This window comes from Fundulus heteroclitus, unplaced genomic scaffold (assembly GCF_011125445.2).
Source record: "Fundulus heteroclitus isolate FHET01 unplaced genomic scaffold, MU-UCD_Fhet_4.1 scaffold_173, whole genome shotgun sequence".
Classification (NCBI taxonomy): domain Eukaryota; kingdom Metazoa; phylum Chordata; class Actinopteri; order Cyprinodontiformes; family Fundulidae; genus Fundulus; species Fundulus heteroclitus.
This window is the reverse complement of record NW_023396585.1, coordinates 124,239-268,417: the sequence shown is the minus strand read 5'-3', so window position 1 is coordinate 268,417 and position 144,179 is coordinate 124,239. Positions and strand designations below refer to the sequence as shown.

The window sequence follows — 144,179 nt, the reverse complement described above, 5'->3', positions numbered from 1 at the left end:
CCATTGTAAAGCAATGGAACCAGTTCCGGACAGCCTCCCTCCTTCTGTACACCTTCCATTGTAAAGCAATGGAACCAGTTCTGTACAGCCTCCCTCCTTATGTACGCCTTGGCCCCTAAAAAACACGCATAATTAATTAAGCCACGGTCTCGGCCAATAGCAGAAGCTTCCCCACTTTTCCCTTCCCGCCCGTAGTTGGTTGGTGCAGTGCTCTTTCCGACACGTTGGTGGCGCTATGCTGGGTGGGCTAATAAGCCATTGTAAAGCAATGGGACCAGTTCCGGACAGCCTCCCTCCTTCTGTACACCTTCCATTGTAAAGCAATGGAAATAGTTCTGTACAGCCTCCCTCCTTATGTACGCCTTGGCCCCTAAAAAACGCCCCTAATTAAATAAGCCACGGTCTCGGCCAATAGCAGAAGCTTCCCCACCCCTCCGTAGTTGTGTTCGTGCAGTGCACTTTCCGACACGTTGGTGGCGCTATCCTGGGCGGTCTAATCCGTTGTAACGTACAGCTATCCTTCCTTTCGTACGCGCCCCCCCCTCCGACACCCCCCGATACGCTAAATCTAGAAGAGAGCGCCATCACATGGTGCACGGAAGGCGGCACGCCCGTACGAAACGCCGACTTGGACCAAGCGGGCGAAATGCTGGAGCTTTTATTGCGCGCGTACGTACACTACCTCGTAACGAACACATACATACAGATTGTATGTGTAAATCCGTACGTACGGTATTCAAAATCATTGCGGCTGTACGGCCGAAGGCGTCGTTTCGTACGATTTTCCCTTGACGAACATTATAAATATATCATGCATAAGTTTCACTATACATGTAATCAAAATGCATATACCTGCAAACGTTTTGCTTAAAAGTTGTTTGTTGTGGACCAGAATCTCGCAGTAACTTGTGATGTAGGTAAGACTAGTCTCTTCCTCTCGTCTTTCTGAAACAGAACACATTAAATACTTTGGCTAAACTAATGAATGAAAGATTGTGTATCTTTCCTGACCAAAGATTACAAAGACCATGGCTGGGAGCATATGTGGTCTCCTCCGAATCCCCTCTACCACTTTTTCACAATCTGCTATATTGGCTGACCAGAGCAGAAGTAATACAATATCTCAAACCCAAACATTTACAGTCAGACACAGAAAATATGCAAGAGCTGACCTTGATTTAACCAATGAATGAGTGAGTAAGATCTTATATACCCCTGAGAGGAATAGGCTTTAGATAAGCTCATCGGAAAGACTGGGTGTGGATTCTAGCAAAAATAACACTACTGTAGGACAGTATGTCTCACCCCATGTTTGAAGTTTCTGTTTAAATAGATTACAATCTTTGCATGGAAAGCGATGAATGCAAGTTTTAGGACCCATATTTTGCATATGCAAGGTTTTTTACACCCACACACACCCACACACACACACCTACACACACACACACACACACACACACACACACACACACAATTGCACTAAAATACACAGACACACGCACCGTCACTACTGTGCTTTATTCCCTTACTGTGCTGCTTTCTGTTTTAACTGAAGTATCAGAAAGTTCACATCAGAGACGTCAAACTTTAGCTTTCTTTGTTTTTAGTGATTATTCTCATTCTTTCTGTATGTTTGTTAATGCATGAAGAATTCTAGTCAAGGATTTATTTAGCTTATTCCTTTGTTTTTCCTATATGTGTAATGTTTTTTTCTGTTCATGTCATAAATAGCACTTTCAATGTCTTGTTACTGAAAAGTGCTATATAAATAAACCTACCTTACCTTACTTAACTTACCTTTGTTACTCCTGCTTCATGTCAGCTATTCGTGTGGCTGTGTTTTTCAGATCTCCTTATCTGAGACCTTAAGTGCCGTTTTTCCACCACTTTGCGCATTGGCGCTTTATAAATTTGGTTAGTTTCTGACCACTGCACTTGCTGTTTGTTTCTGCAGCGCTTTTGCTCCGCTGGCATTATCAGCTGCAGTTGGAGTCCATTGCAGTGCACAACTTCTGCTGGTTTCTGACCAGCATTACTGTTCTATGAAGATATCATCAAAATGTGTAGAACTATGATGTTTTTTTTAAATATTGGTCTTTTTTATGAATGTGGAAGTCGGTGTACGCTGGTAACATATATGGCTGTGTTGTTGGCAATGGCAACGAAGATAACACCAGAGCTGTCTCACGTCCTTGTGAGAACGTATTGAAAATCCTCGGCGAAACTAATAAAGGAAAGGATGTCTTCCTTCCCTTAACGAACATTATAAATATATCATGCATAAGTTTCACTATACATGTAATCAAAATGCATATACCTGCAAACGTTTTGCTTAAAAGTTGTTTGTTGTGGACCAGAATCTCGCAGTAACTTGTGATGTAGGTAAGACTAGTCTCTTCCTCTCGTCTTTCTGAAACAGAACACATTAAATACTTTGGCTAAACTAATGAATGAAAGATTGTGTATCTTTCCTGACCAAAGATTACAAAGACCATGGCTGGGAGCATATGTGGTCTCCTCCGAATCCCCTCTACCACTTTTTCACAATCTGCTATATTGGCTGACCAGAGCAGAAGTAATACAATATCTCAAACCCAAACATTTACAGTCAGACACGGAAAATATGCAAGAGCTGACCTTGATTTAACCAATGAATGAGTGAGTAAGATCTTATATACCCCTGAGAGGAATAGGCTTTAGATAAGCACATCGGAAAGACTGGGTGTGGATTCTAGCAAAAATAACACTACTGTAGGACAGTATGTCTCACCCCATGTTTGAAGTCTCTGTTTAAATAGATTACAATCTTTGCATGGAAAGCGATGAATGCAAGTTTTAGGACCCATATTTTGCATATGCAAGGTTTTTTACACCCACACACACACCCACACACACACACCTACACACACACTCACACACTGAGACTGTGAGAATCAGGTTGTGAAAATGCAAATGTCCACAGATAACTCCATTACAAAGACAGTCCTATTTGGTAAGTTCCTCTAAGGTAACAGAGAAAACTGTCTGTTAAAACGGTTCTATGTTCCCTGTTATCAGAAAGAGGGTTTGTTCTTTGATTTCCCCAGTGCTTTTAATAAAATCCACCTAAGACTTAAGAGGGAGAAGCTGGAGCTGTCAGGAGTGGACCACAAACTCTCCCAGTGGATACTGATCTGTCTCACTGGCCGTTTGTAGCATGAGAAGACATAGGGCTGTGTCTCTTAAAGGTTTGTTTGCAGTATGGGGGCCCTGCAAGGAATTGTACTGGTACATTTCCTGTTCACAATATTCATGCTCTGAGACTGAGATCTTATCAAGATCTGAGAGGAAGAGGCGTTAGATTAGCTTATCTGGAAATCTGGGTCTGTCCAAGGATGCACACTGTGCAGGCAGTAGCACACAGAAGGACTCTATTAAAAATAACACTACTGTTGGTGCAACGAACAGAGGCAGGAGACCCAGAATTCAGTCAGACCAGCAGAGATTAAGAACAGGCTCTTTATTAACAAAAATCTCAACCAGCAAAAAAAATCAAAATGACCGTTGAACCAAAAAGACGCCAAAAAAACAAACAGTCCAACAGGGCAGGAAAACAGTCCGAAGAAAAAACAATCTAAGTAAACAAAAAAACAGACCCTAAAAGTCCCAAGAAACAGACACCCAAATAGTCATGATTTCCGGCGGACGTCCCGAATGATGGCCCAGGCGCGGCAGGCAGTCCGGCAGGTGTCACGGAAGAGGCCGGCAACATAGCAGAGCTTCGGTGGGGCGGTGACGGAGCAGAGCTTCAGGAGGCCGGCGACAGAGCAGGACCCTCGGAGGCCGGCGGCTGAAGACGACCCTCACCGGGCCACTGACTAAGCCTGGCTATAGGCCACTGACGGCCCCTGGCTAAGCTGCCCCAGACTACAAACCCCAAAGGACGCCAGACCACAGGCAATAGAGGGCACCGGACTGCAGGCTACAGGTGGCGCCGGGCTACAGGCTACGGGTGGCGCCAGGCTACAGGCTACTGAGGGTGCGGGGCTACAGACTACAGTCTTTCCCAGACCCTTGGAGAACAGAAGCCTCAAAACCCGCCTCTGGAGTGTGTCGGGTAGTGACAGCCAGTGTTACCACTCCGAGAGCTGGCTGTCACGCAGGGTGAGTGGGGACAGAGGCTTAGGTTGTGACCTCAGAGACCTTAAAGTCTCCATGGGCCTCTGCTGCTTGGCCCCTCGACGAGGCCCCACAACCCTGATGTCTTGACGAGAAAGCTGCCTCTTCTTGTCCCGACGAGGCACTTGGCTTCCAGGGTCCCAACCAGAAACTGAGTTGCAGGTTGGAGAGAGGGTCAACTGAATCCCTACCTCACAGGAGGAGAAGAAGTCATTTGAGGACAAGTCCAACTCGACCCCAGCCTCACAGACCGGCAGCAGTCCACTCTGGGTTCCCATGTCGCAGCCTGGAGGCAAAGCATTTCAAGCAAAGTATTTCCATGCATATATGGACTCCAAAAAATACAAAAAGAAGGGGTGCCTCTCAGAACCATCAGCAGCATCAACTCGGTCACATACAATATTGCAAAACATCTTGCAACAGTACTGGCTCAGCTGGTTGGAAACAGTCCACACCACATACAAAACTCCTCACCCGAGACTGGCACCAAAGGAAAGGGTTAGGCAAAGAATTGTTTCCTTTGATGTCACCTCTCTTTTCATTTGCATTCCAAGGCAGTGAACACTGTCAAGACTCAGCTGGAACACAACGCATCACTAAAAGAGAGAACTAATTTAACACCAAACCAGATTTGTAACTTGCTGGACTTTTGTCTCTCAACCACATATTTCAAGTACAGTAACAGCTTTATACAGAGAGAAACAAGTATGTGCCATGGGCTCTCCAGGTTCACCCATTGTGGCCAATTTGTACTTGAAGTAAGTGGAGAGCAGAGCACTCAGTACTTACAAGGGAACACCACCAACTCACTGGTATAGATATGTGGATGATACTTGGGTCAAAATCCAAACGAAAAAAGTTAAGGCACTGGCCAACGACATCAACTTGATGGACAGCAACATAAGATTTAATTTAAATTTAAATCTTATGAAATAAATTTACCAAAGAGGATGCCAAGAAAAAAAGTTGCCTTTTCGAGACTGGACAATGTGGATGATGAGAGTCTCAGAAGTGAAGTTTACCGGAAACCCCCACACACACACATAACCTGATCCTAGCCAGATTGATATCGCTCCGCCTAGCTTCACATACATCCACCTGGGACATCTCCCATAGAGACTGAATTCTCCAACTAATTTTATTGTCCAGCCAATCAGGACACAGGGCTGGAGTTTCATAGATGTGACGTAGTGGAGAAGCGACCGTGAAAAAAAACAATTGCGGCTCGCATCGAGGAAGCAAGCATTAACATTGATGCTGCTATTTCTTCCGTGTTCTCCAATCTACCTAATATTGTTTCATTAAAAGAACAACCAGCCGTGATTAACAACCATACTGTGCCAACGTGCTCTTCAGCTGTGCATACATTTAATTTATCACCGTGTTCTGTTCTATTCTCTTTTAACAAGAGTCATATGCTTTAAATTCACCGGCTGTGCAGCTAATAAAGCCACGGAGTGATCTTCTAATCCCTGAACAGCTGAACATTAATATAAATATTTTCTACAGCCACTGTAACTCCTACACCCTCAGCAATGTATTTCTTCCTGATTGGGAATTAAATTCGCTTTCGATCCAGACCTGCTCTTTTTGTTTGTAATGCTCGAATTTAGCTACAATCAGTCTAGGACGGGTTATATCAGGCTTCTTACCTCCGAGCCGGTGAACGTGGTAGAAGGTGATGTTTTTTACCTGATCCACCGGGATTTTCAGCTTCTGCTGGAGGAACTCATGGATTGTCACCTCGGGATCCTCCTCCTGCAGATTTCCTGTGAAGGCCCCTCTCGGGCGCACTGCTTTGGGGGCCCCTTTGGGAGTCCGGGGTTACGGGTCCCCTGACTCCTGCCTCTGTGCTCGGGGAAGGTGGGTCTTCGGTTCTCCACAATCACTATCAAGCTATTCCTTCTGGATAATTTTCACTTAAACTAGTGCACTCTCACAAACTCCCACAGGTGCTGGGTCCCAGGTATTAAATGTTCACTTATATACAGAAAGGCTATAATTTATTTATTTACTTTCTTTTACTTTGTTTTTTAGGTATCACATTACACATGTCAGCTTAAATAATAATACATATGATTTAGCAATGGTATCAAGGTGTTACACGATTGTATCTGTTGCTTTATGTCTGTTGGTTGTGCTGTTCTTTTTGTGTCTCTTTCCAGGTGATGGAGCAGACAGAGGACGTTTTATCATTCTCTTCCTTTTATCTCTTCTTTCTTTCACCTCTTCTTTCTCTTTTTTTCTCTTCTTGTTTTTCTTTTACTCTCCTACTTTCCCATTGTAGTGTCCATATAATTTGAAATTCTCCACGCAGGAATCACAATAAAGCTATTTACACGCACAAATCAAGCGGAGCATTATGGCAAAGCTGTTTGCTCCACTTGTGAAAGTAAAATCTGTCGAGCTCTATTTGGCATTAAGATATCAATTTTTATTGCCACATTGCTAGACAGGACATTGGGGGAAAAAAAAAAAGAAAAAAAAAGAATGGGAGCGTTTTGTTGATGGTGAATCCGTGGATGTGGTACTTTTCGGCTTCCCTATTATGATGCTGTCGAAACACTTGTCCAGGTAGCTCTCAAGGCTGGTCAAGGTCTCCTCGTCCAGTTTATTTTATCGTTTAAATAAGACAAGTGTTAATGTTTAAACTTTACTTTGTTTAATTTTTAATTATGGGCTTGTTCTTACTTGGACTGATGAGATTACAACTACATGTATATTGCCATTTTTCTTACACACAGCTCTGATGAGATCTCAGCCGCTTATTGCCGCCTCCTTTCCATCTCAAGAACATTGTCTCTCTGTATGCATTCCAATACATATAGAATGACAGGACTCAGGAGGGCCAACAGCTCGGGGAAAAGATTCAGCAGTTCACTTGCACCTCAACAATAAAGGACACTCTTTTGATGACAATGATGTCCACATTTTGGACAGGGAGAACACTGGTTTGAAAGAAGGGTGAAAAAAGCCATCTTGGTCAAAGAAAACAGCCATCACTAAACAGAGGGGGATGATTGGGCTTCCAACTCCCGATTGTTTATAGCTCAGTCCTCCAACACATTCCAGTGAGATTACATAAGATAAGATGAGATAAGATAAGATAAGATAAGATAGTCTTTATTGATCTCACAATGGAGAAATTCACTCGTCACATCGGCTCATACAAGAAGGTGCAGAGTAGGGAAGGTGCATTCAGTTATATACAGTGAATCTTGATATATACAATGGATCAAAAAGAATACCAAAAAATACAAAAAGAAATAGGAATGGACATATGATGTCTTATTTACATTCATAGTGGTCTATATATATATATAAACATATATATATACTTATATATATACATATACCTATACACCTACATACATACGTACCTATACGTATATATGTGCATATACATACGTATAGGTATGTTATATAAAGTTATATATGTACATTGTACATATATAACTACATGTGTACTGACATATGTTCAGGTGTTGATAGCAGCAGAAGTCAGTTCTTTCAGGATTATTGCACGGGTTGTAGTACAGTGTATTAAATAGATTATTGCACATTAGTTGTTACAGTTGTGGTTACAGTTACAGTGCAGCATTGTATAATCTGCTAGCAGCAGGAATGAATGACCTGCGGTAGCGCTCCTTTTTACAGACAGAATGTCTAAGTCTGGCACTAAAGGAGCTGCTCAGCTCCTCTACAGTCTGGTGCAGGGGGTGGAAAGTGTTGTCCATGATGGATGTGAACTTGGACAACACCCTCCTCTCAGCCACTTCCTCCACAGAGTCCAGAGCGCAGCCCAGGACAGAAGTGGCCTTCCTCACCAGCTTATTCAGCCTCTTTCTGTCCCGCTCTACGTTGCCAGGGGCCCAGCAGACGACAGCCTAGAGGAGGGCTGAGGCCACCACAGAGTCATAAAAAGTTTTTAGCAGAGGTCTACTTACGCCAAAAGACCTCAGCCTCCTCAGGAGGTGGAGCCGGCTCTGGCCCTTCTTATACAGGGCGTCGGTGTTGTGAGTCCAGTCCAGTTTACAGGTGAGTGAGGTGGGGGTCTTCTCCTGAAGTCGATCACCATCTCCTTGGTCTTACTGGTGTTTAAGCACAGATGGTTCTTCTCGCACCAGTCCACAAAGTCCATGATGACCGACCGGTACTCCCGCTCGTTCCCCTCAGACACACAGCCCACAATGGCCGAGTCATCAGAGAACTTCTGAAGGTGGCAGCTGTCCGTGTTGTAGGTGAAGTCCGAGGTGTAAAGGGTGAAAAGAAACGGAGACAGGACGGTGCCCTGGGGGGCCCCGGTGCTGCAGAGTGCCACCTCTGACTGACAGCCGTTCAGCCGCACGTGCTGAGGGCGGTCAGTGAGGTAGTCAATGGTCCAGTCAGCTAGATGTTTGTCCACCCCAGCGTCCTCCAGCTTCCCCCTCAGCAGCACTGGTCTGATGGTGTTGAAAGCGCTGGAGAAGTCAAAGAACATGACTCTCACAGCGAAACAATCCCTCAGCTTCTCAGTGGCCTCATCTGACCAAACTTTCACTGACTTCTTCTGTGCCTTTTGTCTCCTCACCAGTGGAATGTAGTGGGGGAGCAGGTAGACGAGGTTGTGGTCTGAGCGTCCCAGAGGGAGGAGGGGGGCGGAGGTGTAGGCGTCTTTAACATTGGCATAAAAAAGGTCCAGCGTTTTATTGTCCCTTGTTTTACACGTGACGTACTGGGGGAGCGTGGGGAGGGTGGAACGGAGGGAGCCATGATTGAAGTCCCCTGTGATCAGCAGTAGAGAGCGGGAGTGCTGTGTTTGCAGATTGTTTACTGTGGCGTGGATCCGCTCACACGTGGTGTGATCACGTGGCCGAACTCTCTCGGCAAGTAATAAGGTCTCAAACTCACTGCGAGAAGTTCAACATCCGAGCAGCATATCTGCTGCTTCACGTGAACATGCATTCACAAACACCGCCAGCCCCCCTCCTCTCTTTTTTCCGCTCCCCGCAAAAGTTCTGTCCGCGCGGATAAGTCTAAAGCCATCCTGTGAGATCACTGAGTCCGGGACAGATCCATCTAACCACATCTCCGTGAAGCACATAATACTAGCGTCTCTGTACCTACTTTGGAAACGGGTTAGTGCTGTGAGTTCCTCGGTCTTGTTCCGTAGAGATCTAACGTTTCCGGTGACAACCGATGGTAAATAACCTTTTCTCCGCTTCGTCCTCCCGCCCCGACATCCTCTCTGCCTCCTCCGTATTTCTGCGGGGATGTATAGTTTCTCAGCGTGGCGATGAGCAGGGCCGCAGCACGAGGAGTCACATAGTCCGAGAAGCTGGTTCCTCGTGTAGACAATGGGACGCTCTGAGTCGCGGACAAAGGGGTCTCCACTCGCGGCATCAAAAGGTGCCGAAAGTAACAAAAAAAAATCTGCATCAACATCAGCATCTCATCATCATCCACTCACACCAAGCAATAGCTTGGAGTGAATACCCAGGACAGTGGCGGGAGGGTCATAGATTTGCATCTGACTTAGCATGCACCTAGACGAATGGGGCTCCATGTCCTTTAAAAACAGCAGTGCAACTGCAGGTTGCTCCAGAAGACTCCTGGATAGGTGTCAAAATATTTTTAAAAGAACTGAGCAAAAGTCTGGTTTCCTCTGATTTAAGCTTGTTTGCTGTTGCAATGACTCAGATAACTGAGAATTTGCCTTCACTTAGTTAATTCACTTAAACCTCCTCTTCATTTCAAATTGTTCTGAATAAATAACAAAATTCACCCATTCTATTTAGACTTATTCAGATTTTCTGATGACAGTTTTTTGTTCCTTTCCTATTGCAGTTGTGTATGCTTGTGCCATTCATTAGGTTCTGACACAACAGATCCAACAAACTGATGTACTTTATGTTTTCAGAGAGAAACAAAGGAATCTTCAGTATGTGCAAGAGTACAAACCTGTGAAAGAGGGCATCAGGTACCTTCGAGTCTTGCTGTGTGGACCTGTTGGAGCCGGAAAGTCCAGTTTCATTAACTCTGTCAGCAATGTCCTTCGAGAGCGAATTACGATTCCTGCTGTGGCAAGTGCAGCCATATCCGACAAAAGCTTTACCACTCAAGTAAGAAAACTAAGTGCTTCTGTTCAGCTCACCAAACAAAGTGACTACAACTAGAAAAATAATTTAAAAAAGAGACAGGCATACTTGGTTGTATTGAGCATATGGAACTGAATACTTTTATGTTTTGTTGCAACACTGAACCCTTACCATCTTCAAAAGTCTCTGTGTTTTCTTACAGTTTGAAGGATTATTACCATTGTTTTCCCAGTGACTAATAGACATGATTTCCCTGTCAAAGCTATGCATACATTTGTTTAGACATTAATTGATAATATTCGCAGCCATGATTTTGACCTATGTACTGTGCATATATAGGTTTTGACCAAGCAAACTGTCTGGTTTAAAGTTTGTCAAAGTATAGACTTATAGGTATAGTGAACAATCTTTTTTCAGTTTTTAGTTCCGGAGGGATCATCTTGTCTATTGGTTGTTCGACATGTCACAAGAAGCAAACTCTCTTACTAGTTTATGCAAAGAATAACGAAAAACAAAACAAGAGAGTATTTGGGACATTCTTTCACTCAATCTCCTTAAGGAGCAGAAGAACACATAAAATGGTCTTGCGCATGTACAGTAATTCAAAAAGAGAGTTGGACATTTCTGTCCAATATTATTGGACAAATCATCCACTATACCTTTAAATCTGAAAATGTGCAAGGCCTACAATAAAGCCTATAAAAATGCAAACATGCCAGAAAGTTTAAGCCAAAACTCAAAGATGTCAGGATGCAGCTTGTAGGCTGCATGCTGAGCCTCCCTTCCTCTCTCTCTTCCCTGCGCAGCCTGATTGGTTCCACCTGTCAGGCTGCAATTATCCCTGATTTGTTTCCACCTGTTGTCACCTCTATATATATATGTTCTCATTGCCGGTCCGTAGTGTTCAACTCCTGCTCAGTCTCAGTCAGTCAGCCTGTGTCCGCTCTATTTTTGTTCAGTCAACCAGAAGACCTTGCTTCACCTCTATTTTTGTTCAGTCAGCCAGAAGACTTTGCTTTAGTTCTATTTTTTCAGTTACTGCCAGAGACTCTGCTTCAGCTCTGTTCCAGCTCACCCTCAGCCAGAGACTCGTTTCCAGCTAAGTCACAGCCAGAGACTCCGCTCCAGCACAGCCCGCAGTCCAGGGTTCGCTGGCTCCGGTGTTCCTCTGTGGTCTCCGTCCTCGGCTGCTGGGTTCCGTCCTGGTCTCAAGTTCTCTACTCCTGGTGTTCTGTCCTGGTCTCAAGTTCTCTACTCCTGGTGAGCTGTCCTGGTCTCAAGCTCTCGACTCCTGGGTTCTGTCCTGGTCTCAAGTTCTTGGCTCTGGTGTTCCGTCCTGGTCTCAAGGTCTCGACTCCTGGGTTCTGTCCTGGTCTCAATTCTCGGCTCTGGTGTTCCGTCCTGGTCTCAAGTTCTCAACTCCTGGTGAGCCGTCCTGGTCTCAAGCTCTCGACTCCTGGGTTCTGTCCTGGTCTCAAGTTCTCGGCTCTGGTGTTCCGTCCTGGTCTCAAGTTCTCAACTCCTGGTGAGCCGTCCTGGTCTCAAGCTCTCGACTCCTGGGTTCTGTCCTTGTCTCAAATTCTCGGCTCTGGTGTTCTTCTTGAGCACGCCCCACAAGCACACACTGCAACAATAGCACACGTGCAGAATCAGCCACACACTCAAAAATGACAAAAAACGAATCTGGATCAAGTTCATTAAATTTAGGCAATAAACGTAAATTACCCATAACATCAAACTCCATATCAGCACCATCCAAAGGAACTGAAGGAGAACGAGAGACTCCAGACGCGACACCCTGTTTAGCCAAATCTAACCGTGTCCTTTCGATCTCCAACCTAGTATGCTCTGCCTACAGTTGTGCTTTCATTTTGAATTTATCATGCTCAAACTGTAACAACAGTAATTCCCTATGCTGCTCAAATGTCAAACCAGGGGGTAAAACAGCAGGATTAGATGAAGTAGTTTTACCAACTGATTTGTGCAAAACGTCCTTTTCAACTAAATTTGCAACCAAAATGGACTTCACGTTCTCTTTAGACCGTCGGCCATCAATTTCCACACCGTAGTGTTTTCCAATCTCAAATAACAGCTCTTTTGAGCAATCTTCCAAAATCTCCTCTGAGGGAGACTCAAAAAATCCAGAGAGAGAAGTCATGATCACTTATAATAACAGAACTCAAACAATAATCAGGGAAAAGCGCTAAATCATGTACACAATAGACAGACTGAGGAACCCCACTACCCTTGTCTATATGCAAAACTTACCTAACCAACAACTGATCCCTAGTCTTCATGCTTTTTGGCAGCGGGTTGCTATGCACCTTAAACCAGCGGGCTAGAAAGGAAATCTATACAGATCCCCTGACTAGAATCCCACGGTTGTGCTCCCGAGATAACTGTAAACGGTTAACACTAACCACCTAGAAGCGACACTATAACGACAACGACCAGATGAAGCCCAAAGGAGCCACACCTCTATCGCCTATCAGGGGACCAAAGCTGCAAACAGGTGCACACGATCAACACTCAACACACTGATTACAGAGGAAAAAAATAAATAAATTACGCCATCCAAAAACCACAAAATAATTCCCAGCCGTGTCTCGAATCAACGGTGTACATTTAAACAGAGAAAAAAAAATCCAGAAACCAAAATCGAACCAAAAACAACAAACTATTCAAACGCAACTGGGTTCAACTAATGACGAGCCCCCATTTTTGTTACGACCTGGCTCGTGAGCCGTAACAAAATCCAGGGAGACACGGCCTTCAATAAAAGAATACACTCTTTATTGACAACCCAACCAAATAAACAGAGCCAAACAGCGACAAGCAGGTATCCCCTAACCCTAACCCTAACCCCCCCGTGGTTGATGGCATCACTGAAACCAGTGATGACCGGAAAAGTCCTGCAAAAGAAAGGAAAGGTCAAACAAACAAAACCTAACAAAGACAGGGTGGCCAGCCGGGTAAGGGAAGAGCCACCTCTGCAGGGCAGAGCTGGGTGAAGAAGCCGACTCCCTCCAACCAGCTTCAACTCCACTCTCTCCACGCTCCACGTAAAGTGGAGGGATCCGTCAGTCTCAAGTTCTCGGCTCTGGTGTTCCCTCCTGGTCTCACGTTCTCAACTCCTGGTGAACCATCCTGGTCTCAAGTTCTCGGCTCTGGTGTTCCGTCCTGGTCTCAAGTTCTCGGCTCTGGTGTTCCGTCCTGGTCTCAAGTTCTCGGCTCCTGTGTTCGTCCTGGTCTCAAGTGTACCGTCCTGGTCTCAAGCCATCGGCTCCAGTGTTCCTTCCCGGTCAGTCTCTGCATTACTGGGGGGGGGGGAGGATATCATCTTTTTTGATTTTTAATGCTGACCACTTTAGGATGGCGAAGTGGGCAGCTGCTGATGCCTGGGAGCTCTGGCTTTTTTGTTGGTTGTCTTCATGTTCTCATTTTTATCACCTCTCTAAACTCCAATCCAACATGAAAGAGATGAGCTGTTGGAATTGATATTCTGCCCTGGATTGCACGGACCGTACCAACTGCCATAATTGGACCACGACAGGGGGATGGTTCCTGGGGGCTTTCCAGGGGCGTGATCCAGGAACGATACGGGGATTCCGCCCCGCAGCAAAAAGCAGGAGTCCGTCAGCAGTACACAAAGGGCAATCCAACTCAGGTCCAGGTCTGATTAAAAAAACGGATGCTGACCGGCCAGAGGCTTACAGGGGTTAGACAAGTTCCAGTACTCACGCACAGGCAGGTTCAGAGACACAGGCAGGCAATCCAGGGTTGGCCGATCCAAGACCCAAGGTCTTGAATCTGGAAAGTTCCCACTGGCTAGCTTGAGATGATCTGGCACTGGGGGCTGGTCTGAACAGTTTATATGGCGGTGGAAAGAGATGGAACCGGTAAAAGATGATTGCAGATGGAGAGGAGCTGAACAGGTGTGCTGAGTGGGCAATCAGACAACCACCGGTGCAGAGATCGTCACAAGCACGTTTTATTGCCCAGTTTCATTGTGCAGCTCTGTTTATGAAGGTTTCAAAATATTGCACAAGATTCACTACAGGCGTTATACATTATAGTATCACTACTGTGAATGCATTTTTTGAACTCTTGACTATCATAAATGTTTCATTGCACAGTTCTGTATATAAAGGTTTAAGAACATTGCACAAGATTTACCCCACACTTAAATGTATCAACAAAGAATCTTTGAGTGACTGGTTCATACAACACAGTGGATTAGGCTTAGGTAGGTCTGATATTCAGAACTTAGTGTGAGTAATAGCAGACCCCAAAGACCGTCTTGTATGATTTAATCTCTATAAAAATTAAAAAAACTTTACACATTGTTTACTATGTATTTACTGGTACCCATTGTTTATTGCTTGTTGTTTGTTGTGTGTATATCCTCATAGTTTTTTGCCACAATAACGCTCAGTGACAATTAAAGCTTCTTGATTTTTGATTAATGGTACTACTTAGCAGAAAATTCTCTGGTAGTAACTCGCAGTGTTGTTGGCAAAAAAAAATTTTAAAGGCATCATTTAAAAATTTTGCAACAATGTTTACATTAATTCACCCTTTAATTGAACACTGTGGAAAATCTTTTGTGATGTTTAAGAAGTCTGTCGACAGACCACTATGATACACACATTATCTATGATGTGACAGATAATTATATTTGATAGACCAATATCAGACAGCTTTTGACAAAGGGTTGTCTGATACATAGTGTTAAATATCCTAGAAAAGTGATTAGAAAGGGCAGTACAGTAATTAGAATCAGAAATACTTAAATTATCCCAGAGGGGAATTATTCAAATTAGTTGATACCTGTAATTTACTTTTTGTTTTTCCTGGTTTTTGCCTATGCTGTTAAAAATAATTATTTCTCTATCGATCCATCATGTCTTTCTCTTTGTCTGTCAGTATGAAACTCATAAATTCAGCAAGGGACGAGGAAAGTCAGCGGAATTTTACCCCGTGGTATTCAATGACATCATGGGCCTGGAAGATGGGAACGAAACTGGAGTTCATCCTGATGACATCAAACTGGCTTTGGAGGGTCATGTGAAGGAGGGCCACAAGGTAAACTATTCCCTACTGTTGGGGCTTGTTATGAGCTATAGGATATTTGTTCAAACATCCCTTTTGGATTAGCATTTATATATCTTTGAATCCAAATCAATTTTATTCGGCAAGATTGTAGGTGCAAATAAGAAAATTGATTTAGGATTCCGATGCTTGCATTCTGCCAAAAATGGAGGGCACAATAAGCGGGTCCTCGAGTCATTGGTATACAGAAATAAAAGGAGAGGTGAGAGAATACACCCCTGGGGAGCACTGGTGTTAATTGTTCTTGGGGAGGAGAAGATCCTCCCCACCCTTACCTGCTACTGGTAGTTGGTCAGTAAACTGATTATCCACTGACAGGTGGAAGGCGGCGCTGTGAGCTTCTGGTAGAGGATGTTATTGTTGATTGCTCAATAGGCAAACTACAGGGGATACAGCAGGAGGACCCTGATGTTTTTCAGATGCGTCAGCACCAGGTGCTAATAGGATTTCAAGGAATAGGGAAGTGCTGGGACAGGTAAGGTGGGGCAAAGTAATAAGTAGTTTAAATTGGATTTTGGATCTAATTGGGGAGCCAGTGTAGCTGTTGTAATATGGGAGTGATATGGTTTAAACAAGGGGTTTCCCTGATGATAGGGGCAGCAGTGTTCCAAACCATTTATGGAGTGACTTTTAGACTTAGTTTTTGTAAGTTCTATAAGTTGTATGCAATTAAATTTCGTTGCATGCAGCTTATGACTGATGACTTGAAATTTCCTTGGACTGGATTCTAGAGCTATCCTTACTGCGTATTGTCACCCAGCCGGCCTGGTTATCCAGTTGCTACGGTGCTGCTGGAGGACCGCTACAAGAAACTAATCTCTGTGGCATTGCGCAAACTAAGGGGCGGCTATCAGCTCCTTTTTCAACAGCATGGAGCCGGGTCTCCAATTCTGACAACCTCTCCTCCAAGACTACAAAAACTTTACATTTATTATACCAATATCACTAAAGGAGGCAGAGGAAAAACTAAATATTAGACACAAATAGCAGGAAAAAGGGGGAGACTTAGACAGAGACGGAGAAGCGGATGGAAGAGTAGGGGAGAAAGCCACTGTGAGCTAAAGCTGGGCTAACGGCTAAAGCTAGGCTAACGGCCTCTTACCACACCAAGAAAAGCAGACAGTGTGAAACACGAGGAGTTCCCAAATATGAAGTTCGGCAAGAGAGAATGTGTTTTACATGTGCTTATGTGTTAGGAACAGATGTCACAGTAAAGAGATTAAAGATAAAAAAGAGAGAGTCTGGAACACCAAACAATCCACACCGCAGCAAAGGAAACAGGAAGTGACACTCAGTTCATCTCAGCCAATCCTGAAATGAACTATGCACACAGATCCATTGAACTAGCCTTGAGACTCTGGACCAATCACATCTGCTAATCAACCACCAAATCTGTTATAAGACTAGATCCTTTTTTCCACTGTGAAACATGGATGTGGCAGCAGCATGATGCTGTGGGGATCTTTTTCTTTAGGATGAACAAGAAAGCTGATCAGAGTAGATGGATCAAGCTAAATACTGTGCAATCCTCAAGAGAAGTGGCTAACGGCTCCATCACAGCTCAAAACATGACTATACGTTTAAAACGTCCTAGTCAAAGTCCAGACCTAATTTTATGTAATATTTGTAGTGGGAAAATGTGCATAATACCTTTCACAAATGACATCAAAAGCAATCTGTTTCCAGGCATTCAAGTCAACATGTGTACACTTACTGGCCACTTTACTTTTTCAGTTTCTTGTTAATGCAAACCTGCAAATTAAACAGCAGCTACTGAATCTATTCACTCTATTTACCTCAAACCTAGCATCAGAATGGGGAGGTGATTTTATAAGTGGATTGTTATTGGTGCCAAAAGGAATGGTCTCAGTATTTTAGAAACAGCTAATCTATTGAGATTTTCACAAATCCAAATTTTATTTCAATACTTTATGATAGTTTGCCAAATTCTAACAGCCTACTCGGGAACACGCTGATTTGAACTCCAGTGTCTGATTGGAGACCTGTGCTCTACGGTGGGGTGCCCTGTAATCTTTTTAAAGCTGTTCAATTCTAATATAACTATCCAGAGCTGAAATCCAATAACATGGTCTGTCTTTCCTCAAATCATCAACATCTCCAATGTGTGTTGGTGCGACAATTGATTATGGTTACTAGATGTGTTCCTTTTTAAGGTGTGAGTGTAATGATCAGGATCTAAGGACCCAGAATTCAAACCAGCCAAATAGTGAATGATTTTGAACAGTTTATTAAAAGGTAAACTGCTGCAGGTTGTGTCAGCGTCTATGGCAGGAACCTCTGGAAACAGAGACAGCTGGTTAGTGACCACGCTAACTTTAGGGGATGAGTGATTAACAAACCGTAGTCTGGTGGGAACCACAAATGTTAGTTCAGGCAGACTGACTGGAGCGCTAACGCTGTTTACTCTTATCAGCGAAACCCTGAGAAGGGCACAGGCTGGTGTATGGTGGTCAAGCAACAGGCAGAGGGGTCAGAATCGTGAAGACAGCGCAAGGCAGGGGGAACAGGGGGGCAATCCAGAATCTGTAATCCAGGACGAGGTCCGGAGTCAGAGCCGGGTGATCAGAGGTCCGATGAGAATCCAGAGGGAGGCAGGCAAGTAATCAGCAAAGGAACGCTAGATTAATCTCACCGGTGGCTCTAAATAATCTGGTACTAGTGTCTTCTTCTTCTTCTTTAGATTATAACGGCAGCTTGCATGCGTTATTGTTGCACTACTGCCATCTATTGGATCCTAATATCTATTCCTCAAATTCTCATAATGATCCTAGTATTAGGCACTAGTATATTGTCTGAAGGCTTGTTATGTAGTAGGTGGAGCAGGTGGATCTGATGAGTGGTAATGAGAACAGGGCGGTGCTGCATAGCTGTCGTGTGATGGATCAGACCAGCACTAGCGCCGAGATCATGACACCGAATAAGCCTTGGGATGGCGAAATCTTTAAATCTGGTGAAAACATACCATATGTATTTATGAAGATCATTTCTCAGCAGATTTAAGTTAACAAACTATTCAATCAACAGAGGATGTGTAGAGCAGAGTTTGTAGAAAGAAAACATTTCAAACATTATGTATATTTAATTTTCTCTGTTTTCCAGTTCAACCCCTTTTCTCAGCTAACTAAAGATGATCCAGGCTATAACCAGAACCCCTCTGCTGATGACAGAGTTCATGTCTTGGTCTCTGTGATCTCTGCCAATGCTCCACGGATTAACCCATCATTTCTTGAGAAGATGAGAAGCATCAGAAAAACTGCCAGTGACCTGAGTAAGTCTATAAAAGATTATGACCCGCTTTCCAAGGGTCAGAGTTTGTAAAGAAAAATTTGTGGATGAAGTGCAATTGTTAAGGGGGAATTATTGCCTCAGTGTTATGGCCCTTTCTCTGACATGCAGTGGTGGAGTCTTCACAATGCAGATTAAAATGTGTCAGCTCACCTTTGATATTGGCTGTTCAGACTGTGGGCCCACCTCCCTCTTGCATATTACCCATGAGACTGGCCTTGAGACACTGGACCAATCTCATCTGCCCAAAATGAGAAAGACTAATTTGATGTGGCTGCTTTGAACTATGCACACTGCTTCTGTTTTTTGAAGACAGTTTTCTTTTAATCCTCGTATTTAGTTTACACTACATTGTGTTTTGTTTTTGGCAGGTGGTTTAGTGTAAAGAGGTCTTCCTTTAGGTTTTATTTTTTTATTTTTTTATTTATCCTTTATTTAACCAGGTAATACCCATTGAGATCAAAAATCTCTTTTGCAAGGGAGACCTGGCCAAGATAGGCATCAAAATTACATCACATCATTACATACGTACAAAGACACACACATGAAAGCCAAATATGCACTTACAATAAAATCTCAATTAAAACATTGACATGTGAGGGTGTCCAACTCAAAACATCTCATTCTCAGCTTAAAAATACTCAAAGGAACCAATTTACTAAGTTTCAAGTTATTTTGCATCAAATTCCATGTAAAGGGAGCAGAGTAAGCAAAGGCCTTTTTACCCAGCTCAGTACTGACACGTGGGACAGAAAACAAGAATACAGCCTGAGAACAGAGAGAGTAATGACCAGAATTTTTTTTCATAAGAAGTAAACATAAATAAGATGGAAGCGCACCAAGAATAGCCTTATATATAAATGTATACCAATGACAAAGCCTCCGTGTAGCCAAAGCAGACCACCCTACGCGAGAATACAGCTCACAGTGATGGGTGCGAGCTTTACAATTAGTAATAAATCTCAACGATTTGTGATAGGCTGCGTCAATCATCTGAAGGCATTGAGCAGATGAATGCATATATAATATATCACCATAATCCAGCACCATTTATTTAAGAGGTTATGGAGGCTACATTTATAACAGATGTAGCCCGCATAATCTCCCCAATATGTTGTAATTTGTCCTGATTTACAATGCTTGTAACATTGTTCTGAACCCTGTAAATAACCCCTTTCATGTTGAACTTACCGTCTTGAAACAACTTTTATGTTACCACTTTTTCTGTGCCAACTGTGGGCGTAACACTGTTTGTAGCAAAATATATTGTTTACAAGTATAACCAATAACATAAATTCTGCTTTAAGAAGTATTAGTTTAAATTTTATATTGTGAAATTAAAAATTATGTAATCTAAGAGAATATCTGTTTTGGCAGAAATTCCTCAAATGGCCATTATGACCCACATTGATGCTGCCTGTGGTGAAATTGAGAAAGATCTGAAGAATGTGTACAAGAGCAAACACCTGAAAAAAAAGGTGAGTTTCAGTACGCTACCATTAGAAGTTCAGACAAGGTCTGCTGAACGTTGCCATAAATGTTCAGACTATGCCCCTGACAACATTCACTGAATGTCAAAATGAACCACCATTTGACACTGGGCATCTAAACATCCAACAAATGTTGACAATGCTCCCTGAACATTTTATAGTATTTCATTTTGACATCTTTTAATGAATATATTTAATGTACTGCAAGATTGTCCTGTAAACATTAGTCCTCCATTTTCAAGAGAGATTAATTCATACTTGTAACAACCTTGAAAATGAATTACAGTCACTTAATCAATACATTTTACAGAAATAACCAGAGCAGGATAGTTGCATGTACTACATTAGCCATTTTTCATTATCGCTTTCACCTTCTTGTTAACATTATATTTTGTGGCATGATCACATATTAAGTTAATTCTAATTTAAGTTATGGCCTTCTAACTTAGCACATAAGCCAGACTGTAAAATGCAATTCCTTACAAAATCTTTTGAGTTGTATCTAGACCAGTGTTGGATGATTTCTAGGTGGGATTTAAACAATAAAGACTTACAGGGCAAGATTTATCTTAAAATAATCACTTTATTATGTTATAGCAGTATGTAAATAAAAGTATCAAATGGCTTTAGGAATAAGACATCACAAATTTGTTTTTAAATTTAATATCAATAAAACATTGTCATTATATCTTATTAAGACATCCATTTAAAAGATTAAATAAATCCCAGCTAAAACATTTTTTTAGCTGGGTCAATGTTGTGTGTATATCATTCCTTAACTTTCAAACAATATTCACTTGCTAGCTGGGCAATGAGTCTGGTCAGAAATAAAACACCAAATTTCAGACTGTAACTAGTTTTCCGAGCAAATCTCATTCATTGCTAAATTGAGGCTAGTGCTTGCTTAGCACCAGTTCTTTCTGTTAATACGGACTCTTAGGTTTTCATATATATATATATTGCTTACTCTTCTTTTGGAAAATCAAACTGGTTTATAAGGTAGAGCCAGGAACTGCTGTGATGTAAAAAAACATTAAAGTTTTTTGTTTGTTTTTGAACTTTCAGATAAAGGACTTCAGTGCAACATTGGGAATCCCCATAAACTGTATCTTTCCAGTGAAAAACTATAGTGAAGAAATTGACCTGAACGATGACGTTGACTTTCTGATCCTCAGTGCTCTGAAGAAAATGGTTGACTTTGGGGACGACTTTATCGAGAGAAATTGTTAAGATCTGGACTAAACTCTGAGGTGGAGGGATGTAGTTTTTATAAACAACAGCAAAAGCTTATTTTTTATCTTGTTTTACAATGGTGGCACATGTTAGGTAGTAGTATGGGTAATTAAGTTACATGGTGTTACAATTGTGATTATTATAAAATAAAACATTAAAGGGTTTCAAAACAAATATGACACTATCCTGACATAGCATCATGAAGCAGTTACATTTTTATACATGAAAAATACTTAAATTTCTCTAACACATTAAGGACCGGTTAGCCACCAGTTTATGGATGTGTTGGATGGTAGGGATCACAAATGTTTTTTTCATGTGTTCATTTCCTGGTCAAATATGTTTACTAAACTATTTATCAATTCACTGTTTGTTCTTTTCTTCTTTTGATCCAAACTATACGATTGTGGACATAATTTAAAGTTCTTTTGCCTTTCCGAATAAAATTTGAGTTACATTTTTAAGGCTGATTCTTCATTGAAAATATTGTAATCAGAACTATTTTGGTCAGTATTTAAATCATGATAATAATCATGAATATTCTGGCAACAACGTTCCACAGAATGTTGCTGGAAACTCAGGAAAATGGCAGATTTCCAGCTAACATGAATTCTGCCATCATTAGTCTCCTGCTTAAGGCAGGCAAAGACCGTATGTTTCCCACCAGCTATCATCCCATGTCCTTAATTAACGTGGATATTAAAGCAATCTGTATAGCTTTTGCAAAATTAGATTAGATAAAGTCACTCCTCTCATAATCCACCCTGATCAAACTGGTTTCATCAGAGGAAGACAGTCATCCACACACACACGCATATGTTTGCATATACAAAGTAATTTCCCAGAGGGAAATTACTTTGTAATCCCTCTGGGATTATTAAAGTATGTCTGATTCTGATTACTTAATTTAATATATTATTCCTACGGTAAAAATATTAAATACAATATATTGTCTTTAGATGCTTTAGAAAAATCATTTGATAGAGTAAACTGGAAATTTTTATCCGCTACTCTACATAAATTTGGGTTTAGTGATTTTTTTAAAAATTGGTTAAAAATTGTATACAGCTTCCCAACAGGCTGTGTCAGGACAAATAAACAAACAGTGTTCCAGCTTTTGTCTACAGAGGGGCACTAGGCAAGGATGCCCGCTTTCCCCCTCACTTTTTGCCATTTTTATTAAACCTCTAACAGCAACAATTAGAAAAACTAATGTTGTTAAAGGTATAAAATGCATGAAAATAGAGCATAAAATAAGTCTTTACACAGATGGTGTATTACTCTACCTCCAGCATTCAAACACTTCCCTCTCTCAAGTAATTATATTAGTAGAATGTTTCTCAAAAGTCTCAGATTACTCTATAAATTAGGCTTTGCAGGACCCCCTAGATTTACAACTGCAAAGAAATCTTACATATTTGGGTATTATTGTGTCGTCTAAATTATCTGATTTACCAAAACTTAACCACATCCTGATTTTAAAAAATATAGAACAGGACCTTGAAAGATGGAAATTGCTTCCAGTTTCACTTATGGGTAGGGTAGCTTCAATAAAAATTATGGTCCTACCTAGAATTAATTACTTATTTTCAATGATCCCCAATGAACCACAATCCGACTGGTTTAAATCTCTAGACTCTTTCATTTCTAAATTTCTTTGGAAAGATAAACCACCCCGTATCAGCTTAAATACACTACAGAAAACTAAAGATAGAGGGATCTAGATCTGCCTAACTTTCATAACTACTACTTTGCAAATAGGTTACAATACATCCTTAAATGAATAAAACATAATCCCTTAGACGAGCCCAGGATAGACACAGAGCAGAAAATATGCAACATCATCATGATTTAAGCTTTGCCATTTATTAGCTCAAATATAAAACAGCATTCATGCTTTACAAATATTAACATAAGCTCTTCTCTGAAAGTATGGTGGGAGTTTCTTAAAATGACAAAGTCATCACTTATCCCATGCAGTCGTACACCCATCTGGAATAATCCTGACATCCTACAAAATAATAGTATGATAAACTTTACATACTAGAAGAATAAAGGTATTGAATAACTGAAACATTTATGAGTTTATCACATTTGCTAGATTAAATATGCAATATGTTATTAATAAAAATAAATTCTTAGAATATCAACAAATGAAATCTATAATTAGAAATAAATTTAAGCATATTAAAGGTGATTTACAAATTCCAATTAATGTATTAGAGTTCCTAGAATTAAACCCCCCTAAAACTCTTGTCTAAATTATACAGGACTCTGACTAAAATCGATGATTCAATATCTCTTCCTACTATGAAATGGGAGGAGGATTTATCAGTGAAAACATCTGGGCTCAGATATGTCTAAGAACTTTCAAATTGACTAGAAACCCCAATTTACAACTAATACAATACAAAATCCTTCACAGAGTACACTACACAGGACAAAGATTATTCAAGATGGGTCTGGCACAATCTAATATCTGTCCACACTGCATAGGCAATCATCCTGATAATTATATTCATGCATTATGGTTATGCACACCAGTCCAGGGTTCTGGGTACAGATATGTAAGGACTTATCAAAGTGCCTAAGTTGTAAAATTTCACCTTCCCCATCAGTTTGCTTGCAAGGTGACTTTGAGGAAAGCTCTCTGGGAAAAAAAGTGTTTGCATGGCTTTCACTGCCTTTTGTATCACAAAGAAAACTATCCTCATTAATTGGAAAACTAAGATGGACTGGGCTCAGTATCAACCAGTATAGAGAATTTGTAATTCTTATTGCCACATTGCCAGACAGGACACTGTAAAATTAATAAATAAATCATGATAATACAAAACGAGTATACATTAGGTTTAGAGAAACCTTACACTTATTTAACTTAGAGGAGAGTGAACTGCCTGACCAAGTATTTATTTAGCGGCAAATGTATTTGGGGGAAAAATAAACAGAAAAATGATCTTTGAGGTTGAATCTTTGAGGTCTTCAAAGATTTTTGGGGAAAACTCTCATTTGGAAACAATTAAATGTTTGTTTTAAACTGACTCAAACGGATAATTTATTAATACATTCCAGACAATTCCGCCTTTTTAAGTGGTTACAGAGTAACGCAAACACTAGCACGAGAAGGAAATCTTCAACAGTGTGTATTTTTATTTAGTGTCTGTTTTAAAATCCAAAGGCTTCTGCTGCACCTCATAGTAATTTTTTCAAGCTAAACAATGCTGCTGCTTATGGTGCATTCAATTTTTTTTTGCTGCTCTGCAATTTTCCATATTTTTGCTGAGTTTCTTATTTTTTAGATGTCAAATCCAAAATTATTTACAATCTAGCAGATTAATGTTTAAAAATTACTTTCATATCTTATAAGATAATAAAACAGAAAATGGCAAATATGTCTGATCAAAGGAACCAGAACATTATCAGGCACTGTCTTTCTATGGCTTGAAGGTGCAAACCAACATAAAAAATCTTTCTCAGAATCAGACATACTTTAGCACTAAACAAATTTACATTTCAGAAAACAATTGAACATCACACAAAACACTTTTACAAGTTCCGAAACAAATGCCAATGTCAGAAAACAAATTGAAATGTAAAAAAATTAAAACAGGTCTAACACATCTATGAGTCACAAAATAAATTTACAAAAGACAAAACCAACTAGAGACGGATGGACTGGGCTAATTCTGAGGCTTACTCGATGCTATTGAATGACTGAATAATTTATTTCAGACATGTTTTCAGACATGTTTCTACACAGAAACATGGACAGTCTCTCCCAAGGACCAGGGGACTTAATGACTTTAGACCCGTCGCTCTGACCTCTGTGGTTATGAAGTCCTTTGAGCGTCTTGTGCTTTCACATCTTAAATAAATCACAGATCCCCTCCTGGACCCCCTACAGTTTGCCTACAGAGCCAACAGGTCTGCAGACGACGCTGTCAACCTGGCCCTTCACCACATCCTCCAGCACCTGGACTCTGCAGGAACCTACGCCAGGATCCTGTTTGTGGATTTCAGCTCTGCCTTCAACACCATCATCCCGGCTCTGCTTCAGGAGAAGCTCTCCCAGCTGAATGTGCCCGACTCCACCTGCAGGTGGTTTACAGACTTCCTGTCTGACAGGAAGCAGCACGTAAAGCTGGGAAAACAAGACTCTGACCCACATATCATTAGCACTGGTTCCCCCCAGGACTGTGTTCTTTCTCCTCTGCTCTTCTCCCTGTACACCAACAGCTGCACCTCCAGTCATCAGTCTGTCAAGCACCTGAAGTTCACGGAGGACACCACATTCTCATCGGACTTATCTCTGATGGTGACGAGTCCGCCTACAGGTGGGAGGTTGACCATCTGGTGACCTGGTGCAGGGAGAACAACCTGGAGCTCAACGCTGTAAACACAGTGGAGATGGTTGTGGACTTCAGGAAGAACTCAGCCCCAGCTACCCCCATCACCCTCTGTGACTCCACCATTGACACTGTGGAGTCTTTCCGCTTCCTGGGAACTATCATCTCCCAGGACCTAAAGTGGGAGCTGAACATCAACTCCCTCACCAAAAAAGCCCAGCAGAGGATGTACTTCCTGCGGCAGCTGAAGAAATTCAACCTGCCAAGGACAATGATGATGCAGTTCTACTCCTCCATCCTTGAGTCCATCCTCACCTCCTCCATCGCCATCTGGTACGCTGGTGCCACCGCTAAGGACAAGGGCAGACTAAAGCGTGTCATCAGGTCTGCAGAGAAGGTGATTGGCTGAAATCTTCCGTCTCTCCAGGACCTGTACGCCTCCAGGACATTGAGGCGTGCAGGGAAGATTGTGGCTGATCCCTCGCACCCCAGTTATGGACTATTTCAGACACTTCCCTCTGGCAGGAGGCTGCGGTCCATCAGGACCAAAACCTCACGCCACAAGAACAGTTTTTTCCCATCTGCTACCGGTCTTATGAACAAGGCCAAGAGCCGCCTGTGACTCTGGACACTGTCTCTCTCCCCCATTCAGGACTTACAAGCTTCTGCGTTACATTAACGCACAGTCTACTGAATGTATATTACTTCTGTATATATATATTGATTTTATTCAATTTTATTTTATGTTATTGTATTCTTATTTCTGTCTGCACCATCATCACCAAGTCAAATTCCTTGTATGTGCAAACCTACTTGGCGATTAAACTTCCATGGGGCCTAAATTACAGCTACGGTTAGACTCCCTACAGACTCAATGTTTATAAACATGCAAATTGTTCAATGGATTCTTGATCTAATCAAGAATCATTTACACTTTCTCTCAGATGCTAATGTCCAATTACTCATGCTTTAGCTTCACTAAGGTGTTTGCTTGTACAATCATATTGCATCGTTTTCTCACATCATCCTATGAACTGACTGCTGTTTTCTTAGTCTGTTTAACTTGAATATTGCATTTCTTTTTTACGTAATTTATGTTTTTCACTTAAAATTGTCATGTTCGGCTTAATGTGTTTCACCCCCATGCAGAAAACACTCGGGGAAAAACAGATAGATCAGAAAAGGTTTATTAAACTAGGATCACAGGAAGAACGCTGTCTGAGTGGAGTTGAGTCAGGACGGGAACCAAGTGGACATGGGACCGGACCAATCTGGGAAGATGGGAAGAGGATTAACATATGGAGGGGATGAGGGGAATGTGCTGCTGGACGTAAGCTTACCACTAGGTTTGAAAGCCAGACCGGGGAGGAGGAGGTGTGGACTCAGCGCTTGCTTGGTGGCGGGAACACAGGTGTCCGAGAGACCAGAGAGCGGAGGCAGAAGTGGGTCCGAGCAGCACCGAGATGTCCAGGGGTCCAGAGCAGCGGGAGTCACCAGTAGATGTCCGGAGGGAACAGAATCCCAGAACGAGGAACTGACTCGAGAGGAGCTCAGAGGAGCAGGCACAAGAGGAGGACTTGGAGTTGTTGATACAGGAGGGGGACTTCGGGACGAACAGAGGAACCTGGGAAACACAGAGGTAAGAGCGTTTTAGTTCTTTGTTAGAGATCGCAAAGCTAGAGGCCACGACTGATTGCATACCACGACGGTAACACTCTGGCATCTTCCCGCTGTCTGTGTACTGCTTAAATGGAGCTGCCTGGTGCTGCTCAACCGTCCGCAGGTGTGTGGGCTCCGCCCACTGGCCAACACCGAACACCTGTGGAAAAAAGGCAAGGGCAGCAGAACCGGTAGCAAGCTACACAGCCCTGCTAACTGAGTCCTGACAAAAATGCTATATTTTCATTTAATAGCTGCACTAATTTCAATTTCCTCTTTCCAATAAGTTGATTCTCATAAGTTTAAATTTGGTTTTTCATTCTATTACTCAATCTAGTGCGTAACTCTGGTGTATCCTGTCTATGTGTTTTTGTAACTTTCATGCCCAAAGTTCCCTATTGAGGTACAGTATATTCTGTTCTATTGCATATTAACACCAAATTAAGACATGAAAACAAAAGCTAAATGCTCCATAACTATTATTTAATTAACACTGTTTCCCAATTGTTTTCTTTACATTTCAGTGATCGCCCCTGATGGCTACTCTGTCTGCATTATTCAACTACTTCAAAATGTTGCACATTATACGACAGCAAACTGATCCCATTGTGGCAGTCTCTCTGAGCAGAGGGAATTTTGCTACAATTAAACCTTTATGATGCAACTGGTTCATAACACTTTTAAATCATCCTTTTATTATATAATCTCTCTTGAACAATTAAAAAAATTCTAATAAAGAACCACTGTAACCCTTGTTCATTGCTTGTTTGTTGTCTGTTTGCCCTCATTATGTGTCATGTGAACCAGAGTGGCCAAAGAGAAATTTCGCAACGCGGTGACAATAAAGACTCTTTGAATCCACCATGTCTCTCCCTGGTTAGAATGGACCTTAAATCCATTTTAACATCTAAGGACCTTAAGTGTCCTTAGATGTTTAACAAGACAAGAGTTGAAGCAATTTTCCACAGCTATCCACAATAGGCTTGATAATTTCATAGTGCTGTTCAGTAAATGTACATGGACCAAGTCATATTTTAGGGTTAGTTTACTAGAGAAAAGTTTACAATTTTTAATGGACAGACCGCTAGCCCAACTTGAAAAGCCTTTGCTAGCTTCAATACTGTCATGGCCATGCTGTGTATTTCTTCAAAAACAGTAAATGGGTCTATAGTAGTTACTTTTTATTTGTTTTTCTTGACTGAAACACACAGAAAACACACCACACTAACTTTTAAGTGGAATTATATAGGGGAGACTGGGGACGGTTGCAACACTTTTTTCTTTTCTCTCAGTTACTCCGAGATGATTGACTCTAGACCAGGGGTTCCCAAACGTTTTTAGCCACGCACCCCCACGCACCCCCCTTCCATGTCCCAGACAGGTTGACGCACTCCCAAGATTAATATATATATATATATATATATATATATAGACTCAGAGACAAATATATAGAGAAATTTTATATAATTATAGATATTTGCAATGGTGGATACAGGAAGGGGCGCGGGGGGCGCGCGCACCCCATTTTGGAGATCAAAATGATTTTTTTAGAGCGGGCTGGCATTGGGCGGAAGCTGTGCTTTTTTTTTTTTTTTTTTTTTTACCTCGGAGTGGCCATCGTTCTGTTAGTACTATCTTTGATGTGTCAATCAAACAATTCAACCAATCAAATCAACGACTGAAGACAACATGCTAGCCAATTACAGCTGGAGAGGGGCGAGTCGCTTGGTCATACCAATAGCTTTTCGAAGTCGGCGGCGCGGCTTGGCTATGGTCACGTCGGTGTCGCTAGTGCGGGATGGATATTCGGTCTGATACCAAATAATTACAAGACGAGACAAAGAAGCAAGCGAGAGTGAGCTGGAAACAGCGCTATTGTTTAAAACGTCAGCATTGAAGTCAACACTGGGGTTCTGTCTCTCCTCGAGGTCGGTCGGTTTTTCTCAGCTCTCCAGAGCTCCTTATCTGCTATTACCCCTGCCCCCACTTTCCTGCTATTTGCTTCGTCTTGTGTCTTTTGTGCCATTTCTTCATAGCAACCGAAAGCTCTAAGGCAATTATGGATCTCGTCAGCTGGTCTCTAAACGCTATTGATCAAATTTTTTCAACTGGAAAGCAAAGGACTGGGGAACGTGCCTGTCCCGACGGAACTTTTTTTGCGGGATACATCTTGGACCCGTGGGAGAAATAGTCCACGGTGTGCCTCTCAATTCTTTCTGTTGAGGACGTCGAAGATGTCTACTTATTCGGATTTACGATACTTGGATTCCTCTTTTTTGGCCTCGGAGGATATTTAATGTATCAACACCTTCAAAAGCTGCTGGCGGCCAATATGGCCTTGATGAGACTGCCAGCGGCAGTCGACACAATCACGAGGTCGTTGAATGAACAAAACAGACGGCTTGATAAGCTGACCGCGGTTGAGGTACAGTTAACGTTCAAACTTAGAAGTGTGAACGTTAACTAGCCCATCGATTGGATTATTGGAATATTGGATCCTGGAGCTAGCGGTGAAAAGACTTTAAGGCTGACAGAAAAGTTGGTGTCTCATAACAAATTCTGTTTTTTCAAATCGGACTCCCCGCTATCAAATTCTCGCTGAGTTGTCATGGCGACATCGCACAAATCCCCTGCCCCCCCCCACCTTCCTTGCTGACATCTGTGGAGGAGTCAAGCTGGAGCTGGATAGTGATAGACTTTCCATCAAGGACACTTGCCTGCCAGGGGGACGACCTTCATGGACATACAGATTTCCACACAACATGCACCCAGACACAGATATGTTCACAAATACAGATGACTTTTACCCGACTAGCACTCAAATGTTTACCTTCTGCATATATGTGTCTCGTTGATTGTGCTTTTCGTGCAAATTAGGTTTTTTGTCGGATGCTACACATTTTGTGTGGAAACACAAATTGTGCAGCATCTGTCTTTTTTATCTCCCTCCACTCCCCCAGTGTTAATCTTTCTTCAACAGATTCAAGGGCAGCGCCTGGGGACCCCGTGTAAAGCGGGGTCTGGGGCAGTTTGGGGAACGCACCTAACGGCTATAGCAGCGGCCGACTGGCTGCGTTCCTGGCAACGCAAGGCCTCAGTCAATCGTTCCCCCAAAATGTTTGTTAAGTGTATGTGATGGACGGTTGTACTGGAACTGAATTTTCGATTGTAATGCAAATTGCAGTTGACTAATAAAATTGATTGATTGATTGGTTGATTGATTGATTGATTGAACATAACCCTCCTAGCTAAACAGCTAGGAGGGTTAGCTAAGACAGCTAGCAGCACAAGGAGTTAAACTAAGCAGTAAAACTGCCAAACTGAAGAAACTTGGGTTACTTCAGGTAGAAGTTATGTTCACTCTGCTTTGTTCTGATCCTTGTTCTCCTAGCTGCTGTAATTACAGAACCTCTTCTAGTATGAACTTTTACTTCAGTCAGTGTTAAGCCTGACACCATTGCTCATGTTTATGTATGCTAATGCTTGACTTTTGAGTCAAGACACAGCTCTACAGGTTGATGTATCTCACTGTTAGTTTCCATCCCAAACCCAGCATAAAACCTGCCCAACTAAAAAGAAAAAAACAAGCCCAAATCTCAAGCTGTCTTATGTTAAAAGCGCAAAAGTATGAAACACATGAAAACATGCCACAATGTACACAAAATGTACAATCAGCCAACCAAATAACACACAAGATCACTTTAACAATCATGATATATCAACTGGAAAAAAAAAAAACAGAAAAAAAAAACTTTTATCAATAGCTTCCCAACATGAGTAATAAATCTACCTTAATATAAACTTAATTTATCTTATAGAGCTCAATCAAACATTTCTCTTTCACACAGCAATTGAATATTTTAAGTTGATCAGTAGAACTCAACCCCTCTTGGGGCGTTTACATTGAATAATACAATTTCATAGTGACACTTGATTAACCTTTATTCTTTTCTTGTTTTATTATAACAATCAATATTATTCATTATAAGTATTATTCATTGATGATATCAGATTCGACTCATTTAAAAAATAAATTGACCAGTAAAATTAGTTCAATGAGATGGCATTTTATTAAAATGGTTTTAGTTTTTTTCCAGACATAGACAACTCTTTTCATATATATATATTTTGTTGGTAATTCTTTCTAAATGCCCAACAAATGTGAAAAGCTTCCCAAATTTTTACAACCTGCCCATAAGCTGTTTTAGTTCCAGCTCAATGGGTTTAAAAGAAGCCTAATTGGGTGGAAACCTGCCTAATTTGATAACACTGAATACACTATTTCTCTTTGTTAGATTTTTTTTAGATTTTGGAATTTTATTGAGAGTTTGTTTCTTAACACTGTAGGAGATGTCACAGAGCCACTGTTCAGCCTGAAGCATGTAAAATGCTTTTTCTTTTTTTTTTTTAAAGTGTGCCCCCCTGAAAAATGTAATGCCCCCTGTAATTTGTTTCTGTAGACGGGTCTGTCCGAGCATGAATTTGAATTGCTCACAGCTCAGATCTTGCGTTATTACAACGCGATTAAAATTATTTCCAAGCAACTTGCATATGATGAACGATGAGAGAGAGAAAGAGATTTTTACATCATATAAAGATGATCTACCATCAGGATCAACATTCAAGCAGGAAATGAAGTTGTGGCACAAAAAGTGGTCATCATAAGTGGAAAAACCCAACTCTCTCCCTGAAATTCTAAGGATAACAAATATGAAGTGCTACCCAAACATTTCTACGATTCTTCACCTTCTGTCAGTTATACCTCTTACGAGTGCTTCTGTGGAACGTGCTAACTCGGGCCTTAAAGCAGTGAAAACTTTGCTGAGGTCAACAATGGGACAGGAAAGGTTTGTGGCTTTGCTACTTATGTATGTCCACAAGGACATTCATTTAGACATCAACAAAATCATAGATATATTTGCCAAGAAGCATCCCAGAAGGTTGACATTTGTAAACCCATTATCATCGTCAACATAAAGTTGAAGGTGTTGTAGAAGAGAACAATATTCTTTGTCAAGTCTTACTGTTCTATTATAGGCTATAGGCTTAACTTCACCATACATGTTCATTGGTTTAACTTACTTTAAAGTTTTTTTCTCTCAACATAGTTTATCTCGTTAAAATATATTCAAAACTCCTTTATCACTTGAACCATAACAAACTGTTCTGAGTCCTTTGGTCTTTTTAAGTCATTTTTTTCTTAATATAGTTTATCTGGATGAAATAAATTGTTAAAATACATGTATATTAAAAAAAAACATTTATTATTTGAACCATACCAAACCATTCTTAAGTCCTTGGGTCTTTTTATTCCATTTTAGTAAATAAATATAATTTCTGGAAATAAAGAAAATCTTTGTTTGATTAATTAATTGTTTGATTAAAAGGATATTTTTTTTCTTTAAACTACTTTTTAACCTTGTGCATGCTATAAAAACAAAGAAATTTTGTCTTAAAAATACTTTTTTCAATTAAAATAATGTAATCATGCTAATTCCACTTATGTTCATCCATTAAATGATTGTCAATTCAAAAACCCATAGATGAATAATTAGGGTAGTGTGAAAGAGTAAAGATGGCATTCTTTGGTCGTTTAGCCTCACATTGTCTTGACATGACCCTTAGGTGCGCACCCCCCTTTGAAAAATCCTGGATTCGCCCCTGATTTTCATTACAGTTTTATATATACGCCGCAAAATACAAACACAAAGTAGTTTGATTTGTGTCCGATGACGAGCGAGCGAGAGAAAGAGAAGTGGTGAAGCAGCACAGAGTAAAAATAACTCTAGCGCTCCATAAAGATGTTATTAATCAGGGACATTTTTCTGATTGTTTTACAGCGGTTACCTTCAGCAGGTAAACACGCCCACGGCAACACACCTCGGCCTGTTTCTGTCTGAAAATGCGCTAAAACTGCCTCTTTAAAACAAACTGCATGGTGCAGTCTGTGCCTGTCTGAATCGCAATGAAAAGTATTACAGATCTGTGCGTGAGCATAGCCAAGAAATCGCGTCTATCACCACTAATCCCCCCCAGGACCAGCTGTAACGACAGCGGTGTGCGTGTCATGCGCATCAGATCTTGTCACTGGCTCAAAGTCGCGGCACCGTGGGCAGCAGCGCTATCCATAGGTCCAAGGGATCTGATTTCTGCCTATTGAGCATATTTGCGAGAATAAGCAGAGACCACAAGCCATATGCGCATATATAGTACAATGTGGATTTTTCATCTTAAAATGAAGCGTAGAAGATTTCTTCTAAATAAATATATTTTCGTGTTAATAATGTATCGTTCCGTTGTGACACCCAAGCACAAGACCGAGGTTTTGCTGCTAACACTTTATTTTAGGACGAACAGGACAGGACAGCTTTCACTACGGTACCCCGGCATCACGACTCCTCTCCCCGGAAGCCACACATTTCTTGCGGTATGACCCCAAAGCAATCTGATTTAAAGGAACAGTAAGTGTGCAGCAGCATTTAGCAATAAAGTTTAATAAGGATCATTACAATACATTTTTATTTATCGATTAAATTAACAGTTTTTCTAGCTTTACAAAAGAAATGCTTATTTACACATCTTTACTGCTGAGGGGAAAAAAACACGGTCAGACGCCATTACAGTTTTCGCCTCGCGCACCCCCTAGTGGCAGCTCACTTTGGGAAACCCTGCTCTAGACCAACCATTTATATTAAATAAAACAATAAATTTAGAAAATTATCTGGAATGTATCTTTTGTCCTGTTGGTGAGAGGGAGGGTCCTAGTGGGGTCATACGGTCTCACAGTCATCAATCTAGCATGTCTGTGATTGGGGGAATTAACATGTCCACCGTTACCAGAATCTCCCCTGAGCCAACGAACGCATTTGTAACTCCTTTGCAATAATGCTAAAAGCCTCGTCATTTTGTCTACAAGCCAACAATCCTGGCTTAGTCTCATGGAAGAAAAGGTGAACATCAAGCACAACATTTTTATACTCTTTAGACCAGCTGGCTCCTGCAGTTGAATAGTCAGTATCTCTTGTGTGGTGCATCAGAACCAAAATGACTGGTTTACCCAACGTAGACACTGAAAAAGAAGAAAGGTGGGATTAGAGCATATTTCAGGATTATAACTTTTTAAGACATTTAAGACATTTTTAGGATGTCTTAGGGTGAATGAGCTCTTCCCTCTGTCTAGGCTAAGTCCAGCTAAGGAGAATGCTCATTTTGGCTGCTTGATTCTGGAACCTTATTCTTTCAGTAATATCCATCCATATCCCTCATTAGTGAGCATTGGTGGGTAAGTTACTGATTCCCAAAAAGTAACCAAGTTACTAATTCAGCTACTTCAGAGTTATCAGAGTAACTAGTTAATAGGCAAAGAAACTATGCAGTTACTTTTTACGATCTAAGGTGTCAACAAATTTGACTTTGTATTGGAACTTTAAATACTAGTATCAAATATGAAATGCATGATGATTAATTAAATTTACTTGTAGTAGATTAGTGTGCAATGAAAACATTCTACACCAATCTATACAATTTAATTGTGTGGTGAAACAAGTGAATCAAGAGTCAAGACACCTATTGACAGCAATATATTTAAATTATGGTTATTATTATTATTATTATTATTATTATTATTATGTTTGGTGTTTAGAATAAAAGAACAAAAAAAAACATATGAAATGTTTTAAAACTTCATAATTCTTATACATTAACAGGCTACAACAGGCTTAAAAATGGGTACAGTGATAAAAAGAAATGGTTTTAAAGCAATATAATGACATAAAATACACTTTGTAATAAAATTACATAGGGGTCACATCATTCCAGACAACAGCTAGTTAGAATGTAATTCAAGTATTTTTGTGATTATGACAATAATCAATGGCACCATACTACTGAAGAAATAAGGTGCAAAACTTAGACATTTATGCACTCTAGTTGTAAATATAACCTAAAACAAACAACAAAAGTATGAGTGCTGGCTTATTTTTGACCATACATCAAAAACCCAAACAACACATCCTAACTGCTAACGTTCCTTTTACTTTATATGCCCCATGGATTTATCTATCCATGGGGCACATTTTATCTTTGACTTAGGCAAACGTAAGCATTCATCTTCCTATACTGCCTGAGACTACATCCACACGAAGCCAAATAAGATATCTGCACAGAGTGTAAAGACGAAACCGCCTCAAGCAGGAGGAGAAATAATAAACCTTGTAACATCTAACCTTGCCTGCAAGTGGCAGACATATTACCGAAGTCAATGAAAGAATATAGTTTTCAAAGATCGCCATTGTTGCTGTTGTTGGCTAGGTTACGGAGTGTATGCATGTTAAGGGAGAGACGAGGCCTACTTTGGCTCTCAGGCACAAACATGCCACTGTTGGATAAGTCTGAAACCACCAATTCCCGGCACTATATCTGGAAGAAGCCAAAGTCACTCCTGTGGTTATTTTTTAACAACATTACTGCCAACACTGTGGGTGAGTTCCAAAACAGAAAATCTGTTGACTAATTTTACACCACAATAGACCAGAAGACCACCTAGATTACTATAGATGATGGTACAGTGTACTTGTCCATACTTAATTCAACCCTGAGATCACACCAATTCAACTGAAATGATATTGAGAGAGAGAGAAAGAAAAAAAATGAACATATTAACTAGTTTCTTATTTATGTTTTGTGTGTCTAAGTGTCACTAAGAAGTTTTCTTCTTTTAACAGTATAGACAAAAACATGTTTTTATTTGTCAGGACTGCACTAAAGTGACAACCTCTGAGCCCATTTTCTTATTCAAACAAATTTCCAAATAAACTTTTAGTTGTGACAGAAATAATTTTCATTACCTCTTTTATTTGCCATGCATGACTCCACATCTGATCCAACCCGGGATGTGATTGGACAGAAGAGAACGATGACATAACAGTCTTCCAGTGTTGTTTCCTCCACACGAATTGATTGCAAATTTAACTCTAGTTTCTTCTTTACTTGATCATGAGCCCCAAACGTCTCACCGTTGCATATATAGGAAACCTTCACTCTCTTTAATGCTGACAGAAGGTTTTTCTCTGAAAAAGACAAACAGTTGCCATTTATGAATGTGGGGAAAATACAGTCGCAAGGTTGTAAGTTTGAATCCAAGTTCCCCCACCACATTAAAAGTGAATTTGGGCAAGATACTGGGCTTCGAGTTATCTACTGTCCTGCTATCTGTGTACAAATCTAAAAGCTTTAAAGAGGATGGGTGGATCAAATTTGTGAAATTAAATTTAAGTTTATGATATTACTGGAGAAACACATATACCATTTGTTTTAAGAGTTATTGTCAATTAATCTAAAAAAACATCAGTTTGCAATTATGGTGCAAACATAAATAATTAATTTATGCAAAACATTTCTTATCATGTAGATTACTTGAGTGAAAGTATAACTTCTAGAACTACTTCTAATAATCTAAAATATGCAAAACTGTTACATGACAAACATAATTTATATGTTCCCCCCCTGTGACAGCCCTGCTGTGAGCAAGTGGCTGGTAATTGTTTTTTTATGCAGGTCCTTGATTGTGGGAGGTGCTTCCAATTACGTGGCCAGCTGATGGGTTTTAAGGAGCGCCAGTCTACCCATGAGGAGGTGTCCGAATCTCAGCGCACCATGGTTCGTAGACGTTGCTGAAGCTCCAGTGTGCCACGAAGAACTAGGGTTGATCCAGGGCCAGGACCCAACCAAGAATGAGAGAAGACCAGGCGGAGGGAGGACATCTTGCGCTGCAAATATTCATTAACTTAATAAATGCCTCTGAAGGGCTAAAATCGTTTGTTTGCCGTGTCCTCCCTGTTTTTGTTGCGGCTATTTTAGCCGGGTCGTAACACCCCCTCTGATTTAAATACATATGTTACTTACCTCTTCCAAAACGTTTGCAGTGTACCTTGACTGTGACTTTAATTAGACACATTTCCTAGCAAGGGCAGCTGTGAAATTTCTTTTTTAACCTTCATGTCTACAGGCTCTCATGAATACTCCTGCATCATTTTTTTTCAGTTAAACCAAGAGTTAAAAAACATTCCACAACATGTGAGGACAGTGATAAATGCTAGACCGGTGATTCAACTGTCAACTGATCAGTTCTGTTTTAAGGTACATACCTGGCGATCTGTTCCCTACAGAGAGAACAGAAAAATATTAAAAAATATAACACAAAGAATGTTTTGATTTTAAAACTAGGAGTGTAATTGTACATAGAATCATATCATAATATATTTTTAGATATCATTATTATTTTTACAAATTAATAATATTCACTAGAATCGTTCAACTTCTGAAGAAGTTGAAGAAGGCGCCTGCCTGGTGGTAGGCATAACCGTCAAAGGCAAAGGTTCCGAGTTCCTTGGTCGTAGGCTCTCATCGCTTGGGGATTTTAAATCAAACCTTCTGAGTAAAAAGGTCTTCATCAAAACCTGCTGACCGGGAAAACTTTGCGTCTGCAGAGCTGCAAACTGCATATTTCGATCTGAGACGCAGCTAATGAGCTGATTGGCGACAGCAGACAGTCAACGTTTCCCATTCATTTGCTACGGTAGTCCTAAACCACTACTGACGTAATACACTTTTTGGCCACAAGCGTCATTTTGGGGGTGTTGTTTCCACCTCTTTTCTTAGAGCCGTTTTTAATAGAAAGAAGAAAAGGCAAAAACAGTCCAAACAAAAGGTCGTAACGTTTACATTTGTAACCTCTGCCTTACATAAACACTAGAGTTAAATCCTAATAAATAAATAAAAGTATAGACAATTATTTCAGAAACTCAATTCAGTAAGTGAAATACACTATATACAGGGGATGGACAATGAAACTGAAACACCTCTCATTTTAGTGTTGGAGGTTTCGTGGCTAAATTGGACCAGCCTGGTGGCCAATCATCATTAATTGCACATTGAACCAATAAGAGCAGAGTGTGAAGGTCCAATTAGCAGGGTAAGAGCACAGTTTTGCTCAAAATATTCCAATGCACACAACATTATGGGTGACATGGGTTGGTTTTAAAGGAGGACAAATTGTTGGTGCACATCTCGCTGAATGTGTCAAAACTTTCTTCAACTGAATAAAAACAAAACTGAACTAACACTAGAAAAGGCTGTTCCTGCGAAACAGCAGTGAGAATGCTAATCTGCAGAATGATTGAGCAGAAGATGCAGAAAACATTGAAATCAGATTTGAAGAATTTGAAAAAATTTAAAAATTTGAAAGGATTTGAAGAATTTGAAAAAGTTTGAAGAATTGAAAGAAATTTGAAGAATTTGAAAATATTGAAGAATTAGAAAAATTTGAAGAATTTGAAACATTTGAAGAAATTTGGAGAATTTGAAAAAATTTGAAGGAATTTGAGAAATTTGAAGAATTTGACAAATTTGAAGAATTTAAAAATTTTGAAGAAATTTGGAGAATTTGAAAAAAGTTGAAGGAATTTGAAAAATTTGAAAAAATTTGAATGAATTTGAAAAATTTGAAGAATTTTAAAATTTTGAAGAAATTTGGAGAATTTGAACAAATTTGAAGGAATTTGAGAAATTTGAAAAATTTTAAAAAATTGAAGAATTTGAAGATTAAGAACAACTAAAAAATTTCTGAAGAAATTTAGCAAGGCGCCTCCCTCGTGGTACCGTCAAAAATACTAACGGGAAGTAACACTGCGAATTTCAGCTTCCTACGGTCTTCACAGCACCCGCAGTGGCCTTCGAAAGGTGCCATGCTAAGTCAATGGACCTCCTAGAAGCCTCTGGCTAGCAGCGTTGTCATGGAGACTCCCTCACAGCTGTAGCCCTCTATTTGTCTGTAAAGGCAGAACAACCCCGGCTAAGCAGAAGTTGGTAGGACCTTCCTAAAGCTACTTCTGGTTAGCAACATGCTAACCCTTAGCCGCTAGCATGGTGGTGTTCAGTATCACCGGGTGATTGTACTCTGTCAGTTTGGTCCAAATCCTGTACTGGGAAGTGCCTCAAAAAGGGGTGCCAATACTTAATGTCACCAAACGTGACCAAAGTTCATGGGTCAGATTGGCCTCCTTTAGCAACTCACCACATCTGGGCCCAGAACTCAACATTTGACCAAAATTGTCAGTAGCACCATTTCCCACAGGTGGGTGGTGCTGTTTTGGCCAATTGGGTCATGTCTGGGCATCATGCCAGGTCCTGTTGGAAGCAAAGGCCCAATAGGAAAGCATGTGACATCCAAAATGGGACAGAAAAGTGACACATGGCTGAAAGTCACTTGAAAATTTTAAAATGTCAAGAGGAAGTGACTGTGCAAATTTCAGATTGCTACATTACTCACAGCAACTGCAGTGAGTGTTGAAATTTGCCATTCTATCCGAATAGAGCCTCTCCCTCTGGCCCTCAGAGTTCCGTCGTCATGAAAACTCACTGACACAGTGACTGACTACTGCAGCGGGCCAGTCTACCGAAGTGCAGAGACTTTGCTCAAAATATGTCCCATTGGGTTATAATGGAGAACTTTGCCTCGCGCAACGCTCCATATCTCCTGATCCGTATATGGTAGAAACGTAATTTTTTCAGCGTTTAGTTCGTAACGGATAGGAGAACAAGAAAAACTATCGTTTTTGCTAGAAATATTTTAATTTAGGCGTAAAAAATTATGATATAAAGGGGATTTTTATGGATTTTCAGAAATCCTCTGAAAAGGTTCCCGAACAAATCGCTGTAGCTGAAAAAGTATAAGAGATATCAAAATAATTCTTTCAATGTGAGTATCAGCAGGCTTTTGAGGACTATGGAGCTCATTTTTATGTTTGTACAAAAATTGGTGTAGGCACAGCGACGATGTAAAAAAGTGGATGATGTGGAAGAATGAAGCTCCAAAGCGTTTTAAGGATTTTGCACATTCGCTACTCCCGAACAAATTGTTCCTGCGGAAAAACCGTAACAGGTATCCACAAAATTCCTTTTTTGTGAGTGCCAGAAGGGTTTGGACATTCATGTGTGAAAGTCTCATGCCTGTACATAAAACGGTTTAGGAGTAGCGACGATGTGAAAACATGTATCGCTTGGGAATGTCAGGTGTGATTTTTCACCACACCTCCATAGAAAATCAATGGAGAGCTTTCCGGCTTTGTGGTGCTCTGGGGTGATTTGCGAAAAATCTATAAATCCCACACCAATGATGGATACATTTCCAGAATCCAGACAAAAATTCCTACGTTTTAATGTATAATTTATGTGGATAGGTTGAAAATTAAGCGAGTGAGAAGAAGTTGTTCGGAGAAGAAGAATTAGTTGAATTTCTAGAGTGCGCACTCCACCAACTGCCACTTGACGACCATAGCAACGCATGTTATTTGCTGAATTTCTTGAAAAGCCAAAATTATTTTAAGGAGGTAGTATATGAAAATGGTAAAATATATGAAAAAGCTGAAATATACCATAATAGCTGAAAGATATCACTACATTTTAAAAGTTGAATGCCATTTCTAGCTGAAAGTAGGCTGAAGCAGTAAGCTGTCAAAAAGCTGAAATATTTGAAGAATTTGAAGGATTCTCCATTCATTTTCAATGAGAGCAAAAACTCACAAAAAGTTTAATATTTTAAATATTATAAAAGTTATAATTACCAAAAGTCATAGCAGTAATGTCCTGAAGGAGCTGAACGTTTTGATACCAGAATGGTTGAAATCGGTTGAAAAATGCGGAACGAGTTAGGCGTCGAAAAACGTACGGAATAATAATAATAAAAAGTAAAGAAAAACAATAAGTGAGAATGCTGTATAGCATTCTCACTTGAATATTTGGACCAATAGAGGAGATATCAAAGGTTAGCTCACAGCTTCAGTTGCTTCAGCTAAAAAACCACTGATCAAGCCCGAAATCTGGGTGTAGTGATAGACTCAGACCTGAACCTCCAAAAGCATTTACAGACAGTTACAAGGTCGGCTTTCTATCACCTGAGGAACATTTCCAGGATTAAAGGACTATTGTCTCAAAAGGATCTGGAAAAACTAATCCATGCGTTTATATTTAGTAGAATTGATTATTGCAACAGTGTTTTCATAGGTCTGCTGGATCAGACAGCTGCAGCTCATCCTGAACGCTGCTGCCCACGTCCTCACTAAGACCAAGAAAGTAGAGCACATCACCCCAGTTCTAAAGTCCCTTCACTGGCTCCCTGTATATCTGAGAATAGACTTTAAAATACTTCTGTTAGTCTATAAATCCCTAAATGACTTAGCACCTAAATACATTACAGACTTGTTATCAGTGTATACACTTTCCAGACCACTAAGGTCTTCTGGCTCCAGCCTGCTCTGCATACCTAGAACCAGAACCAAACAAGGAGAAGCAGCATTTAGTTCCTATGCTCCGCTTATCTGGAACAAACTTCCAGAAAACTGTAAAAGTGCGGAAAGCCTGAGTTCTTTTAAATCAAGATTAAAAACACATTTGTTTAAAATTGCTTTTGACTGTTCTACTTAAACTGTTTTACTGTTTTTAATGTTCTTCTTTGTTTCTACATTATATCTCTCCTTTGCTTTTATTCTATTTTCTATCTACATTTTATTCCTACTTGCGTTTATTTTGCTATATTTTAATCATGTAAAGCACTTTGCATTGTCTCTGTACTGAATTGTGCTATATAAATAAATTTCCCTTGCCTTGCATCTGTGACCAAGACAGCAAGTGTTTGTGATGTATCAAGAGCCACGGTGTCCAGGGTAATGTCAGCATACCACCAAGAAGGACGAACCACATCTAACAGGATTAACTGTGGACGCACGAGGAAGCTGTCTGAAAGACCTGATACTAGACCAAAAATGTGTTTATATAGTATATAGTGTATTTCACTTACTGAATTGAGTTACTGAAATAATTGTCTATACTTTTATTTATTAAGATTTAACTCTAGTGTTTATGTAAGGCAGAGGTTACAAAAAAAATGAAATGTGTGAATAAAAAAGTTAAAGGCATGAGGTGAACTGTATTGATTTAAATTGAAATACAGTTGTTTAAAGCCAAAGGCAAATGAAATATTGGGTAAAAATGTAATTTTCTGAAATTGGCACAGCTTGGATTCGAACCTCAGATCTTCCGAGACCTAACCCATCTGCTTGGCAGCCCGAGACCTAACCCACTCGACCAAAACACCAGTGCCGTGCTCAGCCGTGCATTTTTGAGAGGTCAACTGTGTTGAAGAAGTGGTTTTTGGTGAATTTTGTTCCAACCGTAAGCCGAAGTGGTGTCAAGTACAAAAAGCCCTCGTTGCGGCGTTGAGACGAACGTTTCAATATATAGTATGTGGGGGTAGACCCTACGGTTTGGGCTGTATTAACGGTGACGGAAGATAAATAAGGAATAATAATAAAGAAACCCTTATTCGGTGCATAGTATAAGGCCTCCGCCATGCATTTTCAACCACGTAAAATAAATTGACTAGGGATCTCTGTGTAATGTTACACCCATGCTGCAAAAATAATCTGAAGTAAACAACTTTACATACCTCTTTGTTCGCTTCCCTGATTTCCATACTGCACACAAAAATTAACACATCATAATTACAAATAAAAAGTGAAATAATTTATACAAGGCTGTCAGCTTTACTATAGCAAAGATAATGGAACTCTTTGAGCTGGTGGCTCATTAAAATTGTTTGAACCTCCAGAGTCATTTAAAATTCTATCAAACAAATTTAGGATCAAGAACAAAAATCTGAGCATCAACATTAAGTAGAAGTCTGATTAGTTATGAACTAACAGAAGTTCATTGTTTCGCCTTTGCCTGCTCTTTTCACAGCTGCAATGTTCAGGTTACTATCTTAGATGCTGTTGTTGGTTACTGTTTATAAACACTGTCTGGTCATGTAACGTCACTACCGTATTTAAGGTGCAAGAATTTTAAGGTACACTCAAAATTTTTACATTTTCTCACAAATTGATGGTGCCCCTTATATATTAATACCACTGTGTCACTACCTGATCGGACCCCTGAGCTGTCTACAAAACTGCGTGACTGTAATGTCTAAACTAGAAATGCATTCATGTAAAGGCCCCCACGTTCTCGGATGTAGTTCACCCCGCGGAGGTCCGTGCGTAAAGGTACGTACAGAGCTCAATTTTTACAACTTCACGGAGGCGAGAACTCTTTACATCAAACTGTTTCATAAGTGACACTGAGCTACTCCAAGCAGTCGGTGTCCAAATGTGACATCACAGTCCCTCTCTGTTCTCACTGACAGGTGGCAGCCTGCTGAAAAAGAAAAAGCTGGCTAATCATGCATTTTACCATCCAATATATGCATTTGTCTGACTGGCAGAAAGTCTGAGAATTGTGGGAATTTGCCACAAGAAATGCAGGCAATAGTACGCTCGACCATGAAGGGTAAGACATCAGTGGAGAGTCAGAGTGGAGTCCACCAAGCTCACAGTATGTGCACAGTACACTCGAGTATGTGGGAACCTTTAATCAGCCTGTGTGAGTACATGCTACCAACAATAAGTCTAGTAAGTTAATTCAATAATAAGAAGTTACGTTTATTTTGGCCTTATGTTAGAAACAGGGTAGTCTAACTACTCAGTCTTCCCTATAGAGACGGATAGAGAGCTGTGGACGTGAAGGGGTGGAGTGATATTACACACTTGGGAAGAATATTTAGTGTACCTTATATGTGGACAGAGACACACATAGACACATTAATTCATGGTGTGCCTTATAATCAGGTGTGCCTTGTGGTCAGAAAAATACGGTACTTAGTGTTTATACATCCTGGCAGAAAAAACAGTGTTTTGAACTCTTTTTTTTTTTCAAACCACCTAATAGAGGCAAAAACTAACTTGATGAATAACTACTGTGTACTGCATTCTTTTGAATATGTACAGAATAGAGGCAAGTATTATATAAGGTGGAAATTGTTGCCAATGCCTTGAAAAAGTATTCATATTATTTTGTATTATGTTTGATGGCATCACAACCTCAAACATCTGTGCTTTGATTGGGATTTTATGTGACAGACCAACATTGCACCACATTAAACATTCAGCAATTATGAAGTTAAATATACATGGTGTTCATTATTTCATTATAAACCAAAGGTTTCTAATTTATTTGTATTTAGTACTCTTGTTTATACTATGCAGAACTAACTAAAACTAAACTAAACGACAGCTTCAGTCTTTTTAGTTTTTTGGTATGAATGCCTTTGAGTACAACAGAATGTTGCTCGGCACTATGGTCTTTTGCAGAAAATAGGAATACACCAGTAGGAAGCTCAGCATTTTATATAATAGACAGTTTTAATTAAGTCAAACCCAGAGTTGTTCTTTGATGTATTTTTAGTAAACTCATTTGGAACAGGATCAAACACCAACTGTGGTCTAGACCAGGGGTCAGTTCTTCGTACGTCGCTAACTCAGTTAGCTGGATTTGAACACCAGGGGATTTTAATGTTTAATAAAAGACGAAACAAATAATGCTTAGTTCCTGTCATTTTATTAAAAATAATTATAAAGAAAAGACAGCAAGTCATCTTTTGGCTGCAATAAGAGATAGTTATGTAAAGTCAGCAGTACTACTGTCAAATGGTGTATTAGAACTTACTCTAAGGTCCTTTTGTAGCAATTCGATCTCTGGTGCAATTTTTCTCTTTTTCGAGTTGTGGAGTTCAATTTCTCCTCTTAATTTGTGTTTTTTCAGGTCAACATACAATTTTTTCTGTTGAAGAAGCCGTTTATATAGGGAACGGATGGCACCCTGTGTCATTTTGTGAAAGAAAAAAAAAGGTGAAACATGCCTCATGCAACAAAAGTAAAAATAACCTGTTTTTTTTTCAGCCGTTTTCTTGATGGCTGTTATAAACAAACACATCATTTAACAGTGGCTTTTAAAAAAGAGGAAGAAGTTGCTTTTTAAAATACAGTATAATAATTAAAGGCTACCATTTTGTAGAATATTCTTGTACTTCACTTTTTCGCCATGTTCTAGTGGATCCCGTAGAGCAACTGACATAAAAGAACAAAGTAGGCTAAACTTCAAATTATTAAACGGAAAAAATTTATACAGTATAGAAACATCTACCATGGACAATATTTACAGATCTAATTTGTCTGCTACTTTTTGCCAGCCCTCTCTCCTGGCTTTAGCAGACTTTGAGGGGTTCCCTGTCGTTTTAATTAATGACTCAAATTCGGCATAACCTTCCATTAAAAGCTCGTGTTCTGCTGGGAGAAAAACTGTGGGCGTTCTTTGGCCATGCTGAACAGCCAATAGCAGCGTTGCTGATCATTGTTTCTACTATCAACACATTTCCCCTTTGAAACAAACGCATGAACGTGCAGTTATGTCAGATAACTCAATCCAGCCATACTAATCATATACAACAGGTGTGTTCGAAGAACCCAATTAGCCGGATCATGATTAGCCAGATGAAATCATCTTGGATGTCTCATTTGATTTTGGATGTTTTAAGCAACGTACGAAGAACAAACCCCTGGATCTTCTCTGGTGGATAATCTCTTACTGACATGTTAAAGATCACAAAGAAGACCTCATTATGGTTCTTGTCTAGATTTAAAACACCATGTGTTCATTTAAACAACATCTTCATATATGTAACTGTAGATAAAGAAGGTTAACCTTCACTCACCCTCTCAGTAGTGATGGACACTATAACGCCAAATTTTTCGGGCTGGTAAGTAACCTTAAAGTCAATACACAGCCAAAACATCTTATCACAATGTGGACACTTGACTGTGTCCTTGTGTTTCACATGATTCTGTCAAAGCAGCAGAGAAGATTTGCGTTAAAAAACAAAAGATGTTGAACAACTTTTCTTCTATAAAAACAACAACAAGAACAATAATTATTATTAGGATTATTGTAATTATTATTATTATAAATATAACATTTAAGGGCACTCTCAATGAAATTATAGGTCACTTTGCTAAAAAAGTGGAAACCACATGATAGATTACATTACATAAAGACAGACAGACAACCATTTTGTGGTTTGACTGTTTCACAAAATTAATTTGTGTCATTTTGAGTGTCTTAAAGTTTCTTGTTTTTTTCTGATATTTTAATTGTAGCAACAGGAAAGGTTGAGTGTTTTAAGTAGTGATTTAATACTAAGCCTACATATGCATTGTTCTACATTAACACAATTCTGTGACCAGCACAGATAGAAATATATAGTAACATATATTCAGAAATAAAATACATCTATTCAAACCCGTTGACCTCACCTGTTCTGTACAGGTAAAGCTGGAGCTGCTGAAGGATTTCTTGCCATCCCTTGTTTTAAACATATCCAGTTGGAAATGACGACGGACATTCATCTCCGCATTGTATACGACAGAAGTAAAAATCTCATTATGACATTGTGCACACATTACTGGGCCCAACTGCATCTGCAAAACAGAAAGTTTGTTTCAAAATCTAAACATGATGAACAACTTTCCTTCAGATTAAAGACTTAAGCTGACAAAATTCTGGAAGCTGAGGAGATAAAGTGTTTAGAACAAACAGTTTTAAAAACTACTTGACCCTCACACATTTCTCATGTTATGCTTTTTTGTCAACCACAAACATTTTGCATCGAACACCATTTACTGGTAATGATAAATTACCTTTGTAATTGTATGATACATTTGGTCCTGTCTTGCAGTATTTAATGGTATCTCATATACTTGATTTGATATTGAATTGACTCTCTACAGATGCCTCTATGATTGATGAAATGTGGGGTAAACTGGTACTATATAAATAAACTGATTTCATTGGATAAATGTGAAAAGCTGTTTTCAAATGATTGTTTTATTTTATTATGCACACTGAGTTTAAGTGAGGGAAATAAGAATTGCAGTGATTTAGATAATATTCTGGGTTCTTTTGTTATATACTGGATGCTTTTTCCCTTTTTTCTTCATTCTGCATATTTAAATCATATCATGCATTCTGACAGACTTTAAGCCCAAGAAAGACACTTTGCTATATTCATATGCATCCAGTAAAATTGGAATGCAAATTTTATTAAACTGTATCCAAAGTAAGTATTGAGTGCTCTAATTATAGAGGTCTTGATAGCTGTCATTCACACAGCACCCACATGGGATAAAGGTCATTGTAACCTTACACCTTGCAAATGGCTTACCGAAAACAAACTTAGTCACCTTTAAACCTTCTATGCAATCAGAAATTATCATTAAATGACGCAGTTTGTGCTTGTCTCACATAAAGCTTCTTGATTAAGAACAATTGCGAACGTATGCCTGCAGAAGCTCAGAGATGATTAGGTGAGAAAGATAAAAGGACAGCTCCTATAAGGTAAGCTAACCTTCTTTTTTACAGCAGTACATTCAGTTCTTTAACACAGCAGACTGCACTACTAAGCTAGCATCATAGTTCCCCCAGAGTGGACATTGCAAATAAAAACCCAGTCGTACTAAAAACGTACAATAGCTATGTGATTCACAGGGGGAAATTTGTCTCCTTAATATGATTCTGTCCTACATTTATTAGGCCCATTCACTTAAACAGTCATGCAACCTGGTCGAGTGACTATCAAGTTTCTCCCAACAAAAAATAAAAAAATAAATAGAGCTTTGACCTTCTCCTGCATTGCTTACATTTCAATTGTTTTTATAGTGTATTTTAAATCTATGTTTACTTTTAAATCTCTGCTGCACCTAAAACTGTAATCTAACTTTTACTGCAATTTACAAAGCTGTATGCAACGAAATTCCGTTCTGTACGCACTCATACAAAATGTGCATACAAAATGACAAATAAAGTTGTCTAAGTCTGTCTAAGTCTAAGTCTAAAAGAACATGGTTTCCATTCCCAGTACTTTACGTGGAAATCTCAACATTTAAAAAAATGATCAGCATTTATATGCAGTTTGATGACATTTCTAGCAAAAAGTGAATATTATATCATCACCTTAACCTCATACTTCATGCTGTTAAAGTCATTAAAATTTATAGAATCGTATCTTAAACTGTTACATTTACCTCTGTGAAAACTGGGAATAATCACAGACTAAGTGTCTCAATTCAGGTCCTGCATCCTTCGAAGGATGTATTTGTAGAATGATTACATCACAGCGCGGCAATGAAGGATGTTCCAAATCACCAGTCCTTGAAAGAAAATTGTGTCCTTCTTTTGCCTGATTTAAAGGAAGGGTCCGGTGTATCCTTCGTAGCTAATCCTATCCCGTGAGTCATTGGGGGTTGAACAGAGCTTTTTAACCGGAAACAGCAATGGTGGAGGGAAGGCTCAGTGCGCCGAGAGAGCAATTCTCTCCTGGCCGATTGCCCTCTGCTGGCCTCCAGCTGACTGCGGGAGTCTAGGCTCAGTATCCCGAGACAGAGCGCCTTTCTCCCGGCAGATTCCTTTCAAATTCCTGCTGACTTTGCGCAATGAAAAATCATTGAGATATCTAATATCAGTGTTTGATAAGTTCATTATTTTCTACAGATAAATTGATGATAGCTTTGCTCTGAAGGTTTTGGGGTTTACAAAATTACACAAATGGTATTAGTCATAAGTGAATTTTGTTCAGTGACATATTGCAACGTAAAGTTAAACATCTGGCTGATTAATGAATTGGAATTTAATAAAAGCAAATAAAGCAACATTTCAAATAAAATATTGTGGGCCATAATGAATATGTAAAGGGTAAAATAAAAAAACATGTTGTTATTTATAAAGCAGAGAAGACAATGGGATTAATCTTCGAGTTCTGTATGTTTAGCTTCTTAGCTGCTTGACCCTGTCTCGATTGTTGGCAACAGGAGTAACACTAAGGTAAGATCTCAAGCCGATCTCTTCCGGTCTTCTCTTTTTCATGGTCTTGGAAGTACTCAGCCTACGGGTTCTTCGAAGGATACAGCCCCTGAATTGGGACAGCTCCTAAATGGGACGCAGCACTGGTTTGTTCGAAGGAGCTTCTGTAGCTCCAGCTTCCACAACAGTAGAACGTGTGACAATCAAATCTTCAGCAAAACTATTAAACAAAAGAATGAAGGTTATGAAAATGTTATTCATACATTTTGCTGTCATTTAATATCATTAAAATTAATGCAACGGTAGCTGTTTTGCTCAAATGTCATTATCTGTGTATAGGGGACGTCGGTGCAAGTTGGTGATAAAGAATTGCTCTGTCCATAGCAAAGACTCAACGGTAGATAATGTAACATTGCCACATTTTTCAGTGAGCACACTAAAATATTTTCAGAGAACTTGGAATAACATATTTTCCCCCTGTGGACCAAAGTGGAACTCACATGTTTAGACTGGGTTGTAAAAACGTCATTTAAGTATATATATATTTTCAAACAATTTATTTTACCATCTAAACAACATTGCATTTGAGTCATTTGCTTACATAAAAAGTCTAGTAATCATCAATCAGTCAGCCAATTAAACCATGCTTTTCATTAGAAGAACATAGCATCGCTGTTATTACAAACAGCTGTAAGATTGCTCATATCGACCAGAAAAGGAACACACATTAAACCAATTGGAAAGTCTCTAAATTGGCTACAAGTGCTTATTTGAAGGAATTTTTGATTTTAGAAGTATTAATGGTTTTGGTCTACACTATTTAACTGATTTACTATCATGTTACACACCCAGCAGACTAGGGCTGAACGATTTTGGAAAATAATCTGATTGAGAGTTTTTTATCTTAATATTGCGATTGCAATTTAAATTATTTTTTTCAGTTTAGTTTATCATGTCTTTTTAAACATATTAGGGCTATACGATTTTACCAAAAATCTAAATTGCGATATATTTCAACCATAATTGCAATTTAATTTTGACTTTCTCTGCATTATCCACAAGCAACAAAAATGGCCTGCAGATAAAGATGTTTGTAAACAAGGACTGTTTAAAACAATAAATGTAACCTGTAACGTGTAATGTAACTTTAGTAACCTGAATATTATTATTCAACAGAATAGCTGGTTGAGTTGGACATCAATCCTTGTGCAACCAACAAACAAGTCTATACATTAATCAGTTTGATTGTACTTAATGCTATGGTGAGATTCCTGAAGGTTTCTATTAAAAACATTATGATTACATAAACTCTAAAACAAATATTAATATTATCAAATATCATCTCACTGCTGTAACTCTTTTCTCTTCCATGTGGAAGCAAACCCACTTTAAACATGTCACCGACAGCTAAATGACTTGTTTGATCCATTAATTGTTACGTAGCCAAAAATTGCAGACCTCCACGATTTAATTTTTTTTTTTATCGCGATTATATTGCAAATGCAATTAACTGTTCAGCCCTACAGCAGACCCCCTCCTTTTAGCTTCACATAGCTCTAGGTCTATAGTTCTTTTGCTGAATACCAAAGGGGGAAACCAAAACTCAGTGTGAGACTTCTATTAATTATTATGGCCTCACCCTTGGAAAAGCCATCCTACAAATTTTGTAACCATGGCCGAGGAGGTAATAGTTTGTCTTATAACCAGCAGGTTGCTCATTTGAACCCACATCTGTCCATCTCTGCTGTTTACCGCCTTTCCTACTGCCAGTGGTCAGGGAGCCCAGTGGTGCCATTTGAATATACGCTTTGCTTCTGCCCAGGGCAGCTGTTGGTAAATATGTAGCTTATCATTGTCAGCATGTTGAAGATATGCAAAGCACTTTAGAGTCCACCAACTTGATAAAAGTGATATACAGGTACAGGATATTTTCTATTAGAGCAGTTGAGTGTGTTTTAAAAAGCTAATTATTAGAATTACCTTTAGACTGGCTTTTTGTAAACATTTTAATTGCCTCACCTTATTTGATTGCTTAATAAACTAGGTTTATCCTTGATTTCCTCTATCACATATCAATATGATCTTAATGTCTTGATAACAATTATTATATTAGTCATATTTTTAGCATCTTATATTTCAAGATAAATACAATGGGATCATATGTTTTGTTTTTAAATATCTGTCTTGTTAAAGTTTTTCAGAATGCTTCCGTTTTCTTACTGATAACATTATTCTCTCTTCTAGAATGACAGTTATTTTATTTTATTTAGATGTTATGGTTGTCAGCATTCTTGTTTTTTTGTCTGAACTTCTGAAACAGCCTTTTGTTACATTTGTTTACATTAAGAGTAATACACTATAATCTCTGATTAATTGATTCTTGTGTTTATAGGTAAAACAAAAATATCCGTCCGTCCGTCCGTCTTCTTCCGCTTATCTGGGGTCGGGTCGCGGGGGTAGCAGCTTCAATAGGGAGGCCCAGACGTCCCTCTCTCCAGCCACTTGGGCCAGCTCCTCAGGAGGAATCCCAAGGCGCTCCCAGGCCAGCCGAGAAACATAGTCCCTCCAGCGTGTCCTGGGTCTTCCCCTGGGCCTCTTCCCAGTGGGAGGTGCCCGGAACACCTCACCAGGGAGGCGTCCAGGAGGCATCCTGACCAGATGCCCGAGCCACCTCAACTGGCTCCTCTCGACGTGGAGGAGCAGCAGCTCTACTCTGAGTCCTCCCCGGATGACTGAGCTCCTCACCCTATCTCTAAGGGAGAGCCCAGACACACTACGGAGAAAACTCATTTCGGCCGCTTGTATCCGGGATCTCGTTCTTTCGGTCACGACCCAAAGCTCGTGACCATAGATGAGGGTAGGAACGTAGATCGACCGGTAAATCGAGAGCCTCGCCTTTTGGCTCAGCTCTCTCTTCACCACAATGGATCGGTACAGCGCCCGCTTCACAGCAGACGCTGCACCAATCCGCCTGTCGATCTCCCGCTCCATCCTCCCCTCATTCGTGAACAAGACCCCAAGATACTTGAACTCCTCCACTAGGGGCAGCACATCCTCCCCAACCCAGAGAAGGCACTCTACCCTTTTCCGGTTCAAGACCATGGTCTCGGATTTGGAGACATTGATTTGCACTCGGCTGCGAACCGCTCCAGTGAGAGCTGTAGATCACGCCCTGATGAAGCCAATAGGACCACGTCATCCGCGAATAGCAGAGACGCAATCCTAAGGCCACCAAAACGTATCCCCTCAACACCTTGGCAGCGCCTAGAAATTCTGTCCATAAAAGTTATGAACAGAATCGGTGACAAAGGGCAACCTTGGCAGAGTCCAACTCTCACCGGAAACGAGTCCGACTTACTGCCGGCAATGTGGACCAGACTCTGACACCGGTCGTACAGGGACCTGACAGCCCTTATTAAAGGGTCCGGTACTCCATACTCCCGGAGTACCCCCCACAGGATCCCCCGGGGGACACGGTCGAATGCCTTCTCCAGATTCACAAAGCACATGTAGACTGGTTGGGCAAACTCCCATGCCCCCTCCAGAATCCTGCTGAGGGTATAGAGCTGGTCCAGTGTTCCACGGCCAGGACGAAAACGACACTGCTCTTCCTGAATCCGAGATTCAACTATCCGACGGACCCTCCTTTCCAGAACCCTGGAATAGACCTTACCAGGGAGGCTTAAGAGTGTGATTCCTCTGTAGTTGGAACACACCCTCCGGTCCCCCTTTTTAAATAGGGGGACCACCACCCCAGTCTGCCAATCGAGGGGAACTACCCCCGATATCCACGCAATGCTGCAGAGCCGCGTTAACCAACACAGCCCCACAACACAACAAAAAAAACCCAACAATATGACATCCTCATATTACTCAGATCATATTAGAAGTAAAGTGAACTTACCTGGGAAGCAAGGCTATGTCCTGAGTTTGGCTTAGACATTTTTTTAAACTCCTGATTCCTCACTTACTTCCAAGCTGGAGATACCTATGGAGACTTTATGTGGCAGATATTGTAATTATCTTAGACTATTAGCCAACATTTTTATGAACAACAATTTACACAGAAGATCCTATGGATAAAATATCTGATTCTCACTACAGATCTTTAATCATAACAGACCTGAAACAAGAAATATTTTGATCAGACTACTCTTGAAGCTGTAGTACCACGAGCATGTGTGAAAATGTTCAATTTCTATTACTAAAGAAAGAAACTTAATCAATTCATAATTTTCTTAGTAGAATAAACTTAAAAAAAGTTATTATAACACTGACAAAGATACATCAAAAATATCAACAGCAGTCATTCCTTAAAATAAAAAAACCTTCACATATAGATTTTGTTCTTCAGAAAGTAAAAAACTAAACAAAACAGGTAGCTGAGAAGCATGATCATATAAAGGATTACCTTAATGCTTCACGCTGCCAAAGATCTGGTGTTCTGCTGTCCTCTTCCTCTCAGTCCTTGCATAGACAAGCTCCACCCTGCACATGTGATTTACAGCAAACTCTATTTTTACTATTTACTCTGTTTCCACCATGACCTGATATTCTGACGGTCTGCTGTTCTCCTGCTGAGTTTCTCAGTCTATAGAGAAACTTCACCTTGGGCCTGGTTCTGTGACTGCAGCTTCTCTGTGGGGTAATAATCGTTCTTCCTGTCTGACAAGCTAATGTTCTACTGCACTGCTTCTCTCCTGCTAGTTTCTCAGTCTATAATAAACTCCACCCAGCCCTGATCATGTGACTTACAATAAACTCTCCAGCTTCTCTGCAGTAGCAGTTACTTTCACTTTCAACTCCAACAGAGCCACTTTCACTGTTGGGAGTGGGGGTTATAGGACTTTTCCATGTTTCCATAAACTGATATTCTATTGCTCTCCTGGTCTCCTGCTGATTTTCTCACTCTTTGATCAGAGGCTTATTTTCATCTTGTCCTAAAAATAGATAATTTTTCAATAAAAGTCAAGAGATTTAGAGCCCCGGGCTTTGGGTCACCTGGGTAAAGCAAAGACCGGGGATTTTAAGTTGGTGTGTTTCCATTGCAATGAGTGATTTATTTAAATCAGCCTAATGACGTACGGGTAAGTTGTGAAGAAAACTGCAGTACACCTCCAGTCAATCGGATGGTGGCAATAGAAAACTACAGGCCCAACAGACAGAGGCAGACTGACGTTGCTCCAAAATGAAAATAGGAGCAGAGAATGGGGTAAATGAGAGTAAGAAACGTTCCAGTAAATACAATCAGGGAAGTCAAGATTCCAAAATAAAAAACAAAAGGTTAGGCTTCCAATATGGCCAGCATAGGCTGTTGTTTTGTTTGTACCTCTTAAAATGTTATTATTATTATTATTATTATTATTATTATTATTATTATTTTTTTTTTTTTTTTTTAACCATTATTTTATCAGGTAGGTTGGTTCAGAACCAATTCTTATTTTCAACGATGGCCAGGTCAAAATAAAAATGTCATTTAAAGCTGTACCTTCCACCTAAAAACACTTTTAATTTGTTTATTCAGAGTTGCTGCTGCTAAATGTAGCAATAATTTTAGATGCACTATACTGTACCTTGTAAAACAATTGGGTTTTATCACAGTTTACTGTTGTTGATGCGAGGAGCTGCCATATTTGACCCGACAATAATCTTAAAAAAATGTATTCGACTTTCTGAGGGGAAATGGAGTATTAGGGCCAGACTAGAGAAGATGTTTTAAAAAGCTGTAATATTACAAGAATAAAGTCGTAACATTATGAGAATAAAGTCGTAATACTTCAGAATAAAGTTGCATTTTATGACAACTCTTACTTGAAGAAAGAACCAAACGAATTCAGAAGAAATTGCTTCTTTCGTGGAAGAGGAGCTGTCTGGTAGTGGTCGACTGCAAGGTCCTGCATCAGCAGGACCAATGCACTGTGGCATGTGCATTGATATGATAAACTTAAGCCATGTGGCATAGCAATTAATGGCTGCATTGACGGATTTAGTCATCACGTCATGTGGATGGAACCATATTATACTAACAGTGACCAAAAAGTAATTGCGGACTAATTCATTAACACAGAGACATATATTGGAGGCTTTCCACAGCAGGTACAAACCGACCCAGGTACAGAAAACAGGCATGTCAAAGAAATGCAGCTGTTCTTACGGAGGAATATCCAGGACCATTATGCAGGAGAAAGAAGCTTTCTTCACGGATGTTACAGCAAATCAAAGGATACAGTCATGGTGAGGAGTTTTACATAAGCAGCTTGTGCAATATTGGATGAACATTTATAAAATTCTGAGTGATAATGACTATTTTCACAGGCAACTTCTTGGACAAAACCTGATGCAGTTCTGCTGTCTCAACCTTATCCATGTAATTTCTAAGTGACTGTTTACATGACACTATCACAATGGTGTGCATGCAGTTTACTTAGACTTAGTACAGAGTGTATACAGAACGAAATTTCACTGGATACAGCTTACAAGAGTAGTGTGCGATTCCAGGTGAAATAAGGCAACCTTACAATACAAAGCGCAGCAGTGATCAAAATCTAAACAAAGCTGGAGAAAAACAGTGTGCAGTCACATTGAGCAGGAGAATGTTCAAACTGTCTTGTGTGCAAAAATAATGGTGCAAAAATGCATTTGTGCAAAAATGCATTTATGTTGAGATGTAAATAATTAAATTCAATCCAATATCCACTCCTAGCAGCAATATCTCAAAATATTGTATGTTTGTAATTGTCAAAATACCCACTGTACTGGCTTTTCCATTCCATGTCAATCTGTAGATTGCTAAAATAAATTATTCCTTTTAGAATTTAAAGTGGTCTTGTTGCTGGTATCCATTTTAACTGATTATTTGTAGTCATAGGATCAACTGGACAAGGCTGTAAGAACATGGAATACACACCTAATAAGACCAAGGCTCACCCATGGGACACCTGGAGGACGCCCTATTCTCAAATTCAGCATGTCACAGCTGTATGCCGCACAGGACAAACTGTTCTGGTGGAGGATGAATCTGTTTGCAAGGAGGAGTGCTCCCCAAAAGGGAAGTACCCCTGTGATGAAACTATTTTTGAGCTTTGCATCCTCCTTATGGACAAAAATGGTTGTGGTGCTCCTTCGGATGCATATGCTGCAGCAGAACTGTATTCACTACTGAGTAATGAGAACCTTGGAAATCTCTAAATTGATGTAACATAAAAACAATTACCTTTCTTTTGGAAGAAAAAGGTTCCACACCCTTTAATTTGTAAAAGTAGTATAACTAGAATGAATACTGATCGGTTCATCAATACAAATTAATATTGTGAGAAAAAATTATAAACTGTAAACGTTCCCATGATGAATAAAAATACCCTTGTAAGTTGTGAAGTTATGAAACTATTTTGAGTTTAAAATTTTGAGTTTGAAATATTATTTTTCATTTACTTTCACTTTTTTGTAATTTGGAACATTCTGTTCTGCACTCTAGAACCATGAGAACCAGCTTTCATGAAGTGAACTAGAACATTTGGGCGGATCCCTTACAGATTAATCAGCACTGTCCAGAAGCCTTTACATATCTCTTCAAGAGTCAGTGAGAACAGTTCTCGCTGATAGAGCCCCAGCCACCCCAAGCTGCTATGCACACATAGACATTTTATAGGTAGACGCCCTATGGACTGTCGCTGCCTACTGGAGCTGACGTTTTTAGCGCGTTAGCCATTTTGGATGGGTCTCTCGCGCGACCCTATTGCATTTATTTGTACTGAGGAAGCTGTTTGCCAACTTAAAATAAATCATAAATCCTTGAATTTTTACCCAATTTTCACACAGTTTGGTTGTTTCAAAAAGCAGAGATGTGGTTACGATGCAGGATGCTGTCACATATGAAAAAACATGTTTTAATGCTTAAATATGTTGTTTAAACAGCCTATCTGAAAAATGTATGCTCTTTAACAGGCATATGGTATATTATTGTATAAATATATGATTTCATTCTGAAATACTGTTTTATGGTCTTAAAAAAGAGACATAAATATATAAATTAATACATTTTATATATTAATAAAAAAACAAGTTGAAATGTTTATTTAACTTTATTTCACCCTCACATTACAATCCTGAGCCTTCTCTACACACCAGCAATTGTTTCTTTATATTTGTGTGTGCTGTGCATACACACATGCATACATCCTGGTTTTTTAGAGGCCTAAAAAATGTTCTTTCAAATATCCAGGTCATTCCAGTGTTTTACACCACCCTGCTTGCAAATAGGACTGGAGCTTAAGACCCTTGAAAATAACTGTTTTGCACAACTTCCTGCATGTGTTTGTGCTCTTTAAATCCAGGGTACTTAATTTTGCACTGTGATTGAGCCTTAATTTGTTAAATACAGCTACAAGAGATTAATAAGCACAAAATTACAGTCAATTTGTTGGGTTTCTGCATTGTTCTTGCCATGTAAAAACTATCTTTATAACCAATCTCATCCCAAATGGTCATCTACACCACATAGTATATTGTCATTAGTTATAGCCGCTAAATGCAACCGTAAACAGCACAAAATACGGGCAGAGTTACTTCCTCAGTGTTTACCCCTGTCGCTTCCTATGCAAGCCTAGAGTAAGAGAGACCCATCCAAGATGGCGGCAACTGAGGACGCGCTCCAGCACGCAATGAGGCGTCTACGTGTGTAGCATCTATGCTATCCACCCCATAGACATAATATAAGAGTAGACCCCGCATCGACCGCTTTCGCCTATGGGCGCTGACGGGATTTAGAGGCACCAATTCTGGGGTGGTCGACAGCTCAGCTCAGTGTATTGTGTTGACCAGGCGCAGAATCTATTTTCATCAACTATAACTCGTTGAGTATTGAACTAATTTTGAACTATTTTTTTAATTTTTTTTATTTATTTATTTTTTGCTTAAAACTTTAAAACTATAGCAAATGGTCCAGTGCGTTTAAATAATCTTAGTGGAGTTAAAAGTAATATAATATTCTGACAGGATGGATGTTTCAAAACACAGCCACTCATACGTTTATAAGTTTTGTATTACTATATAAACAAATACATTTATACATGTACACATATTTATGTACACATATATATGTATAAGTTCCAAAAAAAACCTGTGATATGCGAAATCCGTGAAGTAGTATAACCTTTATTTTTGTTTACAATTATTATACAATGAAATACTCCACAGTACAATGAAACCAAAGAACCAAACCTTTTTACAGTCCCAAGCATTTCTTTAACAAATAAAAGTACTGTATAAACGTTTTTTATTTATTTATTTGACAAATAACTACTATGTAGTAAAATAATTACGCGAAGATCAGCACCGCCCCATCGCGACCCGAGTCATTGGATTAGAACGGGAGAAACTGAAAAATGATTATGAAAAAAATACGAAGTACAGTAGGACAAATAGTGAGTCGCGTGTATTTCATTGCTCTTCTGACTGAGCCGCTGCATCTCACTCCGCTCTGTAGCGTTTTTTCTTCTAAAGCCCGCCGTGCAGGTGTGTTTTTTTTTCGAGAGAAGAACATAGTTATCGGTAGTTGTTGTCGCTCTTTTTTCTTCTGGGCAAAAATATTCTTTTAAACTTTTAAACCGAAATGACACCATCGATTATGTTTGAGAACTGTAATGAACGGCTCATCAATGCAAATCCGTGAAGCAGCGAGACCGTGAAAGGTGAACCGCGATATAGCGAGGGTTCACTGCATATGTAGAGTTCATTTGCAAAAACAGATAACTCCGTTTTTAGCCAAATAAACTAAAATGTGCGTGTGTGTGTGTGTGTGTGTGTGTGTGTGTGTGTGTGTGTGTGTGTGGGGGGGGGGGGGGGGGGGGGCGTTTCTTATATATATATATATATATATATATATATATATATATATATATATATATATATATATATATATATATATATATATAATTTATTCACTAATGTCTAACGAAGCTCTGATACCTTCACGGAGCAGAAGCAGCTTTGGAGAGACTATGTCACAAAGTCTTGGATGTGTGATCTGTATCTCTCTACCTAATATTAGAAAAATCACATTCTAATCAAAAATATAAACAATGTTTTTTCATCTTACTTGTAAAAAGTTATCCCTCGACCTGTGACGTAGATAGTCCCTCGATTTAAACAAAAATGAGCCGCACAGTGCTGAGGCATCGTTAGTGTGTTCAGCTTGTATCAGACTTGGGTAAAGTTAGAAAGATATTCACAGAATCTTTCTAACTTTACCCAAGTTTGAATCAGCAGGATTGGGTAGCAGGTCGACCGCCCCATGATGGCGGCCGTAATTCCTGCGCAGCGACAGTCAATGCGGGGTCTACTCTTATATTATGTCTATGATCCATATAGCTCAGTGCAGAGCCATAGAGCTACCTTTTATTATTAATGTTGTCCTTCCCTTCAGCCCTGATGCACTCTGAAGCCTGATGTATGTGGAGGATTTTTTTTTTAAATGTATTTATAATATTCCTCCCTGTTTCTTCACTTTGTTCTTGTTTTTCCAGTTAGATACACACACACACACACACACATCTTGTTGTGTCACTCAGTATTTTTTATTAAACAATATTTGAATCATTCATCCAAGCTTAATGAGTTGTTATTTAATATATTTGATTCTTTGTGCATGGCTTAGTATTAAAATTATCATTGTTGTGTGGCCAACTCCTGCCTCATCAGAAAAAGTGGGTGTAAATGCTGAATGGACTGTTCTTTCTCAAAAAAGCAACAACGGAGTCCAATGGGAGTGTTGCCTGTCACTGTTCTCTATCACTCTCTCTGCAGCTAACCGTACTCTTACTCTGTGCATTAATCCAGAGACGTAGAGAAAAATCTTAATAGCTCTGCACTTACCTATAGACCCAAACATATAAGCATAATGCTTTTGATAATATGTGAATGGCTTAATCTTAAAATTATATTCATAGTCTTAACATGATCATCTTTCACGTTGTGGTCTGGGGGTGACCACTTATCAGAAGTGAGCTAGCTGCTAGGCGAATGCTGAATGGACCACGGCAGACCTAACGCTACCACCAAGGTAAGCTAATGGCTGAATGGGAATTTATAAGCAAAATCACGGTAATCAATAATACAGCCCAGTCGCCATAAAATGAAAATCATGAGACATCTGTCATCACATGAATGATATGGAAAAGAAAACTTAAGTTAGAGCCATTCTAGCCTGTACTCCTGTTCATACGAACATGAACATAAGCTTTTCCCCCAAAAAATGTAAAACGTATCTAAGTAATATACAGCTTTTTGTTGTCACCCTGCCTCTCAAAATGGAAAAATGACATTAACAAATATGTAATCATGCAATAACAGCTGAAAAAGTAGTAGGGTGTATGTTTATATATGTATTAACCGTTAAATAACGCAATCGCTGCTGTCTGTCCCATAGAAGAACATGACAGCCAGCGTATGTTTTGGAACTATAGCGGTCTACATGAACCACGTGACTGCCCTGGCGGTGACATCAAGAGTGTCGCAACTCTTTTCAATCTCTATGGCGCTGGCTCAGTGGATCCACCCTGCAAGACTGAAAGTGAAAGTAAAGGGAAATTTGTTGCTGTTGCTTAGCGGACGCTGCAGATCTTACTGTAAATCACATGATCAGGAAGTGTTGGGAGGTTTTTTTTTTTTTTTTTTTTTTTTTTTTTTTTTTTTTTTTTTTTTTTTTATTGATAATAAAGGGGTTTACAAACAAGCAAAATTAACAATACAAATGAGTAATAAAACAGACAAGACAGTAATGCCAGGGTGTTACATATCAAGCACAAACAAATCGAAAAGCCAATAAATAAATGAAAAATTAACTCAGAAAGATATTAAAGTAAGAGCACAAATCCATTGTCTTAATGGCTTTTCTATTTTTTGAATATTCGAGAGATCTAATATATTGTTTGAATTCCTCTCTAAAGGCTGCAAAGCGAGGTTTCTGATTTGAAAATTTAGATTTATGTATATGATATTTGGCAACAAATAAAATTAGATTGATAATATAAAAATGTTTTGTTTTATTAGTGGGAAAAGAGAAGAATCCAAACAACACATTTATATAGTTAAGAGAAAAGCCATCAAGAATTGTTTGGGAAATAAATGTACAAATATCTTGCCAGAAAATATATGAGAAATTACATGACCAGAATAAATGACAGAGATCTTCTTCATGGAGTTGGCAGAATGAACAGTTTGTGTCAATGTCTTTTTTGTATCGTTGCAGGAAAAATTTACAGGGATAAAAACGATGGATAATCTTAAAAGATACTTCTTTGATCTTATTAATAATCAAATATTTAGATGGAAGACACCAGATTTTTCCCCAGTCCAGGTTGGAGGCAAAGTTATTCCAATACGAAATAGCATTTGGAGCAGAGACAATGTCCTTCTGGAATAAGGCACGTATATCACGGTTGTTCTTTCGTTTTATAGTAGAAAAACAGATTTGACCAACATTAGTGTTAGCAGGGTCCAGATCCGGTGGAGTCAGAACAGAAGTTCTAGAAGATTTAAAAAGCATTATGACACCAGACGGGATGGCATCAAAAACAAGTGCATATTCTTTAGGAGGTATGGGGAGACCAAACTTTTCTAGAAGTTCAGAATATGACATTAAGACTCCATCAGGACTGAAAAGCTGCTGAACTAAAATGATTCCATGTTCGAACCAATTTTCCAAGAACAAAGATTTATGTTTGTACAGAATGTCTCCATTGTTCCAAATATGATAGCGATGGGGCGAAAAATTGTGTTTGTAAATTAGAGACCAGGACAGAAGCATTTGTTTGTGGAAATTAGATAACTTTATAGGGAGTTTTTCAATGTTGTAGTTGCAAAGAAGAATAAATTTAAGGCCACCAAGTTTTGAGAATAAATAGTTTGGTATAAAATTCCAGATTGAGGATGAATTTTTAAGAAACTGTTTAATCCAATTTATTTTGAATGTATTGTTTAAGGTCGAAAAATCAAGAAAATTGAGGCCACCAAGTTCCAATGAGTTCATTAAAACTGATTTCCTGATATAATGAATTCTATTTTTCCATATAAATCTGTAAAGCATTTTATCAATGATGTCAGATGTTTGTTTATTTACAGAAAGAGACAAAGCTGGATAAGTTAAACGGGAGATACCTTCTGCTTTTGCTAATAAAATTCTTCCTTGAATTGATAAATCTCTTTGGAGCCAAGAATTGAGTTTCTTTTGTACATTTTCTATAATAGGGTTAAAATTCAGAGCATTTCTAGATATTTGATCTTTGTTGATCTTTATGCCGAGATAGGTGACAGAGTCTTTTACAGGAATATTATAGATGGAGGATGTGTTACAATTTTTAAGGGCTAAAAGTTCACATTTACCAATGTTAAGGTAGAGTCCAGACGCTCTAGAAAATTTCTCAACTGTATTAATTGCTAAAGAAACCTGAGAAGCATCTTTTAAGAATAAAGTGGTATCGTCAGCTAATTGACTAATTATAATCTCTTTTTCAGCAATAGTGATACCTTTCAAGTGGTTGAGTTTAATGAAATCTGTAAGTAATTGAGAGCAGATCAAAAAGAGGTATGGGGACACCGGGCAACCTTGCCTCACTCCTCGCTTAAGATCGAATCTGGGAGAGGTACCAGTATGAAGCTTGATTGAACAATTAGCATTTTTATACAAGGTTTTGATTGCTGCACAAAAGTAAGGGCCAAAACCAAATTTCTCTAATGTTTTGAAAATAAAATTATGTTCAATGGTGTCAAAAGCTTTACGGAAATCTAAAAATAATATAAGGCTGTCATCATGACACAAATCTGCATAGTCAATCAGATCCAACACTAGCCTGATGTTGTTAGCTATATGTCTTTGTGTCATGAAACCATTTTGAGTTTCATCAATTATAAGGTTAAGAGCACTTTTCATCCTCATCGCAAAAATTCGAGCTAGTATTTTATAGTCATTGTTAAGAAGGCAGATCGGACGCCAGTTATCGATCAGAAGGGGGTCTTTTTTAGGTTTAGGAATTAAAGTCAGAAGGCCTTGACACAGAGTAGGAGGAAGGGTTTGGTTATGGATGCTTTCTGCAAACAGCCGGTGGAGGAACGGGGCCAGTTGATCTGCAAAGGTGATGTAAAACTCTGAAGTTAGGCCATCAACTCCTGGAGATTTATTGAGTTTTAGGTGCTTGATGGCAGACAGGACTTCAGCAGGAGAAAGGGGGCTATCACATATATCTCTTTGGTCATCATTAATTGATTTAGTTTCAGTAAGATATGTAAAGAAAGTTTCAGATTCAGATTTATTGTATTGTGATTCATACAACTCACTGTAAAAAGTGGAGCAATACTTTGCTATTGTTTTGGGATCATCAGTGATAAAGTTGTTAATGTTAAGTTTTTGAATTGAGTTGAATTGACCACGGGTTTTTTCTAATTGAAAGAAATATGCAGTGTTTTGTTCCCCTTTCTCCAGCCATTTTCCCCTCGATCTCACAAAGGCCCCCTCTGCTTTCCTTCTGTATATTTCATTTAATTTGTTCTGTTGAATGGTTAAATCCTTTAAATCATTTTCAGATAAATTTTCAGGTAAGATTTGAGTAATTGCAGTTATTCTGGATATTACATTTGTTTCTTCATCTTTCCTGGATTTAGATAGAGAAGCACTAAATTCTCTGAAATATTGTGAAACCTCAAATTTAAGGAGTTCCCAATTTCTAGTGAAATTGTTATCAATTAAGGCTTTTTTCCAGAAATGGTTTATTAATGAATTTACTTTATTAATTATTAATTCATTTGTTAAGATAGAATTGTTAAGTTTCCAATAATAACTTTTGAATGTGGGAGAAATGTGAGGACTGAGTGAGGCAATCAATGATATTGCTTTATGATCGGTTAAAGGTGTTATTAATATTCTAGGATTAACGTTATTCTTATCCAAGTAATCAGAAACTAACCAGTAATCTATGCGAGACATTAACGTGCAATTTTTATTAGACCAGGTATAATCTCTAGAACTTGGATTTTTGACTCTCCATATATCTATGAGATTAAATTTTTTTATAAAGGAGGACAAGTTAACAGAAGAAGTATTATTAACATTCGGAGGCCATCGGTCTAAGGAGTTATTCAAAGCAATGTTGAAATCCCCTCCCATTAAAATCAGAGCATTTGGGTATTTTGATAACCAGTGTAGAAAACTAGATTCTAATCCATCAAGTAAGAAATCATTTTCAGGTTTTGAATTATATCCATATATATTGGCAAGAAGGATAATGTTGTTGTTGACATTCAGGATTAATATTATATAGTGGCCATTAGGATCACTTTCTGAGTGTAGAACAGAACCATTAAATTTGTTTTTTAAAATAGTGACCCCTGCTGACCTTTCTGAGCCATGAGAAAACCATAAATCATTTCCCCATTGAGTTTTCCAAAAGGATGCATCATTTCTTACACTATGTGATTCTTGAAAAAAACAAAAATCAGACTTTTGTTGTTTTGCAAATAAAAATAAAGCTTTTCTTTTAACATTTTCTCTTAAACCCCTGGCATTTAATGAGAAGATTGAAAGGGACAATATAGGAGAAGTGAACACAGAAAACAATCTTCAGATCCTGAATGGTGGGATTTAAACCATGAACTGATTGGAGCTGAAGTGACTCAGCATGTCAAAACATCTAGGAGAAGCCTGCAGTTTGGAACAATATGGCTGCATTAACTAGAAAGGCCAATAAACTGAAACGCTGAGGCACCCAACACTTAAACACATTCAGCAGAGCACAGTCAACCAGAATTCAATAACAAACATATAGCCAATTCTTAAACCGTGGAGTGAATTAAGATGATGCAAATGAATAGATAAACTGCTTCCAAGGATTAGAAAATAGAAAGGAAGCCAAATATTAATGTGTAGGTTCTGTAGGTGACCATCTGAGCAGAACCTGAGATCTTACTTATGAAGGGCTTGTAGTGTCCATTAGGACAGGACTGAATTTCTGTCCAGTTGAGGGTAGCGGTGACTTGACTTCTTTTCCTTCAATGATCACTCGGACTCCAGCAAAGTGGGCCTTTTTTCCTTCCTTCCTGGCTGCCTCAATTAATGGCCACAGATTTTCACGCAGAGCTTTGTCAGCTGTGGTGAGATCCTCCGTAAACCTCAGCCTGTTTTCCTTCAGATAGCTGCTGGTTTTAGCCATTTTCCACACCAGGTCGCGGGATGTTCTGTTGGTGAATCGGATCATAGTGGTTCTCGGCGCCCTCTGCTGATCGTTGAAACGACCCAGACGATGAGCGATATCAACATGTTCTTTTATCTTTACCTGGTTCTCTCCAACAACGGCACAGCAGATGTCGCTAACTTTGGCTCTGATGTCCTCATGTTTATCCTCTGGGATTCCGTGTAGCCTTAAATTCCATCTACGCTGATATCGCTCCGTTTCATTTATTCTCATTTCTACTTCAGATAGTTTCTGTACAGTGTTCTTGGATATGGAGCTCATAGTTTTCATGTCAGACTTCAACGTTTCGACTTCCGTAAATATGAAGTCAATTGACTTCTTCAGAGCATCGATGCTAACGGTGTTAAGGGTGACCATATTTTCTAGCTTATCAGAGCGATCATTGATTATCTTAACAATGTTGTCTTGCAGTTGACAGAGAGACAAGTCACCTTTTAGCTTCTTTTCCTCTGGTTTAGCAGGGGTATCTGGGTCAGAATCCGGTAGAGGAGATAGATCAGGGCTCTGTCTGTCCAGGGAACCTATATAGTTGTGATCGGAGGCAGAGACACCTGCAGCTGGATCCGATGGAGAGCAAATCTTGGGACCACTGGTTGCAGCCGATGACATCGTGTCTTTGTGCAAGACTATAGTTGTAGTTTTAGTTTTCCCCTTCTCTTTCCTTTTAAAGCCGTGCTCCAACCGTTGCATCGCAGTATCGATAGGTTCTGGAAGATAACCGTTGAATTCAGAAGTTAGCTTGTTAGCTGCTAGCTCGATGACGTGCTTGAACGCAGTCTTAGCAAAAATGACACTCTTGATCAGGTTGAGTAGAGCAGAAAATAGAAGTTAGGAGTTATAAACATTCCTGGCTCAAAAAGAGAGCATAATGTTAGCAAGGAGGAGTGAAGATTGAAATCTGCGTCTCAGCTATATCACACAGCGATTGGTCCGGCCACCATCTTGAATCGGCAGTGTTGGGAGGTATAAAGGCTGAACCATAGCCTCAGTGACGCAACAGAGCACCAGGAGCACGGATCGGTCTGAAGATCAGAACACAGAAAGCGCTGCAGGTTATCGTCTACTATTTTATTTACCTGCTCTCTCTCTCTCTCTCTCTCTCTCTCTCTCTCTCTCTCTCTCTCTCTCTCTCTCTCTCTCTCTCTCTCTCTCTCTCTCTCTCTCTCTCTGTGTGTGTGTGTGTTTGGGGGGGTCCACTAAAAGCTCATAAGCGTAGCATATAATGTGTCGATAAGATAAACTTTCCATCATCATAAAGGGAAATTATTAGCGACGATTAGGGTTAATGCGGCTCTCGTAACTTAATTTTATTGAAGATAAATAATAGGAAATAATCGTACAGAGAAAAGGTTACATTGATCTACGGCAATGTGCTGCAAAATCCGCGGATTTGCGCCGTGATCCAGGAGTCTGCGCTGGGCAGCGCTGCTGTCAAAATCACATTTTCTTCACCTTTTTCTCCATTTATGTTGGTCGTTTAGCCAAATACAACCGCTTCACGCAACCCGGCAATCCCAGGAAATGCACAGGTGAGTGCACATTACTATCAAATAAAGCAGTAAAATGACTGGTGTGTAAAAATAAATCAAAATAATGATGGGGATGTATGTATATAAGGTGCGTTCAAACATTTAATGCTCTGTGACAATTAATTTTGCTAAGTTTCATCGTCATGGCAGACTTTTCTTATACCAGTCAAATTGGTTAATTTCTCTACTTTGATAGCATTTTTTTTTTTTTTTTATTGTACTAAAAACCAGTCAAAGCTCTTGAAAGACAGCGTCACACCTAGCAACGGGTTCAACCCACTGAGCTATATAATACACTGGAGTGCTGATTTTGCCGAAAAACTGAAGTCACTGGCCGCCATCTTGCTACTCCCTACTCTCACAGAATCCCATAGGATTTGGTTGCAATAACAAGCAGTTTTCTGGCTGAGTGAAAACGTTTCATAGGTAATTCTACAGTCAGTGGATGTTCTAACACTATCAACTACTAGGATATTAGGTGCTGAAATATTTTACATGTTATTCATATTGAATATATATATATATATATATATATATATATATATATATATATATATATATATATATATATATATATATATATATGTGTGTGTGTGTATATAAGTATGTGTATATGTATATATGTATATATGTGTATACATATATGTAAATAAATGTTTTTGTATATTGTTATTTATATATTTATACATGTTAAACATATATATAATTAAATGAATAAAATGCAAAATATTTCAGCACATGACTTTCTCAGTACTTGATATTTTTAGAACATAACATAAAAGTATATGGCATTTGACATTTTAAAAGTCTTTAGCCCCCCCTGAACATGAGAAAATCCTCGTTATTCGATGCTGTAGCGCACATATTCCCTAGTTACTGTTATGAATTTGGATGGACCCAAAAGACAACCCGAAAACAGGTCAGTGACGCTTTGATATTTTATTAAAAGAAGGGGTTGCACGGCCCTTGCTGCGTGCGGCTCACGCTCGGCGGCTGGCAGCTCCTGGAGACGAGACGACAGGTTAGTGATCAGCGGAGCCAGATAGAAAGGTGGACTAGAAGCTGGATCACTAACCTGGTGGAAAACAGGGCAAAAACAGGTCGGGCTTCAGACTGACAGACAGGTTATTCAGAAGGCTGGAAGTTCTCACCGGGTTGGCTCGAGACGTTCTGGCACTGGAGGCTGAAAGGCAGGGAACCTTTATAGTGGAGAGGTGGAGCCGGAACAGGTGACAGCAATTAACAGCCCCAGTGCCAGGAACGTTACAGAGCCCCCCCCCTCAAGGGCGAATTCCAGGCGCCCTGGGCTGGTCCGGACGGGCCCTGTGGAAGTCGCTAATTAGAGACTTGTCCAGGATGTTGCGGGAGGGAACCCACTGGCGTTCCTCCGGCCCGTAACCCCCCCAATCAATGAGGTACTGGGTACCCCGACCCCATATGCGAGATTTCAGAATCCTCTTTACAGTGAAGGCGGGAGAGCCATCAACAAGCCGGGTGGGAGGTAGGGGCGTGGAGGCGGGAAGCATGCTGGAGGTCTTGACCGGCTTGACCCGGGAAACATGGAACGTGGGATGGACCTTCATGGCCGGAGGCAAACGGAGGCGAACCGCCACAGGATTAACCACTTTGGTGATGGTGAAAGGGCCGATAAACCGGGGTGCCAGTTTTTTACTGTCGACCTTCAGGGGGAGGTCTCTAGTGGACAGCCAAACCCTGTCACCAACCTGGTACTGAGGGGCAGGACTCCGTCGACGGTTGGCTGCGCGGGCCTGATTACTGGAGGCAGCAAGAATGGCCTTCTTGGCCTTCCTCCAGGCGCGTTGGCACCTTATGGCCGAGAGACGAGCAGACGGGACCCTGGACTTCACCTCTTCAGTGGCAAACACTGGTGGCTGGAAGCCATAAACCACGTAGAATGGGGAAAGACCAGTGGAGGAGGATGGTGTGGCATTAATGGCGTGCTCCACCCAGGGTAAATCTCGGGCCCATTTAGAGGGGTCAGACTGGCAGAAGAGGCGAATCTTAGTCTCAACCTCTTGGTTCATTCTCTCTGATTGGCCATCTGTTTGAGGGTGGAAGCCTGAGGAGAGGTTTACAGAGATGCCAAGCATGGCGCAGAACTCCTGCCAATAACGGGCCACAAATTGTGGACCCCTGTCTGAGACAATATCGGAAGGCAGACCGTGGAGCCTGAACACCTCCTTGGCGAGGATCAATCCCATCTCCTTGGCTGAGGGGAGCTTAGGTAAAGGGACCAAATGAACCATCTTTGAAAAACGGTCTACAATAGTGAGGATAACAGTGTAGCCGTCAGAGGGGGGGAGGCCAGTAACAAAGTCCATCGAAAGGCTGGACCAAGGCCGGGAAGGAACAGGCAGGGGACGGAGCAGACCTGCTGGGGGACGACGGGATGCCTTAGCCTGGTTGCAGGGTGAGCAGGCGGAGACAAACTGGCTGACATCTGTGGTCAGGGAAGGCCACCAAAACTGGGAGCGGATGAGCTTAAGGGTCTTACTGATGCCGGGATGACCATATAAGCGGGAGCTGTGGCAAAAGTCGATGACCTTAGGTCTGAGGTGATGGGGAACGAATAACCTGTCCTTGGGGCAGGCCTTGGGTATCTGAGCTGACCCAAGAGACTCCCTTACCTCTCTCTCTAGCCCGAGGCGGGAGACAGCACACCTTACCGTGTCGGGTAAGATGAACCCCCGTTCTTGTTCGAGGTCTTTCTCTGAAGATTCGAACACCCGGGACAGAGCATCGGGCTTGCCATTCTTGGAACCGGGTCTGTAGGAGAGGGTGAAATCAAAACGGCCAAAAAACAACGCCCACCTGGCCTGTCTGGGGTTGAGCCTCTTGGCAGTTTTTAAGTATTCTAGGTTATGGTGGTCAGTCCAGAACAGAAACGGGAGCTTGGAGCCCTCGAGCCAGTGCCTCCATTCCTCGAGAGCTAACTTTACAGCCAAAAGTTCACGATTGCCCACATCATAGTTCTGCTCAGCTTTAGACAGCCTACGGGAAAAAAAGGCACAGGGGTGAATACGGCCGTCAGTGGATTCTTGGCTGAGGACCGCTCCAACCCCGGAACTTGAAGCATCCACCTCCACTATAAACTGCCTCTCAGGGTCAGGAGAAACAAGCACCGGGGCAGAGGTGAAAAGACCTTTTAGGCGCTTGAAGGCCTGGTCAGCCTGCTCGTTCCAAGCAAACCTAGTCTTGCTGGAGGTGAGTGCGTGAAGTGGGGAAGCAACTTGGCTGAAATTTCGAATGAACCTCCTGTAGAAATTAGAGAACCCCAGGAACCTCTGGAGCTGCTTTCGATCTACAGGCGTGGGCCATTCTGTGACGGCCCGGACCTTGGCCGGGTCCATTGAAATCTGACCGGGGGATAGGATAAAGCCGAGGAAGGAGGTTGATGATGAGTAAAACTCACACTTCTCAGCTTTAACATAAAGCTGGTTCTGGAGAAGCCGGAGAAGAACTGAGCGGACATGTTGTTTGTGGAGGGTTAGATCTTCAGAGTAAATGAGGATATCATCTAAGTAGACAAAAACGAAACGGCCAATCATATCCCTCAGAACATCATTTACCAAGTTCTGGAAAACCGCTGGGGCATTGGTTAGGCCAAAGGGCATCACCATATATTCATAGTGGCCCGTTGGTGTGTTAAAAGCGGTCTTCCACTCATCTCCTTCCTTTATGCGGACCAAATGATAGGCATTGCGTAGGTCCAGCTTAGTAAACACCTTAGCTGCTTGGACCTGGTCAAACGCAGTGTTCATTAATGGGATGGGGTATCGGTTTTTAACCGAAATGCTATTGAGCCCCCTATAGTCGATGCAAGGGCGAAGGGAGCCGTCCTTCTTTCCGACAAAAAAAACCCCCGCCCCTGCAGGAGATGAGGAGGGGCGAATGATGCCGGCCCTTAGGGACTCATTAATGTAGTCCTGCATGGCTTGGGACTCGGGCGGTGATAACGAGTAAAGACGCCCTCTGGGCGGAACGGTTCCGGGTAATAAGTCAATGGCGCAGTCAAAGGGACAATGAGGAGAAAGGCTCGTGGCCTTGGCCTTGTTAAAAACCTCCTTCAAATCATGGTAACAGGAAGGAACCTTGGACAGATCAGGGTAGTAATCAGCATCCTTACCCTCAGGAGAAATGGGTGGCTGAGCAGAAAGCAAACACGTTTCAGAACAGGAGCCCGCCCAGCCCGTAACTTCTACCCGCCGCCAGTCAATCTGAGGGTTGTGTCTTCTGAGCCATGTCGCGCCCAAAATCACTGGGACCTGCGGGGAGTCAATAATCATAAAAACCAACTTTTCTCTATGATTACCTCCCATAGTCAGTTCCAAAGGTTCTGTGATGAGGCGGGAGTGGTTCAGTTCGTGGCCATCCAGGGCAAGCACACTGCGGGGGGAGGAGCCTTGAAGCAGAGGGATGTTCAACTTCCTGGCCAACGCCTCATCCATGAACTCAGTGTCCGCTCCAGAATCGATGAAAACGGATACCCTGTGGGACTTAGTAGGAGTGGTTAGAGTGGCCGGAAGTAACCGGTCGGAGGGGACAGAGAGTCTGGTGTAGCTCAGCAGGGACCCCTTACCCCCTACTGAGCTTGGTCTTTTACCGGACAGGACCGGGCTCGGTGACCAGCTCCTCCACAGTAAAGGCAGAGGCCCAACTGTTGTCTGCGCTGGTGCTCCTCCTTGGACAGCCCCGCCTTTCCAATCTGCATCGGCTCCGGTTCTGGGAGCTTAGGAGGAGCAGATGATGAAACAGAGGGAGCAGCAGAAAAACGAGGGTGAGTAGTAGAGACTGAGCGACGCTCCCTCCTTCGCTCCAAGAGACGGAGATCCACCCGTGTGACCAGCTCCTCGAGCTGTTTTAAAGATCTGGGATACTCCCGGGTGGCTAGTTCATCCTTGATCTTGTCATTAAGACCATGAATAAAAACATCCATGAGGGCGAACTCATTCCATAAACTCTCTGCTGCCAGTAAATGAAAATCAATAATGTAGTCTGAGACGGACCTGTCCCCCTGTCTCAAGGATAAAAGCCCCCTAGAGGACTCCCTGCAGGGCAGCACGGGACTGAAAACTCGAGTCAGTTCTCTAGAGAAGTCATGATACGAGTGGCAAATACGTGCATCATTTTGCCACTCGGAGGTGCCCCATAATCTGGCTTTACCGGCCAACAGAGAGATTACATAGGCCACCTTCGACCGTTCAGAAGGGAAGGAGGACGGTTGCAGCTCAAAGTGAATTTCACATTGTGTCAAAAAAGCCCGGCAATGCTCCGGATCGCCGCTAAAAGAGCCTGGCGGGGTGAGACGCGGCTCAGGTACGGACGACGTAACCGGAAGTGACGGGCCGCTCGGAGGAGCTGTTTGCGGAAGTGGAGGGGACGGGTTGGTCGGGTTGCGGAGATGATTGAGGATCTCCGAAACACCGGATTCTAGCTCTGAAATCGATTTTTCAACCCCCGCGCGCCACTGAGCCTCGGGTGAAGGATCCATTTTACTTTGGCCAGAACGTACTGTTATGAATTTGGATGGACCCAAAAGACAACCCGAAAACAGGTCAGTGACGCTTTGATATTTTATTAAAAGAAGGGGTTGCACGGCCCTTGCTGCGTGCGGCTCACGCTCGGCGGCTGGCAGCTCCTGGAGACGAGACGACAGGTTAGTGATCAGCGGAGCCAGATAGAAAGGTGGACTAGAAGCTGGATCACTAACCTGGTGGAGAGTGGGCTTGTCAGGGTTTCTTCTGGCCCCTGAGGGCGGCAGAGTCCGTGCAGGATTATCCAAGGTCGTTTGTCCGAGTCCAGTCCGGGTCCGATATTGTGAGGGCGATTGATTAGGCAGAGGTTTCCAAGGGCAAATCCGAAAGGGGGTTCCAGGTCCAGGTCCGCGTCAGAATCCAAAGAACAGGCAGTTTAGGGGGACAGGCAATCTCAGGTACTCACAGGCTGATAAGGTCGGTACACGGGTGAGCAATCCAAATCCAGAGACTGACAGGCAGAACTCAGGGCGGGCAGACAGGATCCGAAAAGGGCAGAGCTGGCTCAAAAAACAGGGCAAAAACAGGTCGGGCTTCAGACTGACAGACAGGTTATTCAGAAGGCTGGAAGTTCTCACCGGGTTGGCTCGAGACGTTCTGGCACTGGAGGCTGAAAGGCAGGGAACCTTTATAGTGGAGAGGTGGAGCCGGAACAGGTGACAGCAATTAACAGCCCCAGTGCCAGGAATGTTACAGTTACTGAGGGGAAATAGGGAGTACCAATATGGCTGCTGGTGGCTTCAAAGCGACTCGTTCTAACAGACGGTGATTAGCACTCCAGTGTATAATATAGCTCAGTGGTTCAACCACACCTCACATTTCTGTCCCCTTACTGCCTCAAAGCAACATTTGACTAAGTCTTAAACTTAGACTGAGGTAGGAAGTTTTAGGCTAAGATCTCTCTGAAAGGATTCTGAGAATTTTTGTGAATACAGGCACAGATTATCTTCAGACAGATTAAAATTGCATGCAATAAAATAACTCATAATTGGGAAGATAACCAATAAAGGTCACTAAGAATTAACTTTTTTAAGTTATTGATACAGCAATACAGTAAATGAATCGAACGGGAGGAAAAAAAGCCTGATTGATTTACATAGTAAACAGGAAAAGGAAAATTAGTTTCTCCCTAACTGAAGAGAAATATTGACAAAATCGATTTCAAGAATTACAGGCTCTTACTAGGAGGGGTGAGTTTTGGCTATTAGAAACAGTTGCTTTACCACAAACCTTTTTCTTAACACAAAATGCTAAAGAATCTGAAACCTAAGACATATCAAATATGTTTTTATGGATTGGACAAATAGTATCAGAACCAGCAGAACTTGAAAAATGTAACGGAATTGGCATGTAATCGCCATTATAGGTACAATCTAAAAGAAAGTATATTGATTTCACATGGTGTGAAACTGTTTTTCTTGCAGTTGATATGATTTTGGTTTACAAATAATGAGGCATAATGTTGTGTCAGAGTATTGTGAAAATTTTAAATATTGGAAGCTAATTGTGTCACAACAGAAACAGCGAATAAACTTAAAACATCAGAGACGGATTTCACCAAAGCTGAAATCCAGGAAATCCAGGGTTAGTGCTAAAGCCAGGCTTGACATAGTGTGATCAATGCGTTCCAGCTTTATCCGTTTTTATCTAAAGTCCAATCCAGGCTCAGGAAAGACGACTATGTCAAGCCACGTGTTGTAATCCAGCTAAATGTGCATCCCGGCTGTCTACAAAAGACCATGAGGTCGATCACAGATTCACTGATGCTCCTGGATGAGTTGTGTGTGTCAATTTTCATACCAAATCAGCAACATCATTTATGAAGTCTTATGAGAAACCGAAGCACAGCAAACTTATGAAACGAATCACTGCAATAATTACAAAGGAAAACACATTTGTTTGGAGCTACTTTTATTGCAAAAAAAAATGTTAAACCCTTTCCTCTGATTGATGCGATTTAGACTTTAGAGGGCTCTGTTTTCCTGACTCTTCCATAACTCCTGAAGCAGAAGTACTGAATAGAATAGAGTGATGACATATTTCAGCAGATAGTCTTTGCAAAACAATGTTCACATAATATCAGATTTTAAAAGTGGCATTAAAATTTGTATGTATAACAGAAAGCATAGACTCTAAAACAAATTGAAAGATGATGTAAGAAATCTGGTATGCACTGAAATTACCTGTTCATGGTTAAAAATGTATCAAATAACATGATATTCTTTCCCTTCACAGTTGTTAAATCGCTGAGCCTTCTGGTTTGAATTTTTTCCCTTATACAGTGAGATTGCATATTTTGTGGACTTGCGGGTGTAATGTTTGTACTACAGTACATAAAGAAAGCAAAGTCTTTCAAAGTAATCTAGTTTATTAACTAACAGCATTAGTTATTGTAGCTCGGGTTTACAGCTCTCGTTTTTCTTCTTCTTCCTGTAGCTACCTCTTGCTTAGCCTCTTGCATCACCACCTACTGGTGCTGCATATCATTACATCCCCGTTTCAAGCTTTTTTTTTTTTGTTAACGTGTCAACTGCTTTCACTAACAGAGTCACCAGTAACAACATCACCATTAACAACAGAATCAACATACAGACCTCAGGAGTTAACAGAACTTCATAATAACAGAACTCCACATTGAACAGTCAAATTTTTTTTCTTTTCTTTTTTTTTTTAAATTTGTTCAATCAGTCTCTCTGGTGGTCTCCGTGTCCTAGCTGACCTTCTGAAGACCTGTGTAGAACTAGTGTTGTTTGGTAAAGCATCATTACCCGCACTGTGTGTGTCAGCAGTCTCTCTGGCCTGATGGCCTGCATCTCTCTCTTCCTGACCCTGTTTCGGTGAGTCTTGTTCCTGAGTCTTGAGTAAACTCCTCCGGTTTCTCCTGAGTACTTGTCCATCATTTGTCTGTATCTCGTATGACCTGGGGCTCACTTCCTTGAGGACTGTGGCCTTTCTCTCTGATGGAGACCGTGTCCACTGCCTCGCATAGCTGACTGGCAGCTGCTGCGCCTTGTTCTCTTTCGGCGAATGTTTTCGCATGTTCTCCAGCCATTTCACTGGCTTGACAAATTTTTACTGCTGTGTCCAGTGTGAGATCACTTTCCCTCAAAAGTTTTTCTCTTGTCTTTACGTCCTTAGTGCCAAACACTATCTGATCACGAATCAGCGAGTCCCTCAGTACACCAAAGTTACATGATGCAGCTTTTATTTTTAATACTGTCAGGTAACTGTCAAATGACTCATCTTGTTGCTGCACTCGGGATCGAAACACGTACCGTTCAAATGTTTCGTTTTTTTTAGACAGGCAGTGTCCATCAAACTTCTGCAGGACGACATCCAACTTGTTTTCCTCCCCGGTCTCAAACGTGAACGTATTGTAAACTTCCAGCGCTTCCGGGCTGGCAATTGTGAGCAGCATGGCGATCTTCCTTTCATCCGGCTTGGAGTCCAGTCCCACTGCCGACACGTAGAGCTGGAACCGTTGCTTGAATGCTCTCCAGTTAGCATCAACGTTCCCTGTTAGCTTTAACTGCTCGGGCGGCTTCATTGCATCCATAGTTGCGTAGTGGTCCTAACTGCTGTCTATGAAAACAACAAACCTACCACTCCTGGTACCATGTAATGTTTGTACTACAGTACATAAAGAAAGCAAAGTCTTTCAAAGTAATCTAGTTTATTAACTAACAGCATTAGTTATTGTAGCTCGGGTTTACAGCTCTCGTTTTTCTTCTTCTTCCTGTAGCTACCTCTTGCTTAGCCTCTTGCATCACCACCTACTGGTGCTGCATATCATTACAGCGGGGAAATATGATTTTTCTCGTCAGCAAAACAGTGCCCCATTTCGATATTCAGAGATGACAGCGTGAAAGTAGGCAGTAACATTAAACGTATGAGGGCTAGTAACAGTGGGATGATTTTAAAGCAATGGACTGCAGTCTCCAATCACGGGGCGATTGCCCTCACAGCTCTTAGGAAGAAGCTTTTTCTAAGTTTATTTGTTTTGGCCTTGAGGCTTCTGAAGCATTTACCTGATGGGAGAAGGGCAAACAGCGCATTGCTTGGGTGGGTGGGATCAGTGGAGATGCATCTGGCCCTTCTTTGGACTCGTTCTGCATAGATTGAATCTAGATCCTGCAGAAGGCATCCCACAATCCCCTGCGCTGTTCTCACTACCCGTGCTAAGTTCTTCCTCTCCTGAACTGTGCAGCTCTCATACCATACAGTTATGCTGAGACATATCACAGGCTCTGTGGTAGCGCTAAAGAAGTTTTTTAGCAGTTTAGTGGAAAGTACAGACCTTTTCAGTTTCCTGAGGAAGAAGAGCCATTGATGGGTCTTCTTCATCAGGTGGGAAGATTTTATAATCCAGGAAAGGTCAGAGGAGATGTGGATGCCCAGGAACCTAATGCTGTCCACACGCTCCACCACCTCCCCATGTAGGTAGAAAGGAGTGTGTTCAGTCCTCCTGGATCCTGTAATCTATTATTACCTCTTTGGTCTTACTGGTGTTCGGGATCAGGTTATTCCTGGAGCACCACTTTGTTGCTGACCTCATCCCTGTAGCGGGACTCATCATTGTTGGAGATGAAACCCACTACAGTAGTGTCGTCCTCAAACTTCACCACTGTGTTTGTGGGGTTGACAGCAGAACATTCCTGGGTGAAAAGGGTGAAGAGAGCTGGGCTGAGGACACAACCCTACGGCATTCCAGTGTTGAAAATCAGTGGAGAAGATGTGCATTTCAATATCCTCATTACCTGGGGCCTGTTGGTGAGGAAGTCACTGATCCAAAAGCAGAGAGGTTTGGATAATCCCATGTTGTCGAGCTTCAGAGCGTGTTGGGCTGCTGCAGCTGAGTCAGAGCTGAGTACAGTGCTAACGAGACAGCATCCTCTGTGGAGCGTTCTCCCTGTAGGCATACTGCAGGCTCTCCTGGCCAGCGTCCTTGATGTGCTTTAGGAGGATCCTCTCGAAGCACATCCGGTTGACAGGAGTCAGAGCAATGGGATGATAATCATTGAGGCAGTTGATGATTGGGTACAATCAGACTGGCAGGAACCATGGAGTGTTGCAGGGAGAGGGTGAAGATGTCATGTAAGACCCGTGCTAGCTGGTCAGCACACGATTAAGGCATCCGGGCTAACACCATGTCTGTCCCTGGGCCTTGTTGGTGTTGACCCTTTTCAGGAAAGAGGTAATTTGGTGCAACTGCAGGACGAGAGGCTGATGGTACTCCTTTGGCTCGGGATGATGTTCAGGCTCCCTGCTGCTTGGAGTGTAGAAGCATGAGAAAAACTGTTTAGGGTGTCAAGGAGAGTTTGCTTCTAGCCCTGCTATAGGCCAGTCTGTCTCCAGATCTGAACAATGTATCCAGGACCTTCAGCAGGGACTGCACCGGGCTGTCCACCCATTTTCTGGTTAAGAAACACTGATTGTCTTTGTGGGTAGGACAGCATCAGTGCAGAAGTGGATTTAGGAAAGCACAGATAATGTGTTGTAAATCAGCATCCACTTTAAATACATCCCAGTCAGTGATTCCAAAACAGTCCTGTAGGGCTGAGCAGGCCTCTTCTGTCTAAACCTGACTGTTTTTTATCGCCGGTCTGGTACTGTACATCAGTGGCTTGTAAGCAGGAATCAGGTCCTCAGAAATGTGTGATGAAGAACCAAAGTGTTGAGCTTTGTATGGTCCTGGGATGTCAAAGTAGACTTGATCTAATGTATCATTGTCTCTTGTTGGAAACTTAATCAATTTATGTAACTTGAGGAGCACAACCTTTAAATTAACATGGTTAAAGTCCCCAGCAATTATCTGTCCATTTGGCCAATAACAAATCAGTAGAGTTGCTTAAGAGCTAGATTAGCGTTAGCTCTCGGCTACACATATGTTGCAATGATTATCATAGAGCTTAACTCTCTAGCCAGTTTAAATGGTCTGCAATTAACTGCAAGGTATTCTAGGTCAGGTGAGCAGAAGACACTGACGACTTTGCCGAAGTGCACCAGGTGTTGTGGATGTAAATGGCGTGCATTTCTCCAGCGTCACAGCTTTGTTAGCGATTTTGCCGTCTAACCACAATTCTGTGAAAATCGCTACACAGCTGTCCATCTTACCTGCAGTTATTCTTAACTGTATCTCGTCAGGTTTGTTGGTGAGGGATCTTACATTGGCCAGAGTGAGGCTCAGAAGTGTTGGTCTGCATGGGTTAGCTTGTAGCCAAGTCAGCAGGCCTGCCTGATAACTTCGACGTCTCCTTCTTCGCTTACTCCGATTCCTGGGCCTCTGGGAACAGATACAATGGAGCTTCTTTTGTCCGTTGCAGACCGGGGTGAATAAAGTTCAGATTCCACGGTCGGTACAGTTTGTGAACTCCAGGGTTGGGTCACAATTCCAACAGCTCCTCTCTCCTGTGTTGTATTAGACCTTGGAGTGGTGACAGCACGAGTAAAAACACATAAACAAACAAAAAAGACCAGAGCACATTGGCAGCTGCAGTTTACCGGCGCCACCATCGTGGTGGTAAAACTCCAGGATTAACTAAGCCTGGCTGTTAGCCTGGTCTGGTGCATACTAGCTGCACAGAATTAATTGCTACAGTAACTTATGTATTTTACTGCTTTTGTGAAACTAAGTCCAGGCTTAATTCAGCCAGGATATCTGGAAAAATCTCGACTTAATTCTTGTTTTGAGGAATATGCCTCTGGAAAGGTTTTCTGTGTCATGATTTGAGCTTTTGTTTTTGCACTCTTTATTCACTTTCCACTCCATGCTCCACCATCTTAGTCACCATCCACTTTTCTTAGTCATCTTCCAGCCACTACTCAGCCCCATAATCAGCTCCACCTGGTGTTGCCACAAATTACCCCAAGTCATTCCACCTGATCCTCTCACTATATATATCTGCCTCATTCAACCACTCCTTGCCAGAATATCTGGTCTTGTTTCTCTGCGTGCATGTGATGTTATGACTCTTCATCCCTTCAATCTATTCTTGCCTTGCCTAGTGATGTGTCCGGCTACACCGATGCGTCGGCGCATGTGTCGAGCTCATAGAGCGAAACCCGTGTCGATGCGCGTATCATCGACACGGGTTGGGGCGTTGGGGCACAGGGTGTGTGTGTGTGCATGTGTGCATCAGTATGGGCCCATGACTGTCCTGTAGACCCCCTCCAGTCGTAGTCTTAGTTGTATATTATCAGCAGTTCAAGAAGGACACTGTTTGAGTTCACATGTGTAATGAGCAGCTGATCCAGATTCAAGTTAACCCCTTACGCACTCCCTGCAGTCTTACTAAGGCCAGAACTGCCACAAGGTCTTCTGAATTTGCCGATATACCAGGTAACCGGCAGCTCCAATAAGCAGAAATCCTGCTATCAATAATCCACTTAAGTATGCATCTTCCAGGTCCTCGATGGACAAAATAGACAGACACATTATATTCCAAACTCCCCAGGAATCCATGATATATCCAGCTACGTGTATTCTCACAGGACAGCTCAGCTTCCCTGCGCCTGGTCTTCTTGTTGAGAAAATTTGATCAAGTGCGCTAAGCAACCAGCTGATCAGATCCATAGTTTGCAATTCGGATGATTTGCAGAGAAAGGTTCTGAGAGATTTACAAAGCAGCATACAAACAAAGAGCACGAGCAGGAAAATGTGTTACCTAAGGTAATGTTTTTTTAGCTGACACTCACAATACCCTTGAGTTAACACCTCCACTGTTTCTCTGTCCTTTACTATCCTAGAGACAGCTTCAGAGGTGACTGAGGAGCCAATGGAGGAAGATCCAGGAGACCCAGCTGGAGGGTCCCCTTCAGACTCACCTCCCAGGGGCAACCGAGGTGCAAGGGACTGTCCTGGTGAGTCTCTGATCAGACCAGGTGTTTTCACTTGAACTATTTATGTTACTACTTCCATCTTCCTGGTTTAAAACATTTGCTGTCTGAAAATAAGATGTGTTTAACATTTGATCACTACGTTTGACACAGTTCATAGTCAATGCAATGAGTTAGGTACATCTGACCTCAGCCCCTCTCTGACTTGATAGTACAATAAAGACTTTAGCTTTGTGGTAGGTTCAAAAGCTGTTGTAGGAGGAAAACCAGGAGGATAAACACTGAAAGAACCAGAGGAAGAACCCTGAGGATGAAGAGGATGAAAATAAACAGGAGGAAGAGAAACATATTTTGTGTTTGTTTTGTCCATTAGCTAAGCAGTCCCTTAATGCTGTGTGAACAAGACATCAGACAGGCAGCGTGACCAATAATCAACATTATGATTAATAAAATTGATCAATGTGAAGAGTAATAGCAGATAAACCTAAACTGAATTTATTATGAATGTTCCACATTAACACCTACGTGCAAATATATTTAAACTAACATTCTGTAGCGGCTACTGCTGGCGAACCCGAAATTCAGCTGGACACAGAGTGACGTAAAAAGTGGTTTATTGAAAAAGCAAAAACAGACAAGGAGATGCAGGTGTTACCAGTTTTGAGACAAAGCGGGTGGAGCACAGAGACAAACTGAAAAAAAAACCCCTACGGCTACAGGTCACGAGTCAGGAGATGTAAAGTCCTGGGGAATTAAATGTGAAATGACGATGTGGCAGCGAGTGGGTCAGCGAGGCAGGAATATAAACGCAGGTGAAGAGGTGAGCAGAGCTGAAACTAATTAGTAACAACAGGTGGAAATGGTCTGGTCAGGGAGGGTAAAGGAGCTGTCTGCTGAGGACAGTGGAAACTAACTAGTCCAGAACACCAGAACAGAGCAAAAAACCTAAATCGTGTAAATTCAAGTAAATATATTCGGTTCTCATTTTTGTATGAGATCAAACCAAATTTTTTTTAGCTTCCTAAAATAATTTATTTATTGTTATTTTATACATTTTGACGATAACAGGCTGGACAATAACATGACAGGGTGGTTTGTTAGCACACCAGGGGCCCGTTCTTCGTATGTCACTAACTCAGTTAGCTGGATTTGATTGTTGACGATTTGGCATGATCTTGGATTGTTTGGTTCTTAGAAACTCATTCTGGACTTGTTGTCATAGCAACATGTGTGCAAACTCAAACCTGCTCGCGAGCAGGCTTATTTCATGTAAACAGGATTAGATCTCAGCTTTATAAGCAAAGGAGATAGGGAAGTGTGTCCAGCCAGTGCACTTGGACCACCTAGTGGCAGAGGACGGGACAGAATTGTGGAACACCATTTTTTAGTGTTTAATAAAAGACGAAACAAATAATGCTTAGTTCCTGTCGTTTTATATAAACAAGTCTTTATAAAGAAAAGCCAGAAAGTCATCTTTTGCCTGCAATAAGAGATAGTTTTGTAAAGTCAGCAATACTACTGTCAAATGGTGTTGTTGTGCAATTATACACTGTTAAAAGTTATTTAATGTTTCATAAATAACTCTCTGTCTGTTAAGTATTATCTGGTGATGATCAGCTCTTAAGCTGATATCAAGACAACGGTTGAAAGGGATGAATTCGAGCACTAGCGATCTTTTAACAGCAAAACCTGCACACACATAGAATAAAGGAGTGACAGCTTCTTTTCAAGTTCAAGAATTTAATAACAGAAATAAAATGAACATCCAGAGAACATCACTATGTAATGCTATTTACCTGAATTAACACAATATTTCGATTAATAAATCCTCTCTACTAGGCTAGTGAAACTTAACTAAACTACTAAGCAAAATGAAGATAAAAGAAGCTAAGCTAAGGAACTATTTACATGCAAAACAAACAAAAGACAAACAAAAGTGGTTGATCATAATCAGAATACTTCAGTGACTCCTGGTTCACTGCAGATCTGATTAACAAAACATGGAATGGAGTTAAAACATTTGCCATGTATTTCAATCCATTCACAATGCAAAGCCCAAGTCAAACAAAACATTATTTGTTGAAATAATATTCTGAGGACCGTTTGTCCTGTAAAATCATTTAATTCAGAAACGACCGAGTTTGTTAATGCGATTCTCCCTCCGGGCGCATGGGGTCGCTGTGGCAACTCGGTAGCTAAGAGGTTATGACATAAAGTTGCCGAAATTGCCTTGAAAACCGGCGTTAATATACCATATTGATACGGGAATAAGGCTTATAACCCATCGGAGGATGGCAGAGCAGAACAGTTATGTTTGGCTAGCGCGAACTACTGGTTAGCCCTTTGTTCTAAACCCACGGTTTACAAACATTTCCCAATAAACCTTTTACTTCACCCTCAGCCCGCTGCCCAAACCTCTGTCCTTTGTTTCGTGTCAGTTCGGTCCAGTTTTGGCCATTCGCGGGAAGAGCGTTGAAGGAGGGATGTTGTTGACTAACGCTAGCAGGCTAGTGCTTGGCTCTTGGCAGGCTAGCGTTAGCCTTGCATCAGCATGTGGCTAACGGCGTGGCCTGGGTTGGAGGCCTGGTCCTCCAGGCAGACTCTGACCCCGGTTGCAGTCACAATTTAAGCAGATCTCTCCTCGGCATGGGAACGTTGCTTCTGTGCCGGCTTTTCAGCTCTGCGTTGCCTGGAACCAGCTCCGTCTGTGGTGCGCTGAGAAAGCAGAACAAAGCTGGCATAGACGGATTCCTTCACTTCGGCGTCTTTTTTAAGCAGAAGTGAGAGACTTATCTTTGAATCGGCTGGCAGTTTCTCCCTATGCCGGGGAGGAACTGAGTTTCAGAAGGGTTGATTCTCACCCAGCTCGGGGCCTGCTCCAGGCCCCATGCATGGCTCCTGAGGGAGGAGGGGCCCCCCAGAGAAGTGCTGGTCCTCAGTGTGTCTCAGCAGCTTGGAGTGAGGAGAAGAGAGGAAGAGAAGAGAACGGGCAGAGGTGTGCTGTGTCTTTTATCTGTGAGGAGGTGGTCACAGCTGACCTCCTGCCGAGAAGAAGGGACGATCAAGAGAGGGGGAGAGGAAGGCTTCTCCTGGCCCCCCCTTATCCTTTGCAGCAGGAGTGGACTTTCTTGGTTGAATCATCCACTGTTCAGGATTCAATCTGAGATCACTATCATGGCATAACAGTGTATTAGAACTTACTCTGAACGTCCTTTTGAAGCAACTCGATCTCTAGTGCAATTTTTCTCTTTTTCAAGTTGTGGAGTTCAACTTCTCCTCTTAATTTGTTTTTTTTCAGGTCAAAATACATTTCTTTTTGTTGAAGAAGCCATTTATATAAGGAACAGATGACACCTTGTGTCATTTCGTGAAAAAAAGGGTGAAACATGCCTCATGCAACAAAAGTAAAAATAACCTGTTTTTTTTCAGCCTTTTTCTTGGTGGCTGTTATAAACAAACAAACACATCATTTTACAGTGGCTTTTAAAAAAGAGGAAGAAGTTGCTTTTTAAAATAGTATAGTATAATAATTATAATAAGTACAGTATACCTTGAAGTGTTACTTCAAGGCTGGACTATTGTAATTCTTTACTATCAGGAAGTCCACAAAATGTAGTTCAAAGCCTTCAGCTGATCCAAAATGCTGCAGCAAGAGTTCTGATGAAAATCAACAAGCGGGATCATATTTCTCCAATTTTAGCTTCCCTTCATTAAATCAAGAATAGAATTTAAAATTCTTCTTCTAACGTATAAAGCCCTTAATAATCAAGCTCCATCATATATCAGAGCTCTGATTACCCCGTATGTTCCTAACAGAGCACTTCACTCTCAGACTGCGGGTCTGCTGGTGGTTCCTAGAGTCTCTAAAAGTAGAATGGGAGGCAGATCCTTTAGCTATCAGGCTCCTCTCCTGTGGAACCAACTCCCAGTTTTGGTCCGTGAGGCAGACACCCTGTCTACTTTTAAGACTAGGCTTAAAACTTTTCTTTTTGACAAAAATTATAACTAGTGACTCATGTTACTCTCAGCTACCTTTATAGTTTTACTGCTATAGGCTTAGGCTACTGTAGGATATCAGGATCTAATTTTCTCACTCTATAGAGTTCTACTGTTCTTCAATTATGCATTATGTGTTGTCATTTCTGCTTTAACTTTCTGTTCTCTCTCTTTTATCTTCATAGTAGGTAAACCTGGTCTGCTGTTCTGTTAGCTGTGACATCATCCAGGGAAGACGGATCACCCGCTACTACCATCCAATGTAGAACAGATTACTGGATCAATGTGAGCTTCTGTGCTTTTTTGTCTGTCTTGTTGTGTCTCTGCTCTGTCTTCTGTAACCCCCAGTCGGTCGAGGCAGATGACCGTTCATACTGAGCCTGGTTCTGCTGGAGGTTTTCCTTCCCATTAATGGGGAGTTTTTCTTCCCACTGTCGCTTCATGCTTGCTCAGTATGAGGGATTGCTGCAAAGCCATGGACAATGCAGACGACTGTCCCTGTGGCTCTACGCTTCCCCAGGAGTGAATGCTGCTTGTCGGGACTTTGATGCAATCAACTGGTTTCCTTATATAGGACATTTTTGACCAATCTGTGTAATATGATTGAACTTGACTTTGTAAAGTGCCTTGAGATGACATGTTTCATGATTTGGCACTATATAAATAAAATTGAATTGAACTGAATTGAATAATAATTAATGGCTACCATTTTGTTGAATATTCTTGTACTTCACTTTTTTCCCCACTTCCTAGTGGCTCCCGTGGAGGCTCTGACATAAAATAAGTAAATGTGAAATTATTAAAATGCAAAAATACATACTGTAGAAAGTGATAGAAACATCTAACATGAACAGCACTTATGCATTTAATTTGTCTGCCGCTTTTTGCCGGCCCTCTCTCCTGCCTTTAACAGACTTTGAGGTGTTACCTGTCATTTTAATTAATGATTCAAATTGGGCATAACCTTCCATTAAAAGCTCTTGTTCTGCTTGGGAGAAAAACTGTGGGCGTTCTTTGTTTATGCTGAACAGCCAATAGCAGCGCTGCTGATCATTGTTTCTACTATCGATACATTTCCCCTTTTAAACAAACGCATGAACGCGCAGAAATTTCACATAACTCAATCCAGCGTTACTAATCATAAGCAACAGGTGTGTTTGAAGAACCCAATTAGCCGGATCATGATTAGCCGGATGAAATCATCTTGGATGTCTCATTTGATCTCGGATGTTTTAAGCAACATACAAAGAACGGGCCCCAGGTTTAGTAGATGTGTTAATTTAAGTTAACAAAATCTAACAAAATAATTTATTTCAGAACAGGAAACTATTAATAACCAGAAAGATGGATATCATCAGTTCACTCTTAGGGTAAATCAGAGTTAATACTTCATGTCATTTACTACCTGTTCAAAAGGGAAGTTTTTTTATGTAGAAAAAGTTTGATCTAAAGTAAGTTTCATGTTCTGGATGACAGGAACATTCAGGACATGAAAAAGGCAAAAAAAAATAAATAAATTGGACTTCATTTATTATAATTGAAGATGTTTTGCTTGTTTGACATGAATGGCTTCTTTTACTCCTCTTCTCTGTCCAAAATATGAACATTTCGGTCCTCAAAAGAGTGTCCCTTGTGAATTTAGATTTGAAGAGTGGCTCTTCCTAAACAGCTTAAAACTCAGAACCTCACTCACAAGTTCAGAACCGAGAAAGCCCCTCAGACAAAGACTGAAGCATATTTAATTATAAGAATCCAGGTCCAGTTTCTTTTCACACCTTTTTTTTGATGTGAGAACAAAATAACTCACGGACAGTGTCAAATCAATATTACAATCAATAACAACACAAAACAGGAGTAATAGAAGACATACAAAAAACGTAATTTATTATTATTTATTGGACTGTACTTACATTTGTCTCTTACATGTCTCTTGGTAAGACACTGACCCACAAACCTATGGAGGTCTGTATGTTTCTTCCTTTAATTAAACTTTTATTTAAGAGCATTATTTACTATTTTCACTCTTAGGTTCACATCTCATATTTTGTCCCTGAAGGGCCCATCTCCTGAAATTTAGAGGAGTCCCTAGCTGAATACATCTAAATCAAATGGCTGGATTACCTCGTTGGTATGCAATCAAGTTTCTGCAGCTAAAAACCTATTCAAACTGTTTAATTTAGGTAGATCAGGCAGATATAAGCTTAAAGGACCAGTTTTTTCATTGAACATTCATGTTGCCAAGAATTTTAACACATCCTGTCTTGTGGAAAACCTCTGACACACAAGCAGAAAAACTCAGGATTAAATATTATGAGAAAAAGAATATTAAAATATTAAAATATATAGTCCTTTCACTACCTTGTTGCAACTGCTGACGTTAGCAGGGAAAAAAGGTGGAACATAAAATTAGATGCGTTGATGCATGTGGAAGTGTTAATTTAAGCGATCATTTTTACTAAATCTTATAAATTCATTTTAAATGATTGATTTTAAAGAGGACAATGATAGTACTGGCATATTACGTTGGAGTGGATTCCCACCCACTGATGTTTTGTTAGTTTCCCATATTTTATTAAGTCTGTCAGAACCTCTGGGGAACACTGACTCATCTTAAGAAAAAAAAAAGATTTTATTGCTTTGTTGGTGCTCACATGTGATCGCACTGTATATTTAACAGGACTGTGGTAAACCTTTACAGCGTCTGGCTGGCAGATCACCATCAGTAGGCTAGGTTGTGTTTAAGCCTCTAGGAAATGTGACACATATAGTCTGTTCTGTCTATCTGAACACCCAAACACCTCTCTCCATAGAAGAACCCACTGCTATGGCCATAGCAGATCAGCCAAAATGTAAAAAACTGTGTAAGAAAAGCACTGACCCTCCAGGATGTTACCCAAATTCAGAGGTAAGACACCATGATTTGTTTTTATTGTTAGTAGAGCGATGATATCTTATAGCTACTGTTAACTGAGAAAACAACGTTGACCTGAATTGGGAAAAGTTTCTGTTTGTAAAATGTGTGTGAGATAAGAAATCATGACATTATAATAAAATGAATGAACAACAAAGTTGAACAAAGGATTGTAGGGTTCTCTGTCACAACAAATTTGTGACTTTTACAATGATTTCAATCTTTTTAAATGTATGGATATCAGAGACATAAGGATATAATGTTCTGTCACTTTTTAATTGACGGGTGATTAATGACCCTAATCATTTCCGGTCTCCCTTGATTTCCGTTCCCCCACCCCATTTCCGGTCCCCTCCCCCACTCCAGGAAGCCGTACCCCTCCCCCATTTCCGGTCCCCTCCCCCACTCCAGGAAGCCGTACCCCTCCCCCATTTCCGGCCCCCTCCCCCACTCTAGGAATTCGAAACTGACACAGATTCAACAAATAGGATCTTCTCACCAACATGACAATCAAAAACGGGGTTTACCGGTCGATGGTTTCTTCCGCGCAACTCCGAGACAGGCTCAAGATAAAACAACCCCGGTTATTTTTCTGCTTGACGCATGGCGTGACAAGATGATAGCAGACCGGATGTCAACTCTGTTCTGCAACTGGAGAGATGTTTTGAGGATCAAGAAAGTGGTAGCTTTTTAGACCCGCCCTCCTCACAACAGCCAATACCTCCCCCCTTCAACGTTAACCACACCCCTTCTCAGTATAAGAAAAAACAACCAGGCAGACCGATCGGGACCTCCATGCAACTTCACTGACCAGACTTCTAACATCTGAAACCATGAGGAACTACGCGGGCAGCGGTTTGACGGTCTATGGGCTGGATAGCGAACCTACTCCACCACCGTCTCCTTCAACCGCTCAGCCGCTAAACCGCAAGACTCTACGTAAGCTTTGCTGAATACGAATCCTCCGTCCCGCATCTCTATACGGTGAAATAGAGGATCCTTAATCTTTAATCCTGATATAAAGATTAATTCAGTTTGGCGGGACAACATAAAGCGTCTTAATAGTGCAGCCGCTCACTCTCTTACTGATCACGACCCCAAGTTTCACGAGATCTGTTAAGGAGGGGAGGAGTTGTGTCAAACACATGAGTGGCACTGCAGGCCAGTCAGTCTGTTGATTATCTTAATCAACAGACTGACTGGTCAGCGTAGACATCATACTTCCTGGTTAACTAGGGAGCCGAACAGGAAACCTCCCCCTTATCTCAATAAACCACTGACCACCGCAGCTCAGTAAAAATCAAAACGGTCAGTAAAAGTCATTACGCTGGTGGAAGTCACGCCTTTCTTATCCTACAACTCTCTTAGTTAAAATATAGTTGTTGTTTTTGTTTTTTACCAACTCTGAAGGCAGCCATCTCTCTACAGATTATACTAATATTTGTCCTGTCACCTGTACATGTCCTAACTATGGCTCTTATAAACTAATGATTGTTCAGACAATTAATCGTGTAATCGTTAAAAATGTACAAATTCTGCTGATTCTTAACATAATTACTTAAGCTAATTCTATGAGTAATAGAAATGAAAAAAAAAAGCTAAATTGGTGAATATTTCACTCTGAATAACAAGGCTAAATCTTCAACTAAAAAAGTTCTAGGATCAAAATGTTAAAAGTTCAGCCCTTTCTGGTGGACTTGCAAATGCAGTGCAAATGCATCTGTAGTGAAAATAGTCACAAAAAAGTATCAAGTTACACCTGTACATTACATTCTGGAGTTTTTCTTTTTTAGAATAGAATAGATTTTATTCTATTTATATAAAACAGATCCTTATAGTGTACTGCAGGGTTAAACTAGGGTTTTTTTAGTCGACAAATGATAATATAATGATAATGACACATTTATCAAATAAGGTACACATCTAGTTTAAATTAAGGTATGATAAATACTACCTTTTTCATATCATTCTGACACAGTTTTAACACAATAGAAATAGCTGTACCGTCCCAAAGTGGGGAGATTCAGGTGACAGCTGACTTTAGACAATACTGATTAAAATGGAACAAAGCTCAATTTATATGGTGATATAAAGTTAAGTTAGTACAGCAAAGGAAAAAGAAAACAAACTGCAATTATTAATACATAAGGCCTAGTCAGATAACAATTGAAAAATAAAAACAAGTTCATTTGCAGAATAATGTAATATTTTAAACATATTTTGTTACACAAATTAACAAAAACTGCAAAGACTTTCTCCACAGAACAGAACCAAAACCAAACTTTGCTCTCAATATATTGCTCTGATAAGACTCTGCAGGTTTTTCACTGGAACCTGCTCATTCTGCTCCACTTTATCGTCTCCATCTTTAAACTAAAAAACTAGATGCTTTGATTTCGCCTCTCCCCCATGGTTCATTTTATAGAACTCAGGGTTTCCCCAGAACTTGGGCTAATCTTTGCAGTAGGTGTTTTGGTGGGTTGAGGGGTGTTTGCGGTTAACTGTGCCGGCGGGGATTTTTACCAAAATATTGATTTTCATCATTAAAAAACAGCAGAACAGTATAGCGTTGTACCAGGCAAGTAAAAGTTAGGTAACCAAAGTAAGAAGAACATGATTTTTAATTGCGATGGCAGAAATATCCAGTCAGTAGCTTTTGGTTTTACGGTTATAAACATTGATCCATTATTTGGTGGATATAAAGGCTGCTGATCATCAGGCGGCTGCAAGCAGCAACAGAAATCCATGCAGGGTACAGGCCGGCCTGCAGCACAGTAAAAATGCAGAGGTTGCTGTCAGCAATACCTGTTGGCGTGTAATCAGTAGAGCCAACATTTGCACTGCCGATTTTTTTTTTTTTTTTTTTTTCTTCACACAAACCACGGTCTGTTTGTACTAACAGACCGATCTAGACTTAGGTTAAATCAGTCGGTTTGGAAGTGGCTTTTTTTCTTGTTGAATAATGCCAGTAATTGTCTAAACTTTCTCTTTTATTTGACAAAATTGCTGACAAGCACAAAATTGTTGGATTTTGTTTGGAAATCAGTGGCAACCGCAGAACAACAGACTCTCTAACAGCCAAACCAGTGCTACAAATCCTCTAAAGCTACATGAGGTGAACCCTGAACTAAGGGGGGAGTTTTGTGGTGGATAGATGCTAAACTTTCTTCAGTGATATTTTTCATTTAGTTTCCAAACACACCTAGAACCAGCACCATTGGTTAAAAAATGTAGTTGAACATGCGGAGAGGTTTAGCCTGTATAAGTTTTGACCCTGTCTAGAGCGGCAAACCCCCACAATGAATTCACAGCTTTTCACCAAATTGCTTGTCTTAATTTTTTTTTCTTCCAAAATTCATCTCCACGATCAGTGTATGTAAACTTCTGACTGGAAAATACCAGGATATGTTGTCCCTGTATAGGTGAAACCAAACCGTAACAACTATTTAAAAATCCTATTTTGCAAAATCAACACTTACACCCTTTTGGGTCCTTTTTATTTTTACGTTATTTGTTGTTATTTCAACTTTACGTTCTCTCTGTTTTGTTTTTTCTCTTCATAGTAGGTACATCTACCCTGGCATTCTGTTTAGCTGTGACGCCATTACCGTCTTTAACGTAGAAACTATTTGTGGATCAGTGTTTCTGTGATGCTTTTGTATCTCTGCTTATGCCATATTGATAGTGTTAGTAAAATTGTATTGTATGTAGTAGTGCTTTCTTATTTTATTTTTTATTTTTTTTTACTTTCCAGATATTGTATTATCTGTCCACTCTGAAAAATAAGTCCATAATTAGCATTAAGAACCCAAAATACAATACGAGTGTGGATAGTAACTATATTTGACGACCTAAGATGTGTGTGTGTCACTTTATGGCAAATATGCTATAAAAACCCACCAGTTATTACTCCTTTGGGGGTTCTCTTGTAGAAAAATAGTTTATTGCTAGTTTTTGAATCTGTCTTTGGTAAAGAGGATGGATAGTATGAAGTTTATCAGGTGTCTAATTTCAATGGTTAAAAACATGCTGCTTTGTTTACGAGCAACATTTACGATTGTCACTCAAGTTATTTATTTTATAGTGTTAACTGTTTGCATTTGGAGGACCTAGTTGCATGAGACTATGTGCTAAAATTCTAAAGGATTGTTTATTTGAAACAGATCAGAATTGAGTCACATAATGAATCTGGTATAGTGAGATTTTACAACAGTGACAAAAAACTATTTTACACATCTTTTTTATATAGCTTTTACTTTACGTGAAATTTTACATAAAATATAATCAATACATTATCAAATCTACAATTAAATTACTCAAATAACTTTTTTGTCACAGAAACATTGCTTACAGTAATCAGTTACATAGAAAAAATCTATGCTACTGGAGCGCAGTGTTTGTTTATCTGTGTGAGCTTTAATTGATGTTTAATTAACTGAGGTGTGTTAGAATACCAGAGAGCAAAAGTTCTGACATCAAGTCAGAACCTGACGGTGCACTGGAAAGTTTTCACACCCCATCCACACGTTGGTTACTGGTCAGACCTTTTTCTCTATCGCTATCACTCAAACACAACGTCTCGTTGTTCCTTATTTGGCACAAAGGCAGTTTTTTCTTGTAAAAAGACAAGAAAAGGTACACATTTTAAATCCCATGAAAAATTTGCTGAGAGCGGAATAAAGGTAGAATGCAAGGTAATAAATATACAGAAAAAGATGTGTTCACAAGAAATCTAATGACAGTGGATAACATATTAGGTAATGAGGAAAAAGGGGGAAATATGCTTGTAAGGTTACCAATATTACCCAGACATTCAAGACAGTTTGGCAGTTTTACCAATCATGACAATCATGAAAAAGCAGAGTATTGGATAGTAGAATATTTCAAAACCGTCTTCATATCGTAATTAATAACATAAAAAAAACTACAAATACTTTTTACGAGGATTGAAACATGAAATACAAGAAAAATAGGAGGGAATAGAGTTGAAATAGGCTTTATTCTGCCTCACAGAGAAATTCAAGTACCACAACTGCAAAGTCAAATGTAAATGTAAAGATTCCGACACAGAGGTACAACATAATTAATTTAAGGCTCTGCAGTAAGGGCAAACTTGCAGAATAAAAGAAACAAAACATAGTTTTCATTATGAATTTAATAATTAGTGAGTATGTCAAATATCCACCATGTATCACCCCTCTCTTGAATCTGCTATGATTCTGAGAACTATGTTTTCCAGAGATTCTTACTCCTGGTAGGATCTCCCATGGCAAGTTGGCCTCAGTCCACCACCAGATTTGATTGAGTATATAGTTCTTTTTCTGAATTGTTAGTTTTACGTGAAACCTACCAGGATGCACACCTTCCAAAAAATAACAATAAATCTACTTTTACTGAACTTAACTGAAACAAGTCAGGTGCAGTGCCTAAGATGTTCTTTTGCGGCCTCCTGGATGAGCTGTTTGTGTACTTTTGGAAATAATATTGTCCTGGTCACTGGGTGTCTGAAGAGAAAGGATAAAATGGCACGATACCCTCATCAGACAGATAGATGCCGATGATACATGTCAAATTCTGCTTTTGAATTTATTTAGATCCAGGCATAATATGTAGCCTTCTGAGAAATTGTAGCCTGAATCTATTTACCTGAATTCTTTGGGCTACAGGTCTGACATTAAATAGACCTTGGCGTGAGTATTAAAATTAGCCTCAGCTTACAAAAAATGTGAATAATAACATCTATTCATTCAATTACTTTTTCATAATAGGCTGGTTTGGATAGCTTTATACCCCTTAATAAATACAATAATTTAAAAAGCTTCTGGATACATTCAGCTCATTTGTCAGATCTTATACATTTGTTTCAGTTTTTGAAAAAAAAAAATATAGCCAAAACAGAAAAGCAGAAACAGGAAATAATCCTCTCACATAAAGGTGAGCTTTTGAGCTTTTTTTTTATGTGACTCAATTCTGATCTGTTTCAAATGAACAATCCTTTAGAATTTTAGCACATAGTCTCATGCAACTAGGTCCTCCAAATGCAAACAGTTAACACTATAAAATAAATCACTTGAGTGACAATCGTAAATGTTGCTCGTAAACAAAGCAGCATGTTTTTAACCATTGAAATTAGACACCTGATAAACTTCATACTATCCATCCTCCTTACCAAAGACAGATTCAAAAACTAGCAATAAACTATTTTTCTACAAGAGAACCCCCAAAGGAGTAATAACTGGTGGGTTTTTATGGCATATTTGCCATAAAGTGACACACACACATCTTAGGTCGTCAAATATAGTTACTATCCACACTCGTATTGTATTTTGGGTTCTTAATGCTAATTATGGACTTATTTTTCAGAGTGGACAGATAATACAATATCTGGAAAGTAAAAAAAAATAAAAAATAAAATAAGAAAGCACTACTACATACAATACAATTTTACTAACACTATCAATATGGCATAAGCAGAGATACAAAAGCATCACAGAAACACTGATCCACAAATAGTTTCTACCAGCGCCATAGAGATTGAAAAGAGTTGCGACACTCTTGATGTCACCGCCAGGGCAGTCACGTGGTTCATGTAGACCGCTATAGTTCCAAAACATACGCTGGCTGTCATGTTCTTCTATGGGACAGACAGCAGCGATTGCGTTATTTAACGGTTAATACATATATAAACATACACCCTACTACTTTTTCAGCTGTTATTGCATGATTACATATTTGTTAATGTCATTTTTCCATTTTGAGAGGCAGGGTGACAACAAAAAGCTGTATATTACTTAGATACGTTTTACATTTTTTGGGGGAAAAGCTTATGTTCATGTTCGTATGAACAGGAGTACAGGCTAGAATGGCTCTAACTTAAGTTTTCTTTTCCATATCATTCATGTGATGACAGATGTCTCATGATTTTCATTTTATGGCGACTGGGCTGTATTATTGATTACCGTGATTTTGCTTATAAATTCCCATTCAGCCATTAGCTTACCTTCGTGGTAGCGTTAGGTCTGCCGTGGTCCATTCAGCATTCGCCTAGCAGCTAGCTCACTTCTGATAAGTGGTCACCCCCAGACCACAACGTGAAACATGATCATGTTAAGACTATGAATATAATTTTAAGATTAAGCCATTCACATATTATCAAAAGCATTATGCTTATATGTTTGGGTCTATAGGTAAGTGCAGAGCTATTAAGATTTTTCTCGTCTCTGGATTAATGCACAGAGTAAGAGTACGGTTAGCTGCAGAGAGAGTGATAGAGAACAGTGACAGGCAACACTCCCATTGGACTCCGTTGTTGCTTTTTTGAGAAAGAATAGTCCATTCAGCATTTACACCCACTTTTTCTGATGAGGCAGGAGTTGGCCACACAACAATGATAATTTTAATACTAAGCCATGCACAAAGAATCAAATATATTAAATAACAACTCATTAAGCTTGGATGAATGATTCAAATATTGTTTAATAAAAAATACTGAGTGAGACAACAAGATGTGTGTGTGTGTATCTAACTGGAAAAACAAGAACAAAGTGAAGAAACAGGGAGGAATATTATAAATACATTTAAAAAAAAAAATCCTCCACATACATCAGGCTTCAGAGTGCATCAGGGCTGAAGGGAAGGACAACATTAATAATAAAAGGTACCTGGCATAAGATAAAAATGAACAATGTGAAACAAAAAAAATGGGAACAAGCATGAATAATATCAACAAACATACATACAGTATGTGTGAACAAGAACAACAAATGTGTAAACAGGCGTTAAGAACAGGTATCGTAACCATTTTTTTTTTGGGGTGGGGGGGGGGGGGCCCCCCTGAAACCTGTGATGGCCACAACAACGATACTGCTGGTTCAGCAAGATCTGTTGAGACAGGGGCACAAATATGTTTATTAAAGCCAGTTCATTCAGGACTGCCTAGAAAAATACTTTCTCTTGCATACATCAGACTAACACCTGTGGAGTTCCAGTATGCACTATGGCCAGTCACTGTAGGGCAGTTCCTCTCGACAACGCATACCAACATCCTCTTCATCTGAGTCCTGGACACTAAAAATATTCCCCATTTAATGTAATTCAAGGATAGACTACACTCCTAATGAGACATTACATTCATATTAGTACATCCAGCTCCAGGGATTCTCTGAGGATTTGCATACAGAATGTAGATAATCTAAAAATTTCTACCAAATTAACCATTGCCAGTAGATGAGTTTATACATTTTTTTGGTTTCTGATTGTGGCAGATGATTTGATTCACATTACAGTAATTTTTCGCTTTAATTTATTTTCTATAGGAGTGTAGTGTACCCTTTTATTGAACAGTAGGTGCAAATGCAAAATACATATAACAGCAACATTACCTTGTTATTGTTACAGAGGTTGAGGGAGAAATTGAGGTGGATTTTGAGGGCAAGGAAAGGGACATGACAGGAGACAGAGAGAGCGACCAAGAGGCTACTTTACCAGGGGCAGGTGATCCAGGGATGTGTGTGCCGAGGGCCAGTCAGTCAGGAGCCAGCAACGATGAACCAACTTTGCCAGGGCCAGGTGCTCCAGGGACCAGACTGCCAGGGTCTAATAGTGCAATTGTGGAGGACCTAATAAGGCAACTTAAAATGGAGAAGTTAATGAGAAGGAGAGCAGAGAGGGCTCTAGCACAGCAAAAAAGAATGAATTTGGCGCTAAGAAAGAGGAACAATTTAGTTAATCAGAAGTTCACCCAAATGTTTAACAGAGACCAAATGACAGCCATTGGACAGGAAAAGAAGAGAGGAATACGGTGGGGAATGGAGACAATTAAAAAAGCTATAAAAATAAGATTTACCGCTGGCACCACCGGTTATAAAACCCTCCAGCAAATGCAAATTCCTCTGCCTAACATCCGCACACTGCAAAGGAGGATGCAACATGTAAAGCTGGAGCCGGGAGTTTTGGGGGAAGTGTTTGAGATGCTGATGCTGAAGGCAGGTGGCATGAGTGAAATGGAGAGAGAGTGTGTGCTTACCTTAGATGAAATGTCCATTACTCCAGGCGTGGAGCTCCATCTGGGAACGGGGAGGCTATTTGGCAACATCACGCTGCCTGACCACCAAGGACAAGCGACGCATGCACTGGTGTTTATGCTGGCTGGAGCTACAACGCGATGGAAACAAGTCGTGGCTTATTAATAATTCAAAAGAGGTAGCTATTTAATCAACTTACGCCTGGATATAACGTTAGTGCTACCTTTACAGAGGGCGAAGTCAAGCTAACAAGACTAGCAGGCAATGGGTGGTCTACCAAGATAAAATATATATATATAATTACGCTGTGTACATACAAATAAAGATCAGTATATGCATCATAAAGGACCTCTGATAAAATATAGACAGTTGACAGTTCAAAATAGGTAGCTATTTTATCCATTTACCCCTGGATATAACGTTACCTTCACAGAAGGCAAGTCAAGCTAACAAACTAGCAGGCAATCGGTCGTCTACCAAGATAAAAAATATATATATAATTACGCTGTGTACATACAACAAAAGATCAGAATATGCATCATAAATGGCCTATGATACAATATAGACAGTTGACAATTCAAAACAGGTAGCTATTTAATCAACTTACCTCAGAAGTTACTCGAGAGTCAGCAATGGAAGTGAATGATGTCCGACGCCATAGAATGGCTTTTTGGAACTATGCGAGGCTGCATACCCCGGAAGTGGGCGGCAAACAGCGTACAACGGAGTCCAATGGGAGTGTCGCGACTCTTTTTAGCTCTATGGCTCTGGTTTCTACATTAAAGACGGTAATGGCGTCACAGCTAAACAGAATGCCAGGGTAGATGTACCTACTATGAAGAGAAAAAACAAAACAGAGAGAACGTAAAGTTGAAATAACAACAAATAACGTAAAAATAAAAAGGACCCAAAAGGGTGTAAGTGTTGATTTTGCAAAATAGGATTTTTAAATAGTTGTTACGGTTTGGTTTCACCTATACAGGGACAACATATCCTGGTATTTTCCAGTCAGAAGTTTACATACACTGATCGTGGAGATGAATTTTGGAAGAAAAAAAATTAAGACAAGCAATTTGGTGAAAAGCTGTGAATTCATTGTGGGGGTTTGCCGCTCTAGACAGGGTCAAAACTTATACAGGCTAAACCTCTCCGCATGTTCAACTACATTTTTTAACCAATGGTGCTGGTTCTAGGTGTGTTTGGAAACTAAATGAAAAATATCACTGAAGAAAGTTTAGCATCTATCCACCACAAAACTCCCCCCTTAGTTCAGGGTTCACCTCATGTAGCTTTAGAGGATTTGTAGCACTGGTTTGGCTGTTAGAGAGTCTGTTGTTCTGCGGTTGCCACTGATTTCCAAACAAAATCCAACAATTTTGTGCTTGTCAGCAATTTTGTCAAATAAAAGAGAAAGTTTAGACAATTACTGGCATTATTCAACAAGAAAAAAAGCCACTTCCAAACCGACTGATTTAACCTAAGTCTAGATCGGTCTGTTAGTACAAACAGACCGTGGTTTGTGTGAAGAAAAAAAAAAAAAAAAAAAAAATCGGCAGTGCAAATGTTGGCTCTACTGATTACACGCCAACAGGTATTGCTGACAGCAACCTCTGCATTTTTACTGTGCTGCAGGCCGGCCTGTACCCTGCATGGATTTCTGTTGCTGCTTGCAGCCGCCTGATGATCAGCAGCCTTTATATCCACCAAATAATGGATCAATGTTTATAACCGTAAAACCAAAAGCTACTGACTGGATATTTCTGCCATCACAATTAAAAATCATGTTCTTCTTACTTTGGTTACCTAACTTTTACTTGCCTGGTACAACGCTATACTGTTCTGCTGTTTTTTAATGATGAAAATCAATATTTTGGTAAAAATCCCCGCCGGCACAGTTAACCGCAAACACCCCTCAACCCACCAAAACACCTACTGCAAAGATTAGCCCAAGTTCTGGGGAAACCCTGAGTTCTATAAAATGAACCATGGGGGAGAGGCGAAATCAAAGCATCTAGTTTTTTAGTTTAAAGATGGAGACGATAAAGTGGAGCAGAATGAGCAGGTTCCAGTGAAAAACCTGCAGAGTCTTATCAGAGCAATATATTGAGAGCAAAGTTTGGTTTTGGTTCTGTTCTGTGGAGAAAGTCTTTGCAGTTTTTGTTAATTTGTGTAACAAAATATGTTTAAAATATTACATTATTCTGCAAATGAACTTGTTTTTATTTTTCAATTGTTATCTGACTAGGCCTTATGTATTAATAATTGCAGTTTGTTTTCTTTTTCCTTTGCTGTACTAACTTAACTTTATATCACCATATAAATTGAGCTTTGTTCCATTTTAATCAGTATTGTCTAAAGTCAGCTGTCACCTGAATCTCCCCACTTTGGGACGGTACAGCTATTTCTATTGTGTTAAAACTGTGTCAGAATGATATGAAAAAGGTAGTATTTATCATACCTTAATTTAAACTAGATGTGTACCTTATTTGATAAATGTGTCATTATCATTATATTATCATTTGTCGACTAAAAAAACCCTAGTTTAACCCTGCAGTACACTATAAGGATCTGTTTTATATAAATAGAATAAAATCTATTCTATTCTAAAAAAGAAAAACTCCAGAATGTAATGTACAGGTGTAACTTGATACTTTTTTGTGACTATTTTCACTACAGATGCATTTGCACTGCATTTGCAAGTCCACCAGAAAGGGCTGAACTTTTAACATTTTGATCCTAGAACTTTTTTAGTTGAAGATTTAGCCTTGTTATTCAGAGTGAAATATTCACCAATTTAGCTTTTTTTTTTCATTTCTATTACTCATAGAATTAGCTTAAGTAATTATGTTAAGAATCAGCAGAATTTGTACATTTTTAACGATTACACGATTAATTGTCTGAACAATCATTAGTTTATAAGAGCCATAGTTAGGACATGTACAGGTGACAGGACAAATATTAGTACAATCTGTAGAGAGATGGCTGCCTTCAGAGTTGGTAAAAAACAAAAACAACAACTATATTTTAACTAAGAGAGTTGTAGGATAAGAAAGGCGTGACTTCCACCAGCGTAATGACTTTTACTGACCGTTTTGATTTTTACTGAGCTGCGGTGGTCAGTGGTTTATTGAGATAAGGGGGAGGTTTCCTGTTCGGCTCCCTAGTTAACCAGGAAGTATGATGTCTACGCTGACCAGTCAGTCTGTTGATTAAGATAATCAACAGACTGACTGGCCTGCAGTGCCACTCATGTGTTTGACACAACTCCTCCCCTCCTTAACAGATCTCGTGAAACTTGGGGTCGTGATCAGTAAGAGAGTGAGCGGCTGCACTATTAAGACGCTTTATGTTGTCCCGCCAAACTGAATTAATCTTTATATCAGGATTAAAGATTAAGGATCCTCTATTTCACCGTATAGAGATGCGGGACGGAGGATTCGTATTCAGCAAAGCTTACGTAGAGTCTTGCGGTTTAGCGGCTGAGCGGTTGAAGGAGACGGTGGTGGAGTAGGTTCGCTATCCAGCCCATAGACCGTCAAACAGCTGCCCGCGTAGTTCCTCATGGTTTCAGATGTTAGAAGTCTGGTCAGTGAAGTTGCATGGAGGTCCCGATCGGTCTGCCCATGGACGGATTACGGACCGGGCCAGTGGGGCCAGCGCCCAGGGGCCCTCTGGGGCCAGGGGCCCCGGGGGGGCCCCGAGACCAAAACTGTTTCAACATATACGATACAATAAATTGTTATTTCATAGGGCGTCTGATGAAAACAAGGAGGGAGTGGGGACCCCTGACATTTGGCTACCAAGGGCCCTTTGAGGGCTGGGGTGGCGAGTGGGGGGTACTTCCTACCAGTGCCCTCTGACCAACCACAGGCCCCTAGGGTGCTTTTAGCGGGCTCCACAGCTGCTCCTGCTAGTCAGCCATGGGCCCTGATGAAAGCACCCTCACCCTGGAACCTTGGTAAGAGTGGATGTGGTTGTGGAAGGGCCCTTGCCCTGCTTTTGGGCCCCTTATGAAAATGGTTAAGGGGTGCGGGTGGAGGATATTTTCAGCAGGCCCTATGACCACCAGGGCCCCTAGCCCTGCTTTTGCCTTATGACAATGGATGGTGTGGTGGGCCTCTGACTGATTTTGAGGGCTAGTATGAGATCCTAGTATGCTTAAAAGAGGTGGACTCTAGCTCGATCCACATGTAGTGTCATCGCTAATGGCGTACCGCGAGGAGCTATTTTTAGAACGTGACGTCATATCACGTGGTACAGGGAGGGCAAATATGCGTTTTCCTCCACTCTTTTGCTGTATGTTACCCTTGGTTTTACTCAGTAAAACTACCGCTTTTTCTAAGTCTAACACGCCTCCTAACCATTGGTTTTTAAACATTGATGTTATGGAACGTGCAACAGCGACTCGAGGTACGCTGATAGGCCGCATATGAAGGATTTTAAAGCCGCAAGCGGCGTCGATCGGCCCTCGCAGCCAAGCGTCGCTCCGGCCTATTGGCCACCGCTGCGGTGGGGGGCGGTCGGCGGGGTTGGCGCACCGCTGCGGTGCCTGCCGGCCAGCTGACCGGTGGGGTTTGCGCACCGCCGGCCGCCCACCACCGCAGTTGCTGTCACGCATTTTCCCAGCCCGTCCACCGGGTGATTCCCACAAACGCGTTCAGCAGCACTCACCCATGACTCACAACAAATCTGGTGCAGACCGGTCGATGCAGCGAAAAGAATCACCCACCTAATAAGTTCCAGTACTAATTAGTATTCAGGATTAGTTTTATATAATATACGCCATGAACGCCGAGCAGGAGAAAAACATCGACTTACCTTCCTATCAACTTGGCCCGTTTCCCAGTCCTTCTAAGACCTCGACACTCAATCCATCGTTTGAGCTGAACGTTGGTATGTTGTTCCACGGTTCTACCAGTAAACTGGGCGCCTGGACATCCTCTTGTGAAAGTTTAACAGCTGAAAAGTCGGTCATATCGTTGTATCTGTTGCATGTGTAATGGCTGGTTGCTACGTGCGCTCTCACACCGTTTGCCCTACCTTAGCGGCAAGGGGCGTTGCTCATGAGATTGACGTCACGTGCGCGGTATGCCATTGTAACTGCACGGATCTCAGCATGGATCTCAGACATGTCGTCAATGACAAGACTTCAAATAACAAATGTGTCACTTGTGATGTGTTAATTGTAAAATGAGACCTGTGTTTTACCATAGTAACAACCGGGGCTAAAAAAGGGGGAGAAACAAAGTGCTCTACCAAGTGCGATGTGTAATAAATTGGAGTAAAGAGAGAGCAACGGTCTTAAACTCTGGCATGAATGCAAAAGTGCTGTTTCATACAGATCCGAATTACAAGCAAATTCTACCCAGTAGCACAATTTTAATTTGGAGACAGATGATGAAACAACAAGTCGTTTTATTGTAGTAGCTGTGGCTACGTATGTGTGTTTGTAACCCTGATATTATGTTCATTGGAAAACATATTTTTTTCAGCTTATTCAATATTTTTTTCCTTATTTCCTCACAATTTGGACCTAACATGTTTCATAAGCCTGCTGTAAAACACTCACACCTAATATGTATTTACAATGATAAAACGTAATTTAATACTGCAATTAACACAGCATTTTTAATTTAGCCAACTCACTATCTTCCCTCATCTCTGTCTTCCCCTCCATGCCTCTGTCACACACATGCACACAGCATGCATTTTTTGTAGTAGATAGTGGCTGCCCCTCCCTCACTCTCTCAGTGGGGGAGGGGCAGGTTTAGAACCTCTCAGTCTAAACCTTAGCAAGTTGTTAATTTCATTGAACATATTGACAGTGTTTCTGATTGCGCTTAGTTTCAACAATTTAATTCTCTTTGCATTTTAGAATTCACATCATTTGAGATAGTGTGCATATAGCTGCACCTAGTATTTCTGCTAGGTTTCATTGAACTCTGGCTACTCCGTTGCGACACGAGTGGCTTAATGTGCCACGACCAGGCTAGCTATAATTGTCCAGAAAGACGTAAAGCGACAAACCGCTTCAATTTATTCACAATCCGCAATAGCATGGTTTGTAAACTTTTTTTTTTTGGGGGGGGGGGGGGGGGGGGGGGGGCCTGGGCAAATTCTTTGCCCAGGGGCCCAGACTACCCTTAATCCGTCCCTGGGTCTGCCTGGTTGTTTTTTCTTATACTGAGAAGGGGTGTGGTTAACGTTGAAGGGGGGAGGTATTGGCTGTTGTGAGGAGGGCGGGTCTAAAAAGCTATCACTTTCTTGATCCTCAAAACATCTCTCCAGTTGCAACAGTTGCAGAACAGAGTTGACATCCGGTCTGCTATCATCTTGTCACGCCATGCGTCAAGCAGAAAAATAACCGGGGTTGTTTTATCTTGAGCCTGTCTCGGAGTTGCGCGGAAGAAACCATCGACCGGTAAACCCCATTTTGATTGTCATGTTGGTGAGAAGATCCTATTTGTTGAATCTGTGTCAGTTTCGAATTCCTAGAGTGGGGGAGGGGGCCGGAAATGGGGGAGGGGTACGGCTTCCTGGAGTGGGGGAGGGGACCGGAAATCAAGGGAGACCGGAAATGATTAGGGTCATTAATCACCTGTCAATTAAAAAGTGACAGAACATTATATCCTTATGTCTCTGATATCTAATTATAATTTATCTTGGTGTTGAGTTTAATTTCCAGAATGTCATTATCTCTTGAAAATTCATGAACTTCAGCAGCTTCTTTCCTCATATTCAAGAAAAACCTGTTTATCACTATTATACACAAACTCTCTGCTGTTTTTTCAGCCTGAAGACAATAGAAAGTACTTAATGGAGTGTTCAAAGTGTAATATTAAGTTTGCTCCATCTGTCAAATTTGACCAACGTGAAGTCAATATTAAGCTGCACAAAGAGAAAGAAGATGACCAAAATCCCTTTTTCACGACAACGTTACCCTGCACAAAACAGGTGAGGTCAAATATCAGGGTTGATAAATCTTTAGACAGTCCTATGAAAAAGTATTTCAAATTTTGCTTGTTTACACCTAATTGTTCCAGATCATCAGACATTTTTTTTATTTCAGAGAGAGATTATATAAGTAAAACAAAATAATTTATTTAAATAAGGATTTAGTTTTAAATGGTAAGAAAGGTATCCACACCAATTAATTGGCCCTGAAGTAATAACTAGTTGTGCAGCACCTGACTGCAACAACTGCCATCACCAATTCTCATCATAAAATAAATATACTACACTGTTATCTAGTAACATGAGGTGGATAAACTTCAGGAATGTCATTAATATACACAACAAATAGCAAATGACCCAACATTTCAAAAGCATTTCAGAAAATCCCACTGAAGTTGTTTATCATATATAAGGGGCAGGTTTTCTGTCTCTTAGGGCCTGGTCTTCAAAAATTCCAACTAACGACCACTAAACTGAAAGAAAACTGTGAGAGCAAAAAGTGGGTTTGTTGCATCTGATCACAAAAGATTACGTCCCGAGTGTATATGAAGTACAACACAGATTCAGTCCGTCCCATTTAAATGAGTAACCTGTGTCTGCTGCTGGCAGAAATTGGAAGATCAAATCCTTCACATGACTTCAGACATGCAGCAAGCATTAAATTAGTTTTTAATGAATGGAGAATTTCTGCTGTTATTCGTTGTCTTAGAGGCACTATTAATATTTTTTTAAATGATTGTTCTGTATTTACATTTGCATATCAGCTCCCATAGCTTTTTGTAGTTTGGTCATTAGCATATGAGCTACATATGCTTGAAGGCACTTATGTAAAAAAGGTTTGTATTCAGTGTTCTGCTCATTTTCTAGACACAAAATGCTTTGCTTTTGGTGTAAATATCTAGAAGGATAGCCCCTACTAAACCACATTTATGTAATTTACCTTTACAGGGGACATATCATGCAAAATCCACATTTTTAGCCCTTTAAAGACATTTTGTTGTCTACTTAAAGTCCACAAATGCATAAAATCTGAATTTAGTAAATGTATTTTTATCCTTTATGGGTCATTTCATTAGAGCCATTCAGTTTTAACTTATTGCTATTACCTTTTTGGAACAATTACATATTTGCAGACGATGTTTACATACTGGTGATGATTTTAACAATTTTAATTGTTTAAATTTTTTGAAAGGTTTTGTTTTTAATAGGACATTGTATATGCAAAATAAACTATATATGAACCTTGCCTTAAACTGATTGTTTGTTTGCACATACATTATTTCATCACACCTCAGCTGCTGATTTCATGGTGTCCTTTGATCTAAAACTTCTATGGTTTCACAAATGTTCTTTGATGAAGTGTAGAGTTTCAGCAAAGTTTGTTTGTGTTAGCCACATTTGTTTTACATACGTTTTTTTGGGCTAGTAAATTTGCATATTTTATTACCAGTTTTACACTGTGAAGCATTTTTTATGATCATAGTCTCTTATTTGTAACCTTAGTTTTTCCTTTAACAATAGCAGTGGTTTCTATTCAGGCACAAGTTTACCTTTATTTTAAAGCTATAATTGTCCATAACATTTTTTATTGTTAAAGTTATGCTGACAATAATAATTACATTTTTATTTGAAAGAATAATTATTTAATCATTAGAAAGTTTATATACCTCAAACTTGTTTCTATACTGCCATAGATACTGCTGAATAATGAAGAACAAAGCCTATTTTAGTGTTTTTAGCTTTTTAAAGCTTAACATTCTCTGTTGTCTCCTCAGCATGAAGAAGAAATTCTTAAACCAACTTATGAGAACTGTGAACACAATTTGTATTACAAATATGTCACTGGGAATAATAACAAGGGTGGATTCAACATTGACTTGTCCATCACAATTGATAAGGTAAGTTAAGATGACTAGATTTTTATAGGTCTGCTTTTAGGGAGCATTTAAGTTTATCATTTAACTAAAGTGGAGATGTAGAAACAGGGTTAGACCACGAAAATAAAGCTTTGCTTTGGTATTGTTAGTATTATTAGCATTAATTAAACTGCTTCAAGCTAAATGTAAACGTATTTGATACCATCACTGAAGAATGTACAGAATGATTTAATACAAAATATATAAAGTGACCTCTAAAGTACCCCGCTTTCACCCATTGACAGCTGGAGATAGGCACCAGCCTCTGAGAAAGATAATAGTAGAGGCTATACAAGTGAATTTGTAAGTACCTGATTGTGGTTGTTTATGTAACGTCTATCCATAAGAAAAATGCCCAGGGGGGTCCAATTCTCTTGCCTGGACCCCAGGGGGGTCCAGGCAAGAGAATTGGCAATTAGCGGCATACGCACGATGCAGAGGTATCCAAGCGGGGCAGAGACAGGAGACAGACCTGAAGTCCAGGCTTGAGTTGTTATGATAAACAGTAGAATCCAGATAAGGGCAGTGGCAGACAGATTCGGTCGACGGGCAAGGCAGGAGGTCAGTGTCAGTAGCACAACAGGCAGGAGCAAAACAGGAATGAGACAGGTCAGTAACAGGAGGTCAATACAAGGAGCGCTAGATAAACGGTAAATGGACTGAACTTATATAGCACTTTTCCAGTCATGCTGACCACCCAAAGCGTTCTACACTAAAACCACATTCACCCAATTCGCTCTCACTAACACACACACACACCGAGACACTGCTCAGTAGGCAATTGGGGTTAAGTGCCTTGCCCAGGGGCACATCAACATGTGGCAAGGGGAAGCTGGAATTGAACTCAGAACCTTTTGATTGCCAGATGACTACTCAACCCATCAAGCCACAGTCGCCCTCGATGGTCTACTCACACAATGGCTTTCAAGTATCTGCCGCTCACACACTAGGAGAGCCAGCGATATATAGTGTTCCTCCCAGGAGCAACAGCTCCCAGTAATTCGAGCTGCCAAAGGTGAAATCACTCAGAGCAGTTTGCAGGTGAATCACAGGAAGCAGGAAGTGACGTCACAGGAATGCAAATAGCAGGTATAGATGGGGACCGTTACACCAGACCAGAGAGCTTTGGCAAGTAGAATGGTGGATCCGGTTGGATTTACTATTTCTGGCCCAAAACGCTCTACAAAGGGTGTGGGGGCAGCTTATATATTCAATATATGTCCATTCCTACATGTTGTTTTTGGATGTTTCTTTTGTGTGTAGGACATCCAGAAGGAAGACGGATCTAAGGGTTCGTCATTTTCCTTTGATCACTTTTAAAATTCAACTTTTAGGTGAACAAAAAGCTGAATAATTGATTATCTAAGGCTAAAGTTTAAACTGCCTGTTCTCTCTGCAGATGCTCAACCTGCACAACATGAACATTCAGGTAAGTTAACCCAATCTTATTTAGAAACCGCTTCAAAGATAAGTTAATTGGAAACTTCTGTGTCCAAATCTCTGTGTGCTTAGGTGATGTGGAGATGCAAGCGGAAGAAGAGAAGGAGCAATATGAAGTGATAGAGTATAAACCACATTCTTATGCAAACTCAACAGGTGGGTTTAACCTCAAGGAATCAGAATGAACTTTATTAAAACCTTTTAATGTATAATATAAAACAAGGTATGTGCTAGAGTTTTTTGTATTATTTACAAATCTGAGGGTAAGTAAATAACTATATATGCATCTGTACATGTATACATACAGAGGATAAAAAAAATCCTGCATAGTAGCTGGTTAACCTTGCTGTAAGGTTTTCATCAGAGACTCAACCTGGGTAAATAAAACTGATTGGTGTGTTTAACCGTACGCACTCGGCAATCCAAAACCTTATTAATCTCACAGGAAAAGAGCTATAGCTATAGTTGCTCCATCAAAGAAAACTATAGATTTATTCTCAACAAGATCCATGAGGCAGCAGAGTGCAGACTTGTAATAGTGGAAATAGCACAAAGGAGGAGATCAAAATGTAGGATCTGACAACACAGGTGAAGAACAGGGGTTCGTTCTTCGTACGTTGCTTTAAACATCCGAGATCAAATGAGACATTCAAGATGATTTTATCCGGCTAATCATGATCCGGCTAATTGGGTTCTTCGAACACACCTGTTGTTTACGATTAGTATGGCTGGATTGAGTTATCTGAGACAACTGCGCGTTCATGCGTTTGTTTAAAAGGGGAAATGTATCGATAGTAGAAACGATGATCAGCAACGCTGCTATTGGCTGTTCAGCATGGCCAAAGAACGCCCACAGTTTTTCTCCCAAGCAGAACAAGAGCTTTTAATGGAAGGTTATGCCGAATTTGTGTCATTAATTAAAACGACAGTTAACACCTCAAAGTCTGCTAAAGCCAGGAGAGAGGGCTGGCAAAAAGTAGCAGACAAATTAAATGCATAAGTGCTGTCTATGGTAGATGTTTCTATCACTTTCTATTGTATGATTTTTTTAATTTTAATAATTTCATGTTTAGCCTACTTTGTTCTTTTATGTCTTGCAACATGTAAACATATTGCAAGATTAAATAGAACTAATAAAAGTGGACTTGTTGTTGATTTTTATATTAAACGAATTTCCCTTTTACAAAAACATATGAATAACCTCAGAGTTTAAGAAAAGCATTTGCAATTTCAACAATACTTTTACTCAGTTAAACATTTATTTAAGTGCATTATGCATAGGAACTGGTCACAGTCATTGTAAAATGTTGAAAAACATTTCTTCACAGTTTTTGGGGCTTAAAAACACTGTCCTGCATGACAAAATACTTCAAACAAATAAAAAATTAAGAAATTATTTAAAATCTTCCACATCTGAAGCTCAGTGCTGTTGTTAGTTCTGATTGTAACCCTTATTAAAGCTTGGCGCCTGACTACAGCCATATATAGTAAGAGGCGGTCAGAGGTTCGGCTGAGGAGCCTGTGTGTGAATAACAGACAAGTACTTATTGTATTCTAACTTAAATTTTTACATACATTTAGGGAGGTATTCAATAATAGTATTAATATGTTCCTATGAATATAAACAAACACAACAGGAAAACAACAAAAAATAACCCTAATAACACCCGAAGAGTTTCTTTCTCTTATTTAGGGCTGTCCTTTTGTTTGCAGGATGATTAATGGTCCATCAATCAATGATCCGTGTTTTTTTTTTTTTTTTTTTAGTCTATGATCCACAGCAATAGGTCCGGGAAAATGAAATAGCCCGGTTCAATAAAATCCTACCGCACAGCTGCGGTCATCAGGTAGCTCCCATCCTGGGTGGGAACAGGGGGTGGAAAAAAAACCCTGACATAAATAAAAACAAAAGTTAGCACTTAAAGACGGTTAAACTGCCATCCATCCAGAGTTCCATAGGCCATTGACAAATTTAATGAAAAGTAACTTAAAATTATTGTTTTGATGCGGGTTTTTCGCGCATGCACGCCGGACTGGTAGGCAAAAGACGAACACAAAGGGGGACGCAAACAGAGAAACTAACGAGTTCTCCACGTATTTTTCTTCTTTAGATAACGTATCACAAGATCGTTTTAAGAGTAAGTTGAAAGTTGATGGTATCAGATTTCCAGATCCACACAGCAAAAGCCTGAAGGGACGGAGCGAGTCAGTGAAATGCTGGCCAAGTGTTCCGTACGGCGACATAAACAGCTGCCTTATAAACACGCAGGCCAGTACAGACGAGAGAGCATGAAAGCCATGAAACCACTGGACGGCTACAATTATTTTATATCGGGAAAAATGCTCCAGAAACGCCCGCGACGCCATGAGGGATTAAGCGGGTCAGAAAATGGATGGATGTTCACACGTTTGTGCAACAGCACAAAGCGACGTCGGACACAGACCGCGTCTCAGCAGAGAGGAAGACCCGCCCGTTAGGTTAAAAAAAAAGTTGTTCACTACGGATTATTTTGGTGTTTTTGTCTTGTTAAAATGGGTGGGGGTGTCGGCAACATTGCAGCGTAAACACAGAAGTACTAGCGCCCGTGAACGGAGGCGTAATAGAGCCGCTGTCAGACAGCCGGAGAAGCGGGCCGGAGAAGCGGCTGCTACAGCAGCAACAGGCGCTTCTCCGGCCCGTGTAGCGATCGCCACCTCCCCTCTGCCGCTATCTAAGTAGAACAATGACTAGAGCAGAATTAAGTTGTATTTACCGGAGATGAAGTGTAGACTGCAAATTCTGTCGTAGTATGATGGCTCCCCCAGTCCATTGGGAGTGTCTGCCTGCGCTCTTTTCATTGAAAATATCCATTTCTTTCTTCGTCCTTCCTCCTTCGGTAAACGACAGAAACGTACATCCAACGATTTGGAATGCCTCTCTGTGCAACCGGGAACACAAAAAGTCATAGGCATAGTTTAGATTCCAAAAATAAACTAACTAAAAGTACGCTCTAAATCACCCGTTTTGTCATGTAGTAGACGAGAACAGTACTGTTTTTTGCCTACCCGCGGGACCCGATGTAGCGCTGACGTCACGCGTGAACTACCCTATACATAGATTTTAAGCGGGCGTGTAGCCAACGCATTTATACTATAATATAAAAGTGACATAAAATAAACGACTCACCGTCGAGTGGTTGTCAGAAGACACCCAATGGAATCCTTCGTCTGGGTTAATTGGACTTGATTCAACAATATCCTTCAGTAATAGGGGGTTTTCAGTGACGTCACTGGCCAGCTTCCGGTCCGCCATCTTGGGTGTCATATTATCATATCATATCGCGAATGGATAAGTACGCCAGCACGCTAGAGCCACCAGATAAGGACGTATATCTGAGGAAATGTTCCGTGATCGACCATATGGACCTCTATGCCATTCACGGTGCCTTGTTTAGCACTAATCCAGATGATTGGCCAAATGTAGAGCACGGCGACATAGTGCATTACCTGGTGTTCAGTGAAAACCCTCTGCACAGTCTTGAAGAAATGAGAGCTTACAAGGATCTAGAGACTCACAACCAGTTCACATCTGGTTGGGTACGAGATGTAGAAGTTATGTACATGAAGGAAATCGCCATCATACGTGGACGGGTGAGTTTTAATAAGATGGTAAAAATGTAAACAATCCGACGCAAATGCGTGACAGCTTCTGCGGTGGCTGACGGCCGGCGGCGGTGCGCGAAGGCGCTTGGCTGCAGGGCTGATCGACGCCGCTCGCGGCTTTAATTATTTAAGCAGAACAATGACCAGTGCAAAATTAAGTTGTAAGCCTACCGGCGTAACCCGGAAGCAGCGCGGACGTCACTTTGCATATCAGACGTCTTCGGCTACCTTGTTTGTGGTGTGAGCGCCTATACTTCAGAACAGTTCCAAAGCTACAAGTCCTTGGAGTCTCATGTGCAGTTTACTAATGGATGGGTTCAGGAACTGCAGCTCATAAAGCCAGCAAACAGTGGGAACACAGTAACTCGTTCAAAGGTAAGCTGCGCTCAGACGAGCTCTGGCACCTGCTAACCGTTAGTGCTAACAACCACTCACGCATGTAATGTACTTTTAACTAGCTGCTATGTGTTTCAAAGGTTTAGAACACACTCTCATTGACATCGGGATACTGTGGAAAGTTATGTTCGGTCGTCTTACAGCCGCGATCCAAGCGAGCCGACGACTCTTTGTTATCTCTGACACTTGGTCTCCGTGGTTGCACCTCCAGGCAGGAAAGCGGTGGAAAGTTAACCCATTTTCTATGTTTTTTCCCACGGCGAACATGTGTTGCGCTGTTACAGCCCACAACACAGCAACGGTTTACCATGGTTGAAATCAAGTTAAGGTGAAATTAATCAAATTAAAACACGGCTGAGAGGGAGTACAGTACGCGGTAGTCAAGTAGTCTGAGTAGCGGCGGCGGAGGCAGTCAACATGACGCCCAAGCCCTATTATTAATATATTCTTACATGTTTTAAATGCTTAACAGTTACTTACCTGTGACAAAGTGAGCACCGCAGACTCTGGCGTATTCCATCTTCACACCGTCCAAATCGGACCTGGATATCCGTGTCAGCCATAGGTGACGGCGTTGTTCAGATAGCTGTTTTGTTTTTTCACATTGATTCACGATTACGGCTGGTAGGCGATAGAGCGTTGATCTCCACCTCCACGGGCCGTGCAACCAACCATTAAACACATTTTCCCCATTGTTCACTTTCAATACTGCCTAAGGCGTCATACAATGCAGGGTCAACGAAGCGAAACGACTGACACCCAATATGGTGGACGCGCTGAGTAGTCACGTGAGCGTGACGTCACCTGAAAACCCCCTATTTAGGAAAAACGGCAGCACTAGCACTGCTAGCAATAGCAGCACAAGATGGAGGAGTTCACCTCTGACCTGAAACTCAAAGAGTACTGCTTGTTGTCTGCTCTGAATAAAACACAGCGCCACTCGTGGACAAAATAAGAACTGCAGGTTTTCAATTGAAAGAAGTACGTTTTTTTCAGTAATCATTGTTGAATAATGATAATGCATTTGGCCGCCATGCCAGACTAAATGGTACGGCCCGCGGGCCGTACATTTGACACCCCTGCATTAGAACATAGCGAAAAAAGTGAAATACAAAAATATCCTACAAAATGGTAGCCTTTAATTATTATACTGTATTTTAAAAAGCAACTTCTTCCTCTTTTTTAAAGCCACTGTTAAATTATGTGTTTGTCTGTGTATAACAGCCATCAAGAAAAAGGCTGAAAAAAAAACAGGTTATTTTTACTTTTGTTGCATGAGGCATGTTTCACCCTTTCTTTTTCTTTCACAAAATGACACAGGGTGCCATCCGTTCCCTATATAAACAGCATCTTCAACAAAAAAAAATTGTATGTTGACCTGAAAAAAACACAAATTAAGAGGAGAAATTTAACTCCACAACTCGAAAAAGAGAAAAATTGCACCAGAAATCGAATTGCTACAAAAGAACCTTAGAGTAAGTTCTAAAATACCATTTGACAGTAGTACTGCTGACTTTAGATAACTATCTCTTGTAGCAGGCAAAAGATGACTTGCTGGCTTTCCTTTATGAAGAATTGTTTAAATAAAACGACAGGAACTAAGCATTATTTGTTTCGTCTTTTATTAACCATTAAAAAATGGTGTTCCACAATTCTGTCCCGTCCTCTGCCACAAGGTGGTCCAAGTGCACTGGCTGGACACACTTCCCTATCTCCTCCACTTATAAAGCTGCGATCTAATCCTGTTTACATGAAATAAACTTGCTCGTGAGCAGGTTTAAGTTTGCACACATGTTGCTATGACAACAAGTCAGAGATGAGTTTCGAAGAACCAAACGATCCAAGATCATGCCAAATCGTCAACAATCAAATCCAGCTAACTGAGTTAGCGACGTACGAAAAACGTACCCCAGGGGTTTAAAATAGAGGAGAAAGCAGAGATGAAAGCAGGTGAAAGTAATCAACTAGACAAGAGACAGGTGAAAGACATGATGACCTGACAGTGCCTCTCTGCCTGTTCGGACGCTTTTTTCTCTGCTCTCTGCTTGCTTGCATTTTCCTGCCTTTTACTTTTTATCTCCTTTTTATCTCTTAACCTAAACCACAGAAAGTTGGATTTAGTTTTTATTTATTTATTTTCTTTTACTTATTTTTTGATTTTTGATTTTGAAAAGATGCCTTCCTTCAACACAATGGTCTTTGACAAGCTTTTACAGAAGATAGCTGTTATGGAACTGAAAATCTGTTGACTTGAAGTGAATTATGATGTAAACGCCGCGCATGGAAATGAAACCACCCTGCCTGTGATTCCGAGCGGTGACCACCAGCCCAGCGACTCAGCGAACCAACAGTTCCCTGAGGAAAATGAGAATCCCTGGACCACTCTGGGTGCAAGACCAAAGGATCAACGAACCCCACGCCTAGACAAAGAAAACTGGCCGAGACTACAGAGAGATGTCCCAGGACAAGGGAAACAACAACGGGCTGTTCTCAAAACAAATGATAGGAGTAAACCTGCTGGAAATGCTGGAATTCCGTTACTAAACAGATTTGCTCCGCTCCAAAATGTGACCCAGGAGGACAAAAATCAGAGGTATGTCAACGATTTTCATTCTAAGACATCAGAGAAAAGACATGCCACAGGGCCAAGGACCCTCATATTATGCAATGGTTCTGTAAGGGGGATTAAACATTTCTGTAACAAGAAAAACACAGAGTGTTTGATTTTGAGTGTTGATTTATAACGATCTGAACAGTGGCCTGGTGTCTGATTTAACAGACATCCTTCAGACAGACCTTCCAAGGGTTTTGAAAGAACGTCCGACCTTGGAAAAACTCATAATACAAGCTGAAGCCCTGAAGGACGTCGCCCGGATAAGAAAATCAGAAGTATTAAAAGAGGATTACATTCGTTTGTTGAACATTGTTGATGGCCTGAATGTCAAGGTGTTTCTTAGTGGCCCACTTGCCCCGGTTAATTGTGGAGATGAGATTTTTTCCAGAATTCTGATGCTAAACAAATGGCTGGAAAAACATGCAAAGAAACAACTGTAACCTTCATAGACAACTTTAACATCTTTTGGGAAAGAAGACATCTGGTCAACAGAGATTGTTTCTCTCTAAATAGGTCAGGTGCAAAACGGCTGATTTCAAACATCTATTCTGTGAACCATGCGTCATCAGCTTTGTTCCAAAACAAAGTACATCCAGTGCCAAAACAAATGATAAGCCCAGTGCAGCCCGAACAAGCCAAGATAAAGATGGCCAAAAAGATGACACAGAATGAGACGTTGTCAGAGCTACAGGACAATTCATCCCAGATCTCATCAGGACAAAGAGAGGACCAAGAACCTCCATCGTCACGAACACCGGTCCAGACTGGACCCGCCTCCCCTTTTTCTCCACAAAGCCCAGAAGTTCCTTTTCGGGAATTTTCTCATAACATGAACAAAGTATTTAAGATTGGCCTACAGATGACATCCTCTCCACATAGCCATTCTGCTGTGAATAAACCAGGATTCTCCAAAGGCCTCAGAGCCTCAGATCCTCCTCCTCTACATATCACAGAACACTCTGGTACTGAGGAACTCCAAATTACTTCGCTGTGATACAGATCGGCCCCTGGCCACACGTTTATCAGACATGACAGTTCCCAGCATCAGCCGGGGCCTTTCGCCGGAGATTATGGAATATCTGTGATAATACGTGGCAGAAATAAGAAAAACAAAAGGATAAACAGGAACAAATACTTAAAAATCATAAACTGTCAGATGCAACCTGCCACAGAGACATCATCAATCACTAAGTCATATAAACTGGGTTTATTAAATATTAGATCTCTGTCAGGGAAATCCCTTTTAATTAATAACTTCATTGTTGACTGTCACGGCTGTTGCCGTCACATTTGTGTTTCCCCCTTTTCTTTCTCATTTCTACTAAGTAGGCTGCTTGTCCCTGTGAAAAGACCCGCCCACTTCCTGGTTTCTGGGGTGCTGACCTCAGTCCCATCCATTGGTTCCCTCGGTTCCACCTCAGCCAATGGTTCATCCCCACCTATAATCACCTCCTGTTCATAAGGAGAGCCAACCCGTTGATTGAGGCAGCTTGTCACAGCCAGTTGACTTGTGTGCCTCGTGTGAATAAGAAATTGTTAGTTAGCTTATGCATTTGTGCTTAGTGGAGTGGCTCGTTTAAGTTTATGGTTATCCATTTTGGTTTGTGTTTAGTAGCCTGTGCCAGTGTCTTTTGTTGTGTTTGGTTGATGTGCCTTTACTAACTTGAGGCCAGAAAGAGGGTGGAATTAGGGCCAGAGTCCTCACTGATTGCCACACTGAGTTTTCCTATGTTAGTTTCATTAGGTGTAGTGGGTGCTGTGCTCTCTGTGTTTTTTAATAAGAATCGCCTCTGTTTAAATGTAGAGTTAGGCACAATCCTCCTTTTGAGGATCTCTTTTATTTAACTTGGTTTGTTATTTTCACAGCACCCTCATCCACCCTTCTTTTTGTTTGTGTATTGCCTGAAACTCTTGTTACCAAATAAATTATCATTTTATAAGAACTTACCGGTTTTTGCCTATATGTTTATGACCCCACTCCCCTAGACCAACAGGGGGTCTTGATGTAATGTTTTTAACAGAAACATGGCTGCATGAATTTAGTGAAGCAGCTTTACTGATGGAGTCGACACCTCCAAACTACAATTTTCTTTGTGAGAGCAGACACCAAAGGAAAGGTGGAGGAGTAGCAACATTGTTTAATGATTCACTAAAATGTAAAAAGGTGTTTTTGGGAAAATTTGACTCTTTTGAACATTTGGCTCTCCAGGTAAGGAGCCCGGTACGAACTATGTTTCTGAATGTGTACAGGCCTCCTAAGTCCACATCAAACTTTTTTAATGATTTTAGTGACCTGCTGTCTGTGATATGTGTTGATTATGACTGTTTAATTATCAACTTTCACGTTGACAACCCTGAAGACAGAAGTGCAAAAGAACTGTGTGACACACTTAGAAACTGGTTTAACTCAACATGTTAAACAGCCAACACACAAACAGGGACATATTTTAGACTTGATTATCACTAAAGGTCTAAAAATTTCACAGGTCAATGTAACTGATGTTGCCCTATCTGATCACTTTTCTGTTACCTTTGAAAGCATCATTTCCAGTGACTCATTTAGCCAAAGGGACATCGTAAGAAAACGCACCTTTAAGGACAATGCCGCGGAAACTTTTATTCAAGCTTACTCTGATACTTCAACCTTGGGCTGCAACTCAGTAGATGAGCTAGTAGATAACATTCATTCTAGTCTCAGATATCATTGACTGCATTGCTCCAGTTAAAGTGAAAGTTCTTTCCGGGAAGAATAAATTTCCTTGGAGAAATGCTCCAGCAGTTAGAGGTGAAAAAAGGGAATGTCGGAAAGCTGAACGCAGGTGGAGAAAGAACAAACTTCAGGTTCACTATGACATCTATAAAGAGAGACTTAACAGTTATAACTTACAATTGAAAAATGCAAGGGAATCTTTCTTCTCAGAGATCATCAAGAAAAACATTAATAATGCTCGTGTCTTATTTTCCACAGTTGACAGGCTAACAAATCCTCCTGTGTCCGTGACTTCCGAACTCCACTCCACCAGGGCCTAAGGATTGTGACATATAGACAATAAAACTGCACAATGTTCAAAAAGCTTTGCACTAATGACAACATGGCATTTTTTCCTTAGATATGTGACATAATGTTTAGGTTCAGTTTCAGCCATTCTTTAGCTGAAGCTCCTAAGCTTAAACATTTTTCTTTTCTTTCCAGGATCAGAATCAGACACTGGTAATTGGTTCTCACGCCTGCTTTTTTCTCGGACACCTACCAGGGACACAGGTGTGTTTTTTTTTTTTTTTTTTTTTATTGTTTTTTATAAAAATGTCTTTGGTAGAAAATACACCTAAAGTTAGTAAAGTGTACTTGTATAAAATTGCAATATCATTAAATTAGTGTTGCTGATTTATTTAAAATATTTATTCATGACTGCGATGGACTGGCGACCTGTCCAGTGTGTACCCCGCCTCTCGCCCATTGTCAGCTGTAGATAGGCACCAGCTACCCCTCATGATAGGGATAAGCGTGATGAAAAATAGATGGATGTATTCTTGATTAAAACACATTTTTTACATTTCTTTCATTTCTTTTAACTGACTACATTTGTCTTAAACTTAGTTTTACATTGATTAACCCCCTAACATTTGCCCATAAACATTGAAAAACTATTTCCTTTGCATGCGTCTTAAACCATGTGGAGCACATAGAAAAGCCTGGTTTTCTTATTTTGCCCTAAATGTACCACAACATACTTTAGAAATTAATTTTGACATTCTAAAATAAATGCCTTTCATAATTTGTTACCCTTATGGGTCTATAATTATAAACTGTAATAAAGTGCTGCCAAGTTAAAGTGCTGGTTTAATATGTTACAACATTGTTTTTTTTTTTTTTTTTTTTTTCTTATTTCCAATTAGGAGTGAACTTTTTTGATTGTAAAAAATCTGACCAGTCAAATCAAAAAAGTGAGTCAAGCTTCTATTTCTTAATGTTTTGAAATGTGTAAAAGTCAGCAGACATTGATGGTCTTTTCCAAACCACAGTGAAGGTGAAGGTCCACTTTATATCCAACCAAGATACGTTTGGTGCTGCTGATGCCATAAAGAAACAGTTGAAGAGCAACATGGGGTCATCACTACAGGAAGAAGAAAGAAGGAAGGAATGCAACATGATTGTTGTCTTCTGTCCAATCTTCCGCAGTGTTGAATCAGATGTAAACTCAATGATGGAAGCTACAGCAGGTAATGAAAACATTTATAACGTTACCTTCATTTTACAGGTTTGAAAAATCTGGTTCCACCTGGATACTTTTGATTTATCACATTTCACAACATGTTTACGGAATATAAGTATTTCTCAGATTATTCAGACTTTGCCAGTTGGTCAAAGTTTCAGATTTCCCGTTGTTCTAGATGTCTTAATGTTTTCTGGGTTTTCTCAGTAATTCTCTCAAAGGGTTAATTGTGCCCATCTCAGCATCAGCTGCACATAAACACCAGTGTTTGTAGCATTTAAAAGATTGTGGGTTTTATTAAACCAGGTATGCTGGATTTTCTAGCTCTTCCAAGTACCTGTACAAAGAGAGCATATGGTAAATTCCTTATGGTTCCTGCAATTTAATTTATAAATAGGTAGTTTAATTCAGCTGTTGTTGTTGCTGCAACCAGACATGTCCCTTTAGTGGACCAACACAACCCAAAATTACTAATATGTTGAAATTGCAACAGTGCTGAGAAATTAGAGTCTAAGCATCTAAACAAATTAATTTGTATTTGTAATGTATTTGTGAGCAAATAATGTATTAATGTCATCATAGTGAGGAACTAACAAAGATGAAATGATGACAAGATCGCATGAAGTTGGTTATCAATTTTTCTCAGAAGGTGAGATGTGAAGTGGCACTGCTAAAATTTGTTTAAAATAAACTATACAGTTTCTATGAAGTTCAACATAGTAGTAAAATTGGGACATGCATGACCTGTTGGTTTAATGAGAAAATACACAAGTGTGTTCAGAGAAAGAGATCAGCTAAGGAGAGGTAGGACACAGTGAGGAGTGAAGAGATTTGCCAGTAATGGAGGGAGATGCAGCCTAAAGTGAAGGTAGAGGTAGCTAAAGCCAAACAACCATCATATACGGAATTGTATGACAGATTGGACGATAAGGTATTGGAAAGGTAGGAGGATGGGAAATATTTATACAGGTTGGAGAGGCAGAGGGACAAAAATGGGAAAGATTTTCCACAGTTTAGGGTGATTGAGATAGAAATGTACCAACAAGTGCTACAAGGACAACCCAGTTTCACTAAAAAACATGCAATATCCACATTGATCCACAGGAGGAAACAAAGTATTGTCACAATTCGGCTCCCTCAATCAGACTTGGTTTTCCTCTTTTTAGGAAACACGTCAAAATATGTAAAAAAAAAAAAAAAAAAAAAAAAAAAAAAATCACATTTTTTTAAGTCAGAACTGAGTAGACTTAATTAGTGGGAACAGGTGGAGATGACCTAGGGGAGGGTGGTGGCTGGAAGAAGACTGAGCTGATTGGATAGTGAGTGATGGCTGAAAGGTGACTGGCTAAATAAGAAAAGTAATGATAGTAAGATGGAAAGATAAACAAAAACCCAAAATCAACACAGGAAAATGTCATGATTTTGTCACTTTTCCTTTGTCTTCACACGTTGTAATGAATCGTGGAGATAGAACCCAAATGTGAGCCAGACACGGAGCTGAGTGTTGAAAAAGGGGTTTAATAACAAAATCCAGGAGACAAAAAAGGGAAACATACGGGATACAAACAGGACCAGACATTAGCTAAACTGACTCAAAAAACAGGAGGGCAAAGAACAGATCAGACACGAATTAGCAGACGGGCAGGTCATTGGCAAGGCCTGAAGAGGGAGAAAACAGAACCTGGCACCGGACCACAGGGTACGGAAGACGCCAGACTACAGGGTGCGGAAGGTGCCAGACTACAGGGTGCGGAAGGTGCCAGACTACAGGGTGCGGAAGGCGCCAGACTACAGGGTGCGGAAGGCGCCAGACTACAGGGTGCGGAAGGCGCCAGACTACAGGGTACGGAAGGCGCCAGACTACAGGGTACGGAAGGCGCCGGAATACAGGGTACGGAAGGCGCCGGACTACAGGGTACGGAAGGCGCCAGAATACAGGGTACGGAAGGCGCCGGACTACAGGGTACGGAAGGCGCCGGACTACAGGCTGAGGAGGGCGCCGGACTACAGGCTGAGGAGGGCGCCGGACTACAGGCTGAGGAGGGCGCCGGACTACAGGCTGAGGAGGGCGCCGGACTACAGGCTGAGGAGGGCGCCGGACTACAGGCTGAGGAGGGCGCCGGACTACAGGCTAAAGGAGGCGGCGGACTAAAGACTACGGGAGGCGGCGCCTGGTTAGTGGCTACAGGCGGCGGCGCCTGGTTAATGGCTACAGGCGGCGACGCCTTGTTAACGGCTACAGGCGGCGGCGCCTGGTTAACGGCTACAGGCGGCGGCACCTTGTTAACGACTACAGGCGGCGGCGCCTGGTTAACGGCTACAGGCGGCAGCACCTTGTTAACGGCTACAGGCGGCGGCGCCTCGTTAACGGCTACAGGCGGCGGCGCCTGGTTACAGGCGACTGAGGAGGGAGCCTGGCTACAGGCGACTGAAGAAGGAGCCTGGCTACAGGCGACTGAAGAGGGAGCCTGGCTACAGGCGACTGAAGAGGGAGCCTGGCTACAGGCGACTGAAGAGGGAGCCTGGCTACAGGCGACTGAAGAGGGAGCCTGGCTACAGGCGACAAAAGAAGGAGCCTGGCTACAGGCGACTAAAGAAGGAGCCTGGCTACAGGCGACTAAAGAGGGAGCCTGGCTACAGGCGACTGAAGAGGGAGCCTGGCTACAGGCGACTGAAGAGGGAGCCTGGCTACAGGCGACAAAAGAAGGAGCCTGGCTACAGGCGACAAAAGAGGGAGCCTGGCTACAGGCGACTGAAGAGGGAGCCTGGCTACAGGCGACTGAAGAGGGAGCCTGGCTACAGGCGACAAAAGAAGGAGCCTGGCTACAGGCGACTGAAGGGGGAGCCTGGCTACAGGCGACTGAAGGGGGAGCCTGGCTACAGGCGACTGAAGGGGAAGCCTGGCTACAGGCGACTGAAGGGGAAGCCTGGCTACAGGCGACTGAAGGGGAAGCCTGGCTACAGACAACTGAAGGGGGAGCCTGGCTACAGGCTGCTAAGGTGGGAGCCTGGCTACAGGCTGCTAAGGTGGGAGCCTGGCTACAGGCTGCTAAGGTGGGAGTCTGGCTAAAGGCTGCTGAGGCCACAGGACTACAGACTACAGAGCTACAGACTACAGAGGCCACAGGGCTACAGGCTTCAGGAGGCCCCGGGCTACAGGCTTCAGGAGGCCCCGGGCTACAGGCTTCAGGAGGCCCCGGGCTACAGGCTTCAGGAGCCAAAGTCAGACCCTTTGCCACCAGGAGTCTCAGGATCAACTCCTGGAGGGTCTCAGAAAGAGACATCCAATAAAGTCTCTCCCAGAGTTGGCTGTCCATGAGGGCAAAAAGGGGTCTGGGCTTAAACACAACATCGAGAGGCTCAAAGTCTCCAGGGGGCCACAGTTGATGCATCCTCTTCGGAGGCCCGGGGTGTCCGAAGAACGAAGGATCCACCTGAGTCCCCGCATCGCAGTTCAGCGACGGACCCCACCGTGTTGCCACATCACACATCTGCGACGGACCCCTCTGGGTTCCCACGTCGGACGTCTGCGACGGACCCCTCTGGGTTCCCACGTCGGACGTCTGCGACGGACCCCTCTGGGTTCCCACGTCGGACGTCTGCGACGGACCCCCCTGGGTTCCCACGTCGGACGTCTGCGACGGACCCCCCTGGGTTCCCACATCGGACGTCTGCGACGGACCCCCCTGGGTTCCCACATCGGACGTCTGCGGCAGCAAGTTCTGCTGGACCCCCTCCTGTGACTTGGGTGAAGCCAAGTCCTCCTGGACCAACTCTCTGAACTTGGGCTTGACGGGAGCCGGGGGGTTGGCCAGACCCTCGGAGACAGACTCAGGAGCCGAGGCGTCGACCAAACCCTCGGAGACAGACTCGGGGGCCGATGCGTCGGCCGGACCCTCGGAGACAGACTCGGGGGCCGAGGTGTCGGCCGGACCCTCGGAGACCGACTTGGGTCGACTGTAGAAAGCCTGGAGGGCTGACCTGTAATGTCCCTCTACCTCTCTTAATTTCTCCTCCAGTCCCTCTGAATATTGACAGAGGAGAGCCTCTCTGAGGCGTTTAATAATGGGGGCAAACGTCCTTATTTTATTCTCCAGGGCTTTATGGTCGGCTTCTACAGCGTCACTAGAGGGAGCTGTGGGCAGATCAGGATAGGGAAGTGGATGACTCCGGTCCGCTGGACAGGAAGCGGCTGAAGAAGCCAGAGGGGCGGTCGGCAGAGGCTGGGGCTGAACTGGCCCGGCTGACCGCTACTCAGAACAGCTGGAGGCCTGGTCAATAAGCCGCCGTCTCCTCCTCCGGCGACGGGACGGCGGACCCAGCGGGGATGTCGATTCCTCTTGAGGAGACGGGAGTGCCAACGCCAGTGGTGATACATGCGCCTCAACGCCAGGAGACGGAAACGGGACCGACACCGGGAACAAGTCGGGACAGAGCTCCCAAATCACCTCTGCATTGACTTCCAAAAAAAAAATCCGGATCCGGGATGAATGGCGGCGAGGTGGACTGACAGGGGACGTCTGGCGAACTACTGCTTTGAGCGTGGGAGGTGAGTGAAGCGCCAGTTTGAGTGAGCACAGCTGCTCCAGAACGGAAAAAACGTGTCGGCTCTGGGTTCATGGTTGGCCAGAATGTAATGTAATGAATCGTGGAGATAGAACCCAAATGTGAGCCAGACACGGAGCTGAGTGTTGAAAAAGGGGTTTAATAACAAAATCCAGGAGGCAAAAAAGGGAAACATACGGGATACAAACAGGACCAGACATTAGCTAAACTGACTCAAAAAACAGGAGGGCAAAGAACAGATCAGACACGAATTAGCAGACGGGCAGGTAAAATAACAGAGGGTAGGATGTGCTTACCGCAAGCTGACGGGAGGGAACTACACAAGACATTCTGGCAACAGACAAATAACTAAGGTGGGCTTAAATAGGTGACGGAACAGGGGAGCAGGGCGGGACTAATTAACAAAAACAGGTGGAAGTGATAAAAGGAGCACACTGACTGATGGACAAAAACCCTAAGGTAGAAAATAAGACCAAACAGACACCAACGAAACGAGGATCCAAACAAGACAGAACTCAAAACAACCAGACAATCAAAAACAGGAGGGAGGAGGAAGACTAAAAATAATAACATAAACCAGAACTAAAACCGGAATATTACAACACGTATTCACAAGTATTTTTCAACAGTTCATATTATTTTATTATTCCAATTCATGTACATTTCAAAAAGACTTTACTTTTGATTAAAACAAGTAAATAATAATGCTGAATCCAATGAGAAGAAATTGTACGAACATGCAAAACCTGTTTTTTTCCTGTTGATTATTGAGAAAGAGAAAAATATGTCACTGTTAATACAGTTCTGTAAAATATGAATAAACCCCAAAACCTTTTTTACTTTTACTGATTTTGAATCATTATCTTATCTTTTGGGAGATACCTTTTTCATTTTGTGTAAAAATGGGTGAAAACAATGTTTAAAACTCGCCACCAGGATATTTAATTATCATGGTTTAAACTGTTTGAAACTGTTATAGTTAATCAGCCCTATTTATTCACTAGATGTTAACTACAAATTTAAAGTATTGTTATGATTTTTAACATCAGAACTTCTAACATCACACTTCCACAGAGTATGATTCATTTCTCAGTGCAGACTGATATCAGAGGTCCAGGATTTAATTGTGTTGCTATTCCCATTTAGACTGAGAGAAAATAGTATTTTCTTTAAATGGAATATAGTTCTTCTTGACCACTTTGAGATGTTTTTTCATTCATTCTTTTCCAGTTTCATCTCCTGGTAAACCCGTCATTCTAGTTGTGATGCATCACACCAGAGACCCGGACTATTCCACTGGACCATATGACCCTCGTGAAACATGGAAAAATGTTGTGCATTATGTTCATGCTCTGTACCATGAGACTACACCAGGATTACTGAAATGTTTCCACAATGACCAGGCAATCAAGGGCATTCAACAATTCCTACTAAAAAAACAACAGTTTGTTTGAAGTGTGCTTTATTGGTCTTGCTAAAAATGTTTTAGCTCAATAGTACATTTCGTCATTGCATTTCTTGACTAAATAGAACAGGAAACATTCAGCTACAGAGCTTCTCACCCTAAGCACGGAATTTCTATTCCAACTGTTAAGAATTATGCATTTATAGATATATTAAGTTCCAATTGGATGTCATTTACAACAAACTGCATGTTTCAGCAGATTCTACAGAAGTTTTAGGGCTTAGAACAATTGGTAAATAAAGAAAACAGAACCAGAGGCTAAACAATTGCACTGCAGATATTCTGGTCCAGATTGTACTTCACACAGTAACACTGCAGTCAACTTCCTGTTGACTGGATGTACTTCTTGTGATTTAATCCTTGTGATTTTTTGCTTCTCAAACCTTCTCAGACAGACAGTAGCATTCTTCTTCTTTTTTTTCTTTCCCACAAGCTTTCCCTTTCTGACCTCAGTTTTTTTTTCCAGTAATGTTAAATGTTATTCAATTTTAAAAATGGGAAAGTAGGAAATTGTTGTAGAAACAAAACTTAATAACTGAACTTAAAGGGAGGAAACAGTAAATCTTCTTTCTTGTTGAAATCATTGTACATTACTTGCTTGAATATTCATCGCAAGCTATGTTTCTTAAACATATTACAAATAAAACTGTCATGTTTAATGTTCTCTGTGTTAATTTCTGCAGCTTTACCATGAGACAAAAACACAGCTGACTGAATAAACCATGGAAATGTTCTTTTGTTGTGTATTTTCTATTGTTTTACTTCAATTCTCTTAGTTTTTAATGCCTAACATGCATCTCCCAGTGCAATATAATGGTCCATTTGTCAGACACAGAAATGTTATTGGCATAGATCTTGTTGCCACCTTTGATTTCATCACTCAGAACTGTATCTGTCACACTGATATCTACAATCACCACGATGAATGTCTTGACTTGCCTGGACACTATTGGTGACCTAAAGACAACTGTCTCCATGTCCTATAATGCACCAGTCTCACTTCCTGCTGACTGATTATGTCACCCTGTTCACCTTGGCTGCATCTATCGGCTCCCCAGAGATGAATTTGGCATTAATGGTCATTGTAAAGCCACACTGTAAGGCTGCTTAAAAAAGTTCAAATAAATTAACTTAAACTCTTCCCTAAAGAAAGAAATATCCTTTAGGGTTTATAAAATGCGTTGACTTGTAGCCCATGACCTTTTTAGCATTTTCTTATCAAATTCTGTGATGTTATTGTTTAAAAACATAATAGGGAATGGAGCAAACTGAAGAGTTAAAAAAAATTGACCCTAACAGAATATAAAGATATCCAGGCAGCACCGGGAGATACTAAGTAAAAAAAAATAAAATCAGCACTCTTTGGCACTCTTACAGACTTCAAGTATGTATGTAAGGGCTGAAAAGTGTGGAGTATTTAACATATGTCCCAGTAATTTTTAGTAAGACCACCTGGTGGCCATGGGCCCACACCAACCCCTGCCAGCACAAGCCCTCCAGAACCAAGTAGAGAAGACATCCTGAACATGCTGGGCAGGCACCAGCATGGCCCTCAGAATTTGGAGGGACCAAGGTAAGGAGGACACATTACCAGTGACGTGCGGTCAGGGGAGGCAGGTGAGGCAGTGCCTCACCAGCCATCATGGAAAGAAAGAAAATATATAATCATAAAGTAATTTAAATTGTTATATTCATCCGGTGGTTTGTACTAAAAAATATTTATTTTTCATGTAGCTTCACCAATTTCGATTTTTATTTGTTCAAAATCGCTGAATTTTCTTATTTTCCCATTCAAATGCTTGGAAGTGATGCCGGTGAGGCAGCAGCGAGCTCTGCCTCACCTTGGATTGCGCAACCCCTGGCTCTGCGCTGGTAGCCTCGTGAGACCATCCTGATCTCGCGAGCTTTCAAAGTTTCACTCGCAGATCAGTCTGGCTACTCTCCGTTGAAGAAAATTTGGAGCCGTTCACCAAACGAACGTCCAATCAGCGTTGGCTTTGAGGCGGGTTGAGGTGTGACGCAACGGGAAGCGCGTCAGTTCAGTCTAAACAACATGGCGGCTTCAGCCGATGAAACTAGCGTTAGCGTGGCTATCGAGCAAGTTTTATCGGAATTACAGAGTATTTCTTTGCTGAGCTAACGAGCCTTTACCTGCAGCAGCAAGAGTAGCTTGGCTTGTGGTTGTGTTTTCGTCGTCCCTCGTAACAGAGCGACAACGAATCTGATTGGTTCATTTGGCCCGTCTATCACCAACATAGGCCAATCAGCTAACCAGTATTTTCGCCCCTTCCCAAAATTACTTCAACGGAAGGTTTCCAGATGGATATGCGGAGCAAATCTATCTGGCGGAGTCAGGTAACTGCGCTGGCTGCTAAGCGGAGAGAGCATGTTGCTGTACGGCGTCAATAAAATGGTTTAAACAAATTTAATATGTGAATTTATTTCCAATAATTTAGCTTATGTATATAATGTACAGTGCTTTTTGTCACCAACTGTGTTTGTGTAACGTGTTTCGTGTAATGAGCGATTATAAACGGCAGAGAACAGCTTCGAGGTGAGGCAGACAGTTCTCTTGCCTCATGGCAGGGGGTGCTCAAGATCCCAGACGTTCGTCTTGTTCACTCCTCAACTGCCGAGTAAGTGACAGCGAGCTAGGCTAAACGATTCGGGAAGCAAATCAAGTGCAGCGATAGATTATAATAGAGATAGTGATTTTTTTGTCCTCTCTTGCATTCATCCCTCAAAAACGGCGAGGGATGAATGCAAATCTCCTGGACAGCTTCTCAACTTTTTGGCTGAGAAGGATCTTGTTTTAACTGTTCCTGAGGCAACAAAGTTGCTCCAGCTCGTGCTCACGGTGCCAGCTACTACAGCGTCAGTGGAGCGGTCATTCTCAGCCCTGAAGAGACTGAAAACATACAGCAGGAACAGGACGGATCAAGGAAGGCTTTCTTCCCTGGCAGTGATCTCCATTGAGACAGAGAGACTTTTAAAACTGAAGGAAGATAAGGAGGACTTCTATCGCAAAGTGACGGATGTTTTTGTGCAGAAGGAGCGACGCATGGACTTCATTTATAAGTAAAGGTAAGACAGTAATAACATTTATTTTGTTTTGTTTTTTAAGGAAATGTGTGTTTTGTGAGCTACAGTTTGTATGTGTAAGGATGCAGAAGTGAAACATAACCTGTAAACTGCTGTCAATCTATGCATCTATTTGCAAATCTGATTCTGATGACGTCAGTGCCTCACCAGCTATGAACCTCACCGCACGTCACTGCACATTACCATCCCACCTGGTGACATTCAGAAGGGTTGGATGCTCTGCAGGGAACAGCCTGTCTTTTTTGTTGTCCAGGGAGCAGGTGTTACAGTTAAATCGGCTTTGGGAATCTTTCTATCTGCTAAATGCGACACCACCACTATGGCGCAGAAACCGTGGTTAGAAATTGTATTTAACTATTATATAATGTAAAAGAGATTCTGGGTGATCTTCAATGCATCGGGAGAGAAAACAATAAAAGAATTTTTTTATCCATTTTGTTGAGCTGGGTGGCCAGGTTTTTTTTTTATTTTAGGGAGGGTGCAACAGAAAAGATTTGAGAACCACTGTTGTAAACTGATTCACTGTTGCTCCTCTGTCTGCAATAAGATAGAGCATACCTAAATAATATATGGTCTGAATCAATCAGCAAACACTCAAATATACACCTTTTTAAAGCTAAAACTGATTAAAAAATACTTTAAATCTACCTTTGGCAGAGAGAGCCTGAGTGGACTGACTGGCTATCGTCAGTTTCATGCATGAGATTAGAAGCCACATTTCATTTGACGACAATATAACTGATTCTAGAGAGTCTGCTGGACCACCTTAGTGCAACTAGAACCACACTAGGATTGATAAACTTACCGAAGTATTTTAAAGTCTATTCTCTGAGATGCAGGCAGCCAGTGTAAGGACTTTAGAACTGGGGTGATGTGCTCTACTTTCTTAGTCTTAGTGAGGACGCAGGCAGCAGTGTTCTGGATCAGCTGCAGCTGACTGATCCACTTTCTGGGCAGACCTGTGAAAACACCGTTGCAGTGAATTAGTCGACTAAAAATAAACACATGGATTAGTTTTTGAGATCCTGCTGAGACATTAGTCCTTTGATCCGGGAAATGTTCTTCAGGTGATAGAAAGCCGACTTTGTAATTGTACTGAGATACTTTTGGAGGTTCAGGTCAGAATCCATCACTACACCCAGATTTCAAGTCTTATCGGTGGTGCCTTGCTGAAGCCACTGAAGCTGTGCACACATTTTTGAATGCTTGTATTGGTCCAAAAATAATTACTTCAGTTTTGCTTTTATGCAATTGAAGAAAATTTTAGCACATCCATGCATTGATTTCTTCTAAGAATTTATTCAGTATTTTAATTGGTTCATATTCTGGTGACATGGTGATGTAGAACTGTGTGTCGTCTGCATAATGATGGTACCTGATGTTGTTGTTCATAAGGTATGTAAATTAATAAATCATTTGGTGTTGAGTATTTTTATTTGTATAGGGTAAAGGAGGGCACCAAAAAAAAAACATTCTGCTTAGGACACCAAAATATCCAGGTCTGGCCCTAATGTTACTGAGTCTGTTGAGTGAGATTTTTTTTTTTCTTCCTTTTTTTTTCATTTGTTTCAGAGATTTATAAGTGAGTTATATAATCTGGATTACATGAAACATTAACAGACCTCCGGAAAGGAAACACAATAAGCACAATTTATGTAGTAGGTGAGCTTTTGAGGACTGTCTGTGGAACATAACATGCATGCATCTCTTCACCTCCAAAATCTAAGCACCAGATCAGTTATCTGTTTCAATTTAAATTTTTTTGCCACAAAGAGAATCCCCTTAATAAACAAGATCACAGTGGGCAGCTCACAAGCCCACCAGGCTGCATTAAACAACGCTTAACTCTGTCAGCTGGGCTTCTGGAGACATGCCTCAACAACAGTTTTTATAGATTGCTTTGACGCAGCAGTCAACTCAAAATCCACATTTTTCAAAACAGTTAACGCAGAGGCCTAAACAGTGGCAAAAATGGTCAAAATTACACATTTTGTTTGCAAAAGGCTCCAACTGTGCCAAAACATTTAAATATGAAGCAAAAGCAAATTTTGCCCTCAAACAACACAACTTGCACACAAATGTTTGAGCCCTTCCAATCATTCATTACACAAGGGACAAGAAAATACAAAATACCACACTCAATGTGAATCAGTGCAGAATTGCTGGTTCATTGCAGCCAATGACTGTACGCAGCTTACATGTCAGTGTCATTTGTAGTCAAATTTGCCTTCTTGCAAAAAATGGATCCAGAGTCAGATATGCTGTGATCCAAATTTTATTGATTATTCATTCTCTTTTTACAGATTGTGGCTAAAAATTAAATATTTTCCAACAGAAGATACTAGAGCTGTCTCTTCTCTCTTGACGAATAGACATCATGGCCTCATCTTTATCACACTCAATACTTTTCATTGTGATGCACCTAGGGAAAAATCTTCTTGCATGCCTGATCCATCCTTGGCATGCCTCTACATCTATATCTTGGGCAGCAGCAGTCATTGCATTGAGCAACGGTCTGCTCATAGGAGCAGTGATCATATACCTTCCATCTCCATGCACTTAATAATTCCTCTATAGGAATAGATAGAGATATATCTGTATAAACTGTATAGAAACATTATCTGTTCTCCAGTCGAAAAACCCTTACAATGGATGCAACCGTGTTTCTATTGACAACAGGTTAGACTCTTTGTCCAGCCTCTCCAAGTGAAAGGCCATGATTTACCACAGTTGCCCGAATTTCATCTGTAACTTTAGCCCTTCCAGCTACACCTCCACCTCGCACATGGACTCCTTTTCCCTGAGCCATCTACCTTTTACTCTGACTCGTCTGCCTTAGACCATCCAAGCTTACAAAGAACAACACATGGCACATTTTAAGGCCTGCAGACTGCAAGTCTTATAAAATTTGATTGCAAATTGAAAAGTTGTGTGAAGAAGTGTCAATCAGGTGCTTCAGTGATTTCATACCGATCAAGAAGTTTCTAAGAGCTTGGAACATATAGTTTCTGTTTGGCTACCACAGCTAAAGCAAGGTTGCCAGTTTCTCCAAACAGGTCAAAGCAATCAATAAAAACTGTAACAGCCAATGCCTGGTCCATTGCTTCTCAAACTCCAGCAATTAGCCCACAACATTCAGATCCATGGACATGCACGGGTGGCTAGCCCAGGTTTGCAAACAAGAGACTGGAGAACAGCACAGAAAGATGGTGTGTAATGCTATACCATATTCCGATACATTTAGCTCTTTACCTAAAATAATGAAATTTTGCTTATTGATGACATCACAGCAGAGTCCTGCAGAGGTTGGATTCAGCAATCAAGAAGATACTTTCCTCAGTGCATTGACAGTGCTGATATTCTCTGTGATGATGAAAATATTTGGATAGACAGACGGGAGCATCTTGGTGTCCACGACTGATTTGCAGCACTGTTGGTTTTTCAGTGTTATCAGTTTCAAAACTACTGCAGTGAGGTTTACTGAGCCAATGGGAGTTTATATTTGTTGTAAATGTTCTTTTATTCCACTTGCAAAAATACAGTATGAAATGCATATACAGTGTCTAAATTCTTATTTAATTCTAGTTTTCAAAATGCCATGCATAGTACATAATGCTGTCTTGACTTTACATGAGCACTCCCAGATTGATTTTTCACAATGAAAACATGTTCAAACTATTTGATTTAATTGTTCAAAGATGCTGGTGTCATAATTTGTCATTTTGACGACGCTGACACTTTCATTGATGTAAACACTTGCTTTTGCAGCTAATATGCAGCTTATCTGAATTCCCAGCATGAACTTTCACTTTCAGTCTGCAGTTTAGACAGACAGGCAGGCAGGCAGGCTGACAACATAAATAGACAGACAGACAGACAGACAGACAGACAGACAGTCAGAGCTTTCATAATTGAGGACAAAGTGAAATTTAAAAAGTATGACACACTAATATTCAACCTTTTAGTCTCATAATAAAAAAAATGCTAAAGCCACCAATAGATCTCAGAAATGCAAATACCTTCTGTTAATATATTTGTTGGAGAACACTAGTATACAAACAAAAGACTAGAAGGAAGGATTACAAATGTTATCAGTTAATGTACACAATGTGATTTACCAAAACTGACATGGATTGCAGATGCCATTTCTGCGTATATATTTAGCATTTTTGAAAAGCTGGTACAAACTATGACACAAAAATAGCTGGTGTCATAGTGGTGAAAAAGCGTCATAGGCACAGTGGCACAGTTTTCTGGGGGCTAGGGGTTCATGAACCCCTGAAAAACCTGATCTAGTCCATATAACCCTCCATTCCTAATAATATTGAATCATTCTGATCCTTTTCCTCATGGCTTGATTGCACAACATAAGTGATGCAAAACACAGTATCTTGCATGACTAATGTGTTGAATTTTCTTTATATTCCTTGAAGTCTGCTTTACTTACAGCAAACTGGTAATTTCACAGTCTTACAGGAAAAAATACAAGATGGAAATACATACAGTGCAAACACTTTAATAAGTACAAAAACATTTATCACTGCAGTGCAGAGACCAAAGAAAGTGAAAGTAAAAGTAAGGGACTTATTAGAAATCACGTGGTTCCACAGTGCAGGGGATTTAAGAGGGGAGAGGGCTGCTGTTGATTCATTTTGCAGAAGAGCACCAGAAACAAAATGGCTCAATATCCAAAAGGTGTTTGGGAGTTGTTTTCGGGTGAGAGCATTTTACTTTAGATGACTTTCCTAGATATTAGCAGGATTTTTATCTGCTTTTTGTTAGATTCTAACAAGCTTTTTAACCTATAAACCCTATTAACAATATCTGTTTAGTTCTTTATGAGCAGCTCATCCAATCAGCTATCACCATCATCACTGTTTTTTTTTTCTATTAACTTTACTCCTTCAGACAACCACAGGAAGCCTTTTGGTAAGTTAGTATCAAACCCAACTCTGCCTAAGGTAGCAAATGAATTATCCTCTGCTTCTGTTGCTAAAACTGATTTAAATGAAAAGTAAATAATTCAAATGTCTCAGTCTGGGTAATATTGGACACTTTCCTTTTTATATTTGTGAATGATTACATTGAAGAAACCTTTTTGGGACCAGTTAAATTAATGTTCTTTTGGGGGTTTTTTTCTTTGAAAAAGCTACAACAGCTGAGTCTCCAAGTGAGTGATTACATTTTGTTTCAGAAAATGTTTCAGTCATCTTTGCAGAATAATAATTCATGTTTCTGTTCAGTTCTGGATGAACCGTGGAGGGAACTACAATGGGGGTGAGTTTTCTGAAACAGTCTGTTTCCTGCTGCTGATTTGTTTGTCACTCTGTTGAAATGTAAAATTGGGGCTTCAGAGCTCAGTGGAAAAAAATAAAGACAGATGAAGTAAGTGAGTTAGCTCTCTACATAAGGTTCTGTTCTGTTTGGCTGGGTTCTGGTCAGAGTTTGCTCCTAAAGGGATTGTGAGTTAACAGGAAATGGAGGAAGGACATAGATCAGGTAAGAGATGGCTGGAACAAAATCATAAAGTAGAATAAAGCTGAACCTAAAACAAAAAGATATAAACTTCAAATTACTGATTTCTTTTTAAACTAATCATAAGTGGACCATCGTCACACAGGAGGAATACAGTTCAAATCATTCAGCTACAAACAGATTACTGGGAGGATTTAAAAGTCTTATAAAATGAATGAGACAATCCAATAAGTTAAACACCAACTATAATAGGGTGGTGGGATCAAAGCTTATGTTTGGCCTAAGATAAGAGCAGACATACAAGAAAAAGGAAGACCTAAAGTAGTGGGGCTGGGGTGGCTCTTCAGGGTAGCACAAAATAATTCAGTTGGATAGAAGATGGTGTAATTAAAATTCCAATGGAGCTCATTAGGCCCGTGTACAATACACCTAAAAACCGAGCCATGCCGAGACCAGTCCGAGCTTGGATCAGTTACCCACGACATTCCGACCCGTTCACACACCACGCTTATCTCGGTTCCTTGGCTGTTCCTCGCCTCCTAGTGGTGATCTGCGGTACTACCGCTCTCTGAGATTGAAGGCGGAAGCAGCAAAACAAAACAGTGCGGCGCCCGTAACATTCAGGAAGTTATGCTTGATATTGTGATATTTCGGTGTTTGCGGAAAGTCAGGGGAAGAAGGCAACCATTGGTGAATTTACTTGAGAAAGTCGGCTTTTTGGGAAGTGGATGAGACAAACGAACGTCTAATAAGGATTTACAGACACCGGAAACAATGACAGACGCTGAGGCTCATCACACTGCTAAGCAGAAGCATCACTGGAAGCTAAGGAAGCTAGTATTATTATGGATGTCTGAAATTTGTCTGAATGGAGTGTGAATCGGCACGTGCAGGCAGACACGCCGGAAAACCCGCTGACAGTCAGCTGACTGTAAGGGCATGACACGGTCTGCTCATGCGCTCTTCCTCAGAAAACCAATCTCTGCTATAGGCTTAGGCTTCTGGAGGACATTAGGGCCTATTTCTCTCCCTCTGCTGAATTCTCCTGCTCTTCTCCAATTTAGATTATTTTTGTTATTTCAGCTTTTAACTTTTTGTTCTGTCATTCTTTTTCTTCATAGTAGATACACCTGGTCTGGTGTTCTGTGAGCTGTGGCATCATCCAGGGGAGACAGATCATCTGTCATTACCATATAACATAGAAAGGATTCCTGGATCAATGTGTGTTTCTGTGCTTTTTTGTCTCTATTATTGTGTCTCTGCAGGGGGCCGAGGCAAATGACCGTTCATACTGAGCCTGGTTCTGGTTCTGCTGGAGCTTTTTCCTCCCTGTTGAAGGGGAGTTTCCCCTCCACTGTTGCTTCAGGCTTGCTCAGTAAAAGGCATTGCTGCTAAGCCATGGACAATGAAGACGACTCTCCCTGTGGCTCTATGCTCTTTTAGGAGGAGTCAATGCTGCTCGTCAAGACTTGATGCAATCAACTGGGTTTCCTTAGAGAGGAAACTTTCTGACCAATCTGTATAATCTGATTGAATTTGACATTATTAAGTACCTTGAGGTGACATGTATCATGAATTGGTGCTATATAAATAAAATTGAATAGAATTGAATAACAGAGAATAAGGTTTGTTTTATTAAATTCTTCTGCTGTTGTTTGGTTTTAACTGGGTTTTGGATCCTGTTGGACTGAATGGTTTCTGTTAAGTCTTTGCTTACGCGTAGAACTAACTAACTAATGCACTTTGGATTCTCAGAAAAAAACAGGAGGATCTTCGGTATGTGCAGGAATACAAGCCTGCACAAGATGACATCAGGTACCTTCGAGTCCTCCTGTACGGACCTGTTGGAGCTGGGAAGTCCAGTTTCATCAACTCTGTCAGTAACGTCCTTCGAGAACGGATGTCAAATATTGCTTTGGCCAGTGCGATGACCTCTGACATAAGCTTTACCCGAAAGGTAAAAAAAATAGGATGCATCTGTGTATTTTCCAGAACCAAATCAATGTTGCTATTATGTCAATAAAATACTTGTACAACAGAACCAGAGCAGGTCAGTCTGGATCATGTTCAAATTTCTGTGTTCATAAAGATATACGCTCTCAACTACTTCCTGTTTCCCATCGATTAGTTAAGGTTTTGCTAGACTTTAATTTAAAAAAATAAAAGAAAGTCACTGCATCAGCTGTAATTTGCTCTGGATAAGCTTTTATTCCCTGTGTTTCAGTATGAAACTCATAAATTCATTAAAGGACGAGGAAGCTCAAAGACGTTTTACCCTGTTGTCTTCAACGACATCATGGGTTTGGAAGAGGGGGACAACAGAGGAGTTCATGAAAATGACATCAATCTGGCTTTACGAGGACACGTGAAGGAAGGTTACAAGGTATGACAGCTGCAAAAACCTATTCTGGAAAATCTGCATTAATTAATTCATTAATTCACTCCCTTATATAACAACCAAATTGGTGTTGATTTATGTTAAACTTCATGCTGTTTATTTTGTCTTTTCCAGTTCAACCCAGTTTCTCCACTAACTGAAGGTGACCCGGGCTACAACCCGACACCCTCCGCTGACGACAAAGTCCATGTGCTGGTCTGTGTGATGTCCATAAATGCTTCACAGATTAAATCATCAGTTCTGGAGAAGATGAAGAACGTCAGAGAAAGAGCCAGTGAACTGGGTGATTTTACAGAGAGTAATCTGGAAAGAAACTGTATCTGGATTCACTGTCACTCACTTTAACCTTTCAAAGCTTTCTTCCTGCAGGAATTCCTCAAATGGCCATGATGACGCACATCGATGAAGCTTGTGGTGAAACTGACAAAGACCTGAGAAATGTGTACAAGAGCAAACACCTGAGGAAAAAGGTGAGTTTTGGTCAAAGATATAAGACTAACATGTTTCAGACTGTAACTATGAGTTGTTTTTAATGTTCAGATGAAAGACTTCAGTGCAGCAGTGGGAATCCCACTGAACTGCATCTTTCCTGTGAAGAACTACAGTGAAGAAATTGACCTGAAAGATGATGTCGATACTCTGATCCTGAGCGCCCTGCGGAAAATGATCGACTTTGGAGACGACTTTATTGAAAAAATTTAAACAGAGACTTAGAAGAAACACTGAGGTGAAACAGGTGCACTTATATATACCGTTAAATTAGTTCTTTTCAAGTTTGGACTCCAGTTCTGGACTTGAGAAGTAAAAAGAACTCAGCATAAAGCAGAAAAAGACGTTAACGAATGTTTATTGTAGTCATTTCTAGTCATTTTTCCACATGAAGCACTTTCAATGACACTGTTCAAAGGAGCTGTACAAATAAACTCGCTTTGCCTTTTCTTATCAATAGTACATTAATTAGGCGCCTGCCATAGCATTTGCAATGAGGAGGCAGTGCTGTGCGAAGCACAGCACTGCCTCCCAATGCAAATGCATGGGCAGGGCCTATTACTATGCACCTCTAAACGGACTATATCTTATTAGGCGCCTGCCATAGCATTTGCAATGAGGAGGCAGTGCCAATGCATGGAGGTGCCAATGCATGGAGGCACCTATTACTATTCACCTCTAAACGGACTCTTTATTAGGCGCCTGCCATAGCATTTGCAATGAGGAGGCAGTGCTGTGCGAAGCACAGCACTGCCTCCCATGCAAATGCATGGAGGCACCTATTACTATGCACCTCTAAACGGACTCTTTATTAGGCGCCTGCCTTGCATGTGCAATGAGGAGGCAGTGCTGTGCTTCGCACAGCACTGCCTCCCAATGCAAATGCATGGGCAGGGCCTATTACTATGCACCTCTAAACTGACTTCTTTATTAGGCGCCTGCCATAGCATTTGCAATGAGGAGGCAGTGCTGTGCGAAGCACAGCACTGCCTCCCAATGCAAATGCATGGGCAGGGCCTATTACTATGCACCTCTAAACTGACTTCTTTATTAGGCGCCTGCCATAGCATTTGCAATGAGGAGGCAGTGCTGTGCGAAGCACAGCACTGCCTCCCATGCAAATGCATGGAGGCACCTATTACTATTCACCTCTAAACGGACTCTTTATTAGGCGCCTGCCATAGCATTTGCAATGAGGAGGCAGTGCTGTGCTTCGCACAGCACTGCCTCCAATGCAAATGCATGGAGGCACCTATTACTATTCACCTCTAAACGGCTTATTTATTATTAGGCGCCTGCCATAGCATTTGCAATGAGGAGGCAGTGCTGTGCGAAGCACAGCACTGCCTCCAATGCAAATGCATGGAGGCACCTATTACTATGCACCTCTAAACGGCTTATTTATTATTAGGCGCCTGCCATAGCATTTGCAATGAGGAGGCAGTGCTGTGCGAAGCACAGCACTGCCTCCCATGCAAATGCATGGAGGCACCTATTACTATTCACCTCTAAACGGACTATTTATTAGGCGCCTGCCATAGCATTTGCAAATGCATGGAGGCACCTATTACTATTCACCTCTAAACGGACTCTTTATTATTAATATTCTTTATTTTTCTTCCTTCACGATTAATGCGGCCCGAACCATAGCGTGCACCCCCACAATATATACATAAAAACGTCCGGCTCGGTCTCGAGATGTGTGCTACTACGTTTATTGGGGTTTCGAGTTACCATGGCAACAAAATTAGCGAAAAACCACCCCCAAAAAAACCCCATAGGAATGAATGGAGTCGGGTAGAAAGAAAGCCTCAAAAAAGCCTCCAAATGACCATTTTCAACGCTGTACTGTGTAGTCATGCTTTCACCTACGAACACCGTTTAACTTCCAGTTTGTAGATATATCTGTGACCTACTCAGAAGTGAAAACGGGATCTGGGTATCTTTTATCGCCTCTTCACAGTTACTCCTCAAAGCTCATGTCCAGAAATCAGCGAAATCATCGTTTACAATGAAAGTCAATGACGGAATTCTCCAACCGCTAGAGTGGCCCACTCTAGCTTTTTTAAAGATTTCAAAACTCCGAACAACTTGACCTTACTCACTCAATTTTCACTCTATGTACACAAATTATACATCAAAACGTAGGTATTTTTGTCAGGATTCAGGAAATGTAACCCTCATTGGTGTGGCATTTATAGATTTTTCGCAAATCACCTCAGACCGACACAAACCCGAAACCTCCCCCATTCATTTCCTATGGAGCGGTTTTGAAAAATGACGTCTAAAAATCCAAAACATCACATGTTTTCGCATCGTCACTACTCCTAAACCGTTTTATGTACAGACATGAGACTTTCACACATGAATGTCCCAACCCTTCTGGCACTCACAAAAAAGGAATTTTGTGGATAACTGTTACGGTTTTTCCGGAGGGACAATTTGATCGGGAGTAGCGAATGTGCAAAATCCTAAAAATGCTTTGGAGCTGCATTTTCCCACATCAACCACGTTTTTACATCGTCGCTGTGTCTACACCGATTTTTGTACAAACATAAAAATGACCTTCATGGTCCTCAAAAGCCTGCTGATACTCATGGTGAAAGAATTATTTTGATATCTCTTATACTTTTTGAGTTACAGCGATTTGTTCGGGACCCTCTTTAGAGGATTTCTGAAAATCCATAAAAATGCCATTTAGATCATAATTTTTTACGCCTTTATTAAACTTTTTCCAGCAAAAACCGATAGCAAGTCTTCTTCCCCTATCCTTTACGAAATAAACACAGAAAAAATTACGTCTCTACCATTTACGGTTCCGGAGAAATCGTGCGTTGTTCGAGGCAAAGTTCTCCATTATAATCCAATAGGCAGACTTGGACACCAAGTGTCTGCACTTTTTTAGACTGGCCCGCTGCAGCTGTGTCAGTGAGTTTCCATGACGACGGAACTCTGAGGGCCAGTGGGAGACGTTCCATTGAGATAGAATGGCAACTTTCGACGCCAGCTGCAGCGGCTGTGATTAATGTAGAAATCTGAAATTCGCACAGTCACTTCCTCTTAACATTTTCAAATTTTCATGTGACTTTCAGCCATGTGTCAGTTTACTGTCCCATTTTGGATTTTACATGCTTTCCTATTGGGTCTTGCTTCCAACAGGACCTGGCATGATGCCTAGACACGACCCAATTGGCCAATACAGCACCACCCACATGTGGGAAATGGCACTACACAGTATTTTGGTCAAATGTTGAGTTCTGGGCCCAGATGTGGTGAGGCTGAGTTGCTAAAGGAGGCCAATCTGACCAATGAACTTTGGTCACGTTTGGTGACATTAAGTATTGGCACCCCTATTTGAGGCACTTCCCAGTACAGGATTTGGACCAAACTGACAGAGTACAATCACCCGGTGATACTGAACACAACCATCTTAGCGGCTAACTGTTAGCATGTTGCTAACCGGAAGTAGCTCTAGAAAGGTCTCACCATCTTCTGCTTCACAGAGTCTGTTCTTACTTTAGAGAGAAAGCTCCACAAGAAATTTGGGCTACCTGGCATAAAGCATCTCCAAGCTATCAGGTGTCAAACATCCAATGCTTTTCAATGGGGGACCAAACCCCTTATGGTCCCAATACTGCATGCCCATATATGGCGCTACAGTATAGCTCAGATGGAAAGTGCAGGCTTTGCATGAAAGAGGTCATGGGATCGAAACCCGGCGTGGCAGACTAAGATTTTTGTATTATAATCCCCACAGTGTGTATATTAAAACATATGTGCTTATCCCATGAAGTATTTTTTTGTACCACCCGCCATTTTCAGTTACCATGGCAACGTTATAAACGACGTTTTTTCTCCCTATTTGAGGCTCATCCCAGTACAGGATTTGGACCAAACTAACAGAGTACACTCACCCAGTGATACCATACACAACCATGTTAGCGGCTAACGGTTAGCATGTTGCTAACCGGAAGTAGCTATAAGAAGCTTGTACAAACTCCTGCTTGACAGATTTGGTGAATTTTAGGATTTTCTCCCTTTTTAGGCACTTCTCAGTACAGGATTTCAACCAAACTAACAGAGTAACATCACCCGGTGATACTGAACACAACCCTGCTAGCGGCTAACCGTTAGCATGTTGCTAACCGGAAATAGCTTTAGGAAGGTCCTACCAACAGCTGCTTAGCCACAGTTCTTCTGCCTTTACAGACAGAGAGGGCTGTAGCTGTCAGTGAGTCTCCATGACAACGCTGCTAGCAAAAGGCTCCTAGGAGGTCCATTGACTTAACATGGCACCTTTCAATGGCCGCTGCGAGGGCTGTGAAGACCGTAGGAAGCTGAAATTCGCAGTGTTGCTTCCTGTTGCTATTTCTGACGGTACGGTACGCACCAAGTGGCAGGCGCCTTGCTAAATTTCTTCAGAAATTTTTCTAGTTATTCTTAATTTTTCTTCCGTCACGATTAATGCGGCCCGAACCGTAGCGAGCACCCCCACAATATAGGTATCAAAACGTGTGGCTCGATTACGAGATGTGTGCTGGTACTTTTATTGGGGTTTCGAGTTACCATGGCAACAAAATTAGCGAAAAACCACCCCCAAAAAACCCATACAAATGAATGGAGTCGGGTAGAAAGAAAGCCTCAAAAAACCCTCAAAATGACCATTTTCAAAGCTGTACTGTGTCGTCATGCTTTCACCTACGAACACGGTTTAACTTCCAGTTTGTAGATATATCTGTGACCTACTCAGAAGTGAAAACGGGATGTGGATATCTTTTATCGTCTCTTCACAGTTACTCCTCAAAGCTCATGTCCGAAAATCAGCGAAATCATCGTTTACAATGAAAGTCAATGACGGAATTCTCCAACCGCTAGAGTGGCCCACTCTAGCTTTTTTAAAGATTTCAAAACTCCGAACAACTTGACCTTTCTCGCTCAATTTTCACTCTACGTAGACAGATTATACATCAAAACGTAGGTATTTTTGTCAGGATTCGGGAAATGTAACCCTCATTGGTGTGGCATTTATAGATTTTTCGCAAATCACCTCAGAGCGACACAAACCTGAAACCTCCCCCATTCATTTCCTATGGAGCGGTTTTGAAAAATGACGTCTAAAAATCCAAAACATCACATGTTTTCGCATCGTCGCTACTCCTAAACCGTTTTATGTACAGACATGAGACTTTCACACATGAATGTCCCAACCCTTCTGGCACTCAAGAAAAATGAATTTTGTGGATAACTGTTACGGTTTTTCCACAGGAACAATTTGTTCGGGAGTAGCGAATGTGCAAAATCCTGAAATCGCTTTGGAGCTGCATTTTCCCACATCATCCACTTTTTTACATCGTTGCTGTGCCTACACCGATTTTTGTAAAAGTATGAAAATGAGCTACATGGTCATCAAAAGCCTGCTGATACTCACAGTGAAAGAATTATTTTGATATCTCTTATACTTTTTTAGCCAGAGCGATTTGTTCGGGATCATTTTCAGAGGATTTCTGAAATTTCATAAAAATGTCCTTTAGATCATAATTTTTTACGCCTTTATTAAACTTTTTCCAGCAAAAACCGATAGCAAGTCTTCTTCCCCTATCCTTTACGAAATAAACACAGAAAAAATTACGTCTCTACCATTTACGGTTCCGGAGAAATCGTGCGTTGTTCGAGGCAAAGTTCTCCATTATAATCCAATGGGACTTATTGTGACCAAAGTGTCTGCACTTTGGCCGCTGCAGGTGTGTGAGTGAGTTTCCATGACGACGGAACTCTGAGGGCCAGAGCTAGACGCTCCATTGAGATACAATGGCAACTTTCATCGCTCACTGCAGTGGCTGTGATTAATGTAGAAATCTGAAATTCGCACAGTCACTTCCTCTTAACATTTTAAAATTTCCATGTGACTTTCAGCCATGTGTCAGTTTTCGGTGCCATTTTGGATCAAACCACTTATGTTTCCAATAATGCATGCCCACATATGGCGCTACAGTGTAGCACAGATGGAAAGTGCAGGCTTTGCATGCAAGAGGTCGTGGGATCGATTCCCGGTATGGAAAACTTGGAGTTTTGTATTATAATCCTCACAGTGTGAATATCAAAACATGTGTGCTGATCCCATGAAGTATTTTTTGTACCACCCGCCATTTTGAGTTACCATGGCAACGTTATAAATGACGTTTTTTCTCCCTATTTGAGGCACATCCCAGTACAGGATTTGGACCAAACTGACAGAGTACACTCACCCAGTGATACCATACACAACCATGTTAGCGGCTAACGGTTAGCATGTTGCTAACCGGAATTAGCTCTAGGAAGCCTGTACAAACTTCTGCTTGACAGATTTGGTGAATTTTAGGATTTTCTCCCTTTTTAGGCACTTCTCAGTACAGGATTTCAACCAAACTAACAGAGTAACATCACCCGGTGATACTGAACACAGCCATGCTAGCGGCTAACCGTTAGCATGTTGCTAACCGGAAATAGCTTTAGGAAGGTCCTACCAACAGCTGCTTAGCCAGAGTTCTTCAACCTTTACAGACAGAGAGGGCTGTAGCTGTCAGTGAGTCTCCATGACAACGCTGCTAGCAAGAGGCTCCTAGGAGGTCCATTGACTTAACATGGCACCTTTCAACAGCCGCTGCGAGGGCTGTGAAGACCGTAGGAACCTGAAATTCGCAGTGTTACTTCCTGTTGCTATTTCTGACGGTACGGTACGCACCAAGTGGCAGGCGCCTTGCTAAATTTCTTCAGAAATTTTTCTAGTTATTCTTTACTTCTTCTTCCGTCACGATTAATGCGGCCCAAACCGTAGCGTGGACCCCCACAATATAGGTATCAAAACCTGCGGCTCGATTACGAGATGTGTGCTACTACATTTATTGGGATTTCGAGTTACCATGGCAACAAAATTAGCGAAAAACCACCCCCAAAAAACCCATAGGAATGAATGGAGTCGGCTCGAAAGAAAGCCTCAAAAAAGCCTCCAAATGACCATTTTCAACGCTGTACTGTATCGTCATGCTTCCACCTACGAACACCATTTAACTTCCAGTTTGTAGATATTTCTGTGAACTACTCAGAAGTGAAAACGGGATGTGGATATCTGTTATCGTCTCCTCACAAATACTCCTCAAAGCTCATGTCCGAAAATCAGTGAAATCATCGTTTACAATGAAAGTCAATGACGGAATTCTCCAACCGCTAGAGTGGGCCACTCTAGCTTTTTTAAAGATTTCAAAACTCCGAACAACTTGACCTTACTCGCTCAATTTTCACTCTACATAGACAAATTATACATCAAAACGTAGGTATTTTTGTCAGGATTCGGGAAATGTAACCCTCATTGGTGTGGCCTTTATAGATTTTTCGCAAATCACCTCAGACCGACACAAACCCGAAACCTCCCCCATTCATTTCCTATGGAGCGGTTTTGAAAAATGACGTCTAAAAATCCAAAACATCACATGTTTTCGCATCGTCGCTACTCCTAAACCGTTTTATGTACAGACATGAGACTTTCACACATGAATGTCCCAACCCTTCTGGCACTCACAAAAAAGGAATTTTGTGGATAACTGTTACGGTTTTCCCACAGGAACAATTTGTTCGGGAGTAGCGAATGTGCAAAATCCTAAAAACGCTTTGGAGCTGCATTTTACCACATCAACCACTTTTTTACATCGTCGCTGTGTCTACACCGATTTTTTTAAAAATATGAAAATGAGCTACATGGTCATCAAAAGCCTGCTGATACTCATAGTGAAAGAATTATTTTGATATCTCTTATACTTTTTTAGTTACAGCGATTTGTTCGGAACCGTTTTAAGAGGATTTCTGAAAATCCATAAAAATCCCATTTAGATCATAATTTTTTACGCCTTTATTAAACTTTTTCCAGCAAAAACCGATAGCAAGTCTTCTTCCCCTATCCGTTACGAAATAAACACAGAAAAAATTACGTCTCTACCATTTACGGTTCCGGAGAAATCGTGCGTTGTTCGAGGCAAAGTTCTCCATTATAATCCAATGGGACTTATTGTGACCAAAGTGTCTGCACTTCGGCCGCTGCAGGTGTGTGAGTGAGTTTCCATGACGACGGAACTCTGAGGGCCAGAGGAAAAAGCTCCATTGAGATACAATGGCAACTTTCATCGCTCACTGCAGCGGCTGTGATTAATGTAGAAATCTGAAATTCGCACAGTCACTTCCTCTTAACATTTTAAAATTTTCATGTGACTTTCAGTCATGTGTCAATTTTCTGTACCATTTTGGATATCACATGCTTTCCTATTGGACCATTGCTTCCAACAGGACCTGGCATGATAACCAGACACGACCAAATTGGCCAATACAGCACCACCCACATGTTGGAAATGGCACTACACACCATTTTGGTCAAATGTTGAGTTCTGGGCCCAGATGTGGTGAGGCTGAGTTGCTAAAGGAGGCCAATCTGACCAATGAACTTTGGTCACGTTTGGTGACATTAAGTATTGGCACCCCTATTTGAGGCACTTCCCAGTACAGGATTTGGACCAAACTGACAGAGTACACTCACCCGGTGGTACTGAACACAACCTTGTTAGCGGCTAACGGTTAGCATGTTGCTAACCTGAAGTAGCTCTAGGAAGGTCTCACCAACTTCTGCTTCACAGAGTCTGTTCTTCACTTAGAGAGAATGCTCCACAAAAAATTTGGGCTACGTCGCATAAAGCATCTCCAAGCTATGAGGTGTCAAACATCCAATGCTTTTCAATGGAGGACCAAACCCATTATGCTCCCAATACTGCATGCCCATATATGGAGCTACAGTATAGCTCAGAGGGAGAGTGCAGGCTTACCATGCAAGAGGTCGTGGGATCGATTCCCGGCGTGGGAGACTAAGAGTTTTGTATTATAATCCCCACATTGTGTATATTAAAACATGTGTGCTGATCCCATGAAGTATTTTTTTGTACCACCCGCCATTTTGAGTTACCATGGCAACGTTATAAACGACGTATTTTCTCCCTATTTGAGGCTCATCCCAGTACAGGATTTGGACCAAACTGACAGAGTACAATCACCCGGTGGTACTGAACACAACCATGTTAGCGGCTAACGGTTAGCATGTTGCTAACCGGAAGTAGCTCTAGGAAGGTCTCACCAACTTCTGCTTCACAGAGTCTGTTCTTAATTTAGAGAGAAAGCTCCACAAGAAATTTGGGCTACGTGGCATAAAGCATCTCCAAGCTATGAGGTGTCAAACATCCAA

The 144,179-nt window shown here is 40.9% G+C and overlaps 3 protein-coding genes and 2 long non-coding RNA genes across 7 annotated transcripts; 3 read left to right on the top strand and 2 right to left on the bottom strand.

The window, feature by feature from the left end:
- Nucleotides 1-3,696: 3,696 nt before the first annotated feature.
- Nucleotides 3,697-21,415, top strand: LOC118558881 (interferon-induced protein 44-like). Its single transcript, XM_036129471.1, has 6 exons — nt 3,697-3,740; nt 10,058-10,259; nt 15,162-15,320; nt 18,468-18,636; nt 20,031-20,131; nt 21,209-21,415. The coding sequence occupies exons 1-6, from the start codon at nt 3,697-3,699 to the stop codon at nt 21,371-21,373; spliced, it is 840 nt and encodes a 279-aa protein (XP_035985364.1). The 3' UTR covers nt 21,374-21,415.
- Nucleotides 21,416-46,758: 25,343 nt separating this feature from the next.
- LOC110367830 lies at nt 46,759-53,850 on the bottom strand. Its single transcript, XR_004928542.1, has 3 exons — nt 53,573-53,850; nt 53,066-53,158; nt 46,759-46,784 (listed from the first exon to the last, which is right to left on the bottom strand). It is a non-coding gene; the product is annotated as an uncharacterized LOC110367830 (long non-coding RNA).
- Nucleotides 53,851-66,908: 13,058 nt separating this feature from the next.
- On the top strand, nt 66,909-124,192 carry LOC105922959. The gene is made up of 11 exons (XM_036129468.1): nt 66,909-66,931; nt 80,233-80,346; nt 87,129-87,223; nt 103,045-103,206; nt 104,982-105,104; nt 106,386-106,413; nt 106,522-106,551; nt 106,635-106,718; nt 116,408-116,476; nt 117,238-117,435; nt 123,225-124,192. The coding sequence occupies exons 2-11, from the start codon at nt 80,262-80,264 to the stop codon at nt 123,446-123,448; spliced, it is 1,098 nt and encodes a 365-aa protein (XP_035985361.1). The 5' UTR covers nt 66,909-66,931; nt 80,233-80,261; the 3' UTR covers nt 123,449-124,192.
- On the bottom strand, nt 95,088-97,020 carry LOC118558877. 3 transcript variants are annotated; one of them, XR_004928539.1, is made up of 5 exons: nt 96,860-97,020; nt 96,255-96,382; nt 95,714-95,859; nt 95,204-95,296; nt 95,088-95,110 (listed from the first exon to the last, which is right to left on the bottom strand). It is a non-coding gene; the product is annotated as an uncharacterized LOC118558877 (long non-coding RNA). The 3 variants fall into 3 exon arrangements; XR_004928538.1 differs by lacking the exons at nt 95,088-95,110; nt 95,204-95,296 and having other exon boundaries at nt 95,514-95,859; XR_004928540.1 differs by lacking the exons at nt 95,088-95,110; nt 95,204-95,296; nt 96,860-97,020 and adding an exon at nt 96,476-96,504 and having other exon boundaries at nt 95,514-95,859.
- A 7,045-nt stretch (nt 124,193-131,237) lies between the features above and the next one.
- On the top strand, nt 131,238-135,302 carry LOC105923564 (interferon-induced protein 44-like). Its single transcript, XM_036129470.1, has 9 exons — nt 131,238-131,277; nt 131,470-131,490; nt 131,711-131,731; nt 131,805-131,838; nt 133,792-133,993; nt 134,261-134,419; nt 134,549-134,717; nt 134,804-134,904; nt 134,975-135,302. The coding sequence occupies exons 1-9, from the start codon at nt 131,238-131,240 to the stop codon at nt 135,134-135,136; spliced, it is 909 nt and encodes a 302-aa protein (XP_035985363.1). The 3' UTR covers nt 135,137-135,302.
- Nucleotides 135,303-144,179: the final 8,877 nt, after the last annotated feature.

Coding starts and splice junctions, on each gene's coding strand:
- LOC118558881 (XM_036129471.1), top strand. CDS start 3,697: ATGGCCCAGGCGCGGCAGGCAGTCCGGCAGGTGTCACGGAAGAG. Junction 3,741..10,057: donor CGGCAGGTGTCACGGAAGAG/GCCGGCAACATA, acceptor TTATGTTTTCAG/AGAGAAACAAAGGAATCTTC. Junction 15,321..18,467: donor ATGTGAAGGAGGGCCACAAG/GTAAACTATTCC, acceptor TCTGTTTTCCAG/TTCAACCCCTTTTCTCAGCT.
- LOC105922959 (XM_036129468.1), top strand. CDS start 80,262: ATGGAGGAAGATCCAGGAGACCCAGCTGGAGGGTCCCCTTCAGACTCA. Junction 80,347..87,128: donor AGGTGCAAGGGACTGTCCTG/GTGAGTCTCTGA, acceptor CTCTCTCCATAG/AAGAACCCACTGCTATGGCC. Junction 116,477..117,237: donor GACACCTACCAGGGACACAG/GTGTGTTTTTTT, acceptor TCCAAACCACAG/TGAAGGTGAAGGTCCACTTT.
- LOC105923564 (XM_036129470.1), top strand. CDS start 131,238: ATGGCTCAATATCCAAAAGGTGTTTGGGAGTTGTTTTCGG. Junction 131,278..131,469: donor TGTTTGGGAGTTGTTTTCGG/GTGAGAGCATTT, acceptor TTACTCCTTCAG/ACAACCACAGGAAGCCTTTT. Junction 134,905..134,974: donor GCAAACACCTGAGGAAAAAG/GTGAGTTTTGGT, acceptor TTTAATGTTCAG/ATGAAAGACTTCAGTGCAGC.